The sequence below is a fragment of the Hyla sarda genome, chromosome 2, assembly GCF_029499605.1.
Source record: "Hyla sarda isolate aHylSar1 chromosome 2, aHylSar1.hap1, whole genome shotgun sequence".
Classification (NCBI taxonomy): domain Eukaryota; kingdom Metazoa; phylum Chordata; class Amphibia; order Anura; family Hylidae; genus Hyla; species Hyla sarda.
In genome coordinates this window covers 336,631,232-336,775,410 of record NC_079190.1, presented here as the reverse complement: position 1 = coordinate 336,775,410, position 144,179 = coordinate 336,631,232, and the positions used below count along the sequence as shown (strand labels likewise).

The 144,179-nt window shown below is 43.3% G+C and overlaps 1 protein-coding gene across 9 annotated transcripts; it reads right to left on the bottom strand.

Annotated features, from left to right (window-relative positions):
• Positions 1 to 23,469: 23,469 nt before the first annotated feature.
• On the bottom strand, positions 23,470 to 135,094 carry SLC45A3 (solute carrier family 45 member 3). 9 transcript variants are annotated; one of them, XM_056558038.1, is made up of 7 exons: positions 135,066 to 135,094; positions 133,705 to 133,788; positions 91,930 to 92,037; positions 50,041 to 50,431; positions 29,804 to 30,622; positions 29,448 to 29,713; positions 23,470 to 24,576 (listed from the first exon to the last, which is right to left on the bottom strand). In XM_056558038.1, exons 4-7 carry the CDS (start codon positions 50,204 to 50,206, stop codon positions 24,181 to 24,183), a joined length of 1,647 nt encoding a protein of 548 aa, XP_056414013.1. In that variant the 5' UTR covers positions 50,207 to 50,431; positions 91,930 to 92,037; positions 133,705 to 133,788; positions 135,066 to 135,094; the 3' UTR covers positions 23,470 to 24,180. The 9 variants fall into 9 exon arrangements, with proteins under 9 accessions (XP_056414013.1, XP_056414012.1, XP_056414015.1 ...); XM_056558037.1 differs by lacking the exons at positions 133,705 to 133,788; positions 135,066 to 135,094 and adding exons at positions 129,823 to 129,875; positions 132,327 to 132,806; XM_056558040.1 differs by lacking the exons at positions 133,705 to 133,788; positions 135,066 to 135,094 and adding an exon at positions 132,979 to 133,073.
• Positions 135,095 to 144,179: the final 9,085 nt, after the last annotated feature.

Below are 144,179 nucleotides of genomic sequence, written 5' to 3'. Positions count from 1 at the left end.
AGTACAGATGAGGGAGCAAAAAATGAGCCCTCGCACCGCCCTACATAGGGAAAAATGAAAAAGTTATAGGTGGTCAAAATAGGGCGATTTTAGATCACTGATTTTGATTTTGACAAGTTTTAGATTTTTTTTAAGCAGTACAAAAATATAAAAGTATCTAGCCATGGGTATCATTTTAATCGTATTGACCCACAGAATAAGGATTAGGATTTTTTTATAGAAGTAATTTACAAATCTGTTTAACTTTCTAGAACCAATTGATTTGAAGAAAAAAAAAAGAAATAAATAAATTTGTTTTACACTGGAATACCCCTTTAAAGAAAGTTTTGGCCAGGGTCTGAAATGGCATCAAAAAAGAGAATGAGGGAATAAAAGAGGGCAGCACCTCGTGTGATACCGTAAAATCTAGTGAACCCAGGTGGATCCCCCAGCAGGGTGTGCTCTCACCTGGTGACCCTCTTGAGGGTTAAGCATGTCTCCCCGTTTGAGGGGTATTGATGAGGTCCGTGCTGCAGCCGAAGGTGCCTAGACCGGTGTCCTGGGCAGGAACCCGTAGAGTACTTGGATAAGGAAGGAAAAAAGGAGGCCCTTGTGTCCGGCACTGCTCGGTCCAGAGATGGTTCAGGGAGGACGTGGGTTATATTAAAATGATTTATTTATACATAATAAATATACAGCAACAGGAGAATACAGCAGCACACTGCTAGCACAAAGATATAGATAAAACATGAGTATATAGATAAAACATGAGTATATAGATGGAACATGAAAAGCTATACAGCTGTAGTGCAATAAATGAAAATATGAAACTATGAAATTATGAGGTACTTAGCTTGCAAATTTGGCGGCCAAATAGCGTAGACCGTCCCACCACGGTAAGGTGACCTCATTCTGGGACGGACCCTACACTATGAATATGCCTCTGTGTGAACAGTACAGCAGGCATGCAAGGTCTGAAACATCCAAGGCACCTTATATACACCTAATAGAGGTGGGTGGGGTGCAAGAGCTAAGTACCTCAGAATTTCATAGTTTCATATTTTCATTTATTGCACTACAGCTGTATAGCTTTTCATGTTCCATCTATATACTCATGTTTTATCTATATCTTTGTGCTAGCAGTGTGCTGCTGTATTCTCCTGTTGCTGTATACTTAGCCCAGCAGCCTGCACCTGTAAGCCAGGTCTTTACAATAGTTTGGAATCAATAGGGCTGGCCAACTTATTCTTTGGTTGGCTACATAATAAATATAACTATTTTTTTTAAATGCATGCAGGCAATAACATGTTTCGGGATCAGCATATCCCTTCTTCATATTGCAGATGTATTCTGATTTCAGATTGTACATCTGCAATCTGAAGAAGGGATATGCTGATCCCAAAACATGTTATTGCCTGCATGCATTTAAAAAAAAATAGTTATATTTATTATGTATAAATAAATCATTTTAATATAACCCACGTCCTCCCTGAACCATCTCTGGACCGAGCAGCGCCGGACACAAGGGCCTCCTTTTTTCCTTTCTTATGAAATGGCATCAGCCTTTCTTTAGGTCTTTCAAAGTTCCCAGACTTTTTGGAAATTCTAGTGTGAGCTCCAATGTATAATTTACTCCATTGTACACATCTGGTCACACATTTATCCTTGTGATTTCAATGAGGCTTTAACATTCTAGCTACTGCAGAAATAATTATTGTAAGTTTTCTTATCTTGTAAAATCTTGTAAGAAGACATCCTATCCCTTATCCAAACTACGTCTCCTCCATTCCTGTCTATGGAAGGGGGCGTGACAGCTGTGGGCTGGTTCGACCATACCCTCTCCCATAGACATGGATGGAAGGGGCATGACGTGACATCACGACCATGGCCACCTAAATCCAGCGTTCAGAATGCTGGGTTGCTGGCCCGGAGATTGTGGGGGTACCAGCGGCCGCACCCCTGCGATCAGACATCTTATCCCCTATCCTTTGGGGATAAGATGTCTAGGGGCGGTGTACCCTTTTAAGGCTATTTGCAATCTTATTACAGATCTCTGACCAGAAAGGTTTCGTTTTAGTGATATATATAAATAACTTCACTATTACACCTCTAGCACTAAGGCTCACCAAGGGGAGATACAGGTGTAGAACATAGGAAGTATGGTATTTGTAAGATGTTTATGATAGTGCTCCTGGATTTTACACATCTGAATAATTTAGGGGCCATTGCCAGTAGAATGGTTATTTCTTCTGGAAAGATTGAGTATTTGGGGGCCTTTTTTTCAAGCTTCAATGAAATGTGGTTTTCGACCGATGAACCTTGATGTAAAAGGTATTGTATAGAGATCATCTTCAGAGGGTCGTCGTGTAGTAAAGCAAGGGAAATGTATGTATTTTTTTTTTATAGAAATTCAGATTACATATAAAAAATAAAAAAAAGTAGCACAAGTAGTATTTTGGTCAGTATTTAGTACTTGTAAGCCAAAACAAGAATTGAGTCCAAAACATGCAAACCTTATTATTATAGGTTTTCTGTGTGTAGGTTCCACTACTAGTTATAGCTTGCAAACACTTATGTAAGATACTGACAAAAATACTGCTGTATAAACAAGGGAGGGTTAAAAATTGCCTTTCCTTCCCCTAAGCTATGTTCACAAGATGAAATTTCTGTGTGGAATTCGGCACAGAGAGTCCACAGCAGCAGAGTCCCATTGATTTCTGCTGCGCTGTTTACATCATCATCTGGTGTGGAAATTCAAATTTCGGTGCTGCAGAAAGAATAGACATGTCTGTTCTTTCTGCAGACTCCACACAGAATTGCATTGCTGTCTATGAGACAGCTTATTTCCGAGCTGTCCTAACGCCAGCATGTTATGTCAGGGAAATGTCCGCACAGAAATTCTCCTTGTGGACACTCCCCCGTGTGAACATTGCCTATATGGTCCTCATTAATGTAGCCACAGAAATTCTGCTTTATCGACAGCATCATAAAGAGGCTCCAAATTCTATCTAAATCAAAACTCCTATAAAAGATTCCATTGGCCCCATAAGATTTTGAAATAATTCTTTCTGTCATTATTATGTGCTCCAAGTTCATCCACGAACATGATGCAATTAACCTTATTAACCCACTCAAAGAAGGACATACGAGAAGATCTCCAGCTGCTCGGACTGAATGTTTGGACTCTTTCTGGAATTCAAATACATTAGATATACCTTTAGGTGCAAAGTGGAGGAAAAAAAATCAAAATCTAAATTTTTTACACTAACATAATTTTGTAGCCCCATTTTTTTTTTTACTTTTTACAAGGGGTAAAAGGAGAAAAATAAATTTTGGAAACTACACCCCTCAAGGAACTTAATAAGGGGTATAGTGAGCCTTAACATCTCACAGGTGTTTGACGACTTTGCGTTGAAGTTGGACGTGAAAATGGAACATTCGATTTTTAACACTAAAATTATGGTGTTACCTCAAATTTTTTTTTCACAAGGGGTAATAGGAGAAAATGGACCCCAAAATTTAAAGCACAATTTCTCCCAATAAAGAAAACGCCCTATATGTGAACATTAAATGGGGATTGTCACCAACCTTTTTTTAATATGTTGTAGTACTTACTGTATTTATCGGCGTATAACACGCATTTTTTAGGCTAATATTTTTAGCCTAAAGTCTATCTGCGTGTTATACGCCGATAAGCCGCTGCAGTTCAATGATTTAAAGCGGGCGCTTTAAATCAATGAACTGCAGCGGCTTTTGCAGGTGCAGAGACCTGCCGTCACTGCCGGCTTCTCTGCCCCTGCCTGTCCTGGGGTCTAGAGCCCTGCTGCCGCCGCTTCTCTTATACCACTACTCCCCTCTCCTACATACAGTCCCATGTAAATACCACTACTCCACTCTCCTATATACAGTCCTATGTAAATAACACAACCCCCTTAAAGTTGCGTGTAAATAACACCACCCCCTTCTCTTCAACATACAGTCTTATGTAAATTGCACTACTTTTCTCTCTCCAACATGCATTCCCATGTAAATAACACCACTCCCTATCTCTCAAACATGCAGTCCCATGTAAATAACACTTCCCTCTCTTCAACATACAGCCCCATGTATATTAGACTACTCCCCTCTGTCACGATGCCGGCTGGCAGGAGGTGGATCCTCTGTGCCAGAGAGGGATTGGCGAGGACCGCGCTAGTGGACCGGTTCTAAGCCACTACAGGTTTTCACCAGAGCCCGCCGCAAAGCGGGATGGTCTTGCTGCGGCGGTAGTGACCAGGTCGTATCCACTAGCAACGGCTCACCTCTCTGACTGCTGAAGATACTGAAGATAGGCGAGGTACAAGGGAGTAGGCAGAAGCAAGGTCGGACGTAGCAGAAGGTCGAGGCAGGCAGCAAGGATCGTAGTCAGGGGCAACGGCAGGAGGTCAGGAACACGGGCTAGGAACAGACAAGGGAACGCTTTCACTAGGCACTAAGGCAACAAGATCCGGCAAGGGAGTGCAGGGGAAGTGAGGTAATATAGGGAAGTGCACAGGTGATCACACTAATTGGTAATTGGGAAGATTGGGCCAGGCACCAACATTGGTGCACTGGCCCTTTAAATTGCAGAGACCCGGCGCGCGCGCGCCCTAGGGAGCGGGGCCGCGCGCGCCGGGACAGGACAGACGGAGAGCGAGTCAGGTACGGGGACCGGGGTGCGCATCGCGAGCGGGCGCCACCCGCATCGCGAATCGCATCCCGGCTGGAGGCGGTACCGCAGCGCACCCGGTCAGTGGATCTGACCGGGGCGCTGCAGCAACGAGGATGAGGCGAGCGCTCCGGGGAGGAACGGGGACCCGGAGCGCTCGGCGTAACAGTACCCCCCCCCTTGGGTCTCCCCCTCTTCTTGGGGCCAAAGAACCTGAGGGAAAAAAAGTCAATTTTTCCGTGATGAGGTCCGATGCACATTAGGAGGGGTTCTGTGCGGAAACGCATGAGACAGTCCAATCTTTTATTGTTAATACAATAGATGTAGAGGGGTCTGGCGAGACTGGTCACAGGGACGTAGAACCTGTTGATAAGAGAGGCCAAAAAAAATTTTCCTGCAGATCCGGAATCCAAGGAGACCATAGTAGAGAAGGAGAAGGTAGAGGCAGATATCCGCACAGGCACAGTAAGGCGTGGAGAAGCAGAGTTGACATCAAGAACTGTGTCACCTTTGTGCGGAGTCAGCGTACGTCTTTCCAGGCGGGGAGGACGGATAGGACAATCCTTCAGGAAGTGTTCGGTACCGGCATAGTACAGGCAAAGATTCTCCATGCGGCGTCGTGTCCTCTCTTGAGGTGTCAAGCGAGACCGGTCAACTTGCATAGCCTCCGCGGCGGGAAGCACAGGAACGGATTGCAGAGGACCAGAGGAGAGAGGAGCCGGGGAGAAAAAACGCTTCGTGCGAACAAAGTCCATATCCAGGCGGAGCTCCAGACGCCATCCGGAAGAACGCATGTCAATGCGAGTGGCAAGATGAATGAGTTCATGTAGGTCAGCAGGAGTCTCTCGTGCGGCCAGAACATCTTTAATGTTGCTGGATAGGCCTTTTTTAAAGGTCGCGCAGAGAACCTCACTATTCCAGGACAACTCGTAAGCAAGAGCACGGAACTGAATGGCGTACTCGCCAATGGAAGAAACACCCTGTTCCAGGTTCAGCAGGGCAATCTCGGCAGAAGAAGCTCGGGCAGGCTCCTCGAAGACACCACGGACCTCAGCGAAGAAGGACTGGACTGTGGCTGTGGCAGAATCATTGCGGTCCCCATCAAACTTGTCCGGCAGGGACAAGCAGGGGTTAAGAACGGCCGGTTGCTGCGGAGGAGTTGCAGGAGCCGGCGGAGGAGATGGTTGTTGCAGCTGTAGCTGTGACTGAAGTTGCTGTATCTGCGGCAGCAGCTGCTGTGACTGAAGTTGCTGTATCTGCGGCAGCAGCTGCTGTAACTGTGACTGAAGACGCAGTGTCTCGGAGATCAAGTATGCCAGCTGTTGATCTCGTTGGGCGATCTTTACGCCAAATTTGTCCGGCAGGGACAAGCAGGGGTTAGGAACGGCCGGTTGCTGCGGAGGAGTTGCAGGAGCCGGCGGAGGAGATGGTAGTTGCAGCTGTAGCTGTTGCTGTATCTGCAGCTGCTGTATCTGTGACTGAATACGCAGTGCCTCGGAGGTCAAGTATGCCAGCTGTTGATCTCGTTGGGCGATCTTTAGGGCTAGCTGGGCGACCAGTGTAGGATCTTCAGCGGGATCCATGGCCGGATCTACTGTCACGATGCCGGCTGGCAGGAGGTGGATCCTCTGTGCCAGAGAGGGATTGGCGAGGACCGCGCTAGTGGACCGGTTCTAAGCCACTACAGGTTTTCACCAGAGCCCGCCGCAAAGCGGGATGGTCTTGCTGCGGCGGTAGTGACCAGGTCGTATCCACTAGCAACGGCTCACCTCTCTGACTGCTGAAGATACTGAAGATAGGCGAGGTACAAGGGAGTAGGCAGAAGCAAGGTCGGACGTAGCAGAAGGTCGAGGCAGGCAGCAAGGATCGTAGTCAGGGGCAACGGCAGGAGGTCAGGAACACGGGCTAGGAACAGACAAGGGAACGCTTTCACTAGGCACTAAGGCAACAAGATCCGGCAAGGGAGTGCAGGGGAAGTGAGGTAATATAGGGAAGTGCACAGGTGATCACACTAATTGGTAATTGGGAAGATTGGGCCAGGCACCAACATTGGTGCACTGGCCCTTTAAATTGCAGAGACCCGGCGCGCGCGCGCCCTAGGGAGCGGGGCCGCGCGCGCCGGGACAGGACCGACGGAGAGCGAGTCAGGTACGGGGACCGGGGTGCGCATCGCGAGCGGGCGCCACCCGCATCGCGAATCGCATCCCGGCTGGAGGCGGTACCGCAGCGCACCCGGTCAGTGGATCTGACCGGGGCGCTGCAGCAACGAGGATGAGGCGAGCGCTCCGGGGAGGAACGGGGACCCGGAGCGCTCGGCGTAACACCCTCTCTCTAACACTCCCATGTAAATAACACCACCTCCTCTCTAATACACAGTCCCATGTAAATAATATCACTGCCCCCTTACATACACTTACCACTTGTACGCTGTAGTACTATATAACAGTGCAGCCCAGGAGGCCCCGTCCCTTCCCAAAATAGGCCCCGTCCCTAACATGATGCCAGGAGCTACGGACCTAATGGTGGTGAGTGATCTTCTCCTAAACTGCTTCATGTAACTGCGTCTCTCCCTGCACAGTGCACTGGCTGTACTACCCGAAAAGGAAGAGCAGCCAGCAACCAGCCCAGCAGCCAAAAGATTCAGGCACAGGGTTGGTCCTGCAGGTCGATTGCTAAAGGGAACGGCGTTCCGGCTGTGAAAAAAGTGCAGGGACGCCGTTCCTGTGAGTTCCTGCAGGACTCGAGCCCTGCCCAAAGTGATCTATGATCGGCTGTATCTTGTACAGCCGGTCATAGGCAGGATCACCTTGGGGGGGGACATGCTGCATTATCATTGTAACGTACCCATGTCATGGCCATACTGTAGAGCGGTAAGATTCAAAATGTGTGACCCATAATCCGGGACACAGAAAATGGGGACTTGTTTCCAAAGCGCTTCTCCTCTGGTTATTAAGTGGTAAGTCCAGGCAGAAAGATTCCTAGGTATATAAGGAATTTATTGCAACACTTAGTTTCGAGCCTTATGCCAGGCTCTTCTTCAGGCATATAAAATACACTGCAAATATTCAAGGTTAAAAAGCCCGGTTCAATCTGCATCCGGGTGATAAACCCAATTTAAAATATCATAAAAAGAAGATCATAAAGAAAAAAAAACATTGAAGATAATAAAACACATAAGCATTCTCATTAAAACATATGATTATGGGCTTTAAACCCGCCGCTCATCACGGAGCTGCTGGTTGCTACTACGCGTGCGATACTATGTAGCGACTTGTAAACAGATGGAGAGACTTCCAACACATGGCTCTAAGTCAATAGGGCGCATGCACTATGATTGGTAAACAAAGGAGAATGTCAGACCGAGCTGACACACAGCTACAAGGTAAGCGCTGGTACAGTACATTGTGATAAAAGAACAGAGTTGCCGTTCGCAACAATGTTCTTTCTATGGTAGAATGTTAGTGGAGAATTTAGCCTCTACGTGCGATCTTTTTACAGCATGGGGCGAACAGCATAATTACACATGTATAATAGGAATTATAGAAAATGCTTAAAAATCAGCAAAGGCAAATAAAACAGAAATGGGTTGTTTCCCTTTTTTTCATTATGAGAAAAGAATTATAAAATTAAAATTAATACATGTAAAACAGAAATCTCTGCTTACATGAAATGATTTTGTGTGACCACAGCACATGAGGAGCTTTAGCGTCGCGGCTCCATAATACAGGGCCAGCAACATAATTGGACCTGGGCAAGCAGCATAATTATCATAAGGCAAGGAACACAATAATAACAAAAAGGAGAATAGATAGGACATGCTTAATGAGGCAAAAATGGATTTTTCTCATTGATATGAGGGATTGGTTATAGAATTAAGGGAGAGGGGATGAAATTCTACATAAAAGTGGCAGACTCATAATATTTTAAATTGGGTTATGTATGACCTATCACCCGGATGCAGATTAAACCCGGGCTTTTTAACCTTGAATATTTGCAGTGTATTTTATATGCCTGAAGAAGAGCCTGGCATAAGGCTCGAAACTAAGTGTTGCAATAAATTCCTTATATACCTAAGAATCTTTCTGCATGGACTTACCACTTACTAACCAAAGGAGAAGCGCTTTGGAAACAAGTCCCCATTTTCTGTGTGCTGGATTATGGGTCACACATTTTGAATCTTACCTTGATACTGAGCGTCTAGGACACTCAGAGGGGATCCTGGAGCTGCTGACCTCACGTCCATTAAGTGATTCTACATGTCTGCATAGGTGTTGTGCCCTCAGCACAACGCCCTCTGGTAAGCCTTATACTTGGTTTCCTAAGGGGCTCACCTATCCTAACATACTACACTAGGAGCGCATCTCTTTCCTTTTTTCATATACTGTAGAGTGGGGTCTGGTAGAGGACAACATCCCCGCTCCAGTACTGCCTGACACTTGTTTTTTTGACACGCCCATATGCAGCACGAGGCCCCAAAACTTCCTCATTTCAGCTGCATTGACGGCGTACCATCCATTGGGCCTAGCCAACAGTGAGCCAGGGTGAGCGGCAACAAACTGTTGGGCGTAAAGGTTTGTTTGTGTCACCATCATGTTGACAAAGTAGTCACTGAATTAATAGCTTAAAAAGCTATTTCAGTGAACCCGGCGATGTCAATTTGGACTCAAACTCCGGAATCACAGGCTCAAAGTTCTCTGGGGTACTAAAGGTTCTCTGGGGTACCAAAGTTCTCTGTGGTATGCAAAGGTTTGTCTGTGTCCAGGCCCGTCGCTACAAGACAGGCAAACCAAGCAATTGCTTGGGGCCCCGAGCTGGCCAGGGGCCCTGAGCAGAGCCGATACTTGCCCGTCCTGTAGCGACGGGACAATTCCCCCCATCACTATTAAGGACATCCCTGTGTCCCGAAAGATGTTTTCGGGACACAGGGATGCCCCTGTTAACTCCCTGCGGCCCCGCGTTAAGTTTAAAAACGCAGGGGCCGCCGGGTGATAGCGCACGTTGGGACTTCACTGACGTCCCTTGCGTGCACCCATAGCAACGGAGGCGCAGAAGACCGGAGCATCGAGGAGGAGGAAGACGTGCGCGGACCAGCTTGGTGACTAGCGGCACGTCATCTTCGGTGTTCCAACCACCGCTTCTCCGGTACCGGAACTAATGCTATGGCCGGACCGGAGGAGCACTGAAGTGGGGCAAGTACACAGGCATACAGCCTCCAGCCATACACTGTATATGGCTGGAGGCTGTATGTCTGTGGGGAACACTGCCTGCCTAATGTGGGGGAACACTGTCAGCCTAATGTGGGGGAACACTGTCAGCTTAATGTGGGGGAACATTGCCAGCCTAATGTGGGGGAACACTGCCAGCCTAATGTGGGGAGAACTATGCTGCACCTAATGTGGGGGGAACACTGCCAACCTAATGTGGGGAGAACTATGCTGCACCTAATGTGGGGGGAACACTGCTAACCTAATGTGGGGAGAACTATGCTGCACCTAATGTGGGGGGAACACTGCCAACCTAATGTGGGGAGAACTATGCTGCACCTAATGTGGGGGGAACACTGCCAACCTAATGTGGGGAGAACTATGCTGCACCTAATGTGGGAGGAACACTGCTAACCTAATGTGGGGAGAACTATGCTGCACCTAATGTGGGGGGAACACTGCCTACCTAATGTGGGGAGAACTATGCTGCAACTAATGTGGGGGAACACTGCCTACCTAATGTGGGGAGAACTCTGCTGCACCTAATGTGGGGGGAACACTGCCAACCTAATGTGGGGAGAACTATGCTGCACCTAATGTGGGGGGAACACTGCCAACCTAATGTGGGGAGAACTATGCTGCACCTAATGTGGGGGGAACACTGCTAACCTAATGTGGGGAGAACTATGCTGCACCTAATGTGGGGCGAACACTGCCTACCTAATGTGGGGAGAACTATGCTGCAACTAATGTGGGGGAACACTGCCTACCTAATGTGGGGAGAACTCTGCTGCACCTAATGTGGGGGGAACACTGCCAACCTAATGTGGGGAGAACTATGCTGCACCTAATGTGGGGGGAACACTGCCAACCTAATGTGGGGAGAACTATGCTGCACCTAATGTGGGGGGAACTCTGCTGCACCTAATGTGGGGGGAACTCTGCTGCACGTAATGTGGGGGGTACTCTGCTGCACCTAATGTGGGGGGAACTCTGCTGCACCTAATGTGGGGGCCTCGTATCGTCATTCGCTCACGTCGCACTCCCAGAATTCAAGGGCCGGCGTTACTATGTCCTGACGCCGGCCCTAGAGCGTGACGTGCGTGAACATCAAGGGGGGGGCCTCCATGTCCATTTTGATTGGGGCCCCCCAATTCCTTCAAACGGCCCTGTCTGTGTCACCATCATGTTGACAAAGTTGTCACTGAAACAATAGCTAAAAAAGTCTATTTCAGTGAACCGTGCGATGTCAATTTGGATTCCTGGGTTGCCAACAAACTGCGGAATCACGGCCTCAAAGTTCTCTGGGGTAGTCCAGACAGGTTCCCTGGTAGAGTTTTTTTTTTTGTTTGTTTTTTTAATCAACTGGTGCAAGAAAGTTAAACAGATTTGTAATTGACTTCTATAAAAAAAAAATCTTCACCCTTCCTCTACAGAGGAAATTTTTTTCTTTTTAATTTCTTTTTTGTCTTGTCCACAGTGCTCTCTGCTGACACCTAATGCCCTTATCAGGAACTGTCCAGAGCAGGAGAAAATCCCTATTGCAAACCTATGCTGCTCTGGACAGTTCCTGACACGGACAGAGGTGTCAGCAGAGAGCATTGTGGACAAGACAAAAAAGAAAAAGAATTTCTTCTGTAGCATACAGCTGCTAAAAAGTACTGGAAGGGTAAAGATTTTTTTTATAGAAGTAATTTACAAATCTGTTTAACTTTCTGGCACCAGTTGATTTAAAAAAGAATTTTTTCCACCGAAGTACCACTTTAAATGAGTAGGAAAATATGCAGAAAAATATAAAGCACAATTTGGCATGTGTGACCCTGCCATATGTCACCTTACAGTATCCTGCGCATATTTGATGCTCAGGATTTGAAGCTGCAGATTTTATGCTGCAGATTTCAGTGTAAACTAAATGACTAAACACAGCTTTAAATCTGCAGCTTTAAATCCTTTGCATCAAATATATGCAGGATACTGTACATGTGAATACACCCTAAGGGTAGGGTCACATATAGTGTATACACAGTGTATTTCACGCTGCAGGGAATATGTTGTATATTCCTCTATGAGCAGACACAGGGCGACCCGTAGCAGCCATGTGTGTAGTAAGGTTTGTTAGGGGGCCTAATGCACCGACGTGACTGTGATGCACTGGGCCCGCCTCTAAACCCCACTGCATATACAGGCCTGCGCTCATAGGGGTATACACAGGGTATTTTGCACAGTGTAAAATATACAGCGTTGACGCTATATTTGAATACACGCAGAATACAAAATAAAAGCTGAAGTGCGAATGGTTGCTACAGACAGAAAATACATATGTTTTTTTAGACATTATCTGATTATCTCTCCAGATATTTATTACCATGATTTTACAGTTTGTAGAAATATTTCACATATGGCACCATATTATCCATGTTATGGATTTTTGAGTGTTTATTTTTTTTTTTTTTTATAAGGATGTTTTTTCAGGCACCATTTCATTAGTGCAAAGGCCTTGAGGAGCCATAACATCCTCAGAACTCCCTCAAAAGACCCCATTTTGGAATCTACTTTTTCAGGGAATTCTTACAGGGTTGGTGTATCGGTAACTATTTTGACCTAATGGATATTTCATAAAATTTATTAGCATTTCAAAACAATGAAAATTTTTCCAATAATATGTCAATTAAACTTTTAATCTTTTGGTAACTTTCACATAGTAAATACCCCCTTCAGATAGGGGATAAGATGTTTTTCTCCAGAGTACCCCTTTAAGGACTGGCTTCTGCAGCTTTGTAGACTGCAGGAGTGTTCTTGATGGGGGGGGGGGGGGGGGTATTTGGGCAATATTTCCTATTAAACACTCCTGGTGACTCATTATGACATTAATGTTTAGTTTGCAGATTAGGTGAGTTGCAATGCAAAGCATTCTTTGGAGCACTGCTCCTGTTGTGTTCAGTACTAGCTTATCCAGTTTCTCTCTACTCTCCTATGATGCCTCCTTGCAGGTTGTTATCTTTTTAAAGGGGTTCCTAGTAAAAAAAAATAGTAAAAAAATAATAATAATAATAATTATTGATGGGATAAGGGAGACTATGGAACAGGAGACTTCTACCACAGGATTCAGTGATGGTTGGTCATTGAAAGATTTTAAAAGGTGCCTGAATGAATTTCATGAAACAATATCACAAGTTATGGGTTGTATGATTGCAGGATATGGGAATCGTTCCCTTAAGGTAAAGACAATTGGCTACAATGTCAAAGGAGCTGTATTACCTTTCACTGTAACATTGCAAACAGATAGATTAAACTAGTCAACGAAATGTAAGCCTCAATTCTGCTGTTCTATGTCATTGGAGCTGAACAATGAAAAAGAGAGCATTGCTGAATCACTTGATAAATGGGGTTTCTGACAAACTGCATGCTGTTCTAGTTTGTCTGACATTTGTTTTCCCCCAACGAAAACCTCTAAGGCAGTGGTTCTCAGCCTTTACCCCCAAAGGGTGAAAGTATGTCCATGGGTAGCCCTAGCGCTTAAGTTCGTGTGGACCTTACGCACGAAGGGTACCCGCGGACAAAATAAGTCATAAATGTACTTCATTTCATAATGGCGTTTGCTTACCTTTCTAATGTGATACTTAACCCCCTTGTGCCCTTATTCACCACTCATCTTAATCCCCTTGTGCCATTATTCCTCCCTCCCTCTGATCCCCTTTTGCCATTATCCCCCCTCCATCTTAATCCCCCTTTTCCATTATCCCCCCCTCCCCTCCATCTTAATCCCCTTGTGCCATTATTCCCCCCTCCGATCCCCCTGGGCCAAAATATGAGATACATACAATAACACCCTCCCATACTGCGGTGTTACATTTAGTTTAACATGCTTACCAGGCCTGTGTCTATCCCATTCGACAGGATTCGGAGGGCCGCACTGACGGGTGATGTCCTTCTGTGCTGTGCTGGCACCTCTGCGCAACATCAGGGACGTCACGCGTCAGGCCCAGCAGCCACTTCAGCTCACGTAATGTGGCCGTGGCTGCAGGTACAATATAGTGAGCTGCCTCTGCGGTGTCCAATCCCTGATCTGTGCTGACAAATAATGCATGGCCGGTATTTGTCAGCGAATTGCCATACCGCCACATAACCCTTGGCATACCCCTGGTTGAGAACCCCCTGCTCTAAGGCTACATTCACATCCTGTTTGTGCAATATGGTCTTCCACGGTTTTCAGTCTGGCAATAAAACAGAAATGGTTCAAAGATGAACCGACTGGAGACTCTGACTCCGTCCATCTCATTCAAATGAATGGAGTGCAGTGGAGGTCCAGCAGGGATATGGAAGCAACTTGCTTTGAAATTCCTTAGCGGGATTCTGCAGCCATATTGCTCAAACATGATATGAATGTAGCCTTAGAGGTTCCATTTGGAGCTTTGTTTCAGATTCTGTAAAAAAAACCAAAAAACAGACAAAATAGAACAGCATGCAGTTTGATAGACCCTCTATTTATCAAGTGCACAAATGTTGACCCTAACAGTTGTGAACTGAGGCTTATACTTCAAATAGTGTATGAACTGAAGTAAGGACTACAATCAAAATGTTGTTTTTGATTGTAGTCATGTCACATATTACTGTGTCCTTGCATACATTAATGGAGAGCAGATAATAATTGTTTCTAGTAATGAAGGGAGAAGCCTCAGGCAAAGTCTGGTACAATATTTCCCTGTAGATTTCACAGATACATGACTGTATTAAAGAGATGATTGTGTAATTGTGTCTTTTTATGTGGTATACAGTAATTATACAGGCTCTGTTCACATCTGTGTTGTCAATTTAGTTTTTTCCTTTTCTAGAATAAGAAATATGAAAATGTATTGCCAGATCCTCTGCAGCATACGCTGATGGTGCTTGATGGATGTCCATTGCTTTTACATTACAAACTAGAGTTGTTTTATTAGTCTTACTTCACTTTAGTATTAAAGGGGTACTCCACCCCTAGACATCTTATCCCCTATACAAAGGATAGGGGATAAGATGTCTGATTTTGGGGGTCCCGCCGCTGGGGACCCCCGCAATATAGCACGCACCTGTTACTGCTCCGGAAGTGCTGGAGGGTCTGGCTCCCGACCACGGGGACGGAAGATCGTGATGTCACAACTCCACGCCGTGTCACGTCACGCCCCCTCAATGCAAGTCTATGGGAGGGGGCGTGATGGCTGTGACGAATCGAATCACTGTAACTTCATTCATCTCTAATGGCAATGTTTTTGGAGCAGATTCTGCCTTAAGAATGAGCGAGCAATATCTGCCACTAATAAGTGCTAATCGAGCATTAAACTGCACCGTCACTCAGAGAAGTATTCCCTGCAACTTTCTGTCTGTTTTCATTTTTTTGATGTTGAAGTTATGAATCTATCTGTATAGTGACCAGTCAGCACCTCCTGCTCAGTTAAAGCTGTCAGAAGAAGGATATAGGGGGAGATTTATCAAAACCTGTCCAAAGGAAAAGTTGCTGAGTTGTCCATAGCAACCAATCAGATCCCTTCTTTCATTTTTGACAAGGACTCTGAAAAATGAAAGAAGTGATCTGATTGGTTGCTATGGGCAACTCAGCAACATTTGCCCTGGACAGGTTTTAATAAATCTACCCCATAGTGTTCTCAATTCGGATTTATCACCTTATTGCAGCAGAGCAGAGGAATGCTCTCTGTGTGAGATTCATATATACACTTCAAAAATTCCGTAGTGTGCACTGTGCAGCAGAATCCCATTGCCAGCAATGGGACTCTGCTGCACCCGAATATTTAAACAGAATTTAAAAACTAAATTCCGTAGTGTAAACCTAGCCTTACTGGTATGTTTGCAGACACTTATTAAGGGCATGAAAAAAAAACAGCAACATGTTTATATACCTTATGGGGGAGATTTATCAAAACCTGTTAAGAGGAAAAGTGGTGCAGTTGTCTATAGTAACCAATGAGATATTTTTTACCTTTAAAAAATGAAAGAAGCTAAGAGAAGCTATTTCATTATAAAATATAAAAGAGTTAGAAGCTGGTCACATTAAATGAACAAGGTGCAAAGACTTGTACTGCACCTGTGTGATTAAGCGACTTGGTCAGATTCTCACTTTTTTGGAAGTAAGCAATGACAACAAATCTACTGCTGAATACTTTATTGCCACCTGGTGGTAAACTGTGTAAGTACACACAGTGAAACCACTTTGGGTGATCTTCTCAAAACAGATGGCCAGTAGGCATAATTTATGGTTCAACTTGAAATCTTTCACAGAAATCGGGTCTGCATAAGGGGGTGGTCTTTTCAAATAGGTGATTTTTTTGCAGGGGTTCCACAAAAAATCCACAAAACTGACATATAAATACATGAATAGAATTTAATTCTACCTACAGTCCAAGGTAGAAGCACTCCTCACTGATTCTGATATGAAAGCAAATAGGGGGACATTGTTGAGATTTATCAAAACCTGTTCCGAGGAAAAGTTACTGAGTTGCCCAAAGCAACCAATCAGATCGCTTCTTTAATTTTCCAGAGGCATTTTTAAAAAGGAAAGACGCAATCTGATTGGTTGCTATGGGCAACTCAGCAACTTTTCCTCTGGACATGTTTTTATAAATTCCCCCCATAATGTTAGTCCCTTAAGAAATAATCTGGGTGTAATGGTGGTGGAGGATGAGGAAAAGGCTAATTTACTAAAAGCCTTCTTCTCTACTATAGAAGGGGTGACTAAATTTGGTGCCTCATGGTTTTGTTTTGTTTTTTGCCTTCCTCAGGATCAAGATGATAGTGTTCTAGCTTGAACTTGATGGACTTTTTTTCAACCTTATGAACTATATAATTATGTGAATAATAATTTTCCTTTCATTTAGTGTAACTTTAATGACCATGCACTAACAATGGCTGATTTACAGTCTTGCTGGAATTCAACCACCACTATGAAATGTTCTAAAATATCAAATCCTTTATCGCACAGCAGTTATACAGGACAATCAACACAAAGGTACACCTCTCTCCTGACAATAGGCAGGTTTCATAGATATGTGGTAGGAACTGTGGGTAATACATTCTCTATATTGTTTCCAACTTATCAGTAGGCCACATGGGTCTAGATAGATAATGATAGTAAAACAAGGTATTACCCAAGAATCTGACATTAACAACAGGGCAATTTTCACTTGGAGTTTCTTCTTTGCCGAGCAACAAGCATCATTGTTACCTAATCACAGCTCAGATGTGTACACCAGACAGCAATATCTTGTGTAACTATGAATTTAGCTTTGACCAGCACTTACATTTACTAATTCTTCTGACAATAATGATGAATTTAATGGTGGTAATCCAGAAACTGTAGCAATGAATCACTTGTTGCAAGAACAAACGGTGCTTTATTGCATGGAGCAGCAGAGACAAGCCGTTGCGTCAGAGTGTCAGCGACAATTGTTTTGCGATACATGCGCTTCCTCGCGGCTCACTCACTAGGTACGCTGAGAGCACCAGTAGCTGTGCTGTTTATTAGGAACCTGTTGGCAACATTATATTAAGGGGTCATAAAGTGGATTGCAGTGCCAACTTTGATTTTCTCAAGTCTGCTGAATTTAATGGTGGCATGATCTTCATTACTACATTATTTAAACTGGTCAGTTATCGTCACAACTGCTCAGAAAAAGGGAATTGTGGTTCTGCCTTAAAGGGGTACTCAGCTGCTCAGCGCTTGGAACAAACTGTTCCAAACGCTGGATCCGGGAGCTTGTAACATCATAGCCTGCGCCCTCATGATGTCACGCCCCATCCCCTCCAGACTAGATCTCAGGCATGGAGCCATAAATCGCCGATCAGCTGATCGGGACACTGCAGTTTTACCGCGGTGATCCTGATCAGCCCGACTGAGCTGCTAGGAAGTATTTTCTTTCATTTTAGATGCAGCAAGCAACTTTGATCGCTGCAGCTAAGGGGTTAATACTGGACATCACCGCGATCAGTGATGTCCGGTATTAGCCACATGACGACCCACTATGACGCAGTTACGCCCTGCGTCCTTAAGGACAGACCCATTTTTTATCTTAATGACCAGCCTTTTTTATTTCACATGTTTCCCTTTAAATGGTAATAACTTTAGAACGCTTTTTCAGAGTGGAGCGATTTTGAGATTGTATTTTGGTGACATATTTCACTTTATATAAGTGGTGCATTTTTGCTGACACATGCTGCATTTTTTGTGAAAAACTTCAAAATATAGTGAAAAACTGGAAAATGGCATTTAAATTTTTTTTTTATGGTGTTCACTGTGCGGTAAAAGTGATGTTATATGTATTCTATGGGTCAGTACGATTATGGCGATACCCATTTTATATAGCTTTTTATGTTCTTTTTGCTTTTCTGAGCAAAATTCTTTTTTTTTCCCCTTTTTTGTGTTTTCATATTCCGACAGCCATTACTTTTTCATTTTTCATCTGACACCATTGAGTGAGGACTTATTTTTTGCAGGACAAGCTGTACTTTTTATTGGTATAAATTTTGCAATACATGCTACCTTTTGATCTTTTTTATTCCGCTATTTGTACCAAAAATTGGCGAATTTCAAGCTTTTTTGTTGTTTTTTATGGCGTTCACTGTGCGGGATAATTTACATTACAGCTTTATAGTACACGTCATTACGGATGTGGCAATACCTAGTATGTATAGGATTTGTGTTTTTTTATGATAATACAGGGCTTTTTTTTGGGAAAGGGGAATTTATTTAATTTTTTTTACACTTCATACTTTTATTGAAGAACCTTTTATTATAAAAACATTTTCAGGTTATACTATGCTGCAATACATTTGTACTGCAGCACAGTATAACCTAATGAGCTGCACACACTACAGCCTGTGCAATCCAGCCTGTGTCTGGATCTCCCAGGCTTCCATAGCTAGCAAACAGGCGACCCGCAATGCCGCTGTTGGTGAACAGGGGGAGCGCCCTGTACGCCCCGAGTCCGCTCCCTTTCTATAACGCGAGGCCACGGCGTGTTGGGCCCAGCACTAGCAATGTCCGGGACCCGTGGCTAAAAGCGTGCGGCACTGATCACAGTGCCGCACGATATTAACCCTTTAGACGCAGCGTTCAAAGTTGATCGCCGCGTCTAAAGTGAAAGTAAACTGTTCCGGCTAGCACAGGGGTCTGTTCGGGACTGTAGCGATGAAATCACAGCGACCCGAACAGCTGGCAGACACAAGGAGGGTCAATACATTCCTCCTGCATCGCTGATCACCGAATGACTGCTCAGTGCCTGAGATCCAGGCATGAGCAGTCAAGTGGCAGAATCATCGATCAATGGTATCCTATGAAACACCATTGATCAACGTAAAAGATCAGTTGGTGCAGTATTATAGCCACTAGAGGCTATAAAACAGCAAAAAAAAAAAAAAAAAAAGTTAATAGAGATCATTTAACCCCTTCCCTAATAAAAGTTTGAATCTCCCCCCTTTTCCCATTTAAAAAAAAAAAAAAAAACCTGTGTAAATAAAAATAAACATATGTGGTATCGCCGCGTGCGGAAATGTCCAAGTTAAAAAAATATATATTGTTAATTAAATGTAATGGTCAATGGCGCAAAAAAATTCCAAAGTCCAAAATAGCGTATTTTTGGTCACTTTTTATATTATGGAAAAATGAATAAAAAACATCAAAAAGTCCGATCAATACAAAAATTGTACCGCTAAAAACTTCAGATCACAGCGCAAAGAATGAGCATCAAATCATATCGCCCCGTACGCAGAAAAATAAAAAAAAGTCATAGGGGTCAGAAGATTAATTAAACCGCACGGTCAATGGCGTACGTGCAAAAAAATTCCAAAGTCCACAAAAGCGTATTTTTGGTCACTTTTTATACCATTAAAAAATTTATAAAAAGTGATCAAAAAGTCCGATCAAAACAAAAATCATACCGATAAAAACTTCAGATCACGGCGCAAAAAATGAGTCCTCAAACCGTCCTGTACGTGGAAAAATAAAAAAGTTATAGGGGTCAGAAGATGACAATTTTAAACGTATACATTTTCCTGCATGTAGTTATGTTTTTTTCCAGAAGTACGACAAAATCAAACCTATATAAGTAGGGTATCATTTTAATCATATGGACCTATAGAATAAAGAGAAGGTGTCATTTTTACTGAAAAATTTACTGCACAGAAATGGAGGCCCCCAAAAGTTACAAAATGGCGTTTTTTCTTCAATTTTGTCGCACAGTGATTTTTTTTTCGTTCCTCTGTAGATTTTTGGGTAAAATGGCTAATGTCATTACAAAGTAGAATTGGTGGTGCACAAAATAAGCCATCATATGGATTTTTAGGTGCATAACTAAAAGAATTATGATTTTTTAAAGGTAAGGAGGAAAAAACGAAAGTGCAAAAATGGAAAAACCCTCAGTCCTTAAGGGGTTAAAAGTTAAAAAAAGAAATCTGAATGGTTGCTATGGGCAACTGGTCAACTTTTCCTCTGCACAGGTTTTGATAAAACTTCCCCTATATATTTAATGTAATTTACTGCTTGCCATCACAGATAAGTCTTGATAAATACATTTGTAAACAGTAAACCACTCCATTAAAACAGGTTCACCAATTCACATATAGATATCCTGTACATAAAAAGTAATCCAACTTTGCAAATGCTTTTCTGTACTTATTTTTTGTATTGGTTCTGAATCACAACATATAATAGACAAAAGTCCCACTTATTTACAATTCAGTCCATAAGTAATACAAAATATTTACAAACATATTTTTTAAAAGTTTTTATGTGAAATATATCTGGATAACAAAAAATTCTAATGACATTTAAAAGTGAACATACACTAAAATGGTTAAAAGGATTTTCTGAAACTATATGATTAATAGACTATCCACCGAATAGGCCATCAACTGCTGGTTGACACCAAGCACCGAGAATGTGGTTACAAGCCCTGCGCCCTTTAGTGTATAGTGGTGACGTGGGTAACTGCAGCTCACAAACCATTGGTGCAGGGCTTCTGGCCCCATTTCCTGTGTAGTGTGGCTTAACAACTGACTGGTGGGGGTACTTGGTGTCAGCACCCTGCTGATTGGAGATTCATAGCCTATCTTGTGGAAAGTCCATCATATAGTCATGGAAAACCCCTTTAAACAATAACAATTTTGATTTAGAAATTTGAGGAGATTTATCAAAACCTGTGCAGAGGAAAAGTTGACCAGTTGCCCATAGCAACCAATCAGCTTGCTTCTTTCATTTTTGAAAAGGCCTCTGAAGAGTAAAAGAAGCAATCTGATTGGTTGCTATGGGCAACTGGTCAACTTTTCCTCTGCACAGGTTTTGATAAATCTCCCCCATTTTGTCCAGCTATATCAGGCTTACTGCCATGTATGGATGCTACCAAAATACATTATACTTTTTAAAACTCTTGGCTATTAACACATTACATAACCTTTAACATGTCACATTTACAAAGTGAAATATCAGTAGAGAATAGATCAACCATATAAACAAGAAAGTGTCAAATAATTTACTGATATAGTTTACATATTCTTTACATACAATCTTCAAGTTCACTTTGAGGTAATCGAGTTTTCAGAAAACAACTAAATGAATAACTTCTAGAGATGCATATTTTCTGCACAGCGCTTTCTGCTGAAATGTACATTTAAATATATAATTTTACCTCCTTTAAATAAATTCTATCTGTGCTATTATTATTGTTATATTATAGATGGACCTTTCTCAATATAAGTAAAGACAGTTACTGCAATGCATCTTTTTGAGGCAACTGTTAAAGAGTAGCTCCCAGCATTCTTTTTTCTGTCCCTGCCTATTGCCCATCTATCCCTAACCCCCTCCCTGCCTTTAATTAACTTTTTACTATCTGAGAAATGCCTTTTTGTGTACCTGGTAGTGTGCTCATTAAGGCTGGGTTAACACCACGTTTTTCAAGTATGGTTCCCGTAAACGTTTTCATTATTGAAAATGTATGGAACCGTATTGAAAACCGTATACATAGACAAATAATTGAAAACCGTATGCACCCGGATGCATCCGGTTGCGGACGGTTTGCTTGCAATACGGCTTTTTCCCACACTCAAAACCGTGGTTGACCATGGTTTTGTCTCCGGTTTAAAAACCGTACTGCAACTGCATACGTTTTTTTTTTTTTTAACATGGACGTCAATGGGAAACGCACATGTATACGATTCCATACAGGAAAACCATATACGGCTTTTACTTTGCACATGCACATTTGCATCCTAAAGTTAACATTTTTTTAAATGTATTTATTTTAAATAAAATTTTCAAAAACGTATGTTTTTTAAAAATTAAAAACGGACGGAACCGTATGCAATTTTAAAAACAGTATACAGTTTAAAAACGCATACGGTTTACTTTTTCCCATACTGTTCCATCCATTTTTTTGCCATACGGTTTTCTTTAGAAAAACTGATTGAAAACAGTATGGCAAAAACGTCATGTGAACCCAGCTTTAACAGGCAGACTTCCCCAGCAGGCGCGATGTCACTGATGCCTGCTGGGGGGCCGACTTCCGCCCTTAGCTCATCTATACAGGGTGCCTCCAGCTGTTGCCTGTCAGGTCATGCTGGGAGTTGTAGTGGTGAAACAACTGGAGGCACCCTGTGTTGAAAATAATAACTTTGTTATGGCGCTACCCCGAACCCCGCTCTCATCGGCGCTACCCCGAACCCCACTCTCCCCCCGAAAAAGACATACTGAAGTGCAGGCAGGAACCCCACTCTCCCCCTGAAAAAGACATACCGAAGTGAAGGCAGACAGGAACCCCGCTCTAACCCCCTCCCCCAAAAAGACATACTGAAGTTCAGGCAGACAGGAACCCCACTCTAACCCCCTCCCCCCCCCCCCCCCAGAAAAGACATTCCAGCGTGTGAGGCCAGGGAGCCAATGCCTGTTCTCAGCACTCACTCCTGCCTGTCTGATTGACAGGCAGGGAGCGAGCGCAGACTGAATGAATTAGGACCGATTGCCCGGCCGGCATCGGTCCGAATTCAAGCGTGATGTCACGCCAGGCTGCAGCCGGCCACTAGGAGGGAGACCCCTAGTAGCCAGTTTTCAAATGTAAAATAAACCATTTTAATTAAAAAAATTAAAAATTAAAAAAAATGAAACTATATTAGAGATATGTTGTAGTACATAAGCACTACAACATATTAAAAAAATGTTGTTGACAGTGCCCATTTGAACTAGAAAAACTGTATGGCCCAGATTTATCAGACTGTGTGAGAGAATAAGTGGAGTGATTTTCTCACAGCAACAAATCACAGCTCAGCTAACAAGCTCTGGTAAAGTGAAACCTGAGCTGTGATTGGTTACTGTGGGAAAATCACTCTATTTTTACCCCCACATAGTTTGATAAATCTGGGCCTATAGCCATAAAATGAAGTACTGCTAGTGTTGTCAGTATTTGAATGCCCATATGAATGGTCCATTTGCAAGTCTTGTATTTTATACCAAAAAACAGAATCAAAGTAAATTTTTGAGAACGGTTGAGGTCTGATCAATTCTGTTTGTAGCATACTACTTATTGTATCCAAGTGGACCATTTATCGAATCCTTTGTGCTGTAGGAAAATAGCATGCAAAGCAGAGATCTACACAAACTGACATTACAGCATGTCGGAAAATTTGAACTGTGAGAAAAAAACTGAAAAAATCATCTCTGGTACATTGCTAAGAAGTAAGGTATAGGTGGGCAATTCTATTACATTTGCCCTTTTATTTTACTACAGAGTATCAAATGTGTGTTGACATGTGCAGGTAAGTCTTATGGTATATTCAGATGTGGTAGACTTTTCTATAAATTCAAGGTAAACCTGCATGCATTTTATGCTGATTTTACTACCGTTTTTGCACTATAGGACAAAATATTCTGTAAATCAACTCCCAGATCAGTGGTTTAGAGGTCCCAGCAGTTCTTTGTTTAGAAGTCCAAAGCAATGTTGTGACCATAGGAGCCCATCAATGTCTGCAGCAGTGAAGAGATACTAGCAAACCAGGAAGTATATTGTTACTTGAAGCAACTGAGTGTAAGAAATGGAAATTAGAAATGCATAAAGAAAAGGAATCACATGACCTCATATTTGTAATGCCACCAATTTTGCAAATCAGCAAGGCCAAGAAAACTCTGTAATGTTTTCTTAACAATAAATTAGTTACAATCTTTTGGAATGTAGTTGGTAAAAAAAAACAAAAAAAAAAACATATTGCAAAATACAGTAGAATTATTTATAAAATAAATAATTTACCAGCTACGAAAAGGTAAGGTAAATGCCTATGACCCTATAGAGTTGTAAACTTTGCCATGTCACTTTTATCAAAGACAACTTTGTTGGCAAAATATATTGCTATCAAACCAAAAGCTGCAGCTGATGCCACATAGGCTGTGACTGTTTGTGTCATGTGCACAATAAAGCCCATAATAAGAGAGGGGACCACCTGAGACAACAGGCAGGCACTGTCCAGTATAGCCATGTCCAAGCAAATCCCATTGTGTGTATTAGGGGGCTCTCCAATTATTACAGAGTTGTCACAAGAAGGGACAACACACAAAGATGGGGGATGTGAGGAGAACAATGGAACATCATTATTATTTGATGCCTCTTTCACGAAACCAGATTTTCGCTCTTTTTCCTTTATCTCATTCTCGGCTATGTCCTTATACTTTGGAACAAACACCTGTTAAAAAGATAAACAAAGATAGTTTTGGAAAAGCTTTATTTTTTTAAACTTATTTCTGTGGCAGGAGGCAGTAAGACATTGGCCCTCATTTACTATTGTAAACCCGACTTGTTTTGTCGGGTTTTTTTGGCGCATCTTTGTCTGCGCCATGTCGCAGACATCGTGCGCCAGTCTCCGACACGATGCGACATTTTTTCCCGATGGACCCGATGTGGATTCTCCCAAACCCGAAAACGGGGCGTAACCCGACATTTCTGAGCTTTCCCACATATTTATAAAGGTTTCCAACCCGAATTTGTTGAATTGTTGTGGATTTTTTCCCGACAACTCAGAGGAGTTGGAAACCAACAAAACCCATGTGCGACAAACAGGATACGACATAATAATAAATACCAGGGGAAAAAAAGCAGTCGGGTAAGAAAGCAAGATAGACTTACAACCTGATTTTCTAAGTAAATGAGGGCCATTGTTGGAAAGCACAAGTTAGTCAATAAATCTAAATCTAAATAAAATAAAAAAATGTAAAAGGAATGAATACTACGTATTATATGTAAAACATGACATTACTATGAGCAAAAAGAATATCCTATGCAAGAGCTGAAAAACTTACAGAACAGAAGAAACCTATTTTGTAGTCCATGAGAAAATAGCCATCCAAGGTAAGTAAGCAGGATAGGAGAAAAGAACAATTCAGAATGCAGATAATAGATGCAGCGATAAGAAGATAAAGAGATACAATGGATACAATACAGGCTTATATACCCGTCATAATTTACAAAACTTGAATCGTCATTCTTCCAGAACATGAGCAAGTTAATGAACAACAAGTATTGGAAGCAATAAACTGAGCTGCTGCACACTAGACACCAGTTGAGCCCAATGGGCCCTATTGATTTCAATGGGGTCCATTGAGTTTCTGGCTGTGTCTGTCAGTTCACAGTATGTTTACCAAACAAAAAAACTTTCACTAATCTTATACATCCAATTGTCACTTGTTGTTGTTTCAGGGTCCACTCTCAAGGACCTACATCAGTAATTCCTTATGTTTTTTTAAATTGGTTTACACAGTTTTTGGAGATGGCAGATCCCTGTTTGTATTTGTTTGTGCTGGTCTTTGTAGCTTTATGTTATAGCCTCTAGGTGTCACCTAGTGCTGGGTGGTATACCAGTTCATACCGAATACCGGTATGTTTTTCCTGCACAATATGAATTTTTCCTATACCGCAATACCGGTCGGGCCCCTCCCCCCTCAAATGAATGAATGAATTATCAGCCGTTAAATACTGTGGAACCGCCATAACTTACAAAAATACCATGATATGCATTTTTGGTCATACCGCCCAGCACTAGTGTCACCATTAAAAAATATAACAGTTCTAACTTTTGGCAACCCTATAATCAAAGTAGTATGCCTAAGAAATACCAAGTATAGTAACATATTTTTGTTATAGCAGCTTATGTATATTTACCCCTACACAACACACATGCTGATGACATAGCACTGTGCTGTAAGGCTATGAAATAAGCAACGAAGCTGCGCTTGCTTCATGACCCGAATGATGACGGATATCAGCAGACGACACTCACAGTGAGTGAATGACTGACATCAAGCCCTCATTTGACCTTTTAGATGGAAAAATTAAAAAGTAATCTTCCTTTAGGGTCTATTTACACATACAGTATTCTGCATATATTTAATGCGCAGGATTTGATGCTGTTTTGTCAATTAGTTTACATTGAAATCTGCAGCATAAAATCCTGCACATCAAATTATGTGCATCAAATATGCACAGGATACTGCACGTGTGAATACACCCTTAAAAGGCAAGAAGGAAAAAATGCAAAAATTTTTATTGGCTGTGTCCTATTAAATGGGTAATGGGTAATGGGTACTCTCATTAAAAAAGGTTTTTCTAATTAAATAGATTATGTAAAAAAAAAATGTTTCTAATATATCATGTTTTATGTGTTTTTTTTACGTTTGTAAACCTGGCAACTAGGTGTCACCCTATATGGCTCAGGATTACTTTCCCCCCCCTGACATTCAGCACGTTCGGACCAACGCTGGCCGGGCAGCGTGGCCCAGCGTGGTCCGGAACGCGCGTTCACATGAATGAGGAGAGGGAGATGCAAGGCGGGTGGGGATATTTAAATTTTGTGCGGCGCACGCGGCCGCTGTGCTCGCTCTCTGCCTGTTTCCTATACAGGCAGAGAGCGAGTACAGCGCTCGTGCGCGCGCGGCATGCGACATTTAAATATCCCAGCCCCCCTGCATCTCCCTCTCCTCATTCATTGCAGCGCACGAGCTGCAGGAAAGAGAGAGATGACGGGTGGAAGTGAGCCCCGGCCAGGCTTCAGATGATGTCGCGCCTGCCGGGGCCGCCCACTTCCTGCCCTCACCAGAGAGCTCAACTCTGAGCTCCTGCAGCCGTTCTACATGAGGTAATTTTATGGGGATTTGGGCAGAAATACAAACAGGGATAGATGTAGTTAGTGTCAGGGACAGATGGGGAGGGGGAATAGGGAAATTTAGTTTAGTGATAGCTACTCTTTAAGGCCAAAAATCCACTGTATCTTCTTCAGTTAAGGATTATACAATTTAACTTTTTGTGAAAACTACAGATAGACTAGACTGTATACTCGCTGTAGGGGCGATACTGAAAGCTTGTTAGTTTGGTTAGAAGGTTAGGTATACAACAGGTTTATTTCCTAACAAGCATGGGAAAAAATATGAATTTTAAGTGTCAAAGCAGCTTTGGATATTTCCTATTGGTAAGATATTAATAGAAACAACTTTTATTTTGCTCTAACTTCTTTACACTTAAAGGGGTAGTCAAATAGAGATATGAAAAAGCGGCAACTCACCAGGTTTAGCTGAATAAAATCTTCAATGCTTTATTTCTTTCATGTTAAAATCCATGACATGATAGTGGGGACAGGAAGGACGGGAGAGGACGGCTGTAGATACTTCACTCACACCTGGCGCTTCGTAAGGCTTCGAAGGAGCCTAACAAAGCGCCAGGTGTGCGTGAAGTAGCTAGAGCCGTCCTCTCCCGTCCTTCCCCACCACGCTATCATGTCATGGATTTTAACATGAAAGAAATAAAGTATTGAAGATTTTATTCAGCTAAACCTGGTGAGTTGCCGCTTTTTCATATCTCTATTTGACTGTTGCATATTCGGGACCCTGGACTACAAGCCAGGACACGTTATCTACCTGTTCTAGCAGAGCACCTCCAGTTAGCACTTTTTCATCCAGCCTCCACTATTGCATCTTCATCTACCATCTTAAATATTCACAAGTAGTAGCCGACTCCACACTGTCTTTATGTTTACACTTAAAGGGGTACTCCCCTGGAAAACATTCTTTTAAATCAACTGGTGCCAGAAAGTTACACAAATTTGTAAAATACTTCTATTAAAAAATCTCAATCCTTCCTGTACTTATCAGCTGTTGTATGCTCCACAGGAAGTTCTTTTCGCTTTGAATTTCCTTTCTGTCTGACCACAGTGCTCCTACTCTGGATAGTTCCTAAAATGGACAGAGGTGTCAGCAGAGAGCAATGTGGTCAGACAGAAAGGAAATTCAAAAAGAAAATAACTTCCTTTGGAACATACAGCAGCTGATAAGTACTAGAAGGGTTAAGATTTTTTAATAGAAGTAATTTACAAATCTGTTTAACTTTCTGGCGCCAGTTGATTTAAAACAAATGTTTTCCAGGGGAGTACCCCTTTAAAGTTTTTTTTTACTTTAAAAAGAATGTGTCATCAGAAAGTGACCTATTGTTTAAATCAAGTTTTTATAATACACATATTTTTAAGAATTGTTGATGTTTTTTTCCTATCTATATTTGAAAATAATTCTGACCACTACGCCTAACAATAAGCTGACACTTCCTGTTCTCTAGAGATGACTTTCCAGCAGTGTCCTCCTTCTCATCACAGCCAGGAATACAGTGAACGGTGATAACCTATATATAGATAACACACCATTCTCAATAGCTGATGTTTAGTACTCAGCTCCCCTCTCTCATACTCCCTGTATAATGACTTCTGAACAGATCACTGAGCATGCCTAGAAACTTCTTCCATACATGTAAATAGGGCATAGACCAGACTTTTGAGTCCATGGCGGTTTCTATAAAGCATAGCTGTAAATGCTGTTAATACATCTCATACAAGATGGCTGCCTCTATATTAATATAATAAAAATCTAATAAAAAATTAATCTAAAAATCTAAGTGACACTTTCACTTTATAGCAGGGATCCATTTGTAATGAATCTGATAAATCATATATTGTCTTCAACATAAAACCCCAAATGTATCCATATAAACTATAGAGATAAAATAAATGTAAATAAAAAAATAAGTGTAGTAAAAAGTACCGTAGTAAAATGTTTCTTACTTAAGTGTAGCCATTCCTCACTTTATTCTAATTAAAAATCTACAAAAGCTAAAATGAAACTTTGTATGTATTAACTTATATATATAAAGTCTGGATATGGATGACAAGTCTCGAAAAGCAACTGTTAATAGGTCTTACTTTTGTTAGACTGGCTCCACTTTACTGCAGCAAAGGCTGACAGAAAACACGGTAAACCATATTGGGGGAGATTTATCAAAACCTGTCCAGAGGTAAAGTTGACCAGTTGCCCATAGCAACCAATCAGATCGCTTCTTTCATTTTCCAGAGGCCTTTTTAAAAATTAAAGAAGCGATCTGATTGGTTGCTATGGGCAACTGGTCAACTTTTCCTATTCACAGTTCTTGATAAATCTCCCCCATTGTCTATGTGTTTAGTGTCTGCATTATCGGAATAAAATTTAACATAACCAACTAGGGTGACTTCGCCATGTGATAACTTACCTGCCGGTTATGATGATAAAGTGAGGTAAGAGTGTATGGTAAGATCTGCAGTACAGAAAATGTGATGCCTGTCATAGCAGCTGATGCAGTTACCAATATAATATTATGGGAGAAGCAAGTAATTATTGCAGCAACAGGGAGGCAGGAAACTGCAAACAGGTAGACAAATCGAGTTCCAAATATCTTCACCAGGTAATCCATGGAGAATGAAATCACTATTGATGTCACAGATTGAAGAAAAAGGCCCAGGCTTCCCATTCTGACCCCTAGCAAATAATAAAGATAAAATAAGAGTTGAAAACAGATGATCATACTGTCTATAAAAGGGATTATCACACATTTAAACTGTGACTAACCTTCATCATATCGGAGTCTAGCCTCAGTCCCCGGCTCTGCCATTGGCACACCATGATAAAGTCCTTCACCAATGAAATCAGTGTAAAAGAGAATAAAAGTCATAAGCCCCATCCATGAGCAGAGCTGGGCCACAAACAAGCGCCACAGAGCAACAGGAATTCTGCAACAAAATGTCCTAAATCGTGAAACTAAAGCACATGTACTTCGCAGTGCTAGGGCCATTCGCCATACCCTGTGTGGTAGAGCTGAAAGTTGACATGTCCTTATGCAAGTCCATGCCTTACCTGCTGGTTCCAAACATATATCTGAATGTCCAACATTAACCCTGACCTCTTCTGAAACAAAGAATGTGGCACAGACACATCCGGAAAATATAATAAATAGAAATGTGAAAAGACATTTTTCTTGGCCACCTAACTGTTGTGCTAACCAACTGTCACTCCAGTCCACAGAAGGCAAAAAGTATCCAACACATGCTCCTATTCCAATAGTTAAGGCATAAACGGAGAAGGCTTTTCTGCAGGCTTCACCTTCTGGGAACAGATCAGAGAGCAGTGCTTCCAGAGGAGTAAAACAAACCTGTCCACAGGAGTCTAACAGCCCAATACCAAATATAAGTAAGAACACTTCCATGCCGGCACTGCGGTGACCTGATAAACTGGCTAAATGGTTAGCATAAGGAATAATAATTAGGCTCAGCATTACTCCAAAACACAATAGCCAAATGAAAGGACGCCGACGGCCAAATCTGCTGTTCCAATGGTCACTTGCAGAGCCTATTAGGTTTACAACTAAGAGACCAAGGATGGGGCCGATACCTAGAAGCAGAGAAACAATTTCATTAATGCAGCCATTTAGTAACAAGACAATCTTATTATTAGCACAAAAACTATAAACTCTACTTAAATACAATGCATTAGGAAAGTCTTCAGACCCTTTCACTTTTTTCACATTTTGTTATGTTGCAGTCTTGTGCTAAATTAAAACAAATCCTAATCAATCTGCACTCTGTACCCCATAATAAGAATGTGAAAAAAAACACATTTTAACGCAATTTTGCTGATGTATTAAAAAAGTAGAAACTTAAACTTTGCATGGACATACATATTCAGACCCTTTGCCCTTTGTTTAGCTCTGGTTCCTCCCATTTCTCTTCATAATCTCTGAGATGTTTCTACACCTTGACTGGAGTCACCTGTGGTAAATTCAGTTGACTGGACATGATTGGAAAACACACAGCCCTGTCTATATAACATAAAAAACAAATGATACACAACTATAATATATAACAAGGACACAAGAGTAAGCTGCTGCTGAACTACAAATACACCCTGTTCCAAATTATTATGCAAATTCTATTTAAGTGTCACAAAGATTAAATATTTTGTTTTTCAGTTTAACTCATGGATGGCATTGTGTCTCAGGGCTCTTTTGATCACTGAAAACAATCTCGGACACCTGTGATAATTTGATTGCCAGGTGAGCCCAATTAAAGGAAAACCTACTAAAGGTGGGTGTTCCACATTATAAACCCCTTAATTCCTTAACGACGCAGGACGTATATTTACGTCCTCTGCCGGCTCCCGCGATATGCCGCAGGGTCACGCGGTGTCTCCGCGTTATATCGGGTGGGTCCCGGCAGCTATCAACAGCCAGGACCCGCGGCTAATACAGGACATCACCGATCGCGGTGATGCCCTGTATTAACCCTTCAGACGCGGTGATCAAAGTTGACCGCCGCGTTTGAAGTGAAAGTATCCCGGCTGCTCAGTCGGGCTGTTCAGGACCGCCGCGGTGAAATCGCGGCGTCCCGAACAGCTTACAGGACACCGGGAGGGCCCTTACCTGCCTCCTCGGTGTCCGATCGACGAATGACTGCTCCGTGCCTGAGATCCAGGCAGGAGCAGTCAAGCGCAGATAACACTGATCACAGGCGTGTTAATACATGCCAGTGATCAGCATGAGAGATCAGTGTGTGCAGTGTTATAGGTCCCTATGGGACCTATAACACTGCAAAAAAAAAGTAAAAAAAAAAAAAGTGTTAATAAAGGTCATTTAACCCCTTCCCTAATAAAAGTTTGAATCACCCCCCTTTTCCCATAAAAAAAATAAAACAGTGTAAATAAATAAAAAAAATAAACATATGTGGTATCGCCGCGTGCGTAAATGTCCGAACTATAAAAATATATCATTAATTAAACCGCACGGTAAATGGCGTACGCGCCAAAAAATTCCAAAGTCCACAAAAGCGTATTTTTGGTCACTTTTTATACCATTAAAAAATGAATAAAAAGTGATCAAAAAGTCCCATCAAAACAAAAATCGTACCGATAAAAACTTCAGATCATGGCACAAAAAATGAGTCCTCATACCTTCCTGTACGTGGAAAAATAAAAAAGTTATAGGGGTCAGAAGATGACATTTTTAAACGTATACATTTTCCTGCATGTAGTTATGATTTTTTCCAGAAGTACGACAAAATCAAACCTATATAAGTAGGGTATCAGTTTAACCGTATGGACCTACAGAATAATGATAAGGTGTCATTTTTACCGAAATATGCACTGCGTAGAAACGGAAGCCCCCAAAAGTTACAAAATGGCGTTTTTTCTTCAATTTTGTTGCACAATGATTTTTTTTTCCGTTTCGCCGTGAATTTTTGGGTAAAATGACTAATGTCACTGCAAAGTAGAATTGGTGACGCAAAAAATAAGCCATAATATGGATTTTTAGGTGGAAAATTGAAAGGGTTATGATTTTTAAAAGGTAAGGAGGAAAAAACTAAAGTGCAAAAACTGAAAAACCCTAAGTCCTTAAGGGGTTAAGGACCAGGACCATTTTGCCCTTAAAGAGCTACTCCTCTTTCTTTTGGGATTTCTTTTCTGTCACAAGCACAGTGCTCTCTGCTGACACCTCTGTCCATTTTAGGAACTGTCCAGAGCAGCATATGTTTGCTATGGGGATTTTCTCCTGCTCTGGACAGTTCCTGACATGGAGAGAGGTGTCGGCAGAGAGTACTGTGCTCGTGACAGAAAATAAATCAAAAAAGAAAATAATTTCCTATGTAGTTTACAGCTGCTAATAAGTACTGGAAGGATTAATATTTTGTAATAGAAGTAATTTACAAATCTGTTTAACTTTCTGGCATCAGATGATTTAAAGAAAATACGTTTTCCACCGGAGTACCCCTTTAACCCCTTAAGGACGCAGTTCATTTTCCCTTTAAGGATGCAGCCCCTTTTTGCAAATCTGACCACTGTCACTTTAAGCATTAATAACTCTGGGATGCTTTTACTTTTAATTCTGATTCCAAGAGTGTTTTTTTGTGATATATTCTACTTTATGTTAGTGGTAAATTTTCGTCGATACTTAAATCATTTATTGGTGAAAAATTCCAAAATTTTATGAAAAATTTAAAAACTTAGCACTTTTTAACTTTGAAACTCTCTGCTTATAAGGAAAATGGACATCCCAAATGAATTAAATATTGACTCACATATATAATATGTCTACTTTATGTTTTCATCATAAAGTTGACATGTTTTTACTTTTGGAAGACATCAGAGAGCTTCAAAGTTCAGCAGCAATTTTCCAATTTTTCACAAAATTTTCAAAATCGGAATTTTTCAGGGACCAGTTCAGTTTTGAAGTGGATTTGAGGGGCCTTCATATTAGAAATACTGCATAAATTACCCCATTATAAAAACTGCACCCCTCAAAGTATTCAAAATTATATGAGTTCTTTTTTTCCCCCATTTATCTCATGTGAAATAAAAAGTATGGGGCAACACCAGCCTGTTAGTGTGAAAATTTTTTTTATTTTAGACTAACAGGCTGGTGTAGACACCAACTTTTCCTTTTCATAAGGGGTAAAAAGGAGAAAAAGTCCCCCAAAATTTGTAACGCAATTGCTCCCGAGTACGGAAATACCTCATAGGTGGCCCTAAACTGTTTCCTTGAAATACGACAGGGCTCTGAAATGAGAGAGCGCCATGCACATTTGAGGACTAAATTAGGGATTGCATAGGAGTGGACATAGGGGTATTCTACACCAGTGATTCCCAAATAGGGTGCCTCCAGCTGTCGCTAAACTCCCAGCATGCCTGCACAGTCAGTGGCTGTCCAGAAATGCTGGGAGTTGTTGTTTTGCAACAGCTGGAGGCTCCGTTTTGGAAATACTGCCGTATGATATGTTTTTTATTTTTATTGGGGGGGGGGGGGGGGACAGTGTAAGGGGGGTGTATATGTAGTGTTTTACCCTTTATTATGTGTTAGTGTAGTGTAGTGTAGTGTTTTTAAGGAACATTCACACAAGCGCAGGTTTACAGTGAATTTCCCCCTAGGAGTTTGCGCTGCGGCGGAAAATCTGCCGCAGCTCAAACTTGAAGCAGGAAACTCACTGTAAACCCGCCCGTGTAAATGTACCCAGTACATTCACATGGGGAGGGCAAACCTTCAGCTGTTGCAAAACTACAACTCCTAGCATGTACTGACAGACCGTGCATGCTGGGAGTTGTACTTTTGCAACAGCTGGAGGCACCCTGGTTGGAAAACCTTCAGTTACGTTCTGTTACCTAACTCAGTATTTATCAACCAGTGTGCCTCCAGCTGTTGCAAAACTACAACTCCCAGCATGTACTGATCGCCGAAGGGCATGCTGGGAGATGTAGTTATGCAACAGTTGGAGGTACGCAACTATAACTCCCAGCATGCCGAGACAGCTGTTTGCTGTTTGGGCATGCTAGGAGTTGTAGTTTTGCAAGATCTGAAGGGCCAAAGTTTAGAAACCACCGCACAGTAATCTCCAAACTGTGGCCCTCCAGATGTTGCAAAACTACAAATCCCAGCATGCCCAGACAGCAAACTGGTGTGTGGGCATGCTGGGTGTTGTAGTTTTGCAAGATCTAGAGGGCCACAGTTTAGAGACCACTGCACAGTGATCTCCAAACTGTACCCCACTAAATCTTGCAAAACTACAAATCCCAGCATGCCCAAAAGGCTGTCCGGGCATGCTGGGAGTTGTAGTTTTGCATCTTCTGGAGGGCTACAGTTTAGAGACCACTGTATAGTGGTCTCCAAACTGTAGCCCTCCAGATGTTGCTAGGCAACTACTCACCGGCTTCCGTAGTCTGTACCAGGGAGCCGCACGTCATCGCCGCCCGCCGCCGAAAGCAGCTTAGGGACCTCCACCACTGCCAATCACACTATAGTTCCCCAGATCTGCCCGGATTACCATCGATGGGCAGAATGGGGGAATCGAACTTTAACCCCCCCCCCCCCCCTAATCTATTGGTCGGTCGCTTCTGAGCGACCAATAGCAAGGATAGGAGGGGTGGAACCCCAGCCACCTAACTCCTATCCTTTCAGGGGGACCGGGGGTGTCTTGGACATATGGGCATATGCTCGGGATGCCTGCTGATAGATATCAGTAGTCATCCCGGTCCGGTCCCCGACTGGCTAGCGGCGGGGACTGGAATTCCCACAGGCGTACCCATACGCCCTACATCCTTAAGGACTCAGGATGCAGGGTGTATGCATACGCCCTGCTTCCTGAAGAGGTTGAGGACAAGGCCAGTTTTATTATTGCATTTGTTTTTTTCCTCCTTACCTTCTAAAAATCATAACTTTTTTTTATAATTCCATTCACAGACCCATGAGGGCTTGTTTTTTGCGTCATCAATTTTACTTTGTAATGACATTACTAATTTTACCATAAAATGTACGGCGCAACCAAAAAATACATTATGTGGGGAAAATGAAAAGAAAACCGCAATTTATGAAATTTTGGAAGGTTTTGTTTTCACGCTGTAAACTTTATGATAAAAATGACATGTTTTCTTTATTCTGTGGGTCAATATTAGGGATGTTCCAATACCATTTTTTTTAAGACCGAGTACAAGTACCGATACTTTAATTCTTGTACTCGCCGATACCAAGTATGAGTACTTTTATTTTAAAGGGAATCTGACACCAGGGTGATGCGGTTTCTGTCGCTGCTTACCGTGCTGATATGTGGGTTCCTTGTTGTGTTCAATGGAGGCGGCTGCTGTAGTATGAGCAAAGATTTCTCTCTTCTCCATTGGGCAGAACAGGGAATTTGCATTGGCGGCGAAACCGATGTCTCCGGAGCGATTGTGCTGATGATCACATGGTGAGCAGCGATAGAAACCGGGTCACCTGCACTATCTACATATAATTTCAAGTTAGTGCAAGTGACTCTGCTGTAAGATTGCCTTTAATAGTAGGGAGTATAGATAGGTGCAGACAGTAGTAGCAGCCCCCTGTAGACCGCAGCCCCCCCTTGTAGATAGCAGGCCTCCCCCTTGTAGATAGCAGGCCTCCCCCTTGTAGATAGAAGGCCTCCCCCTTGTAGATAGCAGGACACCCCCCTCTAGATAGCAGGACACCCCCTGTAGATAGCAGGACCCCCCCCTCCTTGTAGCCAGCAGGACTCCCCTTGAAGATAGCAGGACCCCCCCCCCTTGTAGCCAGCAGGACCCCCTTGTAGCCAGCAGGACCCCCCTTGAAGATAGCAGGACCCCCCTTGTAGTTTCTCACTTGCACCTGTTCGGTGTCGCAGCTCTGCAGCCCCGTACTCAACACTGCCGTTGCCCCGTTCTGCCGTCCGCATCATGGAGTCTTATGGAGGAGCATGTGATATACACGTCACTCTGCTTCCTCTGTAGCGTTACGCTGGGCGCAGTGGAGTGACGTGTGTGTCACATGCTCCTCCATAAGACGCCATGATGCGGATGGCAGAACGGGGCAGTGGATCGGAGCACTCCACCAGGTATCGGGGACATTAGACAAGTCCCTGATACCATGCAAATATCTGGTATCGGCCCCGATACCAATACTAGTATCGGGATATCCCTAGTCAATATGATTAAAATGATACCCATGTTATATGCTTTTCTATTATTGTAGCGCTTAAAAAAAAAAATCTCAAACTATTTTAACAAAATTAGTATGTTTAAATTTGCCCTAGTTTCACCACCTATAACATTATCATTTGTCTGTATATGGGGCGGTATGAGGGCTCATTTATTTGCGCCGTGATTTGTAGTTTTTATTGGTACCACTTTTGCTTATATTTTACTTTTTAATCACTTTTTATTATTTTTTGGGGGGAATAAAATGTGACAAAAAAAAGCAGCAATTCTGCAATTCTGAACTTTTTTTTTTTAAGTTTACACCGTTCACCATACGGTATAATTAACATTATATTTCGGACATTTACACAAGCGACAATACCAAATATGTTCATAAATTATTTTTTTTACGCTTTTTGGGGGTAAATTGGGGAAAAAAGGGACGATTTTTATTGGGGGAAGGGGTTTTTCACTTTTTTTTCACTTTTTTTTATTTGTTTACTTTTTATGTCCTCATAGGGGACTATTTATAGCAATCACTTGATTGCTAATACTGTTCAGTGTTATGCATAGGGCATAGCACTGATCAGTGTTATCGGTCATCTTCTGCTCTGGTCTGCTTGATCTCAGACCAGTGCAGAAGACCCCAGGAGATGGCCGGAAGCAGGTGAGGGGACCTCCAGCCGCCTTGCTGGATGATCGGATCAGCGCTGCGGGCCATCTGATCATCCATTTTAAGTGCCGCAGATGTCGTGATCTGTATTGATCACGGCATCTGAAGGGTTAAAGGGGTACTCCCACCCTAGACATCTTATCCCCTATCCAAAGGATAGGGGATAAGATGTCTGATCTCGGGGGTCCCGCCGCTGGGGACCCCCACAGTATTGCATGCGGCACCCACCTGTTTTTTGTGCGGAAGCGCTGGAGGGTCTGAGTCGCGACTACGGGAACGGAAGTCCGTGACGTCAGGACTCCGCCCCCGTGTCATGTCAGCCCGTCCCCTCAATGCAAGTCTATGGGAGGGGGCGTGATGAAAGCAGCCGGGACCTGCCGTGCATAAGGCGAGTACCGGTCCGGTGCGCACGGTCATCACGGAGAGTAAATATACGTCATGGCACACTAAGTACGACGGCACCATGAGGTACATTTACGTCCATTTTCGTTAAGGGGTTAGGCAGAGCACCATTTTCAAGCAATATTGGGAAGAAAAAGAATCTCTTTGCTGCCGAAAAGAGTGAAATAGTTCAATGCCTTGGACGAGGTATGAAAACATTAGATATTTCACGAAAACTTAAGCGTGATCATTAAGAGATTTGTGGATGATTCAGAGCACAAACAGGTGCAGATAAAGGCACAATGAGGTAGAGAGCAGCTAAAATACCATTACACAGCAGCAAACAGATATTTGAAGCTGCTGGTGCCTCTGGAGTCCCACGGACATCAAGGTGTAGAGTCCTCCAGGGTCTTGCAACTGTGCATAAAGCTTCTATTCGGCCACCACTAACCAATGCTCACAAGCAGAAACGGCTGGCTTGGGCAGAAAAAATACATGAAGACTAATTTTCAAACAGTCCTGTTCACTGATGAGTGCCATGCAACCCTGGATGGAGTAGTGGATGGTTGGTGGACAGCCACCCTGTTCCAACAAGGCAACGACGTCAGCAAGGCGGTGGAGTCATGTTTTGGGCCTGACTCATGGGAAGAGAGCTGGTCGGCCCTTTAGGGTCTAGGAAGGTGTAAAGATGACCTCTGCAAAGTATGTGGAGTTTCTGACTGACCACTTTCTTCCCTGGTACAGAAGGAAGAACTATGCTTTCCGTAATAAAATCATCTTCATGCATGACAATGCACCATCTCATGCTGCAAACAATACCTCTGTATCAATGGCTGCTATGGGGATAAAAGGAGAGAAAGTCATGGTGTGGCCTCTATCCTCCCCCGACCTCAATCCTATTGAGAACCTTTGGAGTATCCTCAAGCAAAAGATCTTTGAGGGTGGGAGGCAGTTTAGACTTGTGAAGCTGCTATCAAATAAGGGGTCCTATGTTAAAATGTAACGTGACCTGTTAAAATATTTAAAAAGTTAATATATTGTTAAAAGTTTTATTGAAATAGCTTTTAATTTCAGTAAATATGCTGCAAACACAACAAATGACAATTTTCTGTTCTTTACAACCTATAAAGTGTTTTTAAACTTACTGGCCCTTATTTACTAAGAGTGGAGTGTAGGTTACTTTGTGGGTTTTAATTCCCTATAATATTTTTTCCACGGTATTTACTAAGGTTTCCCTACATTTTCCATGTTCCCTACACTTTGCTTTTTACACATGCTCTGATCTGTAGGGTTTTCCTCAGCTCAAATGCACCACATTTTCTGTGCAAACCTTAGTAAATATGTTGGGTTTTTGTGAAAATGTCGGGACCACGCCCCTTTTTGGAGACCACGGCCCCTTTTCCCGACAGCCACGCCCCCTTTTTGGGTTTTCTTATCAAAATGAAGAGGTAGTCAGGGTTTTTTCAATTCTGGCGCAAAATCTGGCGCAGACAGAATTTCTGGCGCAATGCGACAGAATCTGGCGCACAACGCGTCAAAACATATCGGGTTTGCAATAGTAAATGAGGGCCACTGTGCATAATAATTTGGAACAGTGCACTGTAAGTTTTTTATGTTTAAGAAAAAATATTGTTATCATTAGGAGGTTTGTTCAATAAAATTTTAATTGTACTCTTAATAGTTGATAACATGAGAATTATGCTGACTGTTTTTACAATTATTTAGGTAAATGAGAAAAATATAATTTGCATAATAATTTGGGACAGGGTCTACAAATAAGAGGATTACAAAAAAATACCTGCAGAGCTTAAATAGAGAGAGGACTGTGTAGAGGCACAGATCTGGAGACACACAAAATATTCTGCTGCACCAAAAGTTCCCAAGAGCCCACTAGTCTCCATAATTCTTAAATGGAAAAACTTTGAAAAGACCAGGACTCATCCAATGGTCATTCTGGCCTGTAAGCAAATGGGAGAAGCTTTCGATGGTCAACAAATGCTGCAGCACCCAATCTGGGATTTAGTGGCCAAAAAGAAGCCTCTCCTTAATAAAAGACACATGAAAGCAAGGCATGAGTTTGCAAAAACAAAGCACCTAAAGGACACTCAGACTGTAAAAACAAGATTCTTTTGTGTGAAGAAACCAAGATTTACCTTGTTGGTCTCAATCCAAGCATCACGTCTGGAAGAAACCAACAACTGCTAATCACCTGCCCAATACCACCTGTACGGTGATGCATGTGGTAGCACCATCATGCTGTTAGGATGTTTTTCATCAGCTGGGACAGGGAGATTAGTACATTTTAAATGGAGCAAGTACAGAGATATTCTAAATAAAAACCTGATCTTAAATGCACTGAACCTCAGACTGGTTTAGGGCTGCAGCTAACGATTATCTTAATAATCGATTAGTTGTCGATTATTTTATCGATTAATCATAAAAAAAACCATCAAAATAAGGGGTCCTGCTGATTCTACTTGAAGAATTATGTACAATGGCCATATTTAAAGTATTCTAGCATGTGATGTGACCAAACAGCAATTTTAGACTTTTTTTGTTTTGTTTAAGTTTACGCCGGTTGCTATACAGGGTCATTATTAATGATCCTGTACAGAAACCAGCGTAAATTTGATACTGTTGCATAGGTAACTGTCTGAACTATTAAAATAAAATGTTAATGATTTACTAATATTTAATTTTAATAGTTCAGACAATTAGCCATGCGGCAGTATCAGATATGTAAAAAATTATTATAATTTTTTTTTAACGATTTTTGTGTAGCAATAGGAAAAGGTGGAGCTAATTTTTATTGGGGGGAGGTTTATTTTCATTTAATTTGCTTTTACTTTACACTTTTTCTATAGCACTCCTATACACATGGGGGTATTTGCAGACTGCAGAGCATTGCACCCGACCCATGTCTGTAGTACAGACACTAGGATGTAATGCTCTGCACCACCCCCCATGTGTATAGCAGTGTATATGTACTACATACACACTGTTTTACATATGGGGGTATGTTTAGAGCATGGCACCCTTGTGTCTGTACTACAGACAAGGGTGGAATGCTCTGCACAAACCCCCACAGGTAAAGCGGTGTGCACTGCTTACCAATATAAACATAGGGGTATATGCAGAGCGTTGCACCCTTGTGTCTGTAGTACAGACACAAGGGTGCAATGCTCTGCACATACCCCCATTTGTATAGTAGTGTAAGTGTGTACTACATGCACACTGCTATACACATGGTAGTATGTGCAGAGCATTGCATCCTAGTGTCTCTACTACAGATACAGGGGTGCAATGCTCTGCACATACTACCATGTGTATAGCAGTGTGCATGTAGTACACACTTACACTACTATACACATGGCGGTATGTGCAGAGCATTGCATCCTAGTGTCTGTAGATGACAAAAGGGTGCAATGCTCTGCAGATACCCCCATGTGTGTGTCAATAAGCAATGCGGCAGTAACAGGGGCAGGGCGCATTAAACTGCAGGAAACTGTCCTACCGGCGGCAGTAGTATGGAGTACTCCACGGCAGGCTGAGGCTCCATAAGTGTAGAGCGTCCATAAGCGGCGGGGGAGGGGAGGAGTTAAGAGAAGCACCCGCACACGTGATTGATATGCAGTGGGTAGCGGAGGGTGGGACAGGAAATAGACTAACGGAACAGAGGCTGCGGCGGTGCGGACTAGCGTCTGACCGCGCGCCCGCAGCAGTGTTCTCACAGCCGGAACCCGGATAACGAATCAGCCGATTATTCGATAATGGGATTCGTCGACAACAAATCCAGTTAACAAATTTTATCGATAATGCCAATTAATCGTTGCAGCCCTAGACTGGTTCCAACAAGACAATGGGGGAGATTTATCAAAACCTGAGCAGAGGAAAAGTTGACCAGATGCCCATAGCAACCAATCACATTGCTTCTTTCATTTTTTTAAAAGGGCCTCTCAAAAATGAAAGAAGCAATGTGATTGGTTGCTATGGGCAACTGGTCAACCTTTCCTCTACACAGGTTTTGACAAATCTCCCCGAATGACCCTAAGCACACAGCAAAGACAATATAGGAGTGGCTCTGTGAATATCCATGAAAGGCCCAGCCAAACACTGACCCAGTTGAACATCTCTAAAAATAAATAAAAAAAAAGACCTGAAAATGGCTGTCCACTGATGGTCCCCATCCAACCTGATATATAGAAACAGTAGATGCTGAAATGATGGATTTTGTTCTGGAGCTTGTAATATCTACTAGGGATCAACCTATAATGATTTTTTAGGGCCGATACCGACAATCTGGTACCTTTCAGGCCGATTGCCAATAAGTTATCGGCTATTTCTGCCGATACGATAATGTCCAAAATCGTGAATATCGGCCGATAATATCAGCCAAACCGATAATCGGTCGATCCCTAATATCTAGATGTCTATACAGATGTTGTATTCTTGTTTTGGTAAGCACAATGAATGCTATCATATACAGTGGGGCAAAAAAGTATTTAGTCAGCCACCAATTGTTCAAGTTCTCCCATTTAAAAAGATAGAGAGACCTGTAATTTTCATCATAGGTATACCTCAACTACGAGAGACATAATGACAAAAAAAATCCGTAAAATCACATTGTCTGATTTTTTAAGAATTTATTTGCAAATTATGGTGGAAAATAAGTATTTGGTCACCTACAAACAAGCAAGATTTCTGGCTCTCACAGACCTGTAACTTCTTTAAGAGTCTCCTCTGTCCTCCACTCGTTACCTGTATTAATGGAACCTGTTTGAACTTGTTATCACTATAAAAAAGACACCTGTCCACAACCTCAAACAGTCACACTCCAAACTCCACTATGGCCAAGACCAAAGACCTGTCGAAGGACACCAGAAACAAAATTGTAGACCTGCACCATGCTGGGAAGACTGAATCTGCAATAGGCAAGCAGCTTGGTGTGAAGAAAACAACTGTGGGATCAATTATTAGAAAATGGAAGACACACAAGACCACTGATAATCCCCTCCATCTGGGGCTCCAAGCAAGATCTCACCCTGTGGTGTCAAAATGATCACAGGAATGATGATCAAAAATCCCAGAACCACACGGGGGAACCTAGTGAATGAGCCACAGAGAGCTGGACCAAAGTATCAAAGGCTACCATCAGTAACACACTATGCCGCCAGGGACTCAAATCATGCAGTCCCCCTGCTTAAGTTAGTACATGTCTGGACCTGCCTGAAGTTTGCCAGAGAGCATTTGGATGATCCAGAAGAGTATTGGGAGAATGTCATATGGTCAGATGAAACCAAAGTAGAACATTTTGGTAAAAACTCAACTCATCGTTGTCATATCTGTCTTGGTCTGTGTTCACACACAGCTATTGGATTTGCATGTGTGTGAACAGTTTTATGTTCCCCGGTAAGTGAATAGTTAAAGCCTTTGGCTTGCTATCCAATAGCGCTGAGTGTGTTTAGATAGGATCAGCTTCTGGGCTGGTGATACATTTGACATTTTGACTTCCTGAGATCCTGACATGCTGCTATGGAGCTCTTGGTGAAAAACTCTTTATTTGAGCTTTTAATCTACTATCTCTGTCTTAGCATGCACCTCGTATGTTCTGGTTTTAGCCATGGTTATGTGGCATGCTCTTAGTAGATTTTAAGCTGTGTTTGTTTAGTCGATTTTAGGATATGTATATCCTTTCTATTATGTATCTGTTCACACTGTGTTTTCTCTTGTATCTGTTTTCTGTGTTATCGCTCCATGGGGACATTCCTGTGTCTACTGGAGGCTCTGATCTAGATATCCCTATTACCTGTCCATGGGGACTCTGTCTACTGGAGGTTTTCTGAGGGAATGCGACTATTCCTGTCTTGTGTTCAGTGCGAACAGTGTACTATAATTAAATTCTGTGTATCTAGGCATCCCTGTTATCGATCCATGGGGACTCAGAGGGTATTGCTATTCCTGTGTCTATTGGAGGGTTTCTGAGGGATTGCGGTTCCTGTCTTGTGTTCAGTGTGGAGTGTTCTATAATTATATCCTGTTGTATCTGTTTCCTGAGTTGTAATTGGGCATCCCTGTTACCTATCCATGGGGACTCCTTGTCTACTGGAGGTTTTCTGAGGCATTGCGATTATTCCTGTTTAGCGATAGATCCCTGTTACCGGTCCATGGGGACTTTGTGTCTACTGGAGGTTCTGGGGGATTATGCTATATTCCCGTTTGTTCCTGGAGTCTGTTTAGACTCATCCGTTTTCCTGTCTGGTGTATTGAACTCTATTTGTTTATTAGTTCTTTATTCAGATCTTTGGAGTTTTTGTACGTGCACTGATCTTAGAGTACATGATCACTTAGCTAGTGTTTTCCGCTGTGCTTTACCATAGGTCTATAGTGTCCTCTGAACTTAACAGGAACATAGAACTCTATTACAGATTATGTTTCTGATTTGTGACCAACTGTTTATTAGTATGTGTTTTTAGGTCCCTGCACTTTAGCTCAGGGAGGGACCGGCACCCAGTTGTAGATCCACCGTTTAGTAGACAGGGAGAGCGGTTTTAGGGTCAGTTTAGGGCTCACTCTCCCTGTCCCCAGGTCAGTCCTTGACAGTTGTGTTTGGAGGAGAAAGAATGCTGAGTTGCATCCAAAGAACACCATACCTACTGTGTAGCATGGGGGGGGTGGAAACATTATGCTTTTTTTGCAAAGGCACCAGGACGACTGATCCGTGTAAAGGAAAGAGTGAATGGGGCCATGTATCCTCAGATTTTGAGTGAAAACCTCCTTCCATCAGCAAGGGAATTGAAGATGAAACGTGTCTGGGTCTTTCAGCATGACAATGATCCCAAACACACAACCAGGGTAATGAAGGAGTGGCTTAGTAAGAAGCAATTTCAAGGTCCTGGAGTGGCCTAGCCAGTTTCCAGATCTCAACCCATAGAAAACCTTTGGAGGGAGTTGAAAGTCCGTGTTGGCCAGTGACAGCCCCAAAACATCACTGCTCTAGAGGAGATCTGCATGGAGGAATGGGCCAAAATAGCAGCAACAATGTGTGAAAACCTTGTGAAGACTTACAGAAAATGTTTGACCTCTGTCATTGCCAACAAAGGGTATATAACAAAGTATTGAGATGAACTTTTGTTATTGACCAAATGCTTATTTTCCCCCATAATTTGCAAAAAAAATTCTTTAAAAAATCAGGCAATGTGATTTTATGGATTTTTTTTCCTCATTATGTCTCTCATAGTTGAGGTATACCTATGATAAAAATGACAGACCTCTCTCAACTTTTTTGCCTCACTGTATATATATTAGTCTCTGATTTTTAACTTTTTACAGTAATCATCCAACCGGACAGACCTTAACCCCTTAAAGACTCAGGGTTTTTCCACTTTCGTTTTTTCCTCCTTACCTTTTAAAAATCATAACCCTTTCAATTTTCCACCTAAAAATCCATATTATGGCTTATTTTTTGCGTCGCCAATTCTACTTTGCGGTGACATTAGTCATTTTACCCAAAAATGCACGGCGAAACGGAAAAAAAAATCATTGTGCGACAAAATCGAAATTGGGCTTCCGTTTCTACGCAGTGCATATTTCGGTAAAAATGACACCTTATCATTATTCTGTAGGTCCATACGGTTAAAATGATACCCTACTTATATAGGTTTGATTTTGTCGCACTTCTAGAAAAAATCATAACTACATGCAGGAAAATTTATACGTTTAAAAATGTCATCTTCTGACCCCTATAACTTTTTTATTTTTCCACGTACAGGGCGGTATTAGGACTCATTTTTTTGCGCCGTGATCTGAAGTTTTTATCGGTATGATTTTTGTTTTGATCGGACTTTTTGATCACTTTTTATTCATTTTTTAATGGTATAAAAAGTGACCAAAATACGCTTTTTTGGACTTTGGAATTTTTTTGCGCATACGCCATTGACCGTGCAGTTTAATTAATGATATATTTTTATAGTTCGGACATTTACGCATGCGGCAATACCACATATGTTTATTTATTTATTTTTTTTACACTGTTTTATTTTTTTTATGGGAAAAGGGGGGTGATTCAAACTTTTATTAGGGAAGGGGTTAAATGACCTTTATTAACACTTTTTTTTTCTTCTACACAGATCACAGGCGTGTATTAACACGCCTGTGATCAGTGTTATCGGCGCTTGACTGCTCCTGCCTGGATCTCAGGCACGGAGCAGTCATTCGCCGATCGGACACCGAGGAGGCAGGTAAGGGCCCTCCCGGTGTCCGATCAGCTGTTCGGGACGCCGCGATTTCACCGTGGCGGTCCCGAACAGCCCGACTGAGCAGCCGGGTCACTTTCACTTTAGAAGCGGCGGTCAGCTTTGACCGCCGCTTCTAAAGGGTTAATACCGCGATCGGCGATGTGTGGTATTAGCCGCGGGTCCCGGCCGTTGATGAGCGCCGGGACCGACGCGATATGATGCGGGATCGCGGCGCGATCCCGCTTCATATCGCGGGAGCCGGCGCAGGACGTTAATATACGTCCTGCGTCGTTAAGGGGTTAAAAGTAGGGGTGTGAATAGCCTAGAATTTGGCGATTCGATTCGAATCGCGATACCAGTGTGGCGATTCGATATATCCCGATATATCGCGATACCGTCTAGGTGACGATACATCGCGATATATCCCGATACATCGCCCACCTGGGAGCATTCACAGATCCCAATAGACGCCGCTGTCAGCTTTGACAGCGGCGATCTAGTACTCCGGTGCTCACTTTTCTCATGTTATCACGTCCGGGCTGCAAAATAAAAGAAAACGCACTTTATCTTACCTGCCAACGAACCCCCGGAGCTCCGGTACAGGTGTTCGGTCCCCGGGCTGTATTCTTCTTACTTCCTGTTAGCCCGGCACGTCACATGGAGCTTCAGCCTATCACCGGCCGCAGCGATGTCCCGCCTCGGCCAGTGATAGGCTGAAGCTCCGTGTGACGTGCCGGGCTAACAGGAAGTAAGAAGAATACAGCCCGGGGACCGAACACCTGTACCGGAGCTCCGGGGGCTCGTTGGCAGGTAAGATAAAGTGCGTTTTCTTTTATTTTGCATAACATGAGAAAAGTGTGCACCGGAGTACTCCTTTAATAGCCAGCCGCGGCGATCGCCACATGCTGGCTATTAGCGGCGGCCCCCGGCTACTGAAATCAGCCGGGGGTCGCATAGTACGGAGCGGGCACGAGTCGGAGCCCGCTCCATACACCCAGAGCGACGCCGTGTCAGATCCGGCCTGCCCGGCTCCACAAATGTGGAACTTTTATCTCCTGATGCCCAGGACGTGCTGTTCCGGGCGTCAGGAGATAAAAATTCCACATCCCTAAAAGAATCGATTCAAAAATATTTTGAATCGATTCAGTATCGGCAAATGAAAAAAATCGTGATTATCGCGAGAATCGATTTTTTCTTTCATCCCTAGTTAAAAGGGGTATTCCAGGAAAAAAACTTTTTATATATATATATATATATATATATATATCTCAACTGGCTCCAGAAAGTTAAAGAGATTTGTAAATTACTTCAATTAAAAAATCTTAATCCTTTCAGTACTTATGAGCTTCTGAAGTTAAGGTTGTTCTTTTCTGTCTAAGTGCTCTCTGATGACACCTCTCTGATGTCTCGGGAAACGCCCAGTTTAGAAGAGGTTTGCTATGGGGATTTTCTTCTAAACTGGGCGTTTCCCGAGACAGGTGTTATCAGAGAGCACTTAGACAGAAAAGAACAACCACTTCAGAAGCTCATAAGCACTGAAAGGATTAAGATTTTTTAATAGAAGTAATTTACAAATCTGTTTAACTTTCTGGAGCCAGTTGAAATATAAAAAAAAGTTTTTTTTCTGGAATACCCTTTTAAGAGGATCTGCAGAGAAGAATAGCAAAAAAAATCCCCAAATAGAGGTGTGCAATGCTTATGGCATCAGATCTGGAGACTGGAGGCTGAAATCGCAACCAAAAGGTGCTTCAGTAGGTGATTAGTAGAGGGTCTGAATACTTGCGTCACTGCAATATTTTAGTTTTTCCTTTTCAATAAATTAGCAAAGATTTCCAACATTTCGTAATCACTTTATCATTAAGGTGTATTGACTGCAAAATGTTAGATTTTTTTTACTTTTATTTTAGAACCATGCTGCAACTAAATGTGTTAAGAGTGTCTGAAGACTTCCTGGATGCATTGTAAGAAAATATAGTATCTGAGTAATCCTAAGAATATCAGATTCAGGTTATAGGATATTAATGTAATAGTTTGTATATCACATACAGGGCTATATAATTATAAAGCTAAGACAACATGTATCTGTGAAATAGAGCATAATGCTGTTATATAAAATGACTGGCCAATGAATTCCATTGTATAATTTATAATTAAAAGAGAACCAATCAGTATATTTTACCATATATATCGGCAACACATTATATATATTAAATTCCTCCAGGGATGGTGAGGATATGAAGTTATAAAGTCTTCCCGGCTGCCCAATAAGTAGTCCCCTAGGCAGGGGAGCTATACTTTACAGGTCCCTTCACTCCGGCTGTAGTGACGCCCCCCTCTGCTTGATTGATGGCCCGTGTGATGGCTCTGCTCCCTAAGCAGACGGAGCAGAGTGATGATGAGGGTCATCAATCATGCTGAGGGGGACTCACTACAGCCGGAGCGTCGGAACTAGGTAAGTATAGCTCCTTCACCCAGGGGACTACTTATGGGGAGGCGGGGGAGCCTTTATAACTTCATATCTTCACCATCCCTGGGGGCAAAACGTCCACCGGGGATGGTGAGGATAAAGATATTACCATATATAAAGCATTGCCCTTATATATGGTAAAAATATACTGCTTAGTTCCCTTTTAATTATAAATGATACATTGTAATTACCTAGTCATTTTATATAACAGCATTATGCTCTATTTCACAGATACATGTTGTCTTATCTTTATGGTTATATAGCCCTGTATGTGATATACAAACTATTACATTCATATCATATAGTATGGTATGCAAGTAGATAAAGGTAAAAGACACGGCAACTCAATACCCTCGATAGCGTGTCTGTATGGACTTGTGATTTCTGCTTTTACTTCAGAATAACTCACTGCTTTACAGTCATCAACTTTAGTGAGTTGCCGTGTCTTTTACCTTTATCTACTTGCATACCATGTTTCTTCTATAGACACTGAGCACCACGCTGACCTGGTTTCTTTTGACTGCTATCTACATATGTGGTTGTGTGAATCTATTACATTGCATATATACTTGCAGTGCCTGGTTACTTTTTTCTGTGTGGGATTTCAAACCTGAATCTGATATTCTTAGGGTTACTCAGATACTATATTTTCTTATAATGCATCCAGAAAGTCTTCAGACACTCTTCCCTTTTTTCACATTTTGTTGCACTGCCATATATTTGGTAAAATCTACTGCTTGGTTCCCTTTAAAGTGCTTATTTTTGGATGATATGCTCATTTACTTTAAATGTTATTTAGCAAATATGTCAAGATGGCCAAATCTATTCAGACATTTAGGAGTAATAACATGGCTGGCGTTACTGCTTCCACATAGAGTGTCATTATTGAACACACTGACTCTTGGGAGGGCTGCAGATTACTGAGGGTACAACCACTGAGACCTTTGCAATCTTGTGAACAGGGACCAAGTTACATCTCATAATGGAGTGGCTAGTCGCACATGCAATCTCCACCATTTCCATGGAAAATGAATAGGGGAGCAGCGTGCATGCGTGACTTGCCGCACCATTCCAAGGTGCGACTTGGGTCCTGTGGATAGGGAATAAGTGTATTAAGTTGGAATAACCATTAGAGGTGCCCTGCAATGATGGTTGACAATACCTGCAAGATATGTAAGATATTCAGTGTGTTTAATTTTTTTTATTTTTCTGGTCCTCTTTTTGTCTGATATTTCCTCATTCTGTGTTATACTGTTGTGTGTTTGTAATTGCACTAAATCTGGGCCTTCCTGCAAGACACCTACTACTTCCTGCAGAACTACAGGAACCAGAAAGTGCAATTGTTAAAGGTAAAGCCTGGTTCTGCAGTCTCACGATCCGTCAGCATTGTTACAATTTGATATTATTATTGTGAAGCCATAGTTGGAGTTGGTGCATTTCTGTTGTCTAGCTCTGCATAAGGACATTCACAATCATAGCGTGAAATTAAAGCAATACCCAAGTCTATAACATTCTGAAAAGAAGAAAGTTTGCTGATATTTAGAACACTGTTAAACAAAGTCAGGGTTATGAAATGACAATGTATTCTCCAGTTTGCATTTTTACTTACCTAGTACCATGGTCATGAATTTTTCTTCCACTTCAGCCTTAAGAAGCAAAGGTGGAACAAAGGTGATCCCTGCTGCCAGGCAGACTTCAAGGCCACATGTCAGAGAATTAACCAGCAGGAGTTGTGCAAGTGGGCTGTATTCGCTGACCCCTGCCTTCTGCATCATGAAAACTAGTGTCGGCAACTTGATAATTTTATGCTCCGCTGATGGACACAGTGTAGAATCTTTGGCTATCACTCTGTTTGGCCTGGCAGAAGCCCATTTCTACTGTAAGAGTCCCAGTAATAAATACAGCTTCCACATGCCATGAACATCAAATGTGATAAACTGAAACATTGGAGTGTTTGCACATTTCTTTCCATGAAGTTATATTCAGCATGTCAATATGCTCTGTAAAAAGAGACAAATGAAATGTTAACACATAATACACCATGAATACACAGTATAGGTAGCTATAATAATACTCTCTATACTTCTCTATAAATTATATTTAGAGATGTTGCATAAAGCCATGATACCAAAACTTTACCAAGCTGTAAACTCAATTAAAAGGGGTTGTCCAGTGAAATCAACAACCTGTATAATACAGTAATTGCAAAACATAATGGGGGACATTTATCAAAGCATTTAGTAGTTTTGTTTTTTTTGCTTAAAATTGTCGCAAAAAAGTCACACGTGCGACTACGCTCTTTTTTCTGCGACTTTTTGCATGTTCAGTGTCCTAAGCAAAAAATTAAAATCTTGCTTACCAAAGCAAAAAGTTTTGACTTGCAGTGGTCAGAGATTTATCAAGTGCGAAAGTCGCAAAAAAGTCGCATTGCATGAAAAAACCTACTAAATTGACTCCAGCTCAGACATGGAGCAGAAAAAGCCACTACCAAAGCAAAAAAAGAAAAAGTGCTTAAGTGAAAGAAATTTATCAACAGGCTGAAAGCAGTTGATAAATAAGTCGCACATAAGCAAAAAAAAGTAAGAAAAATATAACTAAAAAAAGGAAAACATAAGCAAACATTGATAAATGTCCCCCAATGTTATTAGCCATACTGCACAGATCTTCCATTATCAGCAAAGTTGTCTTCCTTGTAGCTGTGACGTCATGTCATATACTCTCTGAAGAAAAGGTGGCTCTGTCCCTTTTCCCTACTTTCTGCTTAGGACCAGACCATTGATGTCAAGAGGGGGAGCTACAAGGGAGAGAGTAGTGCTGATATGGAGAGCCTATGGCTTATAACATTATATTAGTATGTTGCTTTATTATACTTTTTGACACCATATACAGGTTGTTTCTTTCACTAGACAACAGTTTTAATAGGTTGGTCAATGGTGCAAATGCCAATTTTAAATGGCACAAGGTTGGAAATACCAAGGTTTAGTTGTTTTTGAAAGAGTTTGTAAAAGAAGAACGGTGGAAAGAGGAGATCCATAGTTCCCTATTTTTTTATTTTTTTTACAAGACATGGGGGAGATTTATCATTGCTTTTAGAGCATTTTTTTTTTTTTGTCTATGTTCAGGCGCAGTTCAGGCGCAAGCAGCATATTTTGAGACTTTTATGCGTCTTTTGATATAGACAGTTTTACTCTTTTTGCCTACCCGTAGAACTTTTTCTTTTTGACCATGCAGTGGTCACGTATTTATCATTTGTGACTTTTTTCAAAAGTTGGTATTTTGGTCGCAAAGGTAAATTTTTAGGTGCAAAGCTACACCACCTACCAGTAGGCATGAGAATAATTTCTACCTTCCGCAATTCAACCTTTAACCCCTTCCCGCAGAACCCCGTCTATAGACGGCTAATTGCGCAGGTCCTTTGCGCATTCCGCCGTCTATAGACGGCATTCAGTTAACCCGGCGATGCGCGGCATCGCACAGGTTAACTGGCAGAAGTCCCGCTGTTACCAGCCCGATAGCCGGTAACTTATACTGATATTCCGGAATAAGTTATTAGCTATTTCTCTCCCCTCCCCCCCTCAGAAGCCGCTGCAGATCAATGATTTAAAGCGGGCGCTTTAAATCAATGAACTGCAGCGGCTTTTGTGGGGCAGAGACCGCTGCCGCTTCTCTCCCCCTGCCTGTCCTGGGGTCCTCCCTAGTCCAACCACCACTGCCGCTGCCCCATTGCCTCCCCCATCCCCGGTTTTGTAATTACCTGTTCCCGGGGTCCGCGCTACTTCTGGCTCCGGCGGCGTCCTGAGCTGTCACTGTGCGCACTGACGGTGATGTCGCGTTGAGGACGTCACTTGTCATTGCGCTGCGCAGCGCGCCGCAGGAGCCAGAAGTACCGCGGACCCCGGGAACAGGTCATTATAAAACCGGGGATGGGGGAGGCAATGGGGCAGCGGCATCAGAGGCATCAGTGAAGATAGTCACTAATCTTTGCTGCTGCTTCTAGGAGTTTTAAAACTACAACTCCCAGCATGCCCAGACAGCCTTTGGCTGTCTGGACATGCTGGGAGTTGTTGTTTTGCAACATCTGGAGGGCCACTGTTTGGAGACCACTGTGCAGTGGTCTATAATCTGTGCTCTTCCAGATGTTGCAAAACTAGAACTCTCAGCATGCCCAGATAGTCCAGGCATGCTGGGAGTTGTAGTTCTGTAACATCTGGCCCTGCAAATGTTGCCGAACTACAACCCCCAGCATGCCTAGGCAGTCTGGGCATACTTGGAGTTGAAGTTTTGCCACATCTGGAGGGCCACAGTTTGGAGACCACTACACAGTGGTCCCCAATCTGTTCTCCTCCAGTTGTTGCAAAACTACAACTCCCAGCATGCCCTTCGGCTGTCTGGGCATGCTGGGAGTTGTAGTTTTGTAACAACTGGAGGCACACTGTCTGGGAAACATTATCTGTTTTCTAACTCAGTGTTTCCCAACTAGTGTGCCTCCAGCTGTTGCAAAACTATAACTCCCAGCATGCACTGACAGACCATGAATACTGGGAGTTTTAGTTTTGCAACAGCTGGAGGCACACGGGCTGGGAAACACTGAGTTATGTAACAAACTCTGTGTTTTACAACCAATGTGCCTCCAGCTGTTGCATAACTACAACCCCCAGCATGCACGGGCAGCCAAAGGGCATGCTGAAAGTTATAGTAGCGTGCCTCCAGCTGTTGCATAACTACAACTTACAGCATGTACTTCTGTCACTGCATGCTGAGAATTGTAGTTTTCGAACAGCTGGAGGTTTGTCTGGCTATGCGCTGACAAGTACTTGCCAGTGCATGGCCAGTATTTGACGGACCTTTCGCATACCAACGCTCAACCCGTGGCGTACCCCTATGGGTACGTGTACCCTTGTTGAGAACCCAGGCCTCTGGTTGTTGGTCTGACTCTTTTTTAGAAAAGGTGAAAGTTAGACAACATTTCACCCTAAAGGAGAGCTGCACCTTATTCATCATTACGCTGCGCATTATTGATGAATAAAGCGCACGCTAGTCAAAGTATAGACAAAAAAAAAGGTGGAAATTTGATCTAACATATACATTTCCTGATAAATCTCCCCCATGTTGTATGAAATATTCAGGTTTTAGGCAATTTTACACATGGTATTGCTCTAATTTTGCCCGACTTAAAATAAGCACATCCCACATTGCCAGTGTCTAGAGATGAGTGAAGTTACAGTGATTCGATTCGTCACAAACTTCTCAGCTCGGCAGTTGCTGACTTTAGCCTGCATAAATTAGTTCAGCTTTCAGGTGCTCCGGTGGGCTGGAGACTCTCTCCTAGGACTGTATCCATCTTTTCCAGCCCACCGGAGCACCTGAAAGCTGAACTAATTTATGCAGGATAAATGACAAATCGAATCACTGTAACTTCGCTCATCTCTACCAGTGTCAAACATTAGTGTAAAATATACCATGGAAATCTGATTATGCTGTCAAATCAATAATAATTTCAAACAATGATAGCCAAATGCAACAATTTTATCCATATGCAAGTGTGCTTTTACTTTCTTGCTATGCCACCTTATTCTCAAGCTTTAGGTGTTTTACTATTTGGTTGACAGATTATTCGTAGTATTCAGATGGACAAGACATTTATTGCAAAATGGAGTGTGAATGCTAGGCTAAGTAGGTGTGATTAGGCATTCAAGATCACACCTTCCAAACAAGATTCACGCCCTCTAGTATTCACATCTCATTTTGCATTAAAGTTCCCGCCTATATGACTATGCAGTGAAAAGTACAGATGGTCAACGAAACAGGAAAACTCTTTACCTAAGTACTGGGGGAGATTCTCCCAAAAATTTGCGCCAAAAAATCTATTTTGGCGCGAAAAGTATCAACCACATTTTCAAAGAGCTTTGTGCCGCTGTTACGTGTTACACTGTTCACGTCAGTTTTCTAAAAGTGGGCGTGTCCACGTATATTGTCTGCTTTACATGATATTTTCAAAGAGGTGAGAGTCAAGTTTACATCAAATATTTCACACCAGCTTTTTGATAGTTTATATATATATAATCTATTAGTACAGGTACTACTATTCCCATCATGGAACAGTCTGTTAGTAGTACTACCTAAAAAATAAAAAAATGTAAATGTATTCAAATTTCGTTATAAAAAAAAATAAAAAATGTACCGTATTTTTCGTCCTATAGGACGCACCGGCGTATAAGACGCACCCAATTTTTAGGGGCAAAATCTAAAAAAATAAAGATTTTGAACCCAATAGTGGTCTTCAACCTGCGGACCTCCAGATGTTGCAAAACTACAACTCCCAGCATGCCCGGACAGCCGTTGGCTGTCCGGGCATGCTGGGAGTTGTAGTTTTGCAACATCTGGAGGTCCGCAGATTGAAGACCACTGCAGGAGGAGGTAATACTCACGTGTCCCCGCCACTCCGGACCTGTCACCGCTGCCCTGGATGTCGCTCCATCGCTGTCGCCGTGTCCCTGTCGCTCTGGAACGTCTCTGCTGCCGGCCGGGTATCCTCGCTCTCCGTCGCCGCCATCACGTTGTGACGCACGTACGCGACGACGTGATGACGAGGAAGGAGAGCGCCGGCCATACAGGGGATCCCTGAACGGAGAAGACACCGAGGAGGCAGGTAAGGTCCCCCCCGGTGTCCTGTAAGCACTAACCCGGCTATTCAGTCGGGCTGTTCAGGACCACCGAGGTGAAATCGCGGCGGTCCCGAACAGCCCGACTGAACAGCCGGGTTAGTGTCCCTTTCCCTTCAGACACGGCGGTCAGCTTTGATCGCTGCGTCTGAAGGGTTAATACAGGGCATCACCGCGATCGGTGATGTCCTGTATTAGCCGCGGGTCCCGGCCGTTGACGGCCGCAAGGGACCGCCGCGATAGGGGTGTATTCGCCATATAAGACGCACCGACTTTTTCCCCCCAGTTTTGGGGAAGAAAAACTGCGTCTTATATGGCGAAAAATACGGTAGTTGAATACATTTCTTTCCATCCCTACTGCATCCTTTTTTTTTTTTTTTGGTACCCAACAAATTTTGAAAAAAAAAATTTAATAAAATAAAAAGGAAATTCCACACAAAGGTAAAAACGCCAGAAAAAACACGCCCAAAACACAGGGAAAAACAGCAGCAGTTTTTCTAGTGTTTTTAAGCCTGAAAAAAAGCAATGCAAAAAGCTCAGTGGAATCTTAGCCTAAAGGTCTACAAGCCAGTTACTCCCTCTACTCAAGTTGAGATAGAGTAGAGATTGAGCTAGAACACTGCATCAAAAATTCCACCAAGAATTAAATGTTAGTTACCGTATATACTCTAGTATAAGCAGAGTTTTTCAGCACGATTTTTCCTGCTGAAAACACCCCCCTCGGCTTATACTCGAGTGAACTCTCCACCCCCAGTGGTCTTCAACCTGCGGACCTCCAGAGGTTTCAAAACTACAACTCCCAGCAAGCCCGGGCAGCCATCAGCTGTCCGGGCTTGCTGGGAGTTGTAGTTTTGAAACCTCCGGAGGTCCGCAGGTTGAAGACCACTGCGGCCTTCGACATCATCCAGCCCCCTCTCACCCCCTTTAGTTCTGTACAGTACTCACCTCCGCTCGGCGCTGGTCCGGTGCTGCAGGACTGTCCGGTGAGGAGGTCGTCCGGTGGGATAGTGGTTCCGGGCTGCTATCTTCACCGGGGAGGCCTCTTCTAAGCGCTTCGGGCCCGGCCCCAAAATAGTCACGTTGCCTTGACAACGACGCAGAGGTACGTTCATTGCCAACGTACTTCTGCGTCATCGTCAAGGCAACGCCTCTATTCTGGACCCGAAGCGCGGAGAAGAGGCGCCCCCAGTGAAGATAGCAGCCCGGAACCACTATCCCACCGGACGACCTCCCCACCGGACAGTCCTGCAGCACCGGACCAGCGCCGAGCGGAGGTGAGTACTGTACAGAACTAAAGGGGGTGAGAGGGGGCTGGATGATGTCGAAGGCCGCAGTGGTCTTCAACCTGCGGACCTCCGGAGGTTTCAAAACTACAACTCCCAGCAAGCCCGGACAGCCGATGGCTGCCCGGGCTTGCTGGGAGTTGTAGTTTTGAAACCTCTGGAGGTCCGCAGGTTGAAGATCACTGCGGGCGGATGATGACAAGAGGATGATGAAGGGGGGGTGTGGGATGATGAAAAGAGGATGATGAAGGGGGTGTGTGGGATGATGAAGGGGGGGTGTGGGATGATGACAAGGGGATGATGAAGGGGGGGTGTGGGATGATTACAAGGGGATGATGAAGGGGGTGGGGATGATGACAAGGGGATGATGAAGGGGGGTGGGGATGATGAAGGGGGGTGTGTGGGATGATGATGAAGGGGGGTGGGGATGATGACAAGGGGATGATGAAGGGGGGGTGGGGATGATGACAAGGGGATGATGAAGGGGGGGTGTGGGATGATGACAAGGGGATGATGACAGGTGATGATGATGAGGGTCTGGATGATGACAGGCGGTGATAATGATGAGGATGTTAATGATGGGGGTCTGGATGATGACAGGGGGGGATGATGTATTTCCCACCCTAGGCTTATACTCGAGTCAATAACTTTTCCTGGGATTTTGGGTTGAAATTAGGGGTCTCGGCTTATACTCGGGTCGGCTTATACTCGAGTATATACGGTATGATATTGAAAGTGAATGTAATCATACTGCTAAAAAAAAAAACTGGTAGCTTAAAGGGGTACTCCGGTGAAAACCTTTTTTCTTTTAAATCAACTGGTGGCAGAAAGTTAAACATATTTGGAAATTACTTCTATTAAAAAATCTTAATCCTTCCAGTACTTATTAGCTGCTGAATGCTTCAGAGGAAATTCCTTTCTTTTTGGAACACTGATGACATCACGAACACAGTGCTCTCTGCTGACATTTCTGTCCATTTTAGCAACCATGCATAGCAGATGCATAGCAGATGTATGCTAAGGGCAGCATGGTGGCTCAGTGGTTAGCACTGCTGCCTTGCAGTGCTGGGGACTTGGGTTCAAATCCCACTAAGGATAACAATAAATAAAGCGTTATTATTATTATTATTATAATAACATCAGCAGAGAGAACTGTGGTCGTGATGTCATCAGAGAGCATTCCAAAAAGAAAAGAATTTCCTCTGTAGTATTCAGCAGCTAATAAGTACAGGAAGGATTAAGATTTTTTAATAGAAGTAATTTACAAATATGTTTAATTTTCTGCCACCAGTTGATTTAAAAAAAAAAAAGGTTTTCACCGGAGTACCCCTTTAACCCGTACAGGACCTAGGGTGTATGCATACGCCTTCTGTACCTGGGTCTTAATCCCTTAAGGACACATGACGTACTGGAACGTCATGTGTCCACTCCCGATCTATAACACGGGGCCACCACGTGGCCCCGCGTCATAGCGGGTCGGGCCCGGCCGGGACCCGTGGCTAATAGCGCGCGGCACTGATCACTGATCAACCAGAGGGAAAGGTAGGGAAATCCATGTAATAAAGTAAAAAAAAAAGTTAAAAAATAAAAAATCCCCCCCCCCCTGACCCCCTAATAGGGCTCAAGAGTACGCCTCATCTTTTTTTAGCGTGACCCGGGCCCTATTAGCGGTTCAGGGCGCTGCAATTTGCCCCCCCTTTTTTTTTTGCCGCAGCGTTTTTTTTTTGCTCACATAACGGTGTGTGATTACTAATCACACACCGTTATACATAGTTACACCAAGCACACACTACACACTCACTTTTTTTTAGTTTTGGCTATGCTCTGGGTCATCATTCTGGGAACATAACCTGTTTTATAATTTTATGTCCCACTGTACTCCTTGTTAGTTATTAGTGTACCCCATATAATGCCCCTTGAGGGGGGGTCCCACTGTTCTGGCTCCATAGGCAGCTGTCTAGAAGCTCCAGGCCCCTGACTGCCCTCCTGTTCCTCCGTGACCAGTGAGCAGAGCCGATCCATCCCCAGATATGAGGTATGTCCTTACTCCAAAGAAATGTATTTACAATTTTTTTTTTTTTTGCTGTTCTGGCACTAAATGTGACATGCCCCCCCCCCCCCCCCCCCCCATTTCAGCAAAATGTGACTCCTTCTCTTCTGAGCATTGTAGTGCACCAGCAGAGCCCTTGACATCCACACATTGGGTACTTCCATACTCAGAAGAGATGGGGATACAGATTTTGGGGGACATTTTCTCCTATTACACCTTGTAAAAATGTTAAATTTTAGGAAAAACAGCATTTTAGTAAAAAAAAAAAAAAAAAAATAATAATAATTCATTTACACATCCAAAGTCGTCAAACACCTGTGGGGTGTTAAGGCTCACCCCTTGTTACGTTCCTTGAGGGGCGTAGTTTCCAAAATAGTATGCCATGTGTTTTTTTTTTGCTGTCCTGGCACCATAGGGGCTTCCTAAATGGGACAGACCCCCCAAAACCATTTCAGCAAAATTAGATTTGCAAAAGCCAAATATGACTCCTTCTCTTCTGAGCATTGTAGTGCGCCAACAGAGCACTTGACATCCACATATGTGGTGTTTCCATACTCAGAAGAGATGGGGTTACAAATTTTGGGGGGCATTTTCTCCTATTACCCCTTGTAAAAATGTAAAATTTGGGGGGAAACTAGCATTTTAGTGAAAAAAAATAAAAATAATTTACACATCCAACTTTAACAAAAAGTCATGAAACACCTGTGGGGTGTTAAGGCTCACTGTACCCCTTGTTATGTTCCTTGAGGGGTGTAGTTTCCAAAATAGTATGCCATGTGTTTTTTTTTTTTGCTGTCCTGGCACCATAGGGGCTTCCTAAATGGGACATGCCCCCCCAAAACCATTTCAGCAAAATTAGATTTGCAAAAGCCAAATATGACTCCTTCTCTTCTGAGCATTGTAGTGCGCCAACAGAGCACTTGACATCCACATATGTGGTGTTTCCATACTCAAAAGAGATGGGGTTACAAATTTTGGTGGGCATTTTCTCCTATTACCCCTTGTAAAAATGTAAGATTTGGGGTGAAACTTGCATTTTAGTGAAAAAAATAAAATAATTTACACATCCAACTTTAACGAAAAGTCGTGAAACACCTGTGGGGTGTTAAGGCTCACTGTACCCCTTGTTACATTCCTTGAGGGGTGTAGGTTCCAAAATAGTATGCCATGTGGGCTTTTTTTTTTTGCTGTCCAGGCACTATAGGGGCTTCCTAAAATGGGACATGCCCCCCCCCCCCCCAAACCATTTCAGCAAAATTTGATTTGCAAAAGCCAAATATGACTCCTTCTCTTCTGAGCATTGTAGTGCGCCCGCAGTGCACTTCAGGTCCACTTATGGGGTACCTCCATACTCAGAAGAGATGGGGTTACAAATTTTGGGGGGTCTTTTCTGCTATTAACCCTTGCAAAAATGTGAAATTTGGGGGGAAACCCACATTTTAGTGAACATTTGTTTTTTTGTTGTTTTTTTACATATGCAAAAGTTGTGAAACACCTGTGAAAACAAAAAAGAAAATCATTTACACGTCCAACTTTAACAAAAAGTCGTGAAACCCCTGTGGGGTGTTAAGGCTCACTGGACCCCTTGTTACGTTCCTTGAGGGGTGTAGTTTCCAAAACAGTATGCCATGTGGTTTTTTTTTGCTGTCCTGACACCATAGGGGCTTCCTAAATGCAACATGCCCCCAAAAACCATTTCAGAAAAACTCACTCTCCAAAATCCCTCTGTCGCTCCTTCCCTTCTGAGCCCTCTAGTGCACCCGCCGAACACTTGACATACACATGAGGTATTTCCTTACTCGAGAGAAATTGGGTTACACATTTTAGGAAGATTTCTCTCCTTTTACCCCTTGTAAAAATTCAAAAAATGGGTCTACAAGAACATGCGAGTGTAAAAAATTAAGACTTTGAATTTTCTCCTTCAATTTGCTGCTATTCCTGTGAAACACCTAAAGGGTTAACAAACCTTTTGAATGTGATTTTGAATACTTTGAGGGGTGCAGTTCTTATAATGGGGTCATTTGTGGGGCATTTCTAAAATAAAGGCCCTTCAAATCCACTTCAAAACAGAACTGGTCCCTGAAAAATTTCGATTTTGAAAATTTTGTGAGAAATTGGAAAATTGCTGCTATACTTTGAAGCCCTCTGAAATCTTCCAAAAGTAAAAACATGTCAACTTTATAATGCAATCATACAGTAGACATGTTGTATATGTGAATCAATATATAATTTATTTGGAATATTCATTTTCCTTATAAGCAGAGAGCTTCAAAGTAAAAAAAAAAGCAAAACTTTCAATTTTTTCATCAAATTTTGGAATTTTTCACCAAGAAACGATGCAAGTATCGACAAAATTTTACCACTAACATAAAGTAGAATATGTCACGAAAAAACATTCTCGGAATCAGAATGAAAGTTAAAAGCATCCCAGAGTTATTAATGCTTAAAGTGAAAGTGGTCAGATGTTCAAAAAATGGCCGGGTCCTACAGTGAAAATTGGCTGGGTCCTTAAGGGGTTAAATGGCAAACAATTCATCATTTTCTAAATAAGCTTTAAAAGAAATGTAAGCAAAAAGTAACCATCACCTTTGTTTCAACATACAATATAGTGTAACTGATTTACATTTCCTGTATTTCAAGTATAAAAAAGTATGTCACCATTATACTACTTGCTTTTATAGGTGCACCCAGAAATGTGACTTAAAAGAAAATCTTTAGCTGGCATCATAATTTACTTCCTGGGAAAGACATTTCCTTATCTCATAGCTATGATACGCACATTTGGTACAAACTAGTATTATGAAAGACTGTACCTGCAACTTTCCAGGAAATAGATTAATGTAGAGATTTTAACTGAATACAAAGTCGTCTGCATAAAATGTTAACATTCAGTAACTTTGTAAACACTTTATTTGTATATTTTCTCAACTAATCTTGCTTTTTTCTGCTTTAAAGGGGTACTCCGCCCCTAGACATCTTATCTCCTAACCAAAGGATAGGGGATAAGATGTCTGATTGTGGGTGTCCCGCCGCTGGAGACCCCCGCAATCTCAGCTGCAGCACCCCAGACATTTGGTGCACGGAGCGAACTTCGCTCCATGCCGGATGACTGGCGATGTGGGTTGGAGGCTCGTGACATCACGGCCACGACCCGCTTGTGACGTCATGGTAGACTTGCATTAAGAGGACATCGCCGTGATGTCACAAGCGGGGCATGGCCGTGACGTCACGAGCCTCCGGCACTGCACCGAACGTTCGAAATGAAAGCCGTGTGCAGCAGGGAGATCGTGGGGGACCCATGCAATCAGACATCTTATCCCCTATCTTTTGGTGCTGACTGCACTTAAAATGCCACTCTATTACTAAGATGCCAAATTGTACATAGGGAAAGCTCCACAGAACTCCAGTTGTAATTGTTCTAAATATAAGCTTTGACCTTGAATATTATTCAACTTATAAGAGAACTAGGTAACATTTATTACCATGTTAGTAACTTTGTCCTGTCTTCTGAGAGAAGGTTCTGCACTCATAGGTCCAATACTTCCCCAAATCTTTCTCCAATATTCCAATATTTTTGTTTAAATAAATTTTGTATTTTATAATTCTGCAAGCAGAATATACCAATTCCTTACTGTCAAGAGAATTTCATTTGATCCTTGCAATGTGTAACCTTGCCATAGAAATACATTTTGCTATTGTTTATTCATTACCTGAATAAGGATAAGGAGCCTAAATACCAGAAAATCCCCACAAAAGCAAAATTCCAGGGTTTTTCCAAATTCTTAAGTCCAAATACTTTACATATTTTAAATCTCATCATATTTTAATGATTATACAATGAATTTTAATATATAACATTAACCCCTTAAGGACCCGTGCTTTTTTCCGTTTTTTCATTTTCAATTTTTCCTCCTTAACTTTAAAAAATCATAACTCTTATAAATTTTCACCTAAAAATATATATAATGGCTTAATTTTTGCGTCACTAATTCTACTTTGTAATGACATTAGTCATTTTACCCAAAAATCTACGGTGAAACGGGGAAAAAAATCAATGTGCGACAAAATTGATGAAAAAACACTATTTTGTAAGTTTTTGGGGCTTCTGTTTTTACGCAGTACATTTTTTGTCAAAAATGATACCTTATCTTTATTCTGTAGGTCAATATGGTTAAAATGATACCCTACTTGTATAGGTTTGAATTTGTATCACTTCCTAAAAAAAACAGGAATACATGCAGGAAAATGTATACGTTTAAAATGGTAATCTTTTGACCCCTATAACTTTTTTATTTTTCTGTGTTCAGGGCGCTTTGAGGACTCATTTTTTGCGCTGTCATCTGGAGTTTTTAGCAGTACCATTTTTGTTCTGATCAGACTTTTTGATCACTTTTTATGGTATAAAAAGTGATCAAAAATGCGCTATTTTGGACTTTGGAATTTTTTTGCACGTACGCCATTGAACAAGCGGTTTAAAAAGCTATATATTTTTATAATTCGGACATTTCCGCACGCGGCGATACCACATATGTTTATTTTTATTATTATTTACATAATTTTTTTTTATTTTTGGAAATGCCAGGTGATTCAAACTTTTATTAGGGGAAGGGATAATTGAAAGGGTTAATGATTTTTTTTACACTTTTCTTATGCAATATTATAGCTCCTATAGGGGGCTATAACATTGCATGTACTGATCTTTTACACTGATTGATCCATCTCCATAGGAATGGATCAATCAGTGTTTTCGGCGATTGAATGCTCAAGCCTGGATCTCAGGCTTGAAGCATTCATTCGGCGATCGGACAGCACAGGAGAAGGTAAGAAGACCTCCTCTTGTGCTACAGCTGTTCGGGATGCCGCGATTATACCGCGGCGATCCCGAACAGCTCCCTGAGCTAGCCGGGCACTTTTACTTTCGTTTTTAGCCGCGCGGCTCAGCTTTGAGCGTGCGGCTAAAGGGTTAATAGCGAGCGGCACAGCGATCAGTGCCGCGCGCTATTAGAGGCGGGTCCCGGCTTCATTATGACGCCGGGCCCGCCGCGATATGATGCTGGGTCACCGTGTGACCCTGCGTTATATCGCAGGACCGGGACTCATGACGTACGCATACGTCATGGGTCCTTAAGAGGTTAATGAGCAACCTGCTATTTTAAAAATCAAATGCCAATCTACCCCAACATGTTTTGGCATACTTCCTTTGCCATCATATGAGATCATAGTCTCTATAATCCCCTGATAAAGCCAGTGGTATGACGAAACATGTAAGGTAGGCTTGGCATTTGATTTTTTAAATAGAAAATTGTTCAGAGAAGTTATCTTTGGCAGGGCTGCAGGTGCTATGATTTTCAGAGCATGTGCGATTGCAGTGGCATTCATCTTCTTTTTTTAAAGTGACTCTTTATCTCCTATTTAATCTGTCAACCAAACAGCCATTACTGTATAATAACACATTGAACTGAGTACTCCCTGTGCATCTGCATTTTTAATAGTTGCACTATTACCATTTATCTATTAGTGACAGTATTGAACTGAAGCAAAAGACAGATCCCTCCAGGACAGCACAGGATAGAGCTGGCGCACAAGACTTGTGAGGTAAAAACTGATTTATTTTACCCGGCATGCACCGCGTTTTGCTGGATAACCAGCTTCATCAGGCATGATCAGTTTTTACCTCTCAGCTCTATCCTGTGCTGTCCTGGAGGGATCTGTCTTTTGCTTCACCTTGTGTTGCCAGGAGCGGCTGCCGAGTCTTACCTATCCAGGGTTTTATGCCTACACCATTGTTGTACTTGGTCTCAGTACAACCAACAACGGTGAGCAAGTTTGCTTATAGCCCTTTTTCATTATCTTACGATATCACACTAGGAGCGCTGTCTCCCTTTGTCTATAGTATTGAACTGAGTACTTTCTGAGATTAAGTGTTTTTAATAGTTGTACCAAACACTATTTATCTATTAGTGACACTATTTATTTTAACCCCTTAAGGACCAAGCCCATTTTGGCCTTAAAGGGGTATTCCAGGAAAAAAACTTTTTTTCTTATACCGACTGGCTCCAGAAAGTTAAACAGATTTGTAAATTAGGAAGAAAAAGTGCGAAAGCCGGCGGTATAATAAACTTCACCTTTATTCGTAATCCATATAAAACTTCGACATGGCGTCTCAAAATACAAAAGATAAAACCTCCTGGATAAGCAACATGTTGCTTATCCAGGAGGTTTTATCTTTTGTATTTTGAGACGCCATGTCGAAGTTTTATATGGATTACGAATAAAGGTGAAGTTTATTATACCGCTGGCTTTCTCACTTTTTCTTCCTGAATTGGAGGTCTTCTTGCCGTGCGGAGGATCGGGTGAGCTGACAATCTTTGTTACTATACAAGATTTGTAAATTACTTCTATAAAAAAATCTTAATCCTTTCAATAATTATCAGCTACCGAAGTTGAGTTGTTGTTTTCTGTCTGGAAACAGTGCTCTCTGCTGACATCTCTGCTTGTCTCGGGAACTGCACAGAGTAGAAGGTTTGCTATGGGGATTTGCTTCCACTCTGGACAGTTCCCGAGACACGTGTTATCAGAGAGCACTTAGAAAAGAACAACTCTACTACAGCAGCTCATATGTACTGAAAAGATTAAGATTTTTTTAATAGAAGTAATTTACAAATCTGTTTAACTTTCTGGAGCCAGGTGATATATAACAAAATGTTTTTTCCTAGATAACCCCTTTAATGGGGTACTCCGCCCCAGACATCTCCTATCCAAAGAACCCTGGCTGCTGGGGACCCTCGCAATCTCTGCAGAGCAAACTGGGACGGAGCATCGTGACGTCATGGCTCCGCCCCGTGATATCATGCCCCACCCCCTTAATTCAAGTCTATGGGAGGGGGCGTGACGATCACCACGCCCCTCCCATAGATTTGTATTGAGTGGGTGGGGCGTGACATCACGGGGGCAGAGCCGTGAGGTCACGATGCTCCGTCCCCTGCATTGCCCCATCATCATGCACAGAGATAGTTTGCTCTGAAGTGATGACGGCAAGGGTGCCACTGCAGAGATTGTGGGGGTCCCCAGCGGTGGGACCCCGCGATCAGACATCTTATCCCCTATCCTTTGGAGCATTTTTTGCACATCTGACCACTGTCACCTTACGCATTAATAACTCTGAGATGCTTTTACTTAGAAATTTGATTCCGGGATTGTTTTTTTGTGACACATGCTACCTTATGTTAGTGGTAAATTTCCGTCGATACTTGTATCATTTCTTGGTGAAAAATTCTAAAATTTCCCGAAAAAATTGAAAATTTTGCATTTTTCTAACTTTGAAGCTCTCTGTAAGGAAAAGGGACATGTCAAATAAATTACACATTGATTCATATATACAAAACTTCAAAAAGTTTGTTAACCCTTTAGGTGTTTCACAGGAATAGCAGCAAAATGGAGGAGAAAAATAAAAATCTAAATTTTTTTTACACTAACATGTTATTGCAGCCCCATTTTTTCATTTTTACAAGGGGTAAAAAGGCCCCCTAAAACTTGCAATTAATTTTCTCTCGAGTAAGGTAATACCTCATATGTGGAAGTGTTCTGTGAGTGCACTAGAGGGATCAGAAGGGATGGAGCGACAATGGCATTTTGGACAGCGAATTTTGCTGAAATGTTTTTTGGGGGGCATGTCGCATTTAGGAAGCCCCCATAATGCCAGAACAGTAAAAAAAAAAAAAACACATGGCACACTATTTTGGAAACTACACCTCTCAAGGAAAGTAACAAGGGATAAATTGAGTCTTTATACCCCACAGGTGATTGACGAACTTTCGTTAAAGTGGGACGTGAAAATGAAAAATTTGATTTTTAACACTAAAATGCTGGTATTACCCCAAACTTTTCATTTTCACAAGGAGTAATAGGAGAAAATGCTCCCCAAAATTTGTTACCCCATTTCTCTCGAGTAAGGAAATACCTCATATGTGGATGTAAAGTGCTCTGTTGGTGCACTAGAGAGCTCAGAAGGGAAGGAGGGACATTGGGCTTTTGCAGAGCGAATTTTGCTAAAAAAAAAAAAGGTTTTTGGGGGGCATGTCGCATTTAGGAAACCCCCATGATGCCAGAATAGTAAAAAGAAAAAACACATGGCACACTATTTTGGAAACTATACCCTTCAAGGAACGTAACATGGGGTAAAGTGTGCCTTAAAACCCCACAGGTGATTGACGAACGTCCGTTACAGTGGAACGTAAAAATAAAAAAATATTTTTTTCAATAAAATGCCGGTGTTACCCCAAATTTTTCATTTTCACAAGGGGTAATAGGAAAAAAAAGCCCCCCAAAAATTTGTACCACCATTTCTTTTGAGTATGGAAATACCTCATATGTGGATATAAAGTGCTCTGCGGGCGAACTACAATGCTCAGAAGAGAAGGAGCGCCATTGGGCTTTTGGAGAGAGAATTTGGTTGGAATGGAAGTCGGGGGGTCATGTGCGTGTACAAAGCCCCATGGTGCCAAAACATGTGACCCCATTTTAGAAACTACACCCCTCACAGAATGTAATAAGGGGTACAGTTTACACCCCACTGGCATTTGACAGATATTTGGAACAGTGGGCTGTGCAAATGAAAAATCTAATTTTTCATTTTTACGGACGACTGTTCAAAAAATCTGTCAGACACCTCTGGGGCGTAATTATTCACGGTACCCCTTATTACATTACGTGACGGGTTTAGTTTCCAAAATGGGATCACATGTGGGGGGGGGGGGGGGTCCAATGTTCTGGCACCATAGGGGCTTTGTAAAACACACATGGCCTTCAATTCCAGTCTAATTCTCTCTCCAAAAGGCCAATGGCGCTCCTTCTGTTCTAAGCATTGTAGTGCGCCAGCAGAGCACTTTACGTCCGTGTAAGGGTGTGCATGTAGCATTTTAATTTTTATTTAGTTAGTGTAGTGTGTAGTGTTTTTAGGGTACATTCACAGAGGCGGGGGCTCACAGTGATTTTTCCGCTGTGAGTTTGAGCTGCGGCAGAAAATTTGCAGCAGCTCAGCCCTGTACATTCACATGGGGGGAGGGCACCCCAAACCTTCAGCTGTTGCAAAACTACAACTCCAAGAATGCACTGACAGACCATGCATGCTGGGAGTTGCAGTTTTGCAACAGCTGTAGGCACACTGTTGGGGAACCACTGAGTTAGGAAACAGACTCTAGCTCAGTGATTCAAACCTGTATGCCTCCAGCTGTTGCAAAACTACAACTCCCAGCATGTACGGTCTGTCAGTGCATTCTGGGAATTGTAGTTTTGCAACAACTGGAGAGCTACGGTTTGGAGACCACCATAGTGGTCTCCAAACTGTGCCACTTCAGATGTTGCAAAACTACAACTCACAGCATGGCCAGACAGTCAGGGATGGTGGGCAGTGTAGTTCTGCAATATCTGGCCCTTCAGATGTTGCAGAACTACAACTCCCAGAATGCCTGGACAGTCAGTGCATGCTGAAAGTTTTAGTTTTGCAACATCTGGAGAGCTACAGTTTGGAGACCACCATATAGTGGTCTCAAAACTGTGCCACTTCAGATGTTGCAAAACTACAACTCCCAGCATGCACTGACTGTCCAGGCATGCTGGAAGTTGTCGTTTTGCAACTTTTAGAAGGCCACAGTGAAGATCACTTACCAGCAATCTTCACTGCAGCCTCATCCACTGCCGCACTTTCCGGACGCACTGCTCCTGAAGCCGCCGATATCACTGCTGCTTAGGTAAGCCAGCCATTCCCCCCGCTCTGCCCGGACTCCAATCGGTGGGCAGAGCGTGGGAAATGAACTTTGACTCCCCCATCCCCAACTGCCATTGGTCGGTCAGTCCTGAGCAACCAATGGCAGGGGATAGGAGGAGGTGGCACCCTGTCACCTCCCTCCTATCCTTTAGGATGGTCGGAGCTGTCTGACAGCTCCGATCATTCTTATTTTCCAGGCGATCGGGTCACCAGTGACCCGACTGGCCCAGAATCGTCGCAAATGGGGAGGGTCTCAGGATCCCCCTTGGCATTGCCACGGTATGCCTGCTGATAGATACCAGTAGTTATCCCGGTCCGATCACTTTCCGGCGAGCGGTGGTGTTCGGAAATACGGAGGGCGTTTTCCTCCTTGCCTTCTAAAAATCATAACTCTTTTATATTTCCATCTACAGACACATATGAGGGCTTGTTTTTTGCGTTACCAGTTTTACTTTGTAATGATATCACAAATTTTACCATAAAATGTATGGCGCAAGCAAAAAATTATTATTTATGTAGGGAAATTTAAAAGAAAACCGCAATTTAGCAAATTTTGGAAGGTTTACACTTTGTACACTTTATGGTAAAAATGACATGTTTTCTTCATTCTGTGGGTCAATACAATTAAAATGATACCCATGGTATATGCTTTATTATAATTGTAACGCTTAAAAAAAAAATCTCAAACTATTTTAACAAAATTTGTATGTTTGAAATTGCCCTATTTTGACCACCTATAACGTTCTCATTTTTCCATATACCAGGATGGCATGAGAGCTCAGTTTTCACACCATGATCTGTAGTTTTTAGTTTTTATCGGTACCACTTTTGCTTATATTTTACTTTTTATTAATATTTTATAAATTTTTAGTGAAAAAAAATTGACAAAAAAAAATCATAAATTTTGGATTTATTTTATGCTTACGCCATTCACCATACTGGATAATAAACATTATATTTTGATAGCTCAGACATGCGGCAATACCAAATATTTTTTTTTTTTTTTTTTACAGTTTTTGGAGATAAAATGGGAAAAATGGAAGATTTACATTTTTATTGGCGGAGGGGATTTATCACATTTTATCTTTTTTATAACAAACTTTTTGTTAATTTTTAAACAGGGATCAATTTATGTGGCCGACAATAATAAAAATGTAGTGTGTGTGTTTTTCACTTTATATATTTTTTAGGTAGTTCTACTCCCAGCATGGAACACACTGTTCCATGAAGGGAGTAGTAGTACCTGTACTAATTGACCTATCGCCCCGGGTCCGTTGCGATCCTCCTGTATAATGTATAGATGCGGCCGGCTGCTCTTCAATAGTCCCCTGCACTGCTGTATATATACACATATTCATATTTCCCGCAGAGAGCTCTGATTGGCCAGATGGTTCCAGCCAATCACAACTCTCTGTGTAAAATATGAATAGGTGTATATATATACATCAGTGCAGGGGATCATAGAAGAGCGGCCGCTCGCATCTATACATTATACAGGAAGATCACAGCGGGTGTCAGGAGAGACACTCGCTGCAATCTGTTTATTAATGCAGGTACTACAGCTCCCAGCATGGAGCAGAGTGTGCTCCATGTTGGGAGCAGTAGTACCTGCAGTAAGCGACAGATCACAGCAGATGTCACTCCTGACAGAGCCGGGAGAACAGCTGATGCTGAGCAGTAGATATACATCCTATATCCACTGCTCAGCAGGAACTTACAGTGAGCCTGCAATGTGTATACAGTATACACATTGCTGGCTCACTTAACCCCTTGCTGAGCTGTGCACTATGCGCCAGCCCAGCAAGGAAAGAAGTAACTTACACTGCTGGACAGTGTAGGTTAACCCTTTGGGCGGTATACACTATATACAGCTATCTATAGATAGCTGTGTATAGTGTATAAAGAAGACGAAGTCCGCTTACTTCCCTCCAGTCCCGGCTGGGTCCGTGTAGCTCCGCCCCTAGTGGTACGTCATTAGGGGCGGAGCTTCAAACGGGAGCCAGGCTGGTAAGGGTGTGAGGCTCTGTTTACATTGTACGTTTTGTAAAATGTGAACAGACCCATTTGGCAGTGTCTTCCCAGACAGGGAGACTCCACCTGTTGCTAAACTACAACTCCCAGCATGTCCAGACAGCCAAAGGCTGTCTAGGCATGCTGGGAGTTGTAGTTTTGCAACAATTGGAGGCTCCCTGTTTGGCAAGATATTGCATTATGGGCACTCTCCTCAGCGGAGAGCGCCAAAAATGTACTAACCAATTTTTTGTGTTTTTTTCTTTCTTCTCGTTTCAGATCCGTGTATGCAGAGGATTAAGGCGGATTCGGAGGACTACTGCGGATGAACTGGATTTTTTTTCCTTTTAATAAAATGGTTAACGAGGGCTGTGGGGGAGTGTTTTTTAAAACAAAATTTTCTTTCAAGTGTGTCGTCTTTTTTTTTTTTCTTGAATTTTTAGACTTAGTAGTGGAAGCTGTCTAATAGACGGAATCCATTACTAAGCCGGGGCTTAGCGTTAGCTCCAAAAACAGCTAGCGCTAACCCCCAATTATTACCTCGGTACCCACCGCCACAAGGGTACCGGGAAGAGCTGGTACCATCAGGCCCGGAGAGTCAAAAATGGCGGGGAACCCCATAAGAAATTTAAAAAAAACGCATAGGGTTCCCCGTATTTTTATGCTGGGCGTTATAGTTTAGCGACAGCTGCAGTCTCCCTGTTTGGGAGGACACTGCCAGAAGGGTCTGTTCAGATTATACAAAACGGACAATGTGAACAGAGCCTCACACCCTTACCAGCCTGGCTCCCGTCTGAAGCTCCGCCCCTAATTATGTCATCTCTAGAGGGCAGAGCTACACGGACCCAGCGGGGACAGGGATCGAGGGAGGTAAGCGGACTTCATCTTCTGAATTTACCATTTATACTGCTATCTATAGATAGCTGTATATAGTGTATACCGCCCAAAGGGGCTATATGAGGAGGGACTGACTGTCACCAGACTGACAGGATTCCCAGCTCCTGTATAGTATACACGGGTACACTATGCACCCCTGTATACTATACGGCCGGCTATTCATCACTCCTCATCTCCTTACACTCTGTATACGGGGCGCTCAGCATCCGACCCACGGAGTGGTACCCTGAAGACAGTTAAAAGAAACTGCCTCAGGGTGTGTTCACACGCTAGTAACTAACAGCGGATTTTCCACTGCGGGAAATCCACTGTGAGTTACGCTACCATTGATTTAAATGAGTCCACAGACAGTCCGCAATAGTGTCAGATTTGCGGACTGTCCGTGGAACCATTCAAATGAATGGTAGGGTAACTCGCAGCGGAAAATCCGCTGCTAGTTACTAGCATGTGAAAGCACCCTCAGGATACAAATTTGGCTGTTTCCACACACGAGGAAAAACACCAGAAAAACTGCCAAAAAACAGGAAAATGCTGTGGCAGTTTTTCTGGTATTTTTGCTGGCTTTTTTTGGGTGTAAAAAAGTGGAAACCTAGCCTTAGGGGTTAGTAATACAGAGAGTTTTTTTTTTTTTTTCTTATCTTGATGGCTTAACCTGATGGGCTTGGTAATGGCCTGTGTCCCTTCATACCTGTGAAAGGATATTTAGACAGTAAGGCTAGGTTCACACTGCGGAATCTCCAAGCAGAAAATTTCCAACCGGAGATTCAGAGTGCGGCCAGCGCCAACTGAATCAGGCGGAAATTCCGTAGTGTGAATCTAGCCTAAGGCTAGGTTCACACTACGGAATTTCCGCCTGCAATTTCACTGAGAAATTGCAGGCAGAAATCCCCTTTTGCTAAAATGTATAGTGTAGTGAATGGGTTTCCGTTCACAAATTCACACTTCGGAATTTGTGAAGCGGAATTTGTGAACAGAAAATCTGCTTGGAAATTTCCACCTGAAGAATGTTGTTGCTCATTCTTCAGGCGGAAATACTCGCGGAACACATTGCAGTCTATTGGAGATTTTTTCTGCCTGGAGATTCCGCAGTGTGAACCTAACCTAAAACTTATCTAAGCTCTGAGACTGACTAAGAGACATTGTGGCCAACAAGGACACATGTAATGAAGGCCAAAGGAGGTACAAGTTACAAATAGGTAGGTGCCTCTAATCAAGGGGCCATTAAGTGTATGTTATTCTGTACTACCTTATCACAAAAACTACTACAGAAAATAAATAAGAATTAATAATAGTAATCATAATACAGAGAAACTCCCATTAAATCCAATTCCATTTTGGATGACTTGGAATCAGGTAGTCTCTATTCTATAAAACTTCTGTTGCCCCTGGATAGGCAGAATCATTCAATATTTTTTGCTATTATCCTTAGTAAAAAGCAGAATAAACACTATGGATATGACAGTAACAGAGGCCTTGACAGGATTTCAAAATGTATCTGTTGTATTTGTCTTTGTTCTTGTGAAAATTGTGATCAGTTTTGCAATAGATCCTAATGGATCTTAATAATTCCTGCTGCCCTATTGACCCAAAAACTAGTGTGAACAGCTCCTAATGATTAGATGACTAATTTGCCAGTGAGTCAATTTAGTACGTCATCCACACAGCACAGTTCATAATACACACGTAGCTAGTGTATTTGAAATATCTAGATAAACCAGACAGACCAGAAACGCCTGCATTGGCATAACCTCCAGTTTACCAGGAAACTTACAGAAAACTAGACAGTTTCCATTGAATTGAAATTTTTCTGAGCCAGTATTGCCTAGCTGAAGAATGAGGCTATGTTCCCAATCTGTATTTTGGGCCATTTCTTGAGATGTAAAACAGCCCAAAACTTACAAAACACAGCCTTTATAACATTTTAGAGGGAGATTTATCAAGGGATTTAGGGTCTATTCACACGTTCAGTATTCTGCGCAGATTTGATGCACAGGATTTCAAACTGTGTTCAGTCATTCAGTTTACATTGAGATCTGCAGCAGAAAATCCTGCATATCAAATCTGCGTGGAATACTGTACGTGTGACTAGACCCTTAAGCAGCTTTTTTTGCTTACAAAAGTCGCACAAAAAGTCGCACTTGCGCAACTTTTGTGGGTAAGCCAAAAATACCAATCTGCCCTTACCTAAGCAATTTTCAGTTTTTACTTTAGAGTGGTCCAGGATTTATCATTGCGAAAATCGCACACAAGCAAATAAAAGTCGCAAACCCACTTCAAAAAGTCGCAAGTGTAAGCAAGGTCAGACCTGGCTTACAAACTTACCTATGACACCATTTTCAAAAAGTCACACAAAAAGTCGCACGTGAGACTTTTTGTACAGCTCCGCTCCCCGGCACCCACTCACATCTACCACCTCACTGTAAGGGCATGCTGGGAGTTGTAGTCCTGCAAAAGCTAGCGGGTGGGTGGTAGATGTGGGCAGGTGGTCGAGGAGCGAAGCTGTGAAAAAAGTCGCACAAAAAGTTGCACAGAAACTTTCATTTTCACAGGCACGGTGGGACAAGCGGATTCACCTGCCCGCACATCTCCTGCCCACGCAACATTACTACAACTCCCAGCTTGTCCTTACTGTAAGGACATGCTGGGAATTGTGGTTGTGCGGCACGGGGGGAGTGTGTTAGATGGGCAGGCGGATAACAAGCTTGTCACCAGCCCCGTGTCATGCAGTGGGGGGCAGGTGACAAGTTTGTCACCCGCTTGCACATCTCCCCCCAGCCTTGCTGCATGACTACAACTCCCATTATGTCCTTACTGTATGGGCATCCTTAGAGTTGTAGTCATGCCGTGCAGGCGGGAAAGGTGCGGGTGGGTTACAATAAATGTACTAATATATTTTCCTTGTTTTTTTCCCCTTCTCATTTTAGGCTCATGTATCCTGTGGACTACATAGAGAAGAGAAGAAATCGGCAACTCACCATCTCAGCTGGTATGTTCTTCTTTATTGAAGCATACTCACATTACAATATAACAGAGGGAGAGGGTAGTGGGGGGATAGTGATGTGCGACCGAGCTCCTGTCTCGCACACTAAGTGTGCTTCCTCCGGCCATCATGGTCGGAGGAAGCACACTTAGTGTGTGAAACAGGAGCTCGGTCGCACATCACTATCCCCCCACTACCCTCTCCCTCGGTTATATTGTAATGTGAGTGTGCTTCAATAAAGAAGAACATACCAGCTGAGATGGTGAGTTGCCGATTTCTTCTCTTCTCTATGAATACCATATGAAAATCTCATTGTGTCAGAGCACCACCAGCAGCACTCAGCTACACCGACGTATATCCAACACGTTAGTTTCCTCTATAAGCGCAGTGCCGTGCTACTTCTTGTATGAACTGTATCCTGTGGACTACGGTGATGACCAGTTTTTTTGTTTAATGATAATAAAATGGTTAACAAGGGCTTGTGAGGGAGTGTTTTGGGGAATAAAAGTTTTTTAAAACATGTTTATTTTTTTTTACTTTACAGGCTTAGTTGTTGAAGCTGTCTTATAGACGGAATCCATTACTAAGCCAGGGCTTAGCGTTAGTACCAAAAACAGCTAGTGCTAACCCACAGGGGTGCCGGGAACAGCTGCTACCAACAGGCCCGGAGAGTCAAATATGGCATTTCTGGGCCTAGGCGGTAACAGGCTGGCATTATCTAGGCTGGGGAGGGCCAGTAACAAAGGTCCTCGCGCACCCTGGTAATGTCAGGCTGTTGCTGTTTGGTTGGTATTTGGCTGAGAATGAAAATATGGGGAACCCTATGCATTTTATTTCATAAGTAATTAAATAATAAAAGAAAAACATATAGGGTTCCCTGTATTTTTATTCTCAGCCAGATACCAACCAAACAGAAACAGCCTAATGTTACCAGAGTGGGCGAGGACCATTGTTACTTGCCCTCCCCAGCCTAAATAATGCCAGCCTGTTACCACCTAGGCACAGGAGCGCCTTTTTATATCTTATCTTATACTGCGGCCACATTTTGCAGATTATGGCTGCATTTTCACAGGAAATCCATGGGAATTCCAGAGCTCAAAATGCAATACGAGCTGAAAAATTTATGATGTGTGAACTCAGCCTTAAATTCCAAAATACAGAAATGTTGTGGCTCATAAACAGCTATTCATTTTATTTCTCTAATAATTTACTTTAACCCCTTAAGGATGCAGGACGTAAATGTACGTCCTGGTGCGGTGGTACTTAACGCACCTGGACGTACATTTACGTCCTAAGCATAACCGTGGGCATCGGAGCGATGCCCGTGTCATGCGCGGCTGATCCCGGCTGCTGATCGCAGCCAGGGACCCGCCGGCAATGGCCGACGCCCGCGATCTCGCGGGCGTCCGCCATTAACCCCTCAGGTGCCGGGATCAATACAGATCCCGGCATCTGCGGCACTGCGCGATTTGAATGAATGATCGGATCGCCCGCAGCGCTGCTGCGGGGATCCGATCATTCATAACGCCGCACGGAGGTCCCCTCTCCTTCCTCCATGCGGCTCCCGGCGTCTCCTGCTCTGGTCTGTGATCGAGCAGACCAGAGCAGAAGATGACCGAAAACACTGATCTGTTCTATGTCCTATACATAGAACAGATCAGTATTAGCAATCATGGTATTGCTATGAATAGTCCCCTATGGGGACTATTCAAGTGTAAAAAAAAAATGTAAAAAAATGTAAAAGTAAAAAAAAAGTGAAAAATCCCCTCCCCCAATAAAAAAGTAAAACGTCCGTTTTTTCCTATTTTACCCCCAAAAAGCATAAAACATTTTTTTTATACACATATTTGGTATCGCCGCGTGCGTAAATGTCCGAACTATTAAAATAAAATGTTAATGATCCCGTACGGTTAACGGCGTGAACGAAAAAAAATTATAAAAGTCCAAAATTCCTACTTTTTTAATAAATTTTATTTAAAAAAAATTATTAAAAATGTATTAAAAGTTTTTTATATGCAAATGTGGTATCAAAAAAAAGTACAGATCATGGCGCAAAAAATGAGCCCCCATACCGCCGCTTATACGGAAAAATAAAAAAGTTATAGGTCATCAAAATAAAGGGATTATAAAAGTACTAATTTGGTTAAAAAGTTTGTGATTTTTTTTAAGCGCAACAATAATATAAAAGTATGTAATAATGGGTATCATTTTAATCGTATTGACCCTCAGAATAAAGAACACATGTCATTTTTACCATAAATTGTACGGCGTGAAAACGAAACATTCCAAAATTAGCAAAATTGCGTTTTTCGTTTTAATTTCCCCACAAAAATAGTGTTTTTTGGTTGCGCCATACGTTTTATGATATGAGTTATGTCATTACAAAGGACAACTGGTCGCACAAAAAACAAGCCCTCATACTAGTCTGTGGATGAAAATATAAAAGTTATGATTTTTAGAAGGCGAGGAGGAAAAAATGAAAACGTAAAAATTAAATTGTCTGAGTCCTTAAGGCCAAAATGGGCTGAGTCCTTAAGGGGTTAAGTGCGGAAATGTGGCCGCAATATAAGATGCACCCACATCTAATCCATTGAACTGAATTAAGATTTGTATGAGCCAGTCTTGTCTAGCTGAAGAATGAGGCTATGTTCCCAATCTGTATTTTCGGCCATTTCTTAAGAGGCAAAACTGCCCAAAACAACTGATTTACATAAAAAAAAAAAAAAAAAAAAAAAAAAAAAAATTGTACAAAACACAGCCTTTATAACATCTCTTAGGTCTCACTCTTTTCACTTTGGTCAAAAATTATTAGAGACATAAAATTAACAGCTGTTTATGTACCACAACATTTCTGTATTTTGGAACTTAAGGCTGGGTTCACACAGCGTAAATGTTTCAGCTTGCATTGCATTTTTCGCTTGCAATTCCTGCACAATATGGGTGCATCCTATATTGTGGCCACATTTTTCTGCATTTTCACAGGAAATCCACACTTAAAAAAAAAAATATGCACCAAATTGTATGCAGTGTGATTCCAGCCTCAATGTTCTAAAAAATAAAAAACTAATTATAATTACCTAGCTGTGTGTAAGGGGAGAGGGGTTGCTGTAGCCCACAAACATAAAAGAAAATTACCAGAAAAAAAACAAAAACAATAAAAAAAAGGTCCTGAATGCAAAAAAAGGCTAAAAAAAAGTTTTAAAATACAGAAACAGTATGACTTTTTGGGCCATAAAATAGGCCTTGTTTAGCCTTAAAATACAACAAAGAAAAAAAAAAAATTATAACTATGTTTGAACATAGCCTGAAACAAGCATCCTGACATTTGGGCCTCTTAATGTAAAACCTGTGTCCATAGACTACAGGGAGACAGATAAAACTAATATGGCAGCAGATACAAGGATGTGAAGAGGGGAGGCAGTAAGCAGATAGGAACATATGGAGAAAGAAAGGAAATGGTGGACAGAAGTCAATAGGCAGGAGAAAGTAACATGCAGAAAATAAGAGTTAGAGAAAAAAATAGTTCATGTAGGAAAACAGTGAACTAGAAGAAAGTCTAGTTAGTTTAAGGCTAGGGTCAGACTATGGAATTTCTGATTGCAATTCCGCTTTGAAACTGCAGGTAGAAATTCTGTTTACTAAAATGTACAAGCTAGTGAATGGGTTTTCTGTTCACCAATTCACACGTCAGAATTTTTGAAGCGGAATTTGTAAACAGACAATCCACTTAAAAATATCTGCCTGAAGAATGGAGGTGCTCTTTCTTCAGGCAGATATCCTTGCGGAACACATTGCAGTCTATTGGGGACTGCAATGTCCGCGCGTTCCTAGCGCCGACTAATTCAGTCGGCGCTGGCAGCACTCGGAATCTCTAGATGGAAATTTTCAGTCTGGAAAAATCATAGCCTAACTGATAGCAGAAGAAATTACCCACCATTCATTTGCTTGCTTGATCTATCAAGGAGGAGAAGTGTACGTTCTTCCTTTTTATTTCCCATTCCTTTTGAATACACTTCTAGCTTTGATTCAAAAGCTGCAGTGGCAGATATCCAAAAGCCAGAGTGAAAACCTAGCCTAAAACTGGTGCAAAAAAGAGCAACTGTGCTGGCCTGGTCCACCAAGTAAGGCATAACCAACAAGTGCACACAATTAGGTGCTCTGCTAGTTTTATGGATTAGATATGCTAATGTAAAATGCATGTGTACACTGTTGGTTTTATTGGGAATTTTACACTTAACCATTTAATGAAGGGGTATTAGTATTACAAGCTCACAGCAATCCTACAATTCTTATGTGTGCTCTTGATCTCCGTAAACAAACAAACCTGTAACCATGATTCTCGGAAGTACAAAGGCCACTTCTGTGTATAGTATAACTTCAGGTAGTTCAGAGGCAAGGTAAAATTGCTGCATGCTTTGCAAAGCTGCCTCCCTTTAAGTTTACTCCACATTGCTGAGTCACTCATTTATAAAGAAGTCTAGAAGTGACTGAATTTACTTTTCACATGCAAGAAAACTAGCAACAAAGCTACAATATTAACTATTTTAGGGACAACATTGCAGCTACAATATATTGTACCCTAAAAATAAATGACTCGACACACTGTATTCCTTAACTATGTCCCTTTATTTAAGCGTATATTTTCAGAATTGAAGTGGTGGGAGACCTTGAAACTTTTCTAGGCCACTGTCACCTTCTTAAAATTAGGGATGTTCTGATACCATTTTTTTTTTTTTTTTTTCTTTTAAGACCGAGTACGAGTACCGATACTTTAATTCTAATACTCGCTGATACCAATTACGAGTACTTTTGTTTTAAAGGGAATCTGACACCAGGGTGACCCGGTTTCTGGCGCTCCTTACCGTGCTGATATGCGGGTACCCTGTTGTGTACAATGGAGGCGGATGCTGTAATATGAGCCAAGATTTCTCTCTTCCCCATTGGACAGAACAGGGAATTTGCATTGGCGGCAAGACCGATGTTCACATGGTGAGCAGCGGTAGAAACCCCGGTCACCTACCTATAAATTCAAGTTAGTGCAGGTGTAAGATTGCCTTTAATAGTAGGCGGTATCCCCTTGCAGACATTAGCAGCAGCCCCCCTGTAGAAAGCAGCCCCCCCTTGTACACAGCACCCCCCCTTTAGACATTAGCAGGGCCCCCCCTTTTGACAGCAGGGCCCCTTTAAACATCAGTAGCAGGCCACCTGTAGACAGCAGCCCTCAACCTTGTAGACAGCTCACCAGCGGCTGTCCTCTGTCAGGTGCTCGGGTGCTGCCGCTGCGCTGCCCCGTCCTCCCGTCCGCATTATGGCGTTCTATGGAGGAGCATGTGACATACACGTCACTCTGCTTCCTCCGTAGCACTACGCTGGGCGCAATGGAGGAGGTGGAGTGACGTGTGTGTCACTTGCTCCTCCATGGAACACCATGATGCGAACGGGAGAACGGGGCAGCGGAGCGGCAGCAGGTATCAGATTTGGTATCGGGGAATGGAAATGGCTAGTATCAGCCCCAATACCGATACAAGCATTGGTTTCGGGACATCCCTACTTAAAATGATCAGCTTTCCATGTTTATTGTACCCTTTACAGACCCTCCCACTTCTTTTAAAAAATGATGACTTGACACGTCTAAATACGATTTCTGTGGCAAGGCAAACGCGTTGCAGAATAGCGTTGCAGAAGCTGATGTTGTGTAGAGCGGAGGGGGGAGTCAACTTTCCAAATGTCCGTGGTTATATTTAGCTTGCCTGTTACGTCATGAGATGGACTGGATACATGGTTCAACCTCTTTTTCCAATCTGAGGGTGGAAAGAGCCTTGGTGGCGCCTTGGTCTCTTTCAGCATTGCTGCATACCTCTTATGCTGAATTGCCATCTGCAAGGAGATGTGGAAGGCTTTTGGCCTCCTCTTCCTTCTCTCTAAAAGGATGCCCTTGCTTGATCATCCAGAGTTTCCGCAGGGTAGGTCTTCTTCCTGGCTTGGACACTAAGTGTATAACTACGGTGGGGACACTGATGCATAGGGACGAACATCGATGGCTCAAACCGAGAGAGATATTTAGTTATTTTGGTCTCCCTCAGTCTCATACGCTCCATGCTAATCAAGTGTTTGCTTTCTGTTCCTCTAGACTTAGGGACCTTACATGGGAGGCGACCACACATTCCCTAGATGACAATATAGGAGGTGAACCGTGAAGAGCCACAATATTGATGCTCTACATGGCTTCCGTAATCAATTTTTAAAAGTAGACCCTAAAAAGTTATTTCAAACTTGGGAACAGTGAACGGGTGATGGGGAAATTACTGCCACGATCCTGGAAGGATGGGGAACAGTGCATAAATATGTCATTAACGAAAGATGGAGAAAGACATATTTTCAATTGGCTCACGCAGCCTTGTATGGTTTCAGTATTCTCCCATCTCCATCCTTCCCGGATAAGATTACGAAATGCCCTAAGTGCCAAACACCGCTTACAAATCTTTATCATGGAGTGTGGGAATGTTCTCACACTGCTGACTATTGGCGGGGGATTCAAAATTACATTAGGGACCACTTCATGCCCCAAGTTCTGCTATTCCAACAACTGCGCCCAACGAAGGAGGAGGGGGGGGGGGAGAGGATCCTTCAGTTTATTCATATCGTACTATTGGTTGCACTGAGATGTCTCTTTACCAACTGGTTGGATGCAAATACTCCAGGTTTGCCACTGCTGATGTCCCAATTGAAAACCTTTTTGGCAGTTGACAAACTGGATGCTGAGAGACATAGGGAGTTGGGTACGAAAAAGTTATTTCGGAAATGGAGATCTTTTATTGTGACTCACTTTGACTCTTGAGGAATTGCTGAAATTGTTCCTCCTTTCCAGTATACCACTTGGTACAATGTGGAGGCACATTGGGGGATTTCTTATTGTTTTGAAATTCCATTTTCCTTTTGTGCTTATTTGTACAAGCATTGTTTTGTTTGGTAAAATCTATTTAATAAAAATATATTTGAAAAAAAAAAATACATGACTCTATGGTAAACTAGTCAATAGTTCTGAAGCCCTCAGAATATCTAAAAAAAAGAATAAAACTAAAAATCTTAATTAAAGAAATATAAAAAAGATAATACATGTAATGTGACTATTTAATAAATGTTAGTAATAGCTCCAGGAAGTTGGTGAATCACTTTACATGGTCAGGAGCACTTTCAGGATTGTGTACATCAAGCATGTCAAACTCAAAAGCTAACATGGGCCAAAAAAACAAGGTTTAAGTTTATGTGGGCCGCATCAAAATAAATAAATAAATAAAAAACATGCCCTCCCTATACAACACCCCATGCCCCCCTGCACAAGACCCCATGAACCCTTCACAAGACCCCATGCCCCTTTTGTACAACACCCCATGCCCCCCTGCACAAGACCCCATGCTTCCCCTGCACAAGACCCCATGCCCCCCCTGCATAAGACCCCATGCCCACCCTACACAAGACCCCATGCCCCCCTGCACAACACCTCATGACCCCCTTCACAAGAGCCCATGCCCTTTTTGTACAACACTCCATGCCCCCTTTGCACAAGACCCCATGCCCCCCTGCACAAGACCCTGCCCCCTGCACAAGACTGTCCAGTACAGTTCCCCCACATTAGATGCAGTATAGCTCCCCCACATTAGGTGCAGTATAGCTCCTCACATTAGGTGCAGTACAGTTCCCCCACATTAGGTGCAGTACAGTTCCCCCACATTAGGTGCAGTACAGTTCCACAACATCAGGTGCAGTACAGTTCCCCAACATCAGGTGCAGTACAGTTCCCCAACATCAGGTGCAGTACAGTTCCCCCAACATCAGGTGCAGTACAGTTCCCCCAACATCAGGTGCAGTACAGTTCCCCCACATTAGGTGCAGTACAATTCCCCCACATTAGGTGCAGTACAATTCCCCCACATTAGGTGCAGTACAGTTGCCCTACATTAGGTTGGCAGTACAGTTGCCCCACATTAGGTTGGCAGTACAGATCTCCACATTAGGTTGGCAGTACAGTTCCCCCACATTAGGTTGGCAGTACAGTTCCCCCACATTAGGTTGGCAGTACAGTTCCCCCACATTAGGTGCAGTACAGTTCCCCCACATTAGGTGCAGTATAGTTCCCCACATTAGGTGCAGTATAGTTCCCCACATTAGGTGCAGTATAGTTACCCACATTGGGTGCAGTACAGTCCCCCACATTAGGTGCAGTATTAGTTCCCCCACATTAGGTGCAGTATAGTTACTAGCTCCCCACATTAGGTGCAGTATAGTTCCCCCCACATTAGGTGCAGTACAGTTCCCCCACAGACATACAGCCTTCAGCCATATACAGTGTATGGCTGGAGGCTGTATGTCTGTTTACTGCCCCACTTCAGTATTCCGACCACCACTCCTCCAATCCGGGGTCACGATCTACTGCTATGGCCTATGGGCCATAGCAGGAGGTCCCGGGAGTGGTGGTCAGAACACTGAAGATGAGGTGCCGCTGGTGACTTGCCATGCGCGCGCATCCTCCTCGCTGCTCCGCTCTGCTCTTCTATGGGCGCATGCACGGGACGTCAGTGACGTCCCTGCGTGCGCTACCTCCCGGCGGCCCCTGCGTTTTTAAAGTTAATGCGGGGCCGCAGAGAGGTAACCGGGGCATCCTTGTGTTCTGAAAAGATTTTTCGGGACACAGGGATGCCGGGCCGCAAAGACATTCATTGTGGGCAGCATGCGCATGTTTGACACCCATGGTGTACATTATGCACAGTGTACAAGTCATGAAGCCTACCTTGACTGCTGTCCAATTTCTGCCTCAGGTAGATAGTGGTTCAATAAATAAAGCTGTCAGAAAGCAATATTATACAGCCAATAATGCATGCCCTTAGTAATACTGGCTGGCTTAGTAATACTCACTGGCAAGCTCTAGTTGCTCCCTATAGGACTTGTGGATTTAACTGGATCCTCCAGTCAAACACATTTGTTGCTGTCTGTGGCATAGTAATGGTTTTTAGAATATGATTTTGAATAACTACAGCACAAGAAATGCCATTGTAAGCTAAAATTATTGTCACTTGAGGGACCGCTGTACAATATTAAAAACCACACTGTTCCTATATGCCTTTTATATGTTCCTTCCTATAACTTGAAAACATGAGTCACAGTGTAGGAAATTTAACAAGAAGAACTGCCATTAGCCATTTATTGCCCATCGGAACTAAACTGCACTTTCGAGTCCTTCCACCTTTTACAAGTTGTGTAATGTATCTTAATTTTAAGTGGAATTGTTTAAGGACTCATTATCTGGCAATTTTTGTCAGTTCAGTCCTATCACTATTAACATTAAAAGGTTTATGTGTGCACTGTTTTTCAAAAATACAATTTGAGGGGGAGACAAGAAACACGAATACGAACAGACAAGGAGAAACACAAATTAGACTGTCAGCAGATCATGTAAAAATCATCTGTACTTGCTGACAGATATCTACTTTTTATCCCCTTAAGGACCACGGGCGTATGGGTACGCCCTGTCGTCCTGGTACTTAACCCCTTAAGGACTGAGCCCTTTTTCACCTTAAGGACTCGGCCATTTTTTGCACATCTGACCACTGTCACTTTAAACATTAATAACTCTGGGATGCTTTTAGTTATCATTCTGATTCCAAGAAAGTTTTTTCGTGACATATTCTACTTTAACATAGTGGTAACATTTTGTGGTAACTTGCATCCTTTCTTGGTGAAAAATCCCAAAATTTGGTGAAAAATTTGAAAATTTAGCATTTTTCTAACTTTGAAGCTCGCTGCTTGTAAGGAAAATGGATATTCCAAATAATTTTTTTTTAATTCACATATACAATATGTCTACTTTATGTTTGCATCATAAAATTGACGTGTTTTGACTTTTGGAAGACACCAGAGGGCTTCAAAGTTCAGCAGCAATTTTCCAATTTTTTAAAAAATTTTGAAACTCGCTTTTTTTCAGGGACCAGTTCAGGTTTGAAGTGGATTTGAAGGGTCTTCATATTAGAAATACCCCATAAATTACCCCATTATAAAAACTGCACCCTCAAAGTATTCAAAATGACATTCAGTCAGCGTTTTAACCCTTTAGGTGTTTCACAGGAATAGCAGCAAAGTGAAGGAGAAAATTCACAATCTTCATTTTTTACACTCGCATGTTCTTGTAGACCCAATTTTTGAATTTTTGCAAGGGGTAAAAAGTAGAAAATTTTGACTTGTATTTGAAACCCAATTTCTCGAGTAAGCACATACGTCATATATCTATGTTAATTGTTCGGCGGGCGCAGTAGAGGGCTCAGAAGGGAAGGAGCGACAAATGGTTTTTGGGGGGCATGTCACCTTTAGGAAGCCCCTATGGTGCCAGAACAGCAAAAAAAAAAAAACACATGGCATACCATTTTGGAAACTAGACCCCTCGGGGAACATAACAAGGGGAAAAGTGAACCTTAATACCCCACAGGTGATTCACGACTTTTGCATATGTAAAAAAAATAATAATAATTTCCCTAAAATGCTTGGTTTCCCAAAAGTTTTACATTTTTAAAAAGGGTAATAGCAGAAAATACCCCCCAAAATTTGAAGCCCAATTTCTCCCGATTCAGAAAACACCCTATATGGGGGTGAAAAGTGCTCTGCTGGCGCACTAGAAGTCTCAGAAGAGAAGGAGTCACATTTGGCTTTTTTGAAGGAAATTTTGCTCTGGGGGAATGTCGCATTTAGGAAGCCCCTATGGTGCCAGGACAGCAAAAAAAAAAAAAAAAACACATGGCATACCATTTTGGAAACTAGACCCCTTGGGGAACGTAACAAGGGGTAAAGTGAACCTTAATGTAAAATAAAAAATAGAAAAAATGTACCTAAAATGCTTGGTTTCCCAAAAAATTTACATTTTTCCAAAGGGTTAAAGCAGAAAATACCCCCCAAAATTTGAAGCCCAATTTCTGCAGATTCAGAAAACACCCCATATGGGGGTGAAAAGTGCTCTGCTGGCGCACTACAGGTCTCAGAAGAGAAGGAGTCACATTTGGCTTTTTTGAAGGAAATTTTGCTCTGGGGGCATGCCGCATTTAGGAAGCCCCTATGGTGCCAGAACAGCAAAAAAAAAAAAAAAAAAAAAAAACACATGGCATATTATTTTGGAAACTAGACCCCTCGGGGAACGTAACAAGGGGTTAAGTGAACCTTAATACCCCACAGGTGTTTCACGACTTTTGCATATGTAAAAAAAAAAAAATTTTTTTTTACCTAAAATGCTTCTTTTCCCAAAAATTTTACATTTTTAAAAAGGGTAAAAGCAGAAAATACCCCCCAAAATTTGTAGCACAATTTCTCCCGGGGTACGGCGATACCCCATATGTGACCCTAAACTGTTTCCTTGAAATACGACAGGGCTCCAAAGTGAGAGCGCCATGTGCATTTGAGGCCTAAATTAGGGACTTGCATAGGGGTGGACATAGGGGTATTCTACGCTAGTGATTCCCAAACAGGGTGCCTTCAGCTGTCGTAAAACTCCCAGCATGCCTGGACAGTCAGTGGCTATCTGGTAATACTGGGAGTAGTTGTTTTGCAAAAGCTGGAGGCTCCGTTTTGGAAACCGTGGCGTACCAGACGTTTTTCATTTTTATTGGGGAGGGGAGGGGGGCTGTGTAGGGGCATGTGTATATGTAGTGTTTTTAACTTTTTATTTTATTTTGTGTTAGTGTAGTGTAGTGTTTTTAGGGTACAGTCACAGTTCACAGTAGTTTCTCGCTGGCAGTTTGAGCTGCGGCAGAAAATTTGCCGCAGCTCAAACTTGCAGCCGGATACTTACTGTAAACCTCCGCCCATGTGAGTGTACCCTGTACATTTACATTGGGGGGGGGGGGGGGGGGAACATCCAGCTGTTGCAAAACTACAACTCCCAGCATGTACGGTCTATCAGTGCATGCTGGGAGTTGTAGTTTTGCAACAGCTGGAGGCGCACTGGTTGTAAAACACCGAGTTTGGTAACAAACTCAGTGTTTTGCAACCAGTGTGCCTTCAGCTGTTGCAAAAGCTACAACCCCCAGCATGTACAGACAGCGGAAGGGCATGCTGGGTCTTGTAGTTATGCAACAGCTGGAGGCATACTACTTTGCCTGGGGATGCTGGGGATTGTAGTTATGCAACAGCTGGAGACACACTGGTTTGCTACTTAACTCAGTGTGCCTTCAGCTGTTGCAAAACTACAACTCTCAGCAGTCACCGACAGCCAACGGGCATGCTGGGAGTTGTAGTTATGCAACCAGCAGATGCACCACTACAACTCCCAGCATGCACTTTAGCTGTTTGTGCAAGCTGGGAGTTGTAGTTATACAACAGCTGAAGGTACACTTTTCCATAGAAAAAATGTGCCTCCAGCTGTTGCAAAACTATAAGTCCCAGCATGCCCATAAGGGCATGCTGGGAGTTGTGGTGGTCTGCCTCCTGCTGTTGCATAACTACAGCTCCCAGCATGCCCTTTATGCATGCTGGGAGCTGTTGCTAAGCAACAGCAGTAGGCTGTCACTCACCACCAACGATCCACGCTGCAGGTCAGTCCCTCGTCGTCGCCACCGCTCCTGGGGCCCCAATCCCAACATTGACGCCGGGGATTGGGGTCCCCAGCTCCCGGGGTCTTCTTCCCGCACCCGCTCAAGTGACACCCGCAGCAGGCGCCCTGATTGGCCGGCCGACGAATCAGGGCAATTGTGAGGTGGCACCAGTGCCACCTCACCCCTGCTGGCTATGGCTGTTCAGGGCCGTCAGAGACGGCCCCGAACAGCCTGTAATTCCGGGTCACCGGGTCACTGGAGACCCGATTGACCCGGAATCTGCCGCAGATCGCTGGACTGAATTGTCCAGCGATCTGCGGCCATCGTCGACATGGGGGGTCATCATGACCCCCCTGGGCGATATGCCGCGATGAATGCTAAATGATTTCAGTAGGCATCGGGCACAGGCTCCCCTCCAGCTAGCGGCGGGGAGCCAGGATTTGACAGGACGTACTCAAACGTCCTGAGTCCTTAAGGACTCGGAAAAGGGGCCGTTTGAGTACGTCCTGCGTCCTCAAGGGGTTAAGGACCAAGGGCGTACCTGTACGAGCACTGGGCGGGGACCGGACCGGGATGCCTGCTGAAATCATTCAGCAGGCATCCTATGACAATCCCCCCCCCTAGTCAGCGATTGCCACAGATCACCAGTGAATTCACACCAGCGATCTGCGCTGAATCCGGGTCATCGTGTGACCCGATGACCCGGAATTAGAAGGTGATTGGCGGTGTAGTATACACCGCCAATCACCCCCTGTTGCTGGGGGGAAGTGGTGATCCAGTCACCCCCCCCCCCCCCCAGGAGCACTGCTATTGCGACCAATAGCAGCTGACAGAGGAGGGGTTAATATCCCTTTCTCTCAGCTCTGCTCGACCACCGTGCTCAGTCCTGCGGGCAGAGCTGAGAGAAGGAGCCAGGGACCCCCCCCCTCTGTCAAGATCTGTGCCCCTCAGGACAGAAGAAGTGGCCTCCAGCAACCTGTAGTCAGAGTGCATTTACAGTTAAGGGAAAAATAGGGGTCCTCAAGGGTCTGACGCAGATTTTGCAGCAAGACCCGGGCCCTATTAGGGGTTCAGGGTGCTGCGATTTGCCACCCCCTTTTTTGGGGGCTGCAGCATTTTTTATTTTATTTATTACAACGGTGTGTGATTTCTAATCACACACCGTTATGTTAACACCGAGCACAAACACACTACACACTTCCCCGCCCCCCCACCCACACCCCACACACACACACACACTAGACTATTTTAGTTATTTCAGTGACGACTTTGTCAATCTAATGGTGGAGCAAATGAACTTGTACGCCCAACAGTTCATTGCCCACCACCCTGATTCGCTTTTGGCTAAGCCCAATCAATGGTACGTCGTTAATGCAGCCGAAATGAGGACATTTTGGGGCCTTGTGCTGCATATGGGCAAGTGTCAGGCAGTACTGGAGCGGGGACGTCCTTTGCCAGACCTCGCTTACAGTATGGCCATAGCACGGAGGCGGTTCAAGGCGGTTTCATTTATCATAATTTGATCCCAATGTACCAAGTCCAGAGTACATTCCAAATTTTAACCCATAAACCACTAAATTGCCCAAAACCTGATAAGACCTCGGGAGGGTGGGGGGTATTTTTTCCAAAAAAGGGTCATAGGTCACTGAGTCACTATCATTAGTGACTTTTTTTATGTTGCCTTAGGTTAGGGACGGTCACACACATCCCATTCACAGAATGATGATTTAGAGCATAGGGTTTGGGGTGGGCATATTTTTTAGTTTTGGCTATTCTCTGGGTCATCATTCTGGAACATAACCTGTATTTATCATTTTACGTTCCACTGTACCCCATTTTAGTAATTTACCCCATGTAACGTTCCTTGAGGGGGGGTCCCACTGTCCTGGCTTCATAGGCAGCTATGTAAATGCCCAAGGCCCCTGACTGCACTCCTGCTCTTCTGAGACCTGGTGTGCACCTGCTTGTTACGTTCCTTGAGGGGTTGTAGTTTCCAAAATAGTATGCCATGTTTTTTATTTTTTATATTTTTTGCTGTTCTGGCACCATAGGGGCTTCCTAAATATGATATGTGTGCGACCCCCCCCCCCCCCCCCATCCCCATTTCAGCAAAATTTGCAAATGTGACTCCCTCTCTTCTGAGCATTATAGTGCGCCCGCAGTGCACTTGATGCCCACACATTGGGTATTTCCATACTCAGAAGAGATGGGATTACAAATTTTGGGGAAAACACAGCATTTTAGTAAAAATAAAAAAGAATAAAATAAATAACATGTATTTACATATCCAAAGTCATCAAACACCTGTGGGGTGTTAAGGCTCACTGTACCTCTAGTTACGTTCCTTGAGGGGTGTATTTTCCAAAATAGTATGCCATGTGCAGGTTTTTTTTTGCTGTTCTGGCACCATAGGGGCTTCCTAAATGGGACATGCTTTCCAAAAGCCAAATGTGACTCCTTCTCTTCTGAGCATTGCAGTGCACCCGCAGTGCACTTGACGTCCTAACATGGGGAATTTTCATACCCAGAAGAGATGGGGGAAAACCAGCATTTTAGTAAAAATAATAAATAAAAATTTAATTTACACATCCAACTTGTGGGGTGTTAAGGCTCACTGTACCCCTTGTTACGTTCCTTGAGGGGTGTAGTTTCCAAAATGATATGCCATTTATTTTTTTTTGCTGTTCTGGCACCATAGGGTGCTTCCTAATCTGACATACCCCCCCCAAAAACCATTTCAGAAAAACTCACTCTCCAAAATCCCATTGTCCGCTCCTTCCCTTCTGAGCCCTCTACTGCGCCCCACCGAACACTTTACATACACATGAGGTATTTCCTTACTCGAGAGAAATTGGTTACAAATTTTGGGGGGATTTCTCTCCTTTTACCCCTTGTAACAATTCAAAAACTGGTCTACAAGAACACGTGAGTGTAAAAAATGAAGATTTAGAATTTTCTCCTTCACTTTGCTGCTATTCCTGTGAAACACCTAAAGGGTTAACACACTTACTGAATGTCATTTTGAATACTTTGAGGGGTGCAGTTTTTATAATGGGGTCATTTGTGGGGTATTTCTAATATGAAGGCCCTTCATATCCACTTCAAAACTGAACTGGTCCCTGAAAAATTCAGATTTAGAAAATGTTGTGAAAAATTGGAAAATTGCTGCTGAACTTTGAAGCCCTCTGATGTCTTCCAAAAGTAAAAACATGTCAACTTTATGATGCAAATGTAAAGTACACATACTGAATATGTGAATCAATATATAACATTTATTTGGTATGTCTATTTTCCTTACAAGCAGAGAGCTTCAAAGTTAGAAAAATGCAAAATTTTCTAATTTTTCATGAAGAAATTTTTCACAAAGAAATTATGCAAGTATCGGCAAAAATTTACCACTATGTTAAAGTAGAATATGTCACGAAAAAACAATCTCGGAATGAAATTCATAGCATCCCAGAGTTATTAATGCTTAAAGTGACAGTGGTCAGATGTGCAAAAAATGCTCTGGTCCTTAAGGTGAAAAAGGGCTTGGTCCTTAAGGGGTTATGGTCAAATTTAGCCTTTTGTGTGTTCAGAGTATTAGGTTTCTTTAAAGACAGTATGACAGTAAAATAAATGTCTGCAGTGAACAAGGATATGTTGCTCCTGTGTACTCACCAAACACAATGAATAGTTTATCTCTCTATAAATGAACGTGCACTAACTCACTCTTACTTCTGTGGAAAAGAAAGACTTCGATTATGCCAGCAGCCAGTTGACAAAGCACCTGACAGTGTAGAGGAAGGAGGTATTAGCCTATTCTTTTTAAAGAGCAGCAGGTATTTCTACATTCCTTTGCTTTAAACACTTGTCATAGTTAGCTAGTTACCCAGTCATAGCTGGAAATGTGTAGTACAACTGATATTACTTATCAAAGCAGCTGATCGTACAGACATACATGCTAATTTTGCTGATCCATGAAAGTTAAAAAGTACTTTACCACTGCTCTTTGTATTAGAATAGCTGCACCTCTGTTCACCCAACCTCAACTAATCACACTAAATCTTATGACAAGGACAAGAGAACATATCAGGAAATGACAATATGTGCACAAAATATGCAGTACAGGGTGGGACATTTATATGGATACACCTTAATAAAATGGGAATGGTTGGTGATATTAACTTCCTGTTTGTGGCACATTAGTATATGTGAGGGGGGAAACTTTTCAAGATGGGTGGTGACCATGGCGGCCATTTTGAATCCAATTTAGTTTTTTCAATAGGAAAAGGGTCATGTGACACATCAAACTTATTGGGAATTTCACAAGAAAAACAATGATGTGCTTGGTTTTAACGTAACTTTATTCTTTCATGAGTTATTTACAAGTTTCTGACCACTTATAAAAGGTGTTCAATGTGCTGCCCATTGTGTTGGATTGTCAATGCAACCCTCTTCTCCCACTCTTCACACACTGATAGCAACACCGCAGGAGAAATGCTAGCACAGGCTTCCAGTATCCGTAGTTTCAGGTGCTGCACATCTTGTATCTTCACAGCATAGACAATTGCCTTCAGATGACCCCAAAGATAAAAGTCTAAGGGGGTCAGATCTGAACTTGTGCCACTACCCTTAAAGGAGTACTCCGGTGCACACTTTTTCATGTTATCCCGTCCGGGCTGCAAAATAAAAGAAAACGCACTTTATCTTACCTGCCAACGAGCCCCCGGAGCTCCGATACAGGTGTTCGGTCCCCGGGCTGTATTCTTCTTACTTCCGGTTAGCCCGGCACGTAGCTTCAGCCTATCACTGGCCGAGGCGGGATATCGCTGCAGCCGGTGATAGGCTGAAGCTCCGTGTGACGTGCCGGGCTAACCGGAAGTAAGAAGAATACAGCCCGGGGACCAAACACCTGTACCGGAGCTCCGGGGGCTCGTTGGCAGGTAAGATAAAGTGTGTTTTCTTTTATTTTGCAGACCAGACGGGATAACATGAAAAAAGTGTGCACCGGAGTACTTTAAAATACAAAAAAATCCTTCCTAGATCCCGCCTTATGCTACTGCTGTACACTCCACTTTTTTCAACTAAAAACAAACCAAACAGCAGAGAATCGACCTTGGCAGGAACAATCTAACAGGTACAATGGGATTTTGTAACAGTCAGGTATTTTTTTTTCCCGTACAGTATAATCTTCACAATACTCTTAATTAATCATCAGAATAAGATTAGCACTTTCTCCACCCATTGCTATTTTCCTCATGCTTTATCACTGATTTATTTGTTGAAGCAAAGTTCATACCTGCTAGATACAAAAGATTCCCAAGTGACAGCTGTGTGAAATGATAAAGTCATACGAGTTGCTTTGAGGCTAAGTTTCCACTTATTTCTTTTTCTGGAGTTTTTTGACCTGAAATAAAAAAAATAAACTGTCCTGTCATTTTGCACTTCCAAGATGTAGTTTTTGTGGTGTTTATATACATAAATGTAATATAAATAATAAATAAATGGTTTTAGTATTGACGTTTTTCTTTGGCATTTTTCCCCTGTGTTTTCATCACAAGTCGTGATTCTTTCATCATGTGACTCAAGGATATCTATTGAACAAATGGGGGAAAAAACTACAGAAAAAAAAAAAAAAAAAATCGCCAATACTAAATCCACATGGCGTTTTTTTAAATGTTCTTTCCCCTCTCATAGACTTCTATGAGAGAGAAACAACAAGATTTTGTAAAAAAAAAAAAAGCCATAGACTCAACATGTTGAGATCTTTTTAAACTGCCAATGAGTGCAAAACCGCAGAAAAAGGCCAAAGAAAAGTGAATTAATACCAAAGGAAAAAATGTTAAGTGGGTTTGGCGTTTCATAAATCTTTATTCACTTTCAGTGGAAACCTGGCCTCAAAGGGTATTCTGATCTGGGGTATTTATTAGGGATGCACCGATATACACAGGAGCCGGCCCGGGCACATAAAAAGAAGTATTCCTAATCCTATCCTGGACATCCCTGTGTCCCAAAAAATCTTTTCGGGACATAAGGATATCCGCCGGTCACTCACCATTCCCCGGCGTCCTTCTGCGATCCTCCCGCGATCCTCCTTCGGTTCTTCGCTTCTCCGCCTCTATGGTCGTACGCACGGGACGTCACTGACGTCCCGGCGTAAAACCATAGAGACGCAGGAGGACCGCAGGATCGTCGCGGGAGAACGCACGCCGGCCGGGGCCTGGTAAGTGACCGCGTCATCTTCAGTGTTCCGGTCATCGCTCCTCCGGTCCCGGCACCGGCACCTACTGCTATGGTCCATAGGCCATAGCAGTAGATGTGACCCCGGGCCGGAGGAGCGATGACCGGAACACTGTGGGTGCAGCAGTACAGACATACAGCCTGCAGCCATACACTGTATATGGCTGGAAGCTGTATGTCTGTGGGGTGGGGGGGAACTGCTGACCTAATGTGGGGGGGAGCTGCCTACAAATGTGTGTGTGGGGGGGGGGGGGGGGAGCTGCCTAATATTGTGGGGGGGGAGCTGCCTAATATTGTGGGGGGGGAGCTGCCTAATATTGTGGGGGGGGGGGAGCTGCCTAATATTGTGGGGGGGAGCTGCCTGATATTGTGGGGGGGGGGAGAAGCTGCCTGATATTATGGGGGGGGGAGCTGCCTAATATTGTGGGGGGGAGCTGCCTAATATTGTGGGGGGGGGGGAGAAGCTGCCTGATATTGTGGGGGGGGGAGAAGCTGCCTGATATTATGGGGGGGGGGGAGCTGCCTAATATTGTTGGGGGGAGCTGCCTGATATTGTGGGGGGGAGCTGCCTACAAATGTGGGGGGAGCTGCCTAATATTGTTGGGGGGAGCTGCCTGATATTGTGGGGGGGGGAGCTGCCTACAAATGTGGGGGGAGCTGCCTAATATTGTTGGGGGGAGCTGCCTAATATTGTGTGGGAACTGCCTACTATTGTTGGGGGGAACTGCCTACTATTGTTGGGGGGAACTGCCTACTATTGTTGGGGGGAGCTGCCTACTATTGTGGGGGAAATGCTGACCTAATTTGGGAACCTGCCTACTGTTGTGGGGGAGCTCCCTACTATTGTGGGGGAGCTGCCTACTATTGTGGGGGAAATGCTGACCTATTGTGAGGAACCTGCCTACTATTGTGGGGGAACTGCTGACCTAATGTGGGGGGAGCTGCCTAATATTGTTGGGGGGAGCTGCCTAATATTGTGTGGGAACTGCCTACTATTGTTGGGGGGAGCTGCCTACTATTGTGGGGGAAATGCTGACCTAATTTGGGAACCTGCCTACTGTTGTGGGGGAGCTGCCTACTATTGTGGGGGAGCTGCCTACTATTGTGGGGGAGCTGCCTACTATTGTGGGGTAACTCCCGACCTAATGTGGGGGAGCTGGCAATCTAATGTGGGGGAATCTAATCTAATGAGCGGAGCGCTGCATTTTACCAGAAGACGGGGAGAAGTCATTTTCGGTATCGGTTTCGGCCGGACATTTTTTTTTATTTCGGATTTGTTTCGGTTCTGAAATTTCCATTTCGGTGCACCTCTAGTATTTATAATATATCCATAGGATATGCCATTAACATCTGATAAATGCCAGTTCCACATATAGGATCTGCACCTAGCTCAAGATTAAGGTCTCCCTCTCACCTTCAGCCTGCTTGCGGTGGCAGGAGGTGGTGGAGAAGCTGAAATAGTTGAACAGGTTGTTTTATGCATTTTGTGTAACTCCTATCGACTTGTGAGCTTTACAAACAGTGTAGCTGTGGTGCTATACTGTTACTGTTTACATACCTTTCATTTAAGTTAAAGGAAGTTACACAAAATGCACACAACAGCTAGCTCCAGAGAAAGTTGTGTAGTTCTTTTTAGTCTGACCACAGTTCTCTCTGCTGACACCTCTGTCCATGTCAGGAACTGTCCGGAGCAGGATAGGTTTGATGTGGGGATTTGCTCCTACTCTGGACAGCTCCTGACAAGGACAGAGATGTCAGCAATGAGCACTGTGGTCAGACTGAAAAGAACAACTCAACTTTCTCTGGAGCATACAGCAGCTGATAAGTACTGGAAGGATTAAGCTTTTTTTTTTATAGAAGTAATTTACATATCTGTTTAACTTTCTGGAACCAGTTGATTTGATTTTTTTTTTCACAGGAGTACTCCTTCAAAGGGATATCCCAATAGTAAAGTTATGACATATTTACAGAATAGGTAATGGCTAGCTGATCAATCATGATCAAACTGCTGGGGCACCCACTGATCATGAGAACAGAGCTTCGTTATCCCTTTGGTAAATAGAGCCATATAGCACATATGCTTAACTGACACTATTAACTCTCTATAGGATTTCTTACAATAGCCAAGCACTGTATCCTTCTGATTAATTCTAGTGATCGTTGGGGTCCCTGTGATCTGATCCCAACAGATCCACTAGCTATCTTAGCTGATCTATAGCTATCAGCCATAACTATTAATAATTGGGACAATACAACTCCTTTAAGTGCCCATACACAGAAAGGTGCTCATTTGGATTGTTGTGAGCGGACAGGTTTTCCTCCCAACTGCACTTCATACACATGCAATGTAGGCTTAACTAAGCAGGCATATCTCCTCACAAGGAGACTTTCACATGAGGTCTTCTGATCCCTGATTTAATACTGTAGTGCAGTGTATTATGCCTATCAGCATTATGCTGACATATGGCAGGACTGCCAGCCTTCAGAAGGCCCCTGGCTGCCATTGAAACTCATTGTCACTTGCCAATCGCGTTGCTGGGTTGCTGATGGGATAACAGAGCTCCACAGATTAGTTACACACCGCAGTCATGATTTGACCGCAGCAGGTTCAATAGCCAGAATTGGAGGTTACTCCGGTCCTGGCAGTTAGAAGTGAAGTCCAATACAGGTCTAGACTTCTGCCGCACAAAGATGACGGTATAGCCTAAAGCCCATAGGCGGGCACACGGGGTGTGCCTGGGCACACCCTAATCGCCCCCGTCACATTCGGGACATCCCTGTGTCCTGAAAAGATATTTCGGGACACAAGGATGTCCCTGTTACCGTCCTGCGGCCCTGCGTTAACTTTAAAAATGCAGGGGCCGCCGGGAGGTAGCGCATGCAGGGACGTCACTGACAGCCCGTGCGTGCGCCGTAGGAACGGAGGAGCGGCACATTGAAGAGGAGGACGCGAGGGCATGGCAGGTTGAACGTCGTCTTCGGTGTTTCGACCACCGCTCCTCCAGTCCCGGGACCTACGGACCGGAGGACGGACCACTGAAGTAGGCCAGTATACAGACATATAGCCTCCAGCCATACACTGTATATGGCTGAAGGCTGTATGTCTGTGGGGAACTATACTGCACCTAATGTGGGGGGAACTATACTGCACCTAATGTGGGGAACTAGGTGCACCACCACATTATGGGTGTCAGGTCCGAGCATTCCTTGATGAACAGTTTCCTGGAAAGTGGATTGGTCGTCGTGGGCCAGTTGAATGGCCCCAAGGTCTCCCGATCTGACCCCCTTAGACTTTTATCTTTGGGTCATCTGAAGGCAATTGTCTATGCTGTGAAGATACGAGATGTGCAGCACCTGAAACTACAGATACTGGAAGCCTGTGCTAGCATTTCTCCTGCGGTGTTGCTATCAGTGTGTGAAGAGTGGGAGAAGAGGGTTGTATTGATAATCCAACACAATGGGCAGCACATTGAACACATTTTACAAGTGGTCAGAAACTTGTAAATAACTCATGAAAGAATAAAGTTACGTTAAAACCAAGCACATCATTGTTTTTCTTGTGAAATTCCCAATAAGTTTGATGTGTCACATGACCCTCTTCCTATTGAAAAAACAAAAGTTGGATTCAAAATGGCCGACTTCAAAATGGCCGCCATGGTCACCACCCATCTTTAAAAGTTTCCCCCCCTCACATATACTAGTGTGCCACAAACAGGAAGTTAATATCACCAACCATTCCCATTTTATTAAGGTGTATCCATATAAATGGCCCACCCTGTATACTGCACCTAATGTGGGGGAACTATACTGCACCTAATGTGGGGGGAACTATACTGCACCTAATGTGGGGGGAACTATACTGCACCTAATGTGGGGGGAACTATACTGCACCTAATGTGGGGGGAACTATACTGCACCTAATGTGGGGGGAACTATACTGCACCTAATGTGGAGGAACTATACTGCACCTAATGTGGAGGAATTATACTGCACCTAATGTGGGGGAACTATACTGCACCTAATGTGGGGGAACTGTACTGCACCTAATGTGGGGGAACTATACTGCACCTAATGTGGGGGAACTGTACTGCACCTAATGTGGGGGAACTATACTGCACCTAATGTGGGGGAACTGTACAGTACTGCACCTAATGTGGGGGATCTGTACTGCCAACCTAATGTGGGGGATCTGTACTGCCAACCTAATGTGGGGGATCTGTACTGCCAACCTAATGTGGGGGATCTGTACTACCAACCTAATGTGGGGGATCTGTACTACCAACCTAATGTGGGGGAACTGTACTGTCAACCTAATGTGGGGGAACTGTACTGCCAACCTAATGTGGGGGAACTGTACTGCCAACCTAATGTGTGTGGACTTGTACTACCAACCTAATGTGAGGGAACTATATTGCACCTAATGTGGGGGAACTATACTAACTAGGTGTGTGCATATATGTATATATGTGCACGCGCACGGCGTGAGTTTGTGCTTTAGGGTGCACATCCTAATGCAATAGGCTGTGCACGCCTATGCTAAAGCCCCTTATTAACCACCGTAAAAACCATGTATGGGCGGTCACTAAAGTGTTAAAATAAATGAGTATTGTCAGAAAAGAAATCTGTGTCCAAAAAAAAAAAAAAAAAAACAATAAAGGAAACAACATCCTGGAAGAGAAGGTCTGTATATTGACAAAGAGAGGGTGTGTTGTACAAGGAGTGAGCATTTACCTGTTCCTTTTCTTAAGTCATTGGCCACACACTTTTTGTATTGAAATTTTAACTACTGAATGACTGTTGCAGTCGACAGGAGTGCACTAACTTAATGTAACTAATTGGGAAAGCTTTCTAAAGACTATAGTTATCATATTCCATAAGCCTATCTATATATAAATACCCTGGAGAAGGATGAGCCAAATGTATAAAGAGATACACTCTTTACACTATTTATGCCAATTTGTTTAGAAATGTATAAAATTTGTTAAATATCATCCATGTGAGAGTACGTGTGCACACAGGTTTCATTGCTGTATCCACATCATTTTACATGCATGTTGAGCTATGGTCTGATTTACATAGAGAAGTAAATATGTCACATTAGTTGTAACTTGTAGCTGAATTATGGCAGGATTAGAACATTTATACTGGTAAATTACTTCTTTTTCTAATTGTTTTCAGGAGAAAAGACATTTTTCAAGGAAAAATGAAACAACTGATAGGCTAGGTTTCCACACAGGTTTTTTTCTGGCATTTTTTTTTATATTTTTTTGAATACTGCCACTTTGTTTTTTGAGTCAAAGTCAGTAGTGGATCCAATAAGAATAAGAACTATAAGTTATTTCTTTATATTTCCCATTCCTTTTAACCCCTTAAGGACGCAGCCCTTTTTCACCTTAAGGACTGAGCCCTTTTTCGCAATTCTGACCACCGTCACTTTACAAATTAATAACGCGAAAACGCTTTTACCGAATATTCTGATTCTGAGATTGTTTTTTCGTGACATATTCTACTTTATTTTGGCGATAAATTTTCGGCGTTACTTGCATCCTTTTTTGGTGAAAAATCCCAAAATTTCATGAAAATGTTGCATTTTTCTAACTTTGAAGCTCTCTAATTGTAAGGAAAATGGATATTCCAAGTAAATTTTATTTTTCTTCACAAACACAATATGTCCACTTTATGTTGGCATCATAAAATGGACATACTTTTGCTTTTTGAAAAAATTAGAGGGCTTCAAAGTAGAGCAGCAATTTTCAAAAATGTCATGAAAATGGCTAAATCTGAAGGGACAGATGTTACAGAACTACAACTCCCAGCATGCCTGGGCAGTCGAGGCATGCTGAGAGTTGTAGTTTGGCAACATCTGGAGGGCTACTGTTTGGGCACCACTGTAACAGTGGTCTCCAAACTGTGACCCTCCAGATGTTGCAAAACTACAACTCCCAGCATGCCCAGACAGCCTTTGGCTCTCTGGGCATGCTGGGAGTTGCAGTTTGGCCCCCCTAGTGGTTGCCACAGTAAAGATCGATTTACTTTCACTTTCAATCCCCCCCCCCCCCCCCCCCCCACTGTCGATTCCCTACCTGATCAGGATCCTGCAGGCTCCAGCGAAGATCCCAGGTCCCCAGGCATCTTCTCCTGTAGGTACGGCCTCCATCTTCTTCCCAGAGCCCCTCGACATCCAGGGGCGGGCAGAACGGGGGGTTGCCATGGCAACCCCCTGTCCTGCGCTGCCATTGGTCAGAACTCCGTTCTGAGTAATGGCAGGGGATAGGAGTAGATCGCAGCTTTGCGATCTCACTCCAATCCTTTAGGCTGATCGGGGTTGTTGCTGACAACTCCGATCAGCCCTATTTTCCGGGTGATCGGGTCACCAGAGACCCGATCAGCCCGGAATTGGAGAAAATCGCATATCTGAATTGACATGCGATTTTCTCCGATCGCCGACATGGGGGGGGGGGTCTCAGGACCCCCCTGGGCGATGTGCCAGGGTGCCTGCTGAATGATTTCAGCAGGCATCCGGCTCCGGTCCCCAACCGGCTAGCGGTGGGGACCGGAATTCCCACGGGCGTATGGATACGCCCTGCGTCCTTAAGGACTCGGAATGCAGGGCGTATCCATACGCCCTGCGTCCTTAAGAGGTTAAATACACTTTTAGCTTTGTCTCAAAAATTGCAGTGCAACTTTCCAAAAAAAACGTCAGAAAAAAACCTGATGCCGAAACGGGATGCAGACGTGTACAGTAATGCAGGGCAGCGGATGTAATTTATCTCAATGACCAGTAGGAGTCACCATTTGGGCCGCATGCACTTTTTCAGCAGTCTCAAAAGCATGGTCTGCTGCTATACTTATTAAAAAGTCTTCAAATGCAGCATGTAAGAGTGGCTAAACAGCCTACAGCTGCTAAGCACATCTATTTGTTGCAGCTGGCACCTCGAGATGCCTCTTTAACCCGATAACGACCATGGACGAGTATAGACGTCCAGGTTGGCGGGCGTTCCCGCACCTGGACGTCTATACTCGTCAATTCTTCTCGTGGGTGCTTCCCAGTGCACCCACGAGATCGCGGCAGGGACTCGGCTGTATCACACAGCCGGGACCCTGCTGCACTGCCAGGACCGAAGTAAACTTCGGTCCCGGCAGTTTTAACCCTTACAGCCGCGGTCGGAAGTGACCGCGGACTGTAAGTGTTATGACAGAGGGAGCTCCCTTTGTCACCCCGCATCGCGATCGGGGGGTGCTGCGTGTAATACGCGGCTGGCCGGGGCCTGCCGCACTGCCGGGAGTGAAGTTCACTTCACTCCCGGCAGGTTAACCCTTACAGCCGCGGTCAGAAGTGACCGCGCACTGTAAGGAGTTCTGACAGAGGGAGGGGGCTCCCTCTGTCTCCTCTGCAGCACCCCGCAGCGCGATCGCGGGGTGCTGTGTGTGGCCGCACTGCCGGGAGTGAAGTTCACTTCACTCCCGACAGTTTAACCCCTACAGCCGCGGTCAGAAGTGACCGCGTGCTGTAAGGAGTTCTGACAGAGGGAGGGGGCTCCCTCTGTCTCTCCTGCAGCACCCCGGAGCATCGCGGGGTGCTGCTGCATACCTGGGCAGCCGGGGGTCCTACAAAGACCCCCAGGTCTGCCCTGGGTATTGCCTGTCCCTGATATGCTGCCTGCTAGTGAAAACTGGCAGGTAGCATATAACTGCAATGCTTTGGAATACTAAGTATTCCAAAGCATTAAAAAGTGTAAAAATAAATAAATAAAATAAAAGTGTAAAAATAAATAAAAATGTAATAAAAGTGTAAAAAAAAATATATATTAAAAATACATTTATTAAATGAATCTAATAAAAAAAAAGCATAATGTTTAGGATCGCATTGGCGGACATCCGCAGCATGTAATATGCTGCGGATGTCCGCCACGTGATCCTACACATTATGCAGCAGTCACGGTAATGAGCTCGCTGCTGCGGCTGGGTAGCTTTGTGCGTCCACTCATAGCGGCGGATTTCCCGCCAGCAGTCATGAGCGGACACTCTAAGCTACCCAGCCGCAGCAGTAATGGATATATTTGCCATGAGCGGGTGCTTATTCCCACAACATGGCGGATATATCCATCAGGAGCCTTAACTGTCACAGACAGACGTGTTATACTGCCAACCGACCAAGGATCAATCAGAGAGGTCCCTGGTCCAGCCAATAACTTGTAGGGGTGCGGTATATAAATGGGGTCACTTGTGGGGGTGGGGGTACTGTTCTGCCCTGAAAGCCAAATGGCGCTCCTCTCCTTCTGAGTCCTACCACGCGGCCAAGGAACCATATATGGCCAAAGCGGGGGTATTTCCGAACATGGGACAAGCAGCTAAATAAAATATAGGGTGCATTTCTTTCAATATCAGAAGTGATGTACAAAAAATATGCCCCCCAAATGATGCATTTGTGAAAAGTTGCAATTTTCGAATTTTTAACACTGACTTTGTAATAATTCCTGCCAAAAAACTATGGTGTTAAAATACTCACTGTACCCCCTAGCGAATACCTTGAGGGGTCTAGTTTTTAAAATGGGGTCATTTGGGGGGGGGGTGTTCCTATGTTCTACTACCTTAAAATTTCTGCAAACCTTGCATAGCACATAAAAAAAGATGTACTTTTCACATTTTCAAAATTTCAAGTTAAATTGTTAGGGTTCTAACTAATTTAAAATGTTAATTAAAAACTAAAAAAATGACGTCAAAATAAAGTAGACATCTGAAAGTATAAGTTTCATAAACTATTTGGTCAGTAAGTATAAATATATGCAACCAATTAGTGTTAAAATAGCAAAAAATCGTAATTTTTTGTAAAAATTTCATGATTTTTTGCATTGTAAAAAAAAACTACAAATGATATCGGCTTACTTTTACTATGTACATGAAGGACAACTTGTGACAAAAAAACAATGTCAGAATTATCGTGATTGGCAAAACGTTACCAGAGTTATTCTCTAATAAAGACAGACATCCCCGATTTGAAAAAACAGGCCTGGTCTTTCAGGGGCGTACAGGTTTATTTGCATTGGTCCTTAAGGGGTTAAATAGTGGCAAGATTAGGTGCCTGCTGCAATTATCAGGGAATCGGGACTGCTAGTGGCTAACAGCAGATGCATTAAACAATTGTTGTCATTAAACCCCACTCACCGATCTTTAAAAGCAGCCGGGAGAAACACATGGTTATGCACTTCACGACCCAGCTCAGTCTTGCACAAGACCGGCTCCAAGCCATGAAGTTTGTCTTGTACAGCAAGTGATTGCTTATACAACTCCCCTCTAAAAAAAAAAAAAAAAAAAAAAAAAAAAAGGAAAAAAACTTTCTTCTTTTCAAAGTGCATCTTTTTTTATGGATATAAACTATTTGAAATTTATGTACATGACAGATGCACTTTAAGTTGTTTTTTTAAGTGGTAAAATAGAAAAAAAATTATTTAAAAAGTTGTCAAGCTGTGGGGTTTGTTTGTTTTAGTTTCACCCCACAAATAGTTTTTTTTTCTGGTTTTACACCACAAAAAATAAGCACATATATGACTTAATAGAAGGTTTAGATGAAAAAAAAAATTACAATTAGCATGACATAATTCTTATGTTAAAGGGGTATTCCAGGATCTTTTTTTATTTGACTGTGCTACAGGGGCTGTAAAGTTAGTGTAGTTCATAATATAGTGTCTGCACCTGTGTGTGATGGTTTTCTCACAATTCTTATGTGATTTTCACCCCAATATTTATTTTTAACAGCATACAAAATGACTTGTCTCTGATTTTTCCCAGGTTGCAATGTGGCCGAGACCTGACTCACTAGTCAGCTGATGACAGGGAGCCTGTCTGCTTCAATGGGTGGAGGGATCAATCTGCAACTAATGCAACAGCTGTAGGCACCCTGATTGAAAACCACAGGTCTTTTGAATGGATGCAGCTCATTTATGTTTCAATGGGTGGGTGGCTGATGTGTGGGAGGGAGGAAAATGGAATTATGGGATTTGTAGGAAAAGAAGAAAACAAAACAGGAAATACCAGTTCACAAAAAGCTAGCCACAGTATTATGGTAATCTCACAACAAAGCCATTTAGCCCCAAGACAAGCGCAGATCCTTCCTAAGCTGTCTGCCAGGTACGTACTAAAATCACCTTATGGTGGATAACCCCTTTAACCCCTTAAGGACTCAGGGTTTTTCCACTTTCGTTTTTTCCTCCTTACCTTTTAAAAATCATAACCCTTTCAATTTTCCACCTAAAAATCCATATTATGGCTTATTTTTTGCGCCACCAATTCTACCTTGCAGTGATATCAGTCATTTTACCCAAAAATGCATGGCGAAACGGAAAAAAAAATCATTGTGCGACAAAATCGAAGAAAAAACGCCATTTTGTAACTTTTGGGGGCTTCCGTTTCTACGCAGTGCATATTTCGGTAAAAATTACACCTTATCATTATTCTGTAGGTCCATACGGTTAAATGATACCCTACTTCTATAGGTTTGATTTTGTCGCACTTCTGGAAAAAATCATAACTACATGCAGGAAAATTTATACTTTTAAAAATGTCATCTTCTGACCCCTATAACTTTTTATTTTTCCACGTACAGGGCGGTATGAGGACTCATTTATTGCGCCGTGATCTGAAGTTTTTATCGGTATGATTTTTGTTTTGATCGGACTTTTTGATCACTTTTTTTTCATTTTTTAATGGTATAAAAAGTGACCAAAAATGCGCTCTTTTGGACTTTGGAATTTTTTGGCGCGTACGCCATTGACCGTGCGGTTTAATTAATGATATATTTTTATAGTTCGGACATTTACGCACGCGGCGATACCACATATGTTTATTTTTATATTTTTTTACACTGTTTTATTTTTTTTTTATGGGAAAAGGGGGGTGATTCAAACTTTTATTAGGGAAGGGGTTAAATGACCTTTATTAACACTTTTTTTTGCAGTGTTATAGGTCCCATAGGGACCTATAACACTGCACACACTGATCTTCTATGCTGATCACTGGCGTGTATTAACACGCCTGTGATCAGTGTTATCGGCGCTTGACTGCTCCTGCCTGATCGGTCACCGATCGGACACCGAGGAGGCAGGTAAGGGCCCTCCCGGTGTCCTGCAAGCTGTTCGGGACGCCGCGATTTCACCGCGGCGGTCCCGAACAGCCCGACTGAGCAGCCGGGTCACTTTCACTTTCGAAGCGGCGGTCAGCTTTGACCGCCGCTTCTAAAGGGTTAATACCGCACATCGCCGCAATCGGCGATGTGTGGTATTAGCCGCGGGTCCCGGCCGTTGATGAGCGCCGGGACCGACGCGATATGATGCGGGATTGCGGCGCGATCCCGCTTCATATCGCGGGAGCCGGCACAGGACGTAAATATACGTCCTGCGTCGTTAAGGGGTTAAGTCAGAAATGTTTTATTTATACAGTTATCACTTGTCTGGGCACTAGTAACCATGGAATATTTTGTGAGATGTTTCCTCCAGAATTTTCTGGAATGTAAAATTTGGCGCAAAAATCGAAAATTTTGCCACAAAAAAATCCTATGTGGCTACAACAAAACAAATTTTTGGTGCGAAAAAAAACAAAAGGGCCGTGAAAATGAATTTTCATATATTTTCAAAGCAGCACAAGAGACCTTTGCAAGTGTGAGGAGAAAAAAAAAGGTGTGAATAATATTGCTGGAACAGAAATGACAGCAGTTTTTGAGAATCTCCCCCACTGTGTTTCAATTGGTGTGGTGGCTGATGTGTGGGAGGAAAGTGATCTCAAACTTTCAAGCATGGAACTGTGGGATGTGTAGTTTAGAGAACAAAATGCAACAGGAAATGCCTAGTTCTGGCAGGTAAGTACTAAAATCACCTTATGGTGGATAACCCCTTTAAGGTCCATGTAGAGCTGCTGATCTGCAGAGTCATCCACTTTCCCAAGCTTTCAATGCCATTACTTTTGGCACTATATATGTTAATTAGGGCATAGACTGTCAACTGGGTGGTCACTACTGCTCAGTTCTCAACTTGATAATGTAAGGACATTGTTGTAGTCAATATTTTAGAATATTTTTTAATTAGAGTGCAGATTAAAAAAGCATTACAATTCATGACATCTTGTGCGAACCTATTTATTCTCTTAATCTTTGAATCCACTGTGAAACATGATTTTTGGGATTTTTTTATTCTTGCTCAAATGACTTGTCACTATCCCAAATTTGAAATGAGACCACAGCTTTACCACAGTATTACAAGTTTATTAAATACTGCCATAAACACCTCATCCTAGCAGTAATTGTGAAGATGAGGTGGACAGGAATGCCGTTCTTCACGTAACACTTGATCTGTCTTGTAGTCAAGTGAAGGTGTGGTAAAAAGCTTCTTTGTCCTAATGGAAGCTTTCTTAGCATTCAAAGCTTTCAAATAAACCTCTTCTATCAGAATACAAAGTTCACCTCTGAAAGTCAATACTTCTGGATGTAACATTTTCCGTGTTTTGTAACAAACACTTTTTCCCTCCTTGTCAGGCAATTAAATGTTGCTAAATACGGTTTGATGCAGACATTACATTTTATAGAATATTACATTTTGACAAGTGTTTCTAGGGAAGGTTCACTCAGACTACTCTCCCAATGTAACTGAGAGAACCATATACCTTACCTTACTGGATGTGATAACTAGCTGATCAGTAACTAGCTGATCTATCATGAGAATGGAGGTCCCTTGTCATTCAGGTGGATAAAGTTGTATGGCACATGCTCAAAACTGTTCCACTCCCTCTCTTTGGAACCTCTGAACATAGCTAAGCCTAAGTTCTATGCAGGGTGAATGTGCCTAGAGGCTTTGACTCCAGTGACAGCAAACCAGCAATACCAGTAATCCAAGCTTCACTATCAACATGAGAGACATGACTTTCTCTATGCTTATCACATGACCAATTAGCTAATAAACATTGAAGAGAAGGCATAGAAAAGTCCTAATCCAATACAAGGCAAGCAGTTCTTAGGTTGGAATTTAAAGGGGTACTCCACTGGAAAAAAAATGTAATCAACTGGTGCCAGAAAGTTAAACATATTTGTAAATTACTTCTATAAAAAAAAATCTTAATCCTTCCAGTACTTATCAGCTGCTATATGCTCACAGGAAGTTATTTTCTTTTTGAATTTCCTTTCTGTCTGACCACAGTGCTCTCTGCTGACATCTCTGTCCATTTTAGGAACTGTCCAGAGCAGTATAGGTTTGCTATGGGGATTTTCTCCTACTCTGGACAGTTCCTAAAATGGACAGAGGTGTCACCAGAGAGAACTGTGGTCAGACAGAAAAGAAATTCAAAAAGAAAAGAACTTCCTGTCTGTGGATCCAATAGCAGCTAATAAGTACTGTAAGGATTAAGATTTTTTCAATAGAAGTAATTTACAAATATTTTTCACTTTCGTGCACGAGTTGATTTAAAAAAAAAAAAAAAAAAAAAAAAAAAAAAAAAAAAGGAAGTCAAGTACCCCTTAAATAAACACAAAGTATTTTGGTCAGTATTTTTATTCTTATTTTGAAATTTGTTTTGGTCACTAGGAGTGGGTGACAAATTTGTCTATTCTGGCTAAAAAATAAAACAATATATATAAACAAAATATTATGTGTGATCTAAGCCTTCAGCTGAAATCCAAAATCCAGTTGTGGATCCACTCCTAGTTTTTGGCTCATAAAACAGCACATATGATTTCCGCCAAACCCCCTAATAAGCGAACCTAGTAAGTCTTATCATAAACTGGTTGGCGCTCCAGCCATGATGTAACGGCACAGCAAGGCTGCTGAGAAAGGAAAGGAAAGCAGGTCCCATGTAACTGAATACAGGAACTAGGGGACCATTTAATGATTGACCAGTCTATGCTGGCTCTAGGATGCGCATCAGGCCAAAAAGGTAATGCAGACAGTGAGAGGGTCCAGGAATGTTTATATGTAAAGCCTGACTACAAATATAGCAGTTATACACACACTGCATATGTCCAGTTCACGCCATGTGATGTGCATGACAGCCATTGATTATCTGTACCCACAGATGTATGCCTAATTATATAAATATGCCACAAAATGTAACACCCCTTTACTATATATCTTAAGGAAAGTTATCCCCAGGTTTATCTGGTGACAGATTCCCTTTAAAAGGGGTATTCCAGGATTTATTTATTTTTGGACTATGCTTCAGGGGCTGAAAAGTTAGTGTAGTTCATAATATAGTGTCTGTACCCGTGTGTGATGGTGGTCTCACAATTTTTCTGTGATTTTCGCCCCAATATGTTTTTTCAACAGCATACAAAATTACTCAGGTCTCAGGTTTTCCCAGGTTTTGCAGTGCGGCCGAGACATGACATCACTAATCAGTTGTGCAATGGGAGCCTGTCCTGCTTCAATGGGTGGAGTGACCTTTGGGTGGGAGAGAGATCATTCTGCAACTAATTGTATTTTTGCAACAGCTGTAAGTGCCCTGGTTAGAAAACACTGGTCTACTGAATGGAATGCAGATAATTGGTGTTTCAATTGGTGGGGTGGCTCATGTGTGGGAGGGAGGAAAGTGACCTCACACTTACGCACAAGGAACTATGGGATTCATGGTTTGGGAAAACAAACTCCAATAGGAAACAACCGGTTCACAAAAAGATAGCCAAAGCAATATGGTAATCTCACAACGTAGTTATTTAGCCCAAAGACAAGCACTGATCCTTCCTAAGCATGTCCATTAATGTCTGGCAGGCATGTACTAAAATCACCTTATGGTGATAACCACTTTAACCTCCCCCATAAATATTGCACTCTAACCCCTTCCTGTTCTAAGTTTGAGAAAGGAAATAAATAATAAAACAACCAGTTATCTTGATGGTTATACGTTAGTATGGGGACACGTTGATACTTTTTATATTTATTGAGGAATATTTAAAAGACTGTTTCATGAGCACTACCCCTTCAATAAAGTACATCTGTCTAAACTGCATGAATTTTACATATTCCTGTGTCCGGGCTGCAAAAATAAACAAAATAAACTTTGACTCACCTGCCTACGTTCCCCTGTTGCTCCAGTACCAGCCTCACGGTCCTCCGCTGCGATCCTCTTGCTGCTTCCTAGGGACTGTAACGTCACAGAGCCGTCAGCTTATCACCGGCCGCAGCGATGTCCCACCTCGGCCGGTGATATGCTGATCGCACTGTCATGTAAGGAAAAAATGGCTAACAAGGGCTGTGGGTGAGTGTTTCTTAAATGAAATAATTTTTCCAATGTCTCATGGTTTTTTTTTTTGGTTTTTTTTTCAGGCTTATTAGTGGAAGCCATCTTATAGACAGAATCCATTAGTATGCCAGGGCTTAGCGTTAGATCCCAAAAACAGCTAGTGCTGCCAAAACACCCAAAATAACCTAAGTGGAAACATAGCCTTATTCCGGTGGAAAAAAAAAAAACATTTTTAATCAACTGGTGCCAGAAAGTTAAATAGATTTGTAAATGACTTCTATTAAAAAATCTTATTATCTTATTACCTATTAGCTGCTGAATACTATAGAGGAAATTATTTTCTTTTTGGAACACAGTGCTCTCTGCTGACATCATGACCACAGTGCTCTCTGCTGACATCTCTGTCCATAGCAGGTTATGTTTGCTATGGGGATTTTCTCCTACACTGGACAGTTCCTAAAATGGACAGAGATGTCAGCAGAGAGCACTGTGGTCATAATGTCAGCAGAGAGCTCTGTGCTCCAAAAAGAAAATAATTTCCTCTGTAGTATTCAGCAGCTAATAGGTACTGGAAGGATTAAGATTTTTTTATAGAAGTAATTTACAAATCTGTTGAACTTTCTGGCACCAGTTGATTAAAAAATAAAAATAGTTTTCCACCGGAGTACCCCTTTAAAAAGTCTTTTACTAAGGGCGATCCTGCAGCCCTAAAAATCACTGGTGAAATGAATGGCCACACAAACTATCCAGTGCTCTAATGTGTGACCTTGACTGCACAATAATTGAACCATGTAAAAAGTGCTTATAGTACATTAAAACTGAAAGGCTATCTTTAGTCTAGAGGTCAGTACAATTACACTGATACCCAATTGATACAGCTTGTTTTATTTTACTCCTGTTATAAAATGAATAAATATGCTAATATTTGCCCAATTCTGACTCCTAAAACTTTTTTATTTTTCCTTCTAAAGAGCTGTATGAGTGCTCATTTTAATTCCACGATTTAAAGGGTTTATTGTTTTTTTTTCTGAAACATTATGTGAACAAAAATCAGCAATGCAGATGTTTACTTATTCTTTTCATTATGCTGTTTCACCATGAAAGATCACATTTTTTTTAAAAATTTTTATGTTTATCAGTGGAGGGGGGCCATGGTATAAAAAGTATCCTGCCTTCTGGGAGAAAAATCTTTTTCATGCACAACAGTGCACCATAACTTGGTACCAAAGGAAATAATGGTTTGGCCACCATCATCTCTTGACCTCAATCCCACTGTGGAACATTCTTAAAGGGGTACTCCGGCGCTAAAACATCTTATCCCCTATCCAAAGGACAGGGGATAAGATGCCTGATCACGGGGGTCCCGCCGCTGGGGAGCCTCATTAGAATCTGTCCCCAGAGCACGTTCGCTTCGGGTCTGATTACTGGCGATCACGGGGGCCGAAGCATTGTGACATCACGGCCCCGCACCGTGTGACGTCACGCTCCACCCCCTCAATGCAAGCCTATGTGAGGGGGCGTGACAGCTCCGGGGACTGATTCTAACGGGGTGCTGCAAGGAAAATCTCTGGACCCCCCCGATCAGGCATCTTATCCCCTATCCTTTGGATGGGGGATAAGATGTCTTAGCGCCAGAGTACCCCTTTAAAGGATAACTCCAGGATATAGCCTAAGGATAGGGGATAAGTGTTAGATCGTGGGGGTCTGACTGATGGGGCCACCTGCGATCTCCCGAATGGCGCCCCGGCAACCTGCATGCAACGAGCATTTTCGACCACCGCAGGAAGTGGCGGCCGACACGCCCCCTCAATACAGTTCTATGGCAGAGCCGGAGATTGCGGAAAGCAGCGCTCCGGCTCTCCCATAGAACTGTATGGAGGGGGCGTGTCGGCCGCCACTTCCTTCGTGCTGTAGTCGAAAATGCTCGTTCCATGCAGGGAGCCGGGGCGCCGTTCGGGAGATTGTGGGGGGCCCCAGCAGTCAGACCCCCCCCCCCGCGATCTAACACTTATCCCCTATCCTTAGGATAGGGGATAAGTTGTATATCGCGGAGTTATCTTTTAATTTGAAATTAAACATATTTTACAAACGTGGGCAAAATTGTTGGTACCCCTCCATGAAAGACAGAAAAACACACAATGCTACCTGAAATAACTTGAAACTGACAGAAGTAATATTGAATAAATATTTACCGAAACTTAACTGATGAAAATCAGACATTGCTTTCGAATTGTGGTTCAATAATGAAACTTGTATGGAAAAAAATTCAGATTCCCTGAACTTAATATATTGTTGCACAACCTTTTGAGGCAGTCTCTGTAGTCAAACGATTACTGTAACTTTCAACTAGACTTCTGCACTTGTATCCAGGTATCTTGGCCCACTTCTCATAAGGAAACTTCTCCAGATGTCAGGTTGAAAGGGTGCCTTCTTTCAGCTCCTCCCACAGATGTTCAGTAGGATTCAGAGCTCATAGGAGGCCACTTCAGAATAGTCCAATGTTATGCTCTTTATTGGGAGTTTTTAGCTGTGTGTTTTGAGTCATTATCCTGTTGTAGGATCCCTGACCTGCGACTGAGACTAAGCTTCCTAACACTGGGCCGCACATTTCTCTCCAGAAGGCCTTAATAGTCTTAAAGGGGTACTACCGTGCTGACAACTTATCCCCCATCTAAAGGATAGGGGATAAGTTGACTGATCGTGTGGGGTCCTGCCGCTGGGGACCCCCGCAATCTCGCACGCAGCACCCCGCTCTCATCAGGCCCCGGAGTGAACATTGCTCCGGGTCTGATGACTGCTGATCACGGGGACGGAGTATCGTGATGTCACAGCTCCGCCCCCATGTGACGTCACGCTCCGCCCCCTCAATGTAAGTCTATGGCAGCGGGCGAGACAGCTGTCTCGCCCCTGCCATAGACTTGCATTGAGGGGGCAGAGCGTGACGTCACACAGGGTGGAGCTGTGACGTCACGATCACTGGCCCAGTCATTAGACCCGGAGCGGATGTTCGCTCCGGGGCTTGATGAGAGCAGGGTGCTGCGTGCGAGATCACAGGGGTCCCAAGCGGCGCGATCAGGACACTTATCCCCTATCCTTTAGATAGGGGATAAGTTGTCAGCACGATAGTACCCCTTTAAGATTTTAATGTACCCTGTACAGATTCAAGACACCTTGTGCCAGATGCAGCAAAGTAGCCCTAAAACATAACCGAACCTCCTTCATGCTTCATAGTAAGCACAAAGTAGGTACAAAACCTTTGCAGAGGAAAAGTTGACCAATTGCCCATAGAAACCAAATCAGATCACTCTTCTTTAAGAGAACCTGTCACCAAGTAAAACTTTTAACCCCTTAACGACAATAGACGTAAATGTACATCATAGTGCCGTGGTACATAACGCACCATGACATACATATAAGCTCCGCCATGACTGCGAGCACCGGACCGATGCAGACGGAGGTCCCCTCACCTGCCTCCGTCTGTCTCCATGGGTCTTCTGCTCTGGTCTGAGATCAAGCAGACCAGAGCAGACGATAGTCGATAACACTGATCAGTGCTTTGCCCTATGGGGACTATTAAAGTGTAAAAAAAAAAAAAAGTAAAAAAAAAAAAAAAAAGTAAAAAAATTTGAAAAATCCCCTCCCCCAATAAAAATGTAAATCCTCAGTTTTTCCCATTTTACCCCCAAAAAAGCATAATAATTTTTTTTATAAACATATTTGGTATCGTCGCATGCGTAAAAGTCTGAACTATCAAAATATATTGTTAATTATCCTGTACGATGAACAGCATAAACGTTAAAAAAAAAATCCAAAATTGCTGCTTTTTGTCACATTTTATTCCAAAAAAATTAATTAAAAAATGTACAAAAAAGTAAAATCTAAGCAAAAGTGGTACCGATAAAAACTACAGATCACGGCACAAAAAATGAGCCCTCATACCGCCCTGTATACGGCAAAAGGAGAAAGCTATAGATGGTCAAAATAGGGCAATTTCAAACATACAAATTTTGTTAAAATAGTTTGAGATTTTTTTAAGCAGTACAATTATACAAAAGCATATAACATGGGTATCATTTTAATCATATTGACCCACAGAATAAAGAAAACATGTAATTTTAACCATAAATTGTACACTGTGAAAACAAAACCTTTCAAAGTTTTCTTTTCAATTTTCCCACATAAATAATATTTTTTGGGTTGCGCCGTACATTTTATGGCAAAATACGTGATGTCATTACAAAGTAAAATTGGTGACGCAAAAACAAATTGATTTTTTTAAGCAGTACAATTATACAAAAGCATATAACATGGGTATCATTTTAATCATATTGACCCACAGAATAAAGAAAACATGTAATTACAAAGTAAAATTGGTGACGCAAAAACAAGCCCTCCTATGGGTCTGTGGATGGAAATATAAAAGAGTTTATAATAAGAGATTTTTAGAAGGTGAGGGAAAAAAAACGAAAATGCAAAAATAAAAAATGGTCCTGGTCCTTAAGAGGTTAATATAATATGTTCCTTGTGTAATTATCAGACACTTTCCCATTCACTTGCTTTTAAAATTATCAACATAAATATGTTTAAAATTTAATAGAAAAAACGGCCACTAGGTGGCACTGTTCTGTTCCCTGCCACAATTGATATAGTGAGTTTGGTCTCCTCCAGGCCTGGCACTGAGCTTGATTGACAGCTGCACACAGCCTCATTGAAAGCTGCAGTCTATACAGGGCACAATAAAATAAAAAGACTGTCCAATGATAGAAAGAAAATTCGGCACTACATTTAACAAGAACGGCCAGCTTCACTGGGCTCTGGCATACTAAGTTCAAAACACAGGCTGTAGTGGTGCTCACTCAAAGAAGTAGTCCGCAAAAAAATAAGAGAAATGAAGAGGGCACTCACCATTCAAATATTTGCTTTGGTGTACAGTTATTTGGTTACAACAAAAACATCAGTGCAATGGACATGAGACGACAAACGCACAGAGGGTGAGCTTCTCCGGGTGACGGTGCCTTTTTGTGCATGATCAGCGCTTCAACTAACCCACTGAAATCTCAAAACTATCAAGGCATTCTGGAGAGAAATGTGCTGCCCCGTGTCAGAAAGCTTGGTCTCAGTCGCAGGTCATGAGTCTTCCAACAGGATAATGACCCAAAACACACAGCTAAAAAACACCCTATAATGGCTAAGAGCAAAACATTGGACTATTCTGAAGGGGCCTTATATGAGCCCTGATCCAAATCTTTTTAAACATCTGTGGAAGGAGCAGAAACATGCAGTCTGGAGAAGTCACCATTCAAATCTGAGACAGCTGGAGCAGTTTTCTTGTGAGGAGTGGGCCGAGATACCTGAAGACAAGTGTAGAAGTCTTGTTGAGAGTTACAGAAATCACTTTACTGCAGCGACTGCCTCAAAAGGTTCTGCAACAAAATATTAAGTTCAGGGTACCATCATTTTTTTTTCTAGGTCAGTTTTATTATTTTGTTTTTAACCCCTTAAGGACCACGGGTTTTTCCGTTTCTGCACTTTCGTTTTTTCCTCCTCACCTTTTAAAAATCATAACGCTTTAAATTTTGCACCTTAAAATCCATATTATGGCTTATTTTTTGTGCCACCAATTCAACTTTGCAGTGACATCACTCATTTTACCCAAAAATCTACGGCGAAACGAAAAAAAATCATTGTGCGACAAAATTTAAGAAAAAACGCCATTTTGTAACTTTTGGCGGCTTCCGTTTCTACGCAGTACATTTTTCGGTAAAAATGACACCTTATCTTTATTCTGTAGGTCCATACGATTAAAGTGATACCCTACTTATATAGGTTTGATTTTGTCGTACTTCTGTAAAAAATCATAACTACATGCAGAAAAATGTATAAGTTTAAAATTGTCATCTTCTGACCCTATAACTTTTTTATTTTTCCGCATATGGGGCGGTATGAGGGCTCATTTTTTGCGCCGTGATCTTACGTTTTTAGAGGTACCATTTTTGTATTGATCGGACTTTTTGATCGCTTTTATTCATTTTTTCATGATATAAAAAGTGACCAAAAATACGCTATTTTGGACTTTGGAATTTTTTTGCGCGTACGCCATTGACTGTGCGGATTAATAATATATTTTTATAGTTCGGACATTTACGCACGCGGCGATACCACATATGTTTATATTTATTTTTATTTACATGGTGTTTTTTTTATGGGAAAGGGGGGTGATTTGAACTTTTATTAAGGAAAGGGTTAAATCACATTTATTAACTTTTTTTTACTTATAACACTGCACACACTGATTGCCAGCACTGTTCACTGCAAAGCCATAGCTTTGCAATGATCAGCGTTATCGGCGGTCGATTGCTCAAACCTGCATCTCAGGTTTGGAGCAATCAATCGCCGAGGGGACACGCCGGAGGCAGGTAAGAGGACCTCCACTCGTGTCCCAGCTGATCGGGACAACGCATTTTCACTGCGGTAGTCCCGATCAGCCCCGCTGAGCAGCCGGGCAGCTTTCACTTTAATTTTAGATGCGGCCTTCAACTTTGAACGCCGCGTCTAAAGGGTTAATAGCACGCGGCACCGCGATCGCTGCCGTGCGCTATTAGCCCCGGCATCAGATACATGCCGGGACCGACCCGATATGACGCGGGGTCACCGTGTGACCCCGCGTTATATGGAGCCGGCCAAGGACGTAGATATACGTCCTTGATCGTTAAGGGGTTAAAATTATTCTGCTAAACCAGACTTAAAAAACAATAGCCCTGAATTACTATTGTAAACCCGACCTGTTTTGTCTGGTCGTGTCTGGTCACAGAATGTGCGCCAGAATTGAGAAAAAACTCAAAAAAGGGGTGTGGCCACTGGGAGAAGGGAGTGGTCTCCGAAAAGGGGACTGTTGCCGTCATTTAAAAAAAATTACAACATATTTACTAAGCTTTTCACAGAAAATGTGGTGGATTTGAGCTGGGGAAAACCCCACAGATCAGAGAAGCAAAATGTAGGGAAAAGTGCAAAACGTAGGGAAACCTGTGGAAAAAAACCCACAAAGAAAACCACACTTCACTCTTAGTAAATCAGGGCCAATGTCTGATTGTAATTAGTTAACTTTCAGTAAAAAAAAAAAAGTCACTATTACTTTTGTCAGTTTCAAGTTATTTCAGGGAGCATTGTGCGTTATTCTTTAGCAGATGGGTACGCTACTGTAAGTGTACATGTAAGTCCTGGTCTCAGGTTCATGGGGTGAAGAACAGTACGATGATGGAGGTTACCTGAAAAAACAACACATTGCTATCCCATTATGTACTGTATATGTATGTGCTATACATTTAATTTTACCAACTGTGCTACCAATTTGTGATTCATAGGAAACCATCCTTAATTGCTCTCCAGTCTGGCTCATAGAGAGCAGTTCTTAGCAGGGCACTCACTTTATAATATCTACACGACCTAAGGGTACATTCACATGTATATATTTTGCTGCAGATTTTCTGCTGCTGACTTTGCTACCCATTGACTTCAATGGGTAGCAATATTCACTGCTGAAAATCTGCAGTAAAATATACATGTGTGAATGTACCCTAAAATAGGTTGTCTTTTTTCCCTCTTAAAAGGAGTACTCCGGGATAGGAAAATTGCCCGTTACTCCGGCAACCGCCTCCGGCCTCCGCCGCGATCCTCTTCCTGGTTGCCAGTGGTCGGCGAGTCATACTGCACTCAGCCAATCCCCGGCAGCAGCTTAGTCCCGCCTCGGCCGGCGATAGGCTGAGCGGCAGTGTGACGTTTTCGGCCCCAGCGGCAGGTGCCGGGGCCGAAAACGTCACACTGCCGCTCAGCCTATCGCCAGCCGAGGCGTAACTTCGGGACATGGAATTTCCACAAGGAGATCCCACAGGATCTGCTTGCAGCAGCCTCCCATTGATTTAAATGGTATTCTGCTGCTTAGTTCACACAATGTAAGTTCCATAGAGGAATTTTAATTGTATAGCCTTTTTAGCGATTTGGTAAAATGAAAGAAGTCATTGCTAAGCGCAATTGGTCCCCTTAAAAACAAGCCTCATATGGCTCTGTGGATGGAAAAAACAGGGAGTCATGTCTCTTAAAAAGGTGAGAAGAAAAAATAAAAATGAGCTGTATCAATGCCAAAATGCTTAAGGGGTTATGCTTATTAATGTATAAAAAATTGACAGAAGTGTCCCTTTAAACATTACAGGGGGATTTAGCAATGAGATCTCGGCTCTTTTATGCCAAAATTATGTTGCAGATTTTGCAACCAAAAAATCCAAATAACTTGAACAACTCGCTGTTTCAGTTGGAAAACCTGAAAAAGAGGCATGTCCACTGAAAAAAGGAGAGTGTCCGCCAAAACAGGGGCTTGTGTCTGACAGTTTACAAAAAACAAACATTTTACTAATGTTCTCACATAAAATGTTGTCAATTTAAGCTCTGGAAACGCTGTTAGCTCAAAGCAGATGTAAAAAGCAGCAAAACCTTGAGAAAGCGCCAATGGAAAACTACCTGTTTGGATTTTTTTTTGCAGGTTTCTACCATAATTTTTTTAATCACGCTAACACAAGCACAAATACGCCCTTTACGCTGAACTCACTACATGAATCATAAAACCCCTAATTGCTTCATCATTACAGAGAAAGGGGGATTGCACTTTTCCCCTTAGGCTAAGTTTCTACTTGATTTTTGGTTTGAAAAAAACGCAAGAAAAAATGCCTGAAAAAACGGTAGTGCAATTTCCTGCGTCTGCCGTTTTTTCTGCTGTTTTTTCATTTGTGTGGAAATTGCACCTTAACAGTTTTTTTTGGTACCCAATATTAGTTGGGTACAAAAAAAAAAAAGGAAGCAGTAGTGATGGAAAAAAATTTATTTAACCAAATATATATATTTTCTAACAACATTTTTATTAATTTTTAATAAAGTGTGTTTCACTTTTTTTCTCTATTTTTTTACATTTTTTAGGTAGTACTACTACTCCCAGCAGGGAACAGACTGTTCCATGATGGGAGTAGTAGTACCTGTACTAATAGACATATCACCCGATGCGATCATCCATAATATAGCAGAGATGCGGCTCTATAAAGCACTCACATCTCTGCTCTGTACTCCGGCCATTAATGTTGTTAGTGGTGATTGGCCGGATGGTTGCAGCCAATCACCGCTCTCTGAGGGAAATATGAATGAGTGAGTGGCCGGCCGGGGGAATAGTGCAGAGATTTGGAGTGCAGGAGAAAGCCGCTCCACATCTCTGCAATAGACAGGACGATCGCAGTGGGTGTCAGTAGTGATACCCATTGTGATCTATTCTTACCTGCAGGTACTACTACTCCACACATGGAGCACACTCTGCTCCATGCTGGGAGCTGTAGAACCTGCACTAATCCACAGATCGCAGTGAGTGTAACTTCTGACACCTGTTGCGATCTATTAATGCAGATACTACAGCTCTCAGCATGGAGCAGAGTGTACTCCATGTTGGGAGTAGTAGTACCTGCAGTTAAGGAAAGTTCACAGCGGGTATCACTCCTGACACCCGCTGTGATCCTCCTGTATAATGTTTAGATGCAGCGGCCGCTCTTCTATGGTCCCCTGCACTCACATGTATATATACACACATATTCGTATTTCCCACAGAGAGTTGTGATTGGCTGGAACCATCTGGCCAGTCACAGCTCTCTGCGGAAAATATGAATAGGTTTATATATACGGCAGTGCAGGGGACCATAGAAGAGCGGCCGGCCGCATCTATACATAATACAGGAGGATCACAATGGGCGATCTGTCAATTAGTACAGGTACTACTACTCCCATCATGGCACAGTGTGTTACATGCTGGGAGTAGTAGTATTACCTAAAAAAAATTACAAAGAAAGAAAAAAAGTGAAAAACATACACACACTACATTTTTATTATTGTTGACTACATTTTTAGGTCCCCGTCCGGCCACATAAATTGAAACCTGTTTTAAAAATTAATAAAAATTTCCATTTTTTCCCTTCACTACTGTAACTTTTTTATTTATTTTTTTTAATGGTACCCTACAAAATTTTATTAAAAAATGTATCTCCATCATTTTTGTGGATCACTAAAGTCCAAAAAAGAATAAAAACCGCCTGCAAAAATGCCAAAGTTAAAACCCACATATCGTTTTCCTGCAGTTTTTTCACTCCCATATGACTTCTATGGGAGAAAAACGTCAAGATTTTGACAAAAAAAAATAAAAAAAATCACCAGTGGCTCAACATGCTGTGGTTTTGGAAAATCGCCAAGGAGCTGAAAAACGCCAAAAAAAAGAGTGAAAAAACGGCAAAAGGATAAAAAAAAAAAAGCCAAAGTGAAAAACGCCAAGTGGAATAAGAATTTTCCGATTTCTCATTGATTTACAGCTCACAATCTGGCCGCAGCGATTTTTGGCCGAAAAAACGCCATGCGGCAGAATTGGTGTTTTTCTTGGCGTCCCCCCCCCCCAAAAAAAAAAACAAAAAAAAAAACAAGTAGAAACTTAGCCTTACTGCTAATGGTGATGTGCACAACAAAGGGGGGACTCCCTGCCTGACAAGAATATGATGATAAAAGCTGGGAAATCTGATTGCCCAGCTTCATTAGTCTAAATATCATTGTTCACACAACCTGTAGATTAATATATCTTTTTAACTTTTATATTTTCACGTCTTCAAGTCTCAAACTAATTAGAGATGAGCGAAGTTACAGTGATTCGATACGAGCTTCTCAGCTCGGCAGTTGATGACTTATCCTGCATAAATGAGTTCAGCTTTCAGGTGCTCCGGTGGGCTGGAAAAGGTGGATACAGTCCTAGGAGAGAGTCTCCAGCCCACCGGCGCACCTGAAAGCTGAACTCATTTATGCAGGCTAAAGTCAGCAACTGCCGAGCCGAGAAGTTCGTGATGAATTGAATCACTGTAACTTCGCTCATCTCTAAAACTAATTGTATGAGCTAATTGTATGCCATTGTTTTCTTACATTTGCATGACTGTGCCTATAGAATGTTCTTCTAAATATAAAATGCACATGGCATCCAGCAGGCATGCTTGACCATTCACTCAGGGGACAATATGTAATCGGTTATGATCTTGGAGATAGCTCCTTTAAAGGAGTACTCTTGTGGAAAACAAATGTTTTCAAATCAACTGGTGCCAGAAAAAGATTTGTAAATTACTTATATTTTAACTCCTTAATGACGCAGGACATATATTTACGTCCTGCGCCGGCTCCCGCGATATAACGCGGGGTCACATGGTGACTCAGTGTCCGATCGGCAAATGACTGCTCTGTGCCTGAGATCCAGGCAGGGGCAGTCAAGTGCCAATAACACTGATCAATGGCATGTGATTTAACCCCTTCCCTAATAAAAGTTTGAATCACCCCCCTTTTCCCACAAAAAAAAAAAAAAACTGTGAATAAAAATAAACATATGTGGTATCGCCGCATGTGTAAATGTCCAAACTATAAAAATATATCATTAATTAAGCCGCATGGTCAATGGCGTACACGTAAAAAAATTCCAAAGTCCAAAATAGCTTATTTTTGGTCACTTTTTATACCATTAAAAAATGAATAAAAAGCGATCAAACAGTCGGCTCAAAACAAAAATGGTACCGCTAAAAACTTCAGATCACAGCGCAGAAAATGAGCCCTCATACCACCCCGTATGCAGAAAAATGAAAAAAATTTATAGGGGTCAGAAGATTTTTAAACGAATAAGTTTTCCTGCATGTAGTTATGATTTTTTCCAGAAGTACGACAATATCCAACCTATATAAGTAGGGTATCATTTTAGACATATGGCCCTACAGAAGAAAGAGAAGGTGTCATTTTTTACCGAAAAATTTATTGTGTAGAAACGGAATCCCCCAAAAGTTACAAAATGACATTTTTTTCTTAAATTTTGTCGCACAGTGATTTTTTTTTTTTAGATTTTTGGATAAAGTGACTAATGTCACTACAAAGTAGAATTGGTGGCGCAAAAAATAAGCCATAATATGGATTTTTAGGTGGAAAATTGAAAGGGTTATGATTTTTAAAAAGGTAAGGAAGAAAAAACTAAAATGCAAAAACTGAAAAAGGCTGAGTCCTTAAAGGGGTACTCCGCCCCCGGCATCTTATCCCCTATCCAAAGGATAGGGGATAAGATGTTAGATCGCCGCGGTCCCGCTGGTGGGGACCCCGGGGATCGCTGCTGCAGCACCCCGCCATTATTACTGCACAGAGTGAGTTCGCTCTGTGCGTAATGACGGGCGATACAGGGGCCAGAGCAGCGTGACGTCATGGCTCCGCCCCTCATGACATCACGGCCCGTCCCCTTAATGCAAGTCTATGGCAGGGGGCGTGACAACCGCCACGCCCCCTCCCATAGACTTGTATTGACGGGGGCGGAGCCATGACGTAACGATGCTCCGGTCCCTGTATTGCCCGTCATTACGCGCAGAGCGATCTCGCTCTGCGCAGTAATGATAGCGGGGTGCTGCAGCAGCGATCCCCGGGGTCCCCAGCAGCGGGACCCCGGTGATCTGACATCTGATAAGATGTCTAGTGGAGGAGTACCCCTTTAACCCCTTAATGACCAGGCCATTTTACACCTTAGGACCAGAGCGTTTTTTGAACATCTGACCACTTAATAACTCTGGGATGCTTTTACCTATCATTCTGATTCAGAGATTTTTTTTTTGTGACATATTCTACTTTATGTTATTGTTAAAATTTTGTCGATACTTGCATCGTTTCTTAGTGAAAAATTCCAAAATTTGATGAAAAAATTGAAAATTTTGCATTCTTCTAACTTTGAAGCTCTCTGCTTGTAAGGAAAATGGATATTACAAAAAAAATTTTTTATTCACATATACAATATGTCTACTTTATGTTTGCATCATAAAATTGACGTGTTTTTACTTTTGGAAGACACCAGAGGGCTTCAAAGTTCAGCAGCAATTTTCCAATTTTTCACAAAATTTCCAAAATCACAATTTTTCAGGGACCAGTTCAGGTTTGAAGTGGATTTGAAGGGTCTTCATCTTAGAAATACCCCACAAATGACCCCATTATAAAAACTGCACCCCCCCCCAAAGTATTCAAAATGACATTCAGTCAGCATTTTAACCCTTTAGGTGTTTCACAGGAATAGCAGCAAAGTGAAGGAGAAAATTCACAATCTTCATTTTTTACACTCGCATGTTCTTGTAGACCCAATTTTTGAATTTTTACAAGGGGTAAAAGGAGAAAATGTATACTTCAATTTGTAGCCCAATTTCTCGAGTAAGCACATACCTCATATGTCTATGTAAATTGTTCGGCAGGCGCAGTAGAGGGCTCAGAAGCGAAGGAGCGACAAGGGGATTTTGAAGAGTACGTTTTTCTGAAATGGTTTTTGGGGGGCATGTTGCATTTAGGAAGCCCCTATGGTGCCAGGACAGCAAAATAACCCCCACATGGCATACCATTTTGGAAACTAGACCCCTTGAGCCTTAATACCCCACAGGTGTTTCACGACTTTTGCATATGTAAAAAAAATTTAAAAAAATGTCACTAAAATGTCACATTTATGCAAGGGTTAATAGCAGAAAATACCCCCCAAAATTTGTAACCCCATCTCTTCTGAGTATGGAGGTACCCCATAAGTTGACCTGAAGAGCACTATGGGCGAACTACAATGCTCAGAAGAGAAGGAGTCATATTTGGCTTTTTGAGAGCAAATTTTGCTCGGGGGGCATGTCGCATTTAGGAAGCCCCTATGGTGCCAGGACAGCAAAATAACCCCCACATGGAATACCATTTTGGAAACTAGACCCCTTGAGAAACGTAACAAGGGGTACAGTGAGCATTTACCTCCCCCCTGGTGTCTGTCAGATCTTTGGAACAGTGGGCTGTACAACATTTTTAATTTGCACAGCCCACTGTTCCAAAGATCTGTCAGACACCAGTGGGGAGTAAATTCTCACTGCACCCCTCATTACATTCCGTGAGGGGTGTAGTTTCTGAAATGGGGTCACATGTGGGGTTTTTCTTTTTTTTGCGTTTGTCAAAACCGCTGTCACAATCAGCCACCCCTGTGCAAATCACCTCAAATGTACATGGTGTACTCTCCCTTCTGGGCCTTGTTGTGCGCCCCCAGAGCACTTTGCACCCACATATGGGGTATCTCCGTAGTCGGGAGAAATTGCATTACAAATTTTGGGGGGCATTTTTCCCTTTTACCTCTTGTCAAAATGAAAAGTATAGGGCAACACCAGCATGTTAGTGTAAAAAATTATTTTTTTTTTTACACTAACATGCTGGTGTAGACCCTTTTCATAATGGGTAAAAGGAGAAAAAGCCGCCCAAAATTTGTTAGGCAATTTCTCCCGAGTACGGCGATACCCCATATGTGACCCTAAACTGTTGCCTTGAAATACAACAGGGCTTCAAAGTGAGAGCGCCATGTGCATTTGAGGCCTGAATTAGGGATTTGCATAGGGGTATTCTATGCCAGTGATTCCCAAACAGGGTGCCTCCAGCTGTTGCAAAACTCCCAGCATGCCTGGACAGTCAACGGCTGTCTGGCAATACTGGGAGTTGTTGTTTTGCAACAGCTGGAGGCTCCATTTTGAAAACAGTGGCGTACCAGACGTTTTTCATTTTTATTGGGGAGGGGAGGGGGGCTGTGTAGGGGTATGTGTATATGTAGTGTTTTTTACTTTTTATTTTATTTTGTGTTAGTGTAGTGTAGTGTTTTTAGGGTACAGTCACACGGGCGGGGGGTTACAGCGAGTTTTCCGCTGCGAGTGAGCTGCCGCGCAAAATTTGCTGCATCGCGAACTTGCAGACTGATACTAACTGCACGGGCGGAGGGTTACAGCGAGTTTTCCGCTGCGAGTTTGAGCTGCCGCGCAAAATTTGCTGCATCGCGAACTTGCAGACTGATACTAACTGTAAGCCCCCTGCCCATGTGAATGTACCCTGTACATTCACAGGGGGGGGGGGGGGGGGGGAACCTCCAGCTGTTGCAAAACTACAACTCCCAGCATGCACAGTCTATCAGTGCATGCTGATAGTTATAGTTTTGCAACAGCTGGAGGCACACGGGTTGGGAAACACTGAGTTAGGAAACAGACAATGTTTCCCAACCAGTGTGCCTCCAGTTGTTGCAAAACCACAACTCCCAAACATTCTCAGGCATGCTGGAAGTAGTAGTTCGGCAACATCTTTAGAGCCAGATGTTGCCGAACTACAACTCCCAACATGCTTGGAGTTGTAGTTTTGCAACATCTGAAGGGCCAGATGTTACAGAACTACAACTCCCAGCATGCCTGGACAGTAAGGGCATGCTGAGGATGTGTAGTTTTGCAACATCTGGAAGGGCACAGTGGTCCCAAAACTGCGGACCTCCAGATGTTGCAAAACTGCAACTCCCAGCATGCCCAGACGCCAAGGGCTGTCTAGGCATGCTGGGAGTTGTAGTATACAGGGTCCCAATACAGCAATGCATGTCGCTTTACGGCGACGTGCATTGCTGTAAAGGGCCCGACCATGGCTGAAGAGGAACTCACCTGTCGCCGCCGCCGTCTTCATCGCCGGAATCCGGGTCTTCAGGGACAAGGTAAGTACCGGGGTCGGGCCCCAGCACTCCCCCGTCGCGTCCTCCGGTCTTCCTCCCGTCCTCTCCGGACTTCCAGGGGCCGGGCAGGAGGAAGTAACCGCCCCACCCCACCCCTGCGATTGGTCGGTTAGCTAACCGAGGAATCGTAGGGGATAGAAGGAGGTGGCAGGCTTGTCACCTCGCTCCTATACTTTATCATGGTCCTGGCTGTCTGTGACAGCCGGGATCATGCAATATTACCGGGCGGTCGGGTCCCAGAGACCCGATCAGCCCGGTATCGCCGCAGATCGCAAGGGCGATTTCCCTTGCGATTTGCGGCGATCGCCGACATGGGCCTACATGGCCCCCCTCGGCGTTTGCCCTGGATGCCTACTGAAGCATTTCAGCAGGCATACGGTTCCGATCTCTGCCCGGCGAGCGGCAGGGACCGGAAAACACCATGACGTTGTGGAACGTCATTGGTCCTTAAAGCCCAGGGTGCCATGATGTTCCACAACGTCATTGGTCCTTAAGAGGTTACGGGGGTTAAAATCTCAACCCTTCCAGTAATTATTAGTTGCTGTATACTACGGAGGAAGATATGAAGTTCTTTTTAGTCTGTCCATGTCAGGAACTGTCCAGAGTAGAAAATCCCCATAGAAAACCTCATCTGCTCTGGACAATTCCTTACATGGACAGAGGTGTCAGCAGAGAGCACTGTGGTCAGCAGTTTGATCATGATTAATCAGCTAGCCATTACCTATACGAAAAATATGTCAAAACTTTTACTCTAGGGATATCCCTTTAAAGCTGCCTCCTCTTTTTGGCTTTTAGAACTCTACCACTTTTTTTTCATCCCGAAGGGCCAGACCTTTTTATGTTTACCATGAACTTATGCCAAATTAGAGCTCCTTTTCATGGGCAAAATGTAAAACTTAAAGGGGTATCCGACCAAAGACATCTTATCAGCTATGCGAAGGACAGAAAATAAGATGTCTGATCGCGGGGGGCTGCCACCGGGACCCCCCCGTGATCTCCATGCAGCATCAGCATAGACATGAATGGAGGGGGCGTGATGTCACGAGGGGCGTGGCATCATGTCTCCAGTACCGGAAACAGAGAGGTTTCTGAGACTGGAGCAGCAGCTCGGCATAGAATACGGGTGCTGCACAGAGATTGGAGGGGGGGGGGGGGGGTCCCAGCGTCAGGCCCCTCGCAATCAGACATCTTATCCCCTATCCTCTGGAATACCCCTTTAATGGTATATTGACTGAAGTAGTTCTGTATTGAAGTGTACTATACATGTGTAACAGGCATCCTAATAGGGACTGCAACTGGCAGGACATAATAGGCATACAAAGATTCAATAGGCCCCCAGCTATCATCAATCACCACAAACCATTGGCACTCTGTGAATAAGCAACAAATAGGGGAACTATCTTACCACTAAGATAGTATAGTTAAAATTGACCATAGCAGCTAGGGGGATAAGCGGCAAAGTTTGGAATTACTCTTAAAGCAAATAGCAAATGTAGACACATGCATATAGATGTTTATGATTACGATACCGCTGCAAAAAGTCCACATCTCTCTAACAGGTGCCACTGCCCCACTGTTCTGCTCATTGATGGAAAGTCACAGTCAATCCATTATACATTTATAAAGAAACAGTACAGAGTAGATTGATCAAAACTAGTGCAATAGAAACACGTTTTATCTGTACAAGCCATACAGCTAAAACCTGCATGCCAAAACCACAGTAAGTCATGGTAAACTGCCACACGGTTCTTGACTATGTGGTACACTACCAATACATGTACATGCTCCCTAATAATTATGTCTCAAGGAAAGAAAAACATCTTAACAAACCTAAAGAAAGTACCGTAAGCAAGTAATGCTCTGAACCCTGCAGAATTGAAAATGAAGCTGTAGATTATACTATGTAAATCGGGATCGATACAAGATAAGCGATGCAATGTAATTATAAGTCAAACCTTACATATTACAGTGGTCCCTCAAGTTACAATATTAATTGGTTCCAGGACGACCATTGTATGTTGAAACCATCGTATGTTGAGACCATAACTCTATGGAAACCTGGTAATTTGTTCTAAAGGCACCAAAATGTCATCCAACAAAATAGGAAAAAGTGAGGATTAAAGATAAATAAGTAGATAACTAATACAGATATGGCAAATTCTTACATATAAAAGTAAGAAAGATCTGCTGGGAGCTGTAATCACTGTCTATGTCCGTGTTTCCCAAGCAGGGAGCCTCCAGCTGTTGCAAAACTACAACTCCCAAAGTCAAAGGCTGTCCGGGCTTGCTGAGAGTTGTAGTTTTGCAACAGCTGGGGGCACCCTGCTTGGGAAACACTGGTCTATGTAGAGGACAGGAGCTTCTTCAGGGTCCTGTACAGTACACAGTGTCCTAAAAAAGTAACATGGAGCCACCACACCTGGTGTCCAAAGGAGCAGCTAACCCTGGTACAGGTAAAGTGTACACAACATGTAATACCTCCCTGTACTGTAGGGGGCGCTACCAGACATCAGTCAGTGCATACACTTCAGTAATACAGGGGTTTTACCAGTGAATTGCCCATTCTGATTGGTTAGTTCTTCCAGCCATTGAGACATTTCACAGATCTGGTTTCAAGTTACAATGGTCCAGAAAAGACCATTGTATGTTGAAACTATTGTATGTTGAGGCCATTGTAAGTTGAGGGATCACTGTATTGCATTTTATAAAATAGTTCTTGTTTAGAAAGGGGAATACTGGTATTATTGTTGTTTTAACTGGTATTTTGTAGCATGGTCATACCTAGAAATGTGTGTGCATGCATATGTTTTCAACATGTATATGTTGTTCCAGGAGGCAAGTAAAATCTTCCAATCTTCCCAGAAAACCATTGCAATGTTTGTGGTTGTATTGTTCAATGATACATGCATGCTTGACTGCTCGAACCTAATGTTATGTTCTCTTGCTTAGACACCAAGGTAAGAACCAGGATACATGGTACGCTGGTGGTTACAGATACAGTCTGATGTCACTTACCAACATATTGGGGGAGATATATCAAAACCTGTCCAGAGGAAAAGTTGCTGAGTTGCCCATAGCAACCAATCAGATCGCTTCTTTCATTTTGCAGAGGCCTTGCTAAAAAATGAAAGAAGCAATCTGATTGGTTGCTATGGGCAACTGGACAACTTTCCCTCTGGACAGGTTTTGATAAATCTCCCCCCATAAGCGTGCAGCAATTTCAACTCTTTGGTAAGAAAAAAATCTCCAAAATCTGAGTTTATTTCCATCATTCAAAGCAGGTAAACAACCTCCAGCAACATATATACATACAAAGAATGTGTTGTTTAGAACTCCATTTACGCATTACAGGAATTGTGATTAGAGATAAGAGGTGAAAGGAGTATACACGGAACTTGTGAAGTATTCATTAGCTACTGGTATACAGATAGAATTACAGGATATTTGATCTTTGAGTTAGAATACCAGACAGTGGGGATATATGTACTGTACAATGCGATGTAGTAGAGAACAACAAAATGCTTCAGACCACATTTATAAGCACTGGTGTCTCAGGCTAGTTTCACACGTGCGTTATCTTTTTCCATTGTTCTGCTGTCATTGGTGCCTACCAGCCCATACTGACTTTAATAGGGTCCAACAGATTTCTTTCATGGTGCCCGGAATTTTATCTGACAAAATACAGTGGTCCCTCAAGTTACAATATTAATCGGTTCCAGGACGACCATTGTATGTTGAGACCAGAACTCTATGGAAACCTGGTAATTGGTTCTAAAGGCACCAAAATGTCATCCAAAAATAGGAAAAAGTGAGGATTAAAGAAAAATAAGTAGATATCTAATATAGATAAAGCAAACCCTTACATATAAAAGTAAGAAAGATCTGCTGCGAGCTGTAATCACGGTCTATGTCAGTGTTCCCCAAGCAGGGAGCCTCCAGCTGTTGCATAACTACAACTCCCAGCATGCCCGGACAGCCAAAGGCTGTCCGGGCATGCTGGAAGTTGTAGTTTTGCAACAGCTGGGGTCACCCTGCTTGGGAAACACTGGTCTATGTAGAGGACAGGAGCTTCTTCAGGGTCCTGTACAGTACACAGTGTCCTAAAAAAGTAACATGGAGTCGCCCTCACCTGATGTCCAAAGGAGCAGGTAACCCTGGTACAGGTAAAGTGTACAGAACATGTAATACCTCCCTGTACTGTAGGGGGCGCTACCAGACATCAGTCAGTGCATACGCTTCAGTAATACAGGGGTTTTACCAGTGAATGCCCATTCTGATTGGTCAGTTCTTCCAGCTATTGATATGTTCTGCAGATCTGGACTGTCCATATGAATTGTATGTTGAGTCTGGTTTCAACTTACAATGGTCCAGAAAAGACCATTGTATGTTGAAACTATTGTATGTTGAGGCCATTGTAAGTTGAGGGATAACTGTATAATAGAATTTGCAACTCTGGCTTCTTATAGAACCTCCACCACAGATGTGAACCTAGATGTTTCAGTAAATTATGACAAATGTATTAAAAGCTGCACACTATTTAATAAATCTGAGGCATTCATTTTCAGACTGCAGAACAGACCTGAAGGCTATGTCTAATAACAGAGGGCATAGGTCAGCCTTAGCATTATAGCTAATTTAATTTCTTTAGAATTAACATATCTGAAATTTGTTGTCCATAACCTCTTCGCTAGATCACCTATCTTCAGGATAGGCCATCACTAGCTGATTGGCAGGGCGCCAACTCCTGACACCCCTTCTGTTCAGCACAGCTCCAGGTCTGGCATATACAAAGTGAACGAAGCCCGAAGTAGTTGGCTCCATTCACTGCATAGCGGCAATGTTGGGTTACTGCAGCTCTGCTCCCATTGACTGCAGCAAGGCTTTCGGCTCTGTGCACTGTTTACTTCCAGGCACTGTGGCTGCCGGAACACTTGATTGACAGTTGTTAGCCCTCTGCCAATAAGCTATTGCTATCCTATACAGAGGCTATGCCACCAATCAGTTTTCCCTGGAAAACCTTTATAGGCTATGTTCACATAATGGAAATCTTGTTGAAATTTACTGCCCATTGACTTCAATGGTATTTCGTTGTCCCAGTGACCTGTCTTTAATTTTGCAGACTTCTGCCATTGAAGTCAATAGGGCTTTAAATTTCAGCAGAATTCTGTTTTCAGAACACAGAATTTTGCCAAAATTCGGCCAACATTTCGCTGCAAGCTTTGCAAAACAACACTGGAGCGGAATTGCGGAATTACGCCGGCAAAATTTTGGAACTGAATTTACTTATCCATGCAAAAACCATGGTACACAAGAAATTTGAAGCAGATTTCAGGCAGAAATTTCTAAGTGGAAACTCTGCCTAGAATCCTCTTAGAATCAAAGCCCTATTGATGTCAATAGAAGGTCCTGATGAGGATTATTTTCTGGACATGTCAATTCTTTTCCCTGTTCACTTTATTGATTGGTGGAGGGCTCAGCACCCCGACCACGACCAATAAAAACTTCTGACAGGTCTCTATGACTTGTGAAAAGTTTTGTAAAATGACAAACAATTTAAGCAAAAGCCATATAGAAGCTATAATTTCCAGTAAAATAAATACAGGTGAAACTCTGTTTATACTGGTGTCTTGATTTTAATTTTTACAGGAATAGATGAGGAACTGAATGCGTCTGTATTTTTTAGCAAGTGACAGATTTTCTCATTACTATCAAGTTGCAGATTATTTTTGTAAGATACGATATTACAACAAGCTATGCTATTCTGACCTCAACTGAAGGCTGAGGCGAAAAAAAAGCTCTTTGAAATTTATAAGAAACCTAGTTAAAATAAATAAATAAATAAATAAATAAATAAATAAAAAGCCTGGGTTGCTTCACCTATCATCCACAGAGTTCTTTAGTGTGAAAAGATCACTTTTCTTAGCGTGATTATACAACAATATAAGGCTGCTTTCACACTATAAAATGTATCCCTTTCAAAGATCCGTTAGAAGTTCTGTATAAAAAACCTGAAAATTGTCCGTTAAACGGCCGTTACAAAATCCCATTATAGTCTATGGGATTTTTACATTATCTGTTTTAACCCATTATAGCTCATTATTAACCTGTTAAGGACCCAGGGCGTACCTGTACGTCCGGAGTCCGCTCCCGTTCTATAACGCGGGGCCACAGCTATAACACTGCAAAAAAAAAAAAAAAGTGGAAAAAAAAGTGAATAAAGATCATTTAACCCCTTCCCTAATAAAAGTGTTTGAATCACCCCACTTTTCCCATAAAAAAAAAACCTGTGTAAATAAAAATAAATGTGGTATCGCCGCGTGCAGAAATGTCCGAATTATAAAAAATATATCGTTAATTAAACCGCACGGTCAAAGGCGTACGCGCAAAGAAATTCCAAAGTCCAAAATAGTGCATTTTTGGTCACTTTTTATATAATGAAAAAATGAATAAAAAGTGATCAATAAGTCCGATCAATGGTACCGCTAAAAACTTCAGATCCCGGCGCAAAAAATGAGCCCTCATACCGCCCCATATGCGGAAAAATAAAAAAGTTTTCCAGAAGTACGACAAAATCAAACCGATATAAGTTGAGTATCCTTTTAATCGTATGGACATACAGAATAAAGATAATGTGTCATTTTTTCTGAAAAATGTACTGTGTAGAAACGGAAGCCCCCAAAATTTACAAAATGGCGTTATTTTTTTCAATTTTGTCTCACAATTAATTTTTTTCCCGTTTCGCCGTAAATTTTTGGGTAAAATGACTGACGTCATTACAAAGTAGAATTAGTGGCGCAAAAAATAAGCCATCATATGGATTTTTTTGGTGCAAAATTGAAAGAGTTATGATTTTTTAAAGTAAGGAGGAAAAAACGAAAAAGCAAAAAACGGAAAAACCCCGGGTCCTTAAGGGGTTAATAACGGCCGTTATTTTACGACGGAAGATTGTAACGGGAGAAATAGTGCATGCACTATTTCTTCCGTTCATTCACCCATCACAAAATAACGGACGTTATTAATAACGGGCTATAATGGGTTAAAACGGAAAATGTGAAAATCCCATAGACTATAATGGGATTTTGTAACAGCCAGTTTTTTTTACAACGGAACGTCTAACGGATCTTTGAAACGGATACATTTTATAGTGTGAAAGCAGCCTAAGTCACCGGTAAAGAAGGGTTAATTCCGGGACAGGGAAGTGGAGTATTCAGGAGGTGGAAAAAAATGACAAAATAGCATCCTAAGTATTCATTTGATGTGAGTCACAATTCTTACTCCGGAAGATCAGAGGGAAAAGCCGAGCTTCTCCAGCAGAAAATAGGAATAGTGGGAAACAGAATATAGAGGGTGGATGCTGCGGGAAATGGACATGGCCTGAAACTGGCATCACTGAAATATATATATATATACAGTGGTCCCTCAAGTTACAATATTAATTGGTTCCAGGACGACCATTGTATGTTGAAACCATTGTATGTTGAGACTATAACTCTATGGAAACCTGGGAATTGGTTCTAAAGGCACCAAAATGTCATCCAAAAATAGGAAAAGGTGAGGATTAAAGAAAAATAAGTAGATAACTAATATATATAAAGCAAATCCTTACATATAAAAAGTAAGAAAGATCTGCTGGGAGCTGTAATCACTGTCTATGTCAGTGTTTCCTAAGCAGGGAGCCTCCAGCTGTTGCAAAACTACCACTCCCAACATGCCCAGACAGCCAAAGGCTGTCCGGGCATGCTGGGAGTTGTAGTTTTGCAACAGCTGGGGGCTCCCTGTTTGGGAAAAACTGGTCTATGTAGAGGACAGGAGCTTCTTCCGGGTCCTGTACAGTACACAGTGTCCTAAAAAAGTAACATGGAGCCACCACACCTGGTGTCCAAAGGAGCAGCTAACCCTGGTACAGGTAAAGTGTACAGAACATGTAATACCTCCCTGTACTGTAGGGGGCGCTACCAGACATCAGTCAGTGCATACACGTCAGTAATACAGGGGTTTTACCAGTGAATGCCCATTCTGATTGGCCAGATCTTCCAGCCATTGACACGTTTCACAGATCCGGACTGTCTGTAGTATTGTATGTTGAGACTGGTTTCAACTTACAATGGTCCAGAAAAGACCATTGTATGTTGAAACTATTGTATGTTGAGGCCATTGTAAGTTGAGGGATCACTGTATATTCATTCTATTCTTCTACATGATCTTGGCCAAAGCTACATCTTCCTAGTAACAAGTTTAGCATCTCCAGTCCCAGGACCAGTGAGGGGTTAAGCAGCTTTTATTGTCAGACACACAGAGCTGCGATTGTTTTATATAAGGGGGAATAGTCTCATGCCCCCAGTCCCAGTGTGAACTGAGGGGGGGGGGGGTATAAGGCAGGGGCATGGGTATTTAGTTTGTCTGTGTGTCTCTCCAGCACCCCGCGGATCGGAGCTCTTAGGACAATTCGCAGCAGTACATTAGAGGGATCCCCGCCGGGAGCAGCACAAAACAGCCTGACAAAGTATCCAGACAGAAAGAGAAAAAAAAAAGACTCTGAAGTAAATGGTGCGGGTCGTTTTCATGGCTTGGCGGAGAGAATGGCGCAAGTGTAGTGTATTCTGCAATGAAACACACAGGACACGTCTCACCTCGCTGACGCCCGGCCTCTTGGATGTACCTGCGCCCCCTGTATCACCTTCCTGTGCGTGTCCTAGGCGACAGCTCTGCACCTTCTCTGCTCCGCTCTCGGCTGCACTTTTAAATCTCCGTGTGTGGCGCCTGCGCAGTACAAGGCAGGGAGGGCGCCGACCTGTGAGGGAGGAGGTGTGGTGCGGCAGGGTGACAGCACTCAGGGCTGTCACTTGTAGGCAGAGCGGTTGTACAGTCCTCGGAAGGAAGGACAGCTCGTGTTCTAGTGTCTCTGCCTTCTAGTAAAACACGTATTCCCACTACTGTCTAACAAACCTGTGGCGCTATAGCCATGTTACCGCACTCTAGTAGTTTCGCATTTATCTATAGCCAGAAGTATGCAGGTGTCACACCCGAAACAGTGACTCATGACGTCAGTAACTTGATGTGGCTTAATGACTTCATATTACACCACACATACATAACTGAGCCGTAGTGTACACGAACCACAATCTGTGTGACAGAAAAGCCCGCCAAAACAATCCTCAGGTGTAAGCAGAGCCCAACTTGTACATAAACTCGAAAACTTCCTTGGAATTGTGTAATATTCCCTAGGTCTGGACAACACTTTCCCGCCAGTCACACTCATCATACTTTCTAAAATCAACTGACACATTAAATATGTGTGTATGAGTCTTCCCACTGGAATATGGACGTCATTATGGTATGACTGGTCACTAGGGTTGCCACCTTTCCATCAGAAAAATACCGGTCATGGGTGTGGCTATGTGGGGGTGGAGCTACAAAAGGGGAGGGGCCAGATTGCACAGGGGCTGAGGGATCAGGGGTTTAAAGGGGTAGTCCAGTGGTGAAAAACGTATCCCCTATCCTAAGTTTGAGATCGCGGGGGGTCCGACCTCTGGGGCCCCCTGCGATCTCTCTGTACGGGGCCCCGGCTCTCCGCCGAGATAGCGGGTGTCGACCCCTGCACGAGGTGGCGGCCGACACGCCCCCTCAATACATCTCAATGGCAGAGCCGGAGATTGCCGAAGGCAGCGCTTCGGCTCTGCCATAGAGTTGTATTGAGGGGGCGTGTCGGCCGCCGCTTTGTGCGGAGGTCGACACGCCCCCTTCCCGCGGGCTGTCGGGGCTCCGTACAGGAGATCGCGGGGGGCCCCAGGGGTCGGACCCCCCGCGATCTGCAACTTATCCCCTATCCTTAAGATAGGGGATAAGTTGTAAACCACTGAATCACCACTGGACTACTCCTTTAAGAAATGGCATGGGGGATGGGAGGGGGGTTTAAGAAATGGCATAGGGGATTGGAGGAATACAATATATATGTGGGGGGAATTTTTCTATATCGCACCAAAAAAATTACATTTAGAGAATACCTACCAAAACCCTATTTATGCCAGCGGCGGCGGTAGTGGTGGAGCGCGACAGCAACGCTGGCTCTCTGTGATGACGAGTGACGTCCCCCTGCGCAACGTCAGATAAACAGGCTAATCAGACAGTATCAAACATGACAGATTTAGATGCACAGGCTCAGCAGACAGTATCACACATAACAGGATTAGATACACAGGCTCCGCAGACAGTATCACACATGACAGATTTAGATGCACAGGCTCAGCAGATAGTATCCCACATGACAGATTTGGATATACAGGCTCAGCTCACAGTATCACACATGAAAGGATTAGATACACAGGCTCAGCAGACAGTATCGCACTTGACAGGATTAGATACAGAGCGCAGCAGATAGTTTCACACATTAAAACATTAAATCAGTGTTTCCCAACCAGGGTGCCTCCAGCTATTGCAAAACTACAACTCCCAGCATGCCCGGACAGCCAAAGGCTGTCTGGGCATGCTGGGAGTAATAGTTTTGCAACAGCTGGAGGCACCCTGGTTGGGAAACACTGCATTAAATACACAATTTTGCAGAGAGGTCTCACCAGTCTCTTGTCTTCACTTTCTCCTTTCCCCGGGAGGCTCCAGGTTAAGGAATGTCCGGGGTTGAGGAGGAATGGGGTGGGCAATTATTTATCCCATGGGGCCACATGAGAAACTAAAAATATTGTGGAGGGCCGGGTAGTTGTCCCCCAGATTAGGCAGCATAGTTGTCCCCCAGATCAGGCAGCATAGTTGTCCCCCAGATTAGGAGCATAGTTGTCCCCCAGATTAGGCAGCATAGTTGTCCCCCAGATTAGGAGCATAGTTGTCCCCCAGATTAGGCAGCATAGTTGTCCCCCAGATCAGGCAGCATAGTTGTCCCCCAGATTAGGAGCATAGTTGTCCCCCAGATTAGGAGCATAGTTGTCCCCCAGATTAGGAGCATAGTTGTCCCCCAGATTAGGCAGCATAGTTGTCCCCCAGATTAGGCAGCATAGTTGTCCCCCAGATTAGGAGCATAGTTGTCCCCCAGATTAGGCAGCATAGTTGTCCCCCAGATTAGGCAGCATAGTTGTCCCCCAGATTAGGCAGCATAGATGTCCCCCAGATTAGGCAGCATAGTTGTCCCCCAGATTAGGAGCATAGTTGTCCCCCAGAATAGGCAGCATAGTTGTCCCCCAGATTAGGCAGCATAGATGTCCCCCAGATTAGGCAGCATAGTTGTCCCCCAGATTAGGCAGTTTACCCCCCCCCCCTACACACACACACACACATATATATACACAGACACATAGAGACACATACACAGACACATATATACAGACACATATATACAGACACATATATACACAGACACTCACCTGCCCTGCGCTGCAGAGGGAGACAGGATACACGGCCTCTCCCCTCCCTGCTCTGCCTATGGAGGGTTGTAAGACTGCACGGGGCAGAGAGAAGGCGGGGGAGGGGGAGAGAGGAGACAGGAGGTGCACGCCCCCTCCCCAGCACTGTATAATCTCTTCCTGTCATCGCACGGAGCTCTCCCTGTCACAGGCTGCTGGTGTTAGACCTGGGCATTGTACGGCCGGTCATGAAAGCAGTGCTGTTCTGGGGATGCTGCTCCGTCCGCCCCTGTCAGTGAATGAAAAATACCGGCCATTGCATGGCCGGTATTTTTCATCCAAACTTACCGGCACAGCCCGGAATGTAGATGAAGATACCGGCTGTGCCACAACCCTAATGGTCACCCAGTCATATGGAGGGCATAGAGAATGACACCCAACCACTACTGGAGAAGTGACATGTCCTGAGGAGATGGCAGATATAGCTGTGCACAGTCAGTCAGGTCTTTATGGAGTATTGGTAACTTGCAGGGGCGTACCTAGAGCATTTGGCACCCGGGGCGGACCCTTTGTTTGGCACCCCCCCCCCCCCCCACACACACACACACACACGCACCCACCCTACCCCTTAATTACACCCCCTCCCTCCCCCCAGGAGCGGACTGACACAACTTGGGGCCCCCGGACCAAAAAAAAAGCAAGGGCCCCTGCAGCTCGTTAATCTTCTGCCACACTCCTATTCCACCCAAATCCCACACACAATAAACTCAAATTTATATATGTAAGAAACACTTTAACGTAGGTAAATTTCTATAACCAATAATACTGGTATATAAGGAGTAAATATATACCACCACACAATAACTGGATAATACCGCCATACTGTATAAAACCACTATATACAGACCAGTATACTATACAGGATCTGTATACAATATAAGTGATTATATAAAGGACCATATGGCGGTAGATATCAGCTGTACACAGGATGTGTATACCATATAAGTGATTATATACAGGACCATATGGCGGTAGATATCAGCTGTACACAGGATCTGTATACCATATAAGCGATTACAGTTACATTTTGCGACTCACAATTACGTATTTTCTGATCAGCGGCGTCTTCTTTCCTTTTCTTCTCCGTCTGGATAAGACCGCCATGTGGATCTCTTAACATCTGCAGGAAAAACATGTCAGACTCTGCAAATTTTCAGTGCCCTCCTCTAAACAATCTTCCCATCTATAGGCCCACAAACTGTAATAATGCCCTCCTTGGTGTCCTGCACAATAAAAGGGCAGGTAGGTAGGTAGCCAGGTAACCCCCTCAGAGTTACACCCCCCCTCTTTCCCATAGGTATATGCAGAGCTAAACCCCCCACCCCCTCTTCCCCATAGGTATATGTAGAGCTACACCCCCCCCCCCCCTCTTTCCCATAGGTATATGCAGAGCTACACCCCCCCCCCCCTCTTTCCCATAGGTATATCTAGGGCTGGGCGGTATACCGGTTCATACCGAATACCACATTTTTTGAGCTGCACAATATGGATTTTCCCCCATACTGCAATACCGGTTGGGCCCCTCCCCCCCCCCCCCCCCCCGGGAATGTATTATCAGCCTAGCACAGCGCTGTCCCCACATCGGGGATCTAATCCTATGTTATCCGCCAGCACTGTTCTGCTCCCCCCAATTAATGATCAGCCCAGCTGGGTACTACTCACATATGTCAAGCACTGCCCTCCTCTTTGTGGGGGGCCGCCGGGCGCTGGAACTCTATACTGTACGCCAGTGGTCTCCAACCTGCAGACCTCCAGATGTTGCAAAACTACAACTCCCAGCATGCCCGAACAGCCGGCGATGGAACTCTCTGTACGCCAGTGGTCTCCACCCTGCGGACCTCCAGTTGTTGCAAAACTACAACACCCAGCATGCCCGGACAGCCAACGGCTGTCCGGGCATACTGGGAGTTGTAGTTTTGCAACAGCTGGAGGTCCGCAGGTTTGAGACCACTGCTGTACGCTGTATACCTATGCCCGGGCTGCAAAAGATACAGAAAATAAACTTTTAACTCACGTACGTCGCTGGGGACGGGAACGCCGGACAGCCGTCAGCCTATCACCGGCCAGAGCGATGCCCCGCACCTGCCAGTGATAGGCTGAGCCCACTGTCATATATGAAGCCGTATACAGCGTACAGTAGTGGTCTCCAACCTGCGGACCTCCAGCTGTTGCAAAACTACAACTCCCAGCATGTCCGGGCATGCTGGGAGTTGTAGTTTTGCAACAACTGGAGGTCCGCAGGTTGGAGACCACTGGCGTACAGTGAGTTCCATCGCCGGCGGGCCCCCAACAAAGAGGAGGAGGGCAGTGCTTGACATATGTGAGTAGTACCCTGCTGGGCTGATCATTAATTGGGGGGAGCAGAACAGTGCTGGCGGGTAACATGATTTTGGGGGGGGGGGGGGTGGAGAAGCCGAACACCGCGCGCGGGTCACATGATAGGGGCGGGGGGGGGGGGCTGAACAGCGCTGGCGGGTCAATTGATTTTGGTGGGGGGGGGGGGGGAATATCGTTATATACCGTGGAACCACCGTAAGTTAAAGAAATACCATGATACACATATATGGTCATACCGCCCAGCCCTAGGTATATGCAGAGCAACCCCCCTCTCCCCCCCCTTCCCTAGAGGTATATGCAGAGCACCCCCTCCCCCTCCCCCCCCTTCCCTATATGTAAATGCAGAGCACCCCCCCCCTTTCCCCCATCTTCCCTCTAGGTAAATGCAGAGCACCCCCCCTCTCCCCCTTCCCTATAGGTAAATGCAGAGCACCCCCCTCTCTCCCCCTTCCCTATAGGTAAATGCAGAGCACCCCCCCCACCTCTCCCCCCCCTTCCCTATAGGTAAATGCAGAGCACCCCCCCCTCTCCCCCCCCTTCACTATAGGTAAATGCAGAGCACCCCCCCCCCCTTCCCTATAGGTAAATGCAGAGCACCCCCCCCCCCTTCCCTATAGGTAAATGCCGAGCAACCCCCCTTCCCCATAGGTAAATGTAGAGCAAAAAAAATAAATAAAAAAGGATGCTCACCTGATATCCCACACAGCGATCTCCTCATCTGCAGGGCCCGCGTCTTCTCCCCTCCACAGTACAGGCGCTGATGAGTGATGTCACCGGCGCCTGTACTGCGTGCTGCGTGGGGGCGGAGGTCACGTCTCCTCTGTGTAGCTGCAGATGCGGCTCACACAGAGGGGACGCCTTCTCCTCTATGTGCGTGTATCGCGCATACAGGAGAAGGCACCGCTGTCTGCTGGGGATCTGGGACAAGTGTCCCGGACCTCAGCAGCGGCGGCGGCGGGTCAGTCCGTCCCTGGCACCCCCCTTGAGAGTGGCACCCTGGCACCCCCCTTGAGAGTGGCCGCCCCCCCCGCCCCCCCCCCCCCCCCCCCTTGGTACGCCACTGGTAACTTGTCCACATTGACAGTGACTATTGAAACCATGGGGGGGGGGGGGGGGGGGGAGAGGATATTCAAAGACTTCTGTTTTAACCCATTATGAACTCTGGTTTTTCCGTTTTTCCACTTTTGTTTATTACCTTTACCTCCTTACCTTTAATAAATCATAATTCTTTCCATTATGCACCTAAAAATCCATATGATGGCTTATTTTTTGTATTCTACTTTGTTACGACATCAGTCATTTTACCCAAAAATCTATGGCGAAACAGAAAAAAAAAAATCATTGTGTGACAAAATTCAAGAAAAATCACAATTTTGTAACTTTTGGGGGCTTCCGTTTCTATGCAGTACATTTTTCAGTAAAAAGGACACCTTATCTTTATTCTGTAGGTCCATACGATTAAAATGATACCATACTTCTGTAGGTTTGACTTTGTTGTAGTTCTGGAAAAACTTTTTTATTTTCTGCGTTTGGGGCTGTATGAGGGCTAATTTTTTGCGCCGTGATCTGACGTTTTTAGCGGTACCATTTTTGTATTGGTCGGACTTTTTTATCGCTATCTATAAATTTTTTCATGATATAAAAAGTGGCCAAAAATACGCTATTTTGGACTTTGGAATTTTTTGGCACGTACGCCATTGACCGTGCAGTTTAATTAACTATTTATTTTTATAATTCAGACATTTCCACAAGCGGCGATAACAAATATGTTTATTTTTATTTACACTGGGTGATTCATACTTTTATTAGGGAAGGGGTTAAATGATTTTTATGAACTTTTTTCTTTTCTCTTTTTTTTTTGCAGTGTTATAGCCCCCTCTAGTGGCTATAATACTGCATTAACTAATCATTTACATTGATCAATGGTATCTCATAGTATAACATTGATCGATGATTCTGCCGCTTGACTGCTCATTAATGTTGGGTGCGAATATTCGCATTTCCAATTTTTATCGCGAATATCGCAAATTCGCGAGTATTGCGCATATATTCACTATGTATTTAAAAATGAGAATATTCGATTTTTTTCCGCATATGTGAATATTCGCATATGTGAATATTCGTATATGCGCATATTCGCATATGTGAATATTTGCATATTCCTTCTTTTCACTTGTGGGCCAATTAGAATGATGCAAATACACTTGTCAAAGGTTATCAACAACATCCCTAGCAACCAATAGTAAAGTTGCCCACCCCCTCACTGTTTTCTTCCTCGAATATGCAAATATTCACATATACGAATATAACGAATACGCGAAATTCGCGAATATAGGACGAATATTCGTCTATATATTTGCGAAATATCACAAATTCGAATATGGGCAATGCCGCTCATCACTACTGCTCATGCCTGGATCTCAGGCACTGAGCAGTCAATCGGTGATAGGCGACACAGGAGGAAAGTAAGGATCCTCCTTGTGTCTGCCAGCTGTTCGGGATGCCGCAATTTCACGGCGGCGGTCTCGAACATCCTACTGAGCTAGCCGGGAGGAGTTTACTTTCACTTTTTAGACGCGGCGATCAACTTTGAACGCCGCATCTAAAGGGTTAATAGTGCGCAGCACCGCAATCAGTGCCGAGCGCTATTAGCCACGGGTCCCAGCCGTTGTTAGGCCCCTTTCACACTATAAAATTCATCCGTTAAAAGATCTGTTATAAACGACTGTTAGAAAAGCTTTAAAAACGGATGTTAAACGTCCGTTACAAAATCCCATTCAAGTCTATGGGATTTTTTGATTATCTGTTATAACCCGTTATAGCCAGTCATGAATAACGGATGAGCCTTTATGTCATCCGTTTGCACCTGGTTTATAATATCCATTATTACTTCTGAGCATGCTCAGAAAAGGTGACATCAGCAGACTCCTGCAGTGCTGAGGGACTACTACTACTCCTGCAGTGCTGAGGGACTACTACTACTCCCATCATGGAATAGACTTGTTTCCATGATGGGAGTAGTAATTCCCCGGCTGCGGTAGTCTGCCGGTGGCTGGGGAGGCTACATTAGTGTTTGTACTACAACCCTCATCATGAAACAGACTCTGTTCCATGATGGGAGTTGTAGTACAGAGGCTGAGGGATTGATCGCACTGTGTGATGCGATTAGAACTTATTTAACACGGGAGCGGGCGGCATGCTTCACTCCCCTGCGATGTACGATGTATTTACTTTCATTTTTAAATTCCCCATCGGGAGCCCTGAATGGCCGGTACTGAAGAGCCATCCAGGGCTCCCGGTGGGGTTTTCAAATAGAAGCGCTGCGGTGGGGAAAGATATAAAGTACCGCTGGGGGGGTGGGGGTACATTTATATATGTTTCCCCCGCAGCACATTTATATATGTTCCCCCCGCAGCGCATATATAGGTTCCCGCCGCAGCCCTATCGGAAGCGCTATGAATGAAAAGTATTCTACAGCAGCGCATCTGGCCGGCACAATGTGCTGCTGAAAGAATACTTGTCTTTTATAGCGCTGCAGTGTCATCTCTATATAGATGCGCTGCAGGGGTCAGACATATATCCATATGTCTGGCCCCCACAGCACTTCTACAATCATATGCCTTCGCAGCGCTATGAATGAAAAGTATTCTACAGCAGCGCATCTGGCCGGCACAATGTGCTGCTGAAAGAATACTTGTCTTTCATAGCGCTGCAGTGGCATCTGTATATAAATGCACTGCAGGGGTCAGACATATATCCATATGTCTGGCCCCCACAGCACTTCTATAATCATGCCTTCGCAGCGCTATGAATGAAAAGTATTCTTTCAGCAGCGCACAACGCCGGCTAGATGCGCCGCTGTTAGAATACTTTTCATGCATAGCGCTGCGAAAGCATATGATTATAGAAGCGCTGTGGGGGCCAGACATATGGATATATGTCTGACCCCCAACAGTGCATCTATATACAGATGCCGCTGCAGCGCTATGAATGACAAGTATTCTTTCAGCAGTGCATCACGCCGGCCAAATGCGCTGCTGTTAGAATACTTTTCATTCAAAGCGCTGCTGGGGGCTTATGAGGGAGGAACATATATATAATATATATATGCGCTGCGGGGGTAACATATATAAATGCGCTGCGGGGGGGAAATATATAAATGCTTCTGTCACGATTCGGCTGGCTGGAGGTGGATCCTCTGTGCCAGAGAGGGATTGGCGTGGATCGTGTTGGTGGACCGGTTCTAAGTTGCTACTGGTATTCAACAGAGCCCGCCGCAAAGCGGGATGGTCTTGCAGCGGCGGTAGCAACCAGGTCGTATCCACCAGCAACGGCTCAACCTCTCTGACTGCTGAAGATAAGCGTGGTACAAGGGAGTAGACAAGAGCAAGGTCGGACGTAGCAGAAGGTCAGGGCAGGCAGCAAGGATCGTAGTTAGGGGCAACGGCAGGAAGTCTGGAACACAGGCTAGGAACACACAAGGGAACGCTTTCACTGGCACAATGGCAACAAGATCAGGCGAGGGAGTGCAGGGGAAGTGAGGTATAAGTAGGGAGTGCACAGGTGATAACACTGATCAGGCCTGCTGCGCCAATCAGTGGCGCAGTGGCCCTTTAAATTGCAGAGACCCGGCGCGCGCCCTAAGGAGCGGGGCCGCGCGTGCCAGGACAACACAGACGGGGAACGGGTCAGGTACGGGAGCCGGGATGCGCATCGCGAGCGGGCGCCTCCCGCGTCGCGAATCGCATCCCGGCTGGGAGTGATATTGCAGCGCACCCGGTCAGCAGGTCTAACCGGGGCGCTGCGAATGAGAGGAAGCTGCGAGCGCTCCGGGGAGGAGCGGGGACCTGGAGCGCTCGGCGTAACAGTATCCCCCCTTGGGTCTCCCCCTCTTCTTGGAGCCTGAGAACCTGAGGATAAGACTTTTGTCTAGGATGTTGTCCTCAGGTTCCCAAGATCTCTCCTCTGGGCCACAGTTCTCCCAATCCACCAAGAAGAATTTTTTACCTCTGACTGTCTTGGAGGCTAGAATCTCCTTCACCGAGAAGACGTCAGACGAACCGGAAACAGGAGTGGGAGAAACAACTTTGGGAGAGAAGCGGTTAAGAATGAGTGGTTTAAGGAGAGAGACATGGAAGGCATTGGGAATACGGAAAGAAGGAGGAAGAAGGAGTTTGTAAGAGACACGGTTAATCTGGCACAAGATTTTGAAAGGACCAAGATAGCGTGGTCCCAGTTTATAACTGGGGACACGAAAGCGGACATACTTAGCGGAGAGCCATACCTTGTCTCCGGGAGCAAAAATGGGGGGAGTTCTTCTTTTTTAATCAGCAAATTTTTTCATCTGGGATGAAGCCTGTAGAAGAGAATTTTGGGTCTCTTTCCATATGGTGGGTGGAAAGATCTCGAGTCACTTCATCCACAGCGGGCAAACCAGAGGGCAAGGGAGTGGGGAGGGGAGGAAGAGGGTGACGGCCGTACACCACGAAAAATGGGGATTTAGCAGAAGATTCGGAGACTCTGAAGTTGTATGAGAATTCGGCCCATGGTAGAAAATCTGCCCAGTCATCCTGGCGGGAGGAAACAAAATGCCGTAAATAGTCACCCAGGACCTGATTAATTTTTTCTACTTGCTCATTGGATTGGGGATGATAAGAAGAAGAGAAGTTTAATTTGATCTTGAGCTGTTACAGAGGGCCCTCCAGAATTTAGACACGAATTGGACGCCTCTATCCGAGACGATATGCGTGGGAAAACCGTGAAGGCGAAAAATGTGTATAAAAAATTGCTTTGCCAACTGAGGCGCTGAAGGAAGGCCAGGAAGAGGAATAAAATGTGCCATCTTGGAAAATCGATCAACGACCACCCAAACAACTGTGTTGCCACGGGATGAGGGCAAGTCCGTAATAAAGTCCATACAAATCTGTGACCAAGGTTGTTCAGGAACAGGCAGAGGATGAAGGAGACCAGCAGGCTTCTGGCGAGGAGTCTTATCCCGGGCACAGACAGTACAGGCCCGCACGAAATCAACAACATCAGTCTCCAGAGTCGGCCACCAATAAAATCGAGAGATGAGTTGAAAGGATTTTTTTATGCCCTCATGGCCTGCGAGGTGGGAGGAGTGTCCCCACTTGAGAATCCCGAGACGCTGGCGTGGAGAAACGAAGGTCTTCCCTGGAGGAGTTTGCCTGATGGAAGCTGGAGAAGTGGAGATCAGACAGTCCGGAGGAATGATGTGTTGCGGAGAGGCCTCTACTTCAGAGGCATCTGAAGAACGAGAGAGGGCATCGGCCCTAATGTTCTTGTCAGCAGGGCGAAAATGGATTTCAAAGTTAAAACGGGCAAAGAACAACGACCACCTAGCCTGGCGAGGGTTCAGTCGTTGGGCAGACTGGAGATAGGAGAGATTCTTGTGATCAGTGTATATAATAACTGGATATTTGGATCCCTCCAGCAGGTGCCTCCATTCCTCAAGTGCCAATTTTATGGCCAGTAGTTCTCGATCACCAATGGAGTAGTTTTTCTCCGCCCGAGAGAAGGTCCTAGAAAAAAAAACACAAGTAACAGCATGCCCGGAAGAATTTTTTTGTAGAAGAACTGCTCCAGCTCCCACTGAGGAGGCGTCTACCTCCAATAAGAAGGGTTTAGATGGGTCAGTCTGGAGAGCACGGGAGCAGAAGAAAAGACAGACTTGAGATGTTTAAATGCGTCTTCCGCTTGAGGAGACCAGGACTTAGG

Bases quoted from the DNA above. Each gene is read 5' to 3' on its own strand.
- SLC45A3 (XM_056558038.1), bottom strand. From the start codon at position 50,206: ATGATGCAGAAGGCAGGGGTCAGCGAATACAGCCCACTTGCACAACTC. The intron at 29,714-29,803 runs GTTAGTCACAGT...ATTATTTGCTAG, and splicing joins TAGACTCCGATATGATGAAG to GGGTCAGAATGGGAAGCCTG. The intron at 24,577-29,447 runs GTAAGTTATCAC...TCTTTTTAACAG, and splicing joins TTTATCATCATAACCGGCAG to GTGTTTGTTCCAAAGTATAA.